This window comes from Meleagris gallopavo, chromosome 13 (genome assembly GCF_905368555.1).
Source record: "Meleagris gallopavo chromosome 13, MGAL_WU_HG_1.1, whole genome shotgun sequence".
Taxonomy (NCBI): domain Eukaryota; kingdom Metazoa; phylum Chordata; class Aves; order Galliformes; family Phasianidae; genus Meleagris; species Meleagris gallopavo.
In genome coordinates this window covers 16918548-17040443 of record NC_139416.1, presented here as the reverse complement: position 1 = coordinate 17040443, position 121896 = coordinate 16918548, and the positions used below count along the sequence as shown (strand labels likewise).

General features: G+C 47.9%; 4 protein-coding genes and 1 long non-coding RNA gene across 33 annotated transcripts; 4 read left to right on the top strand and 1 right to left on the bottom strand.

The window, feature by feature from the left end:
* Positions 1-564: 564 nt before the first annotated feature.
* Positions 565-7779, bottom strand: EMC8 (ER membrane protein complex subunit 8). Its single transcript, XM_010718213.4, has 5 exons — positions 7456-7779; positions 3638-3714; positions 2232-2301; positions 1659-1753; positions 565-1541 (listed from the first exon to the last, which is right to left on the bottom strand). Exons 1-5 carry the CDS (start codon positions 7663-7665, stop codon positions 1382-1384), a joined length of 612 nt encoding a protein of 203 aa, XP_010716515.3. The 5' UTR covers positions 7666-7779; the 3' UTR covers positions 565-1381.
* Positions 7780-7925: 146 nt separating this feature from the next.
* On the top strand, positions 7926-12043 carry COX4I1 (cytochrome c oxidase subunit 4I1). Of its 2 annotated transcripts, none has more exon segments than NM_001303180.1 (5): positions 7926-7962; positions 8675-8754; positions 9658-9825; positions 10913-11044; positions 11777-12040. In NM_001303180.1, coding segments are annotated over 4 exon segments (516 nt in total). In that variant the 5' UTR covers positions 7926-7962; position 8675; the 3' UTR covers positions 11914-12040.
* A 1324-nt stretch (positions 12044-13367) lies between these two features.
* On the top strand, positions 13368-24386 carry LOC104913075 (dual specificity protein phosphatase 22-A-like). 26 transcript variants are annotated; one of them, XR_014886096.1, is made up of 9 exons: positions 13379-13898; positions 14097-14212; positions 14302-14377; positions 15236-15277; positions 15381-15414; positions 15638-15720; positions 17886-17935; positions 20436-20510; positions 21079-21216. XR_014886096.1 is itself a non-coding variant. In XM_085234835.1 (8 exons), exons 2-8 carry the CDS (start codon positions 13859-13861, stop codon positions 23030-23032), a joined length of 720 nt encoding a protein of 239 aa, XP_085090961.1. In that variant the 5' UTR covers positions 13368-13500; positions 13706-13858; the 3' UTR covers positions 23033-24386. The 26 variants fall into 26 exon arrangements, 15 of the variants coding, with proteins under 15 accessions (XP_085090961.1, XP_085090967.1, XP_085090968.1 ...); XR_014886095.1 differs by having other exon boundaries at positions 21082-21215; XR_014886094.1 differs by adding an exon at positions 18499-19923 and having other exon boundaries at positions 20436-21087.
* A 167-nt stretch (positions 24387-24553) lies between these two features.
* Positions 24554-32180, top strand: IRF8 (interferon regulatory factor 8). 2 transcript variants are annotated; one of them, XM_085234828.1, is made up of 9 exons: positions 24554-24690; positions 26134-26308; positions 27403-27586; positions 28433-28524; positions 28973-29084; positions 29432-29479; positions 29600-29986; positions 30301-30416; positions 31204-32180. In XM_085234828.1, the coding sequence occupies exons 2-9, from the start codon at positions 26135-26137 to the stop codon at positions 31369-31371; spliced, it is 1281 nt and encodes a 426-aa protein (XP_085090954.1). In that variant the 5' UTR covers positions 24554-24690; position 26134; the 3' UTR covers positions 31372-32180. The 2 variants fall into 2 exon arrangements, with proteins under 2 accessions (XP_085090954.1, XP_085090955.1); XM_085234829.1 differs by lacking the exon at positions 24554-24690 and adding an exon at positions 24728-24847.
* Positions 32181-47514: 15334 nt separating this feature from the next.
* Positions 47515-52058, top strand: LOC104913076 (uncharacterized). Of its 2 annotated transcripts, XR_014886100.1 has the most exons (6): positions 48299-48538; positions 48795-48910; positions 49715-49778; positions 50117-50209; positions 51187-51302; positions 51438-52058. It is a non-coding gene; the product is annotated as an uncharacterized LOC104913076 (long non-coding RNA). The 2 variants fall into 2 exon arrangements; XR_014886101.1 differs by lacking the exons at positions 48299-48538; positions 50117-50209 and adding an exon at positions 47515-47697.
* Positions 52059-121896: the final 69838 nt, after the last annotated feature.

Here is a 121896-nt window from a genome sequence, read left to right as displayed (position 1 = left end):
GAAGACAACAGCCCCCTTCCTGCAATGCGACCTGCAGGGCTTTACTTCAGACCTACACTGCAGGATCGTTGCTGCTTCCAGGATTTGTTGTTTCAGTGTTTTAAGTACAGTTGTGGCTGTGTAGCATAAGGCACCAAAACATGTTCATCCTGCTGCTTCTGAGCTAGATCTGCATTCTCTTCCTCTCCTGCCAGCATATCAGACTTGTGATTTGGAAAGACTGCTGACTATGTGCCAATGCTTCTTGTAAAGCCCGTCACAACTTACTACTGTATAGCAGGCAGGCAAACAAAGCCACTGAGTTCAAATCTCCATCCTAAAATAGGAGGAAACAGTGCTACAAAGCTTCCTCATCGCCTGCTGAACTGACCCTTAGAAACAAGCAAGGGTTAGAAAGACAGCTAGAAGTCTGAACAAAAGTGTAATCTGGATTGCTTGATACAGACATACTCTGACCTTTACCTTCCACTCAGAGATACGTTTCAGGCTTACTTAAATGAATACCAGCTGAAAATCAGAACTGCATAAAAGACAGACAGAAAAAAAAAAAAAACAAAACCTGCATAGAAGTAATATTGTATTTTACTCTCTCCTTTCGTAGTCTTAAAATGGTTTTAGAACTTTCATTCAATATTGTCATTTCAGGCTTCAAATCAAAACAAAGAAAAAAAATCACACGAGGTGAGCATCCGATTTTACTTTGTGTTTTAACTTTTCCAGGCAGTAACTATGGTTGTATGTCCAGGGTCAGCAGAAATGACTGTAGCATTTGGGAATACAGCTTCAATGCATTTTCTGTAGCTGTGTCATGCAAAACCACTGCAGATCAGGTGACACCTGAGCATGGCACATCATCCTCAGCAGTATGCATTTTGCTGCAGTGAAAAAAGGCCATTTCCAGCCAGGCCAAAAAACCCCTGAAACAGTCAACTTTTGATTTTGTTTATATATTTGACCTCAAAATACCTCATCTGAGGACAAAACTGTTTTTTTTTTTTTTTTATTTTTTTGAAACCTATTTTCATAAATCTTTAAAAATTATTCTCTCTAGAGTACAAAAGCTTAGTCAAAACTTTGTGATATGAACAAGGGAAATAAGCAGGAGTAGTTCTGGTTTTGAAGGAATAGCAACATTCACTGCAACCGGGAAGGCATCCACGGGGACAGCTGGAACTGACGGTGTGCAGCTCTTCCAATGAATCTCATGACAAGGATTCAACAGCTTATAGGCACATCACCCTTGGCAATGTGATGTGTCACTCTTAATCCTCCAGCTTTCCACACCAGGTACTGAACATTATTCTATTTACATTCAAAAATATCATCTTTGTCTCTTCAGTACGTAGTGGGAACGCCCGTAAGTGAGTCAGTAGGAACCCCTCTAACACAGGTGGAGGACAGCTTTGTTGATCTCTGGGTTTGTCCAGTCGTTCCGGATATCATCCAGGTGGTTATCAAAATCCACAAGTGTTTCATAGGACTTGCTGTCCAAGAGAGATGCAGCAATTCTCTGAGCTTCACTCCAATCTTCACAAAAATCACTGGGAAGCGAGATAACCACTAATTAATAACAATCACAAAGGAAATCTTCATCACCTCTTCCACTAAGGGCCATTCCTCCCCACTACTCAAACGAATGAGCTCTGATGTTTACTCACACATGTGGGTCTTTGCACCTCCACTTGTTCTCGTGAAGCTCGTACACGTGGATGGCAGGTTCCAAGCACTCCATTGTGAACTTGGTGTTATCAACCTGGTGTGCAATAGAAAAACACCACCTTAGCCTTCTCCAAATCCCAAGTAAAGAGATGAAATTAAAAAAAGAAATTACTAACAGGACACCTTATGCAATTCATCCACTGTTCTGCCTTCACATGAGACAACTTTTCCATGTTTAAGCCACCAACACTTTCATATATGATCTTAAAGGTCCTTTCCAACTCAACCATTCTATGATTCTATATGAGACAAGAACTGAGTCACAGAAAGGAGTCCATCGTGGTAAATGCATTGCCTTTGTTCAAACCTCCCACAGAGAAGGTCCCCACTTCCTCTGAGACAACAGAGAGCTAACCACAGGCAGTTCCTATGAACCACACTGGCTACAAGTCACTGCATCTGGGGAAAGAGCAAATTGGCTACCTCATTATTAAAGATCCAGAGAATGGCATTTAGCCTGTGTCACAGTCATAGGATTAATGATGCAGAAAGAGGAAAAATGAAGTATTTACCATTATGAGTGCTGTATCGTTAAAGCCCTCTGCAATTCGGGAAGCCACCTTCTCAGCAACCTGGGTTGGACTGCAGCAGAAGGTAAAAATAATTGTGTTATTTGAACTGTGACTCTTCAGCTTAAAACAACAGCAAATACACTTAAAGGGTTGTGAAAATTACAGAGCTTGCTTACAAACAAGAACGAGGCATCACGTTGGTGTTACACTTGATTGAAAACAGAAAGCCAGGAAAGCCCAACCTTCTCTCTTCAGCACACGGTTTATGCTTAGGCAATGCATTTTTGAGTAGCAAAACACTCACTGCAGATTGAATGCAGAACCAAGGTGTCGTGGTCTTCTACCTCCTTCTGCCAGGCCAAGAACCCAGACAGGCATTTTACAAAGAAACTCCATCTGAGTGCTCCCCATTCTGTGTCTGAGCTCACTCACTGCCCAGCTGCTCTACAGAGCCAGATTTCTTCTAAAGGGCAACCTTCACTCTGTTTCAAAGCTTGCAATCTCTACATGGTGCCAAAGATGAAGTCTTGGCGTTGGAAGAAACAAACCTATGACAGTCTTTCAAACCACAACTGGAACAGACAAGCTGCATCTTCTTTAAAATACCTTCAGCAGATCTGTTTCCCTTGTAAGGAAAAGGCAACGCCTGCACCCCTGATAGGGACCCAAGTAATCACAAGTACTACTTACAAATGTACTTGAGACTGAAAGATAAACACTAGCAAAGTAACTGGAACACAGCATGATACTTGAAACAAGTATGGTATAACCTCAATAGTCTTGATACTGGGTTTGTCTGACGTATGTAAGGAAAAATATGTGATATACATAAACATCAGTGACCACTTCACTGTTAATTTCATAATCTGAGTTAGCTAACAGGGGGGAGGGGAAAAAAAAAGACCATTCCTGGGGAAAACAAAAAGAAAAAAGGATCACAGCTTGACTGACATCATCCTATATTTCAAGAATGACCCTTTGCCATGTCAGAATTTCCTTCAATAGAACTCAGTGACAATTAAGCAGTTTTACTAGTAAGAGTTAGGTCACTTCTAAAAGACTTTCCAACAGCTATTTAGAGTCACTTGAGCTTGTAAGATATTTACAGCACAAGCAAACACGCCTGCAAATTTTGGCTATATCCCTGACAACTGTAATTAAACTGGCTGGCAGCCATTCAAATACTGGCCTTTTATAGCATCCACTACAGAAGAGTGATTCTGGAAAGCCTGAGGTTTCTGCACCTGAACAAAGGCCATACCCACCAGCACCACGAAGACAATGTGAAAGCAGATGACAGTTGTCAAAGTTAATCAACACGCACGATTTATGAGGATGATTTTTGCTGGCAGGGTACAAAGTACAACAGAAAAGAGCAAACAGAAGGAAATATTGCACCAACACACCTGGCATCTTTCACGCGTTCATTTGCCTGGTAATATCCAGCTATCACGTAGCTATTCTCTTTGCACCAGGAGTCAATCTGAAAAAGTAATTGGAACAATTAAGCTTGGGGGGAGGGGAGGAGGGGGAAGATGAGAAGGAAATCCCGTGTCTGGCTGTGAATAAAAGAAGTGAAGCATTACAGTCTTTGCCATTGCTTCAATATACATATCTGTGTGCACGCATGCACACCTACAAGTTCACCTACCAGGGCTTTTCCTTATAACTGAGGATACTGAGCCAGGATAACACAGAAACATCTGAAACAGAGAAAGCAGCTGGAATTTTCCTTTGCTGTCCTTAGAAAGCGTGCATCAAAAATAAAACCTCAACAGCTGTATTAAAATGGATTCCAAAATCGTATCTGATGCTGACCCGTGGCATCCTCTAAGTCAAATCAATCTCATTTCTAGCAATAATTACAGTATCAGACTGCATAAACAAAAAAGCCACGTGAATAATCCCTCCTCTACAAGGGATGACATGGATTTACACAGTAAAATAAAGGCTGTGCTGCAGCTGAGGGTTAACTGCTGTTTCAATTATGAACCCATTCTGAGGGTTTAAAATGATGGTTTTAATTGGTAGCGGGGTGAAAGCTTGGCATTAAAGCCAGAAGCCCAGACATGAAAATGTAATAAATAACAACAGTAATAATAATAATTTGTTGTTTTAAAAACTCAAGACCTTAGCCCTGCATTAGCTTTTGCTGCCTTTGAAAAAAGGCTTTGTGAGTTCTCAGTTCCCTCGGTGGTAATTAAAACCTGCTTCTGAAATAAAACCCCCAAACACCCTCTTGGATTTCCAGATGTTTCCACCTGCAATTTCCAACCAATCTCAACCACAGGCGTTTAATACAAGCTACTTTCACTGATTCTTTGTAGCTAGACTGCTCTAAAGCAGCACTTGCAATTGCAGAAGCTACAAGTCTGTGGGCAGGCATACCCCGAGTTCTGCTGTGCTCAGATTAGATCTGGAGCCTGCTCCTTCCATCACTTGCTATAGGATAACTGGGGTCAGATATGAGCAGATCAAACTTATGGATCTGGTTCTACATCAGCACTGCACAGACCTGACCAAGCAACTGACCTGGAAGAGAACCAGGTCCCACCAAAACCTGCCACAGCTTCTCAGTCCTGTTGGAACAGAGGCACTTAGTTACAAACACTGACTTTCAGCTATGCTAACCTCACTGATTTATTCAGCAATCATGTGTTACGTTGCACAGGACAGGCAAGAGAGCTCTCCTTCTCAGCATTACAGTGATAAAAGCTCACTTCTACAGCTTCTCTGCCAGTATTTATTGATACTTTTGCCCTTGTTTAACTAAAGAAGGGGAGGAAAAGGCCATGGGCTCTTTTCCAATGATGTGTTTCAAGGCTTCCAAGCACCGTAGGAGTCATCAAATACGACTGCAAACTCCAACACGTTTTATTAAGTCCTAATTGATGTGGGAAATATCAAGGGGTTCCCCATCTTTGCCTTTTTGTATCAAAAACAAAGAGCAAACACTTAAGGCCATGCTATTTCTTAGCACAACGATTTCACATGCTGGTTACTGCAGATGTAGCAATATATTTCAGACGTTGCACGAAACAGGATTTATTTTCTAATAATCTGATCCTACAGCAAGATCTGCACCAGAACACTTCATTGAAGGCCTAAAGCTTTGTATAGGAACTGTTGAGTCAGGGCCTGAAGCACCGATTGAGCACCTGGGGAAAGAACCCAGTCAGCCCTGGGAGCACAGGTGAAGGCGATTCATGCCTGGGACCAGAAGGGGTGGATCCTGGCTGCACCTCTCTTAGACCTCATTTAAGGGCTGACTGCCCTGGGGAAGGATCTCTTTCTGGAGATCCCTGCTTGGTGAAGCTCTCCTCTGTTCTCCTTTGTGAACCTGGAATCTTCTGATACAGGTGAGCAATCTTCTTCTCTTCCTTTATAGCACCTTTGCTGGTCCTTCTGTCATCGCACCTCTGGTGTAACGCCTTTCCCATTGCACTGATCTGTCCAATTGCTGCAAGCCTGTAGAAGTTCACTGCCCCAAATCCTGTAGAAAGAATTGATTTCAAGACAAACCCTCTACAGCTTTCAAACATACCATGTATCTTATTCAGTCCTTCATCAGAAACTAGCAATTGTTTGTTCCTACAGGACAAACAAATTATTCTGGTTCAAAAAGGTAAAGGTGATCCCTAGATCAGAGCATTTATAAGCAGAATTACTGCATTTTCCCAGAAATGACAGAGAAAATATTAAGTGGAGGCAGCAGAAAATGACTATACCACCAGCACACTGTCTTCAGTTACTCTGGTGTTGTTACACTGGTGCAGGTCTATTTGAGACTGCCAGGCTTGGTATGCTCCACAGCCATATGGCAAACCAGCATGGCCAGGACTCAGACCATGCCTGCATTCCAGTGTCTCAAGACTGTATTTAGTCAAATCCAAAAACATCTTAACACTAACGCTTCCTTGACATAACTGCATTTAGAAAAAGCAGTAGTTTATTTACAAATAAGTACTTTTTGATGAAGCAATCTATTAAATTGAGGGAAATGCTCAGGTCAGGAAGTCTATGTGAATCAAAACCTACTTATGCGTACTGGTATCTGTGAGGTGTGAGTTTTCTACAGCTAATAACATGTCTGAAAATGGGTAAGAAAACCTGCAGCTTAAACCATGCACAGACCTCAGCTGTGTGGTGATGATGCCTATAGCAAAACAGTGTTGTTTTCCCTGCTTCCAGTTCACAGGGCACCAGTCCACTGCAAATCCCATTCAGATGAAATCCAAGCACATTTAATTCCCTTTGGCTCCTGCTATTGACAAAGGAACTGTCCTAAAGTGCCAAGTGGAAAGAAGCAACGATCCAGGACAGCTCCTGGTCTTCACGACTCGTAGGCTGAGGCTGAAAACTGCAGCGTAGGAAGTGCTGATATTGATGATGTGGTGGAAGAGCTGTGCCAGGGGAGGTTCAAGTTAGATATCATGGGCAATTTCTTCTCAGTAAGAGCAGTGAGGCACTGGCACAGGGGAATGGTGGGGTCATTGTCCCTGGAGGTGTTCTAGAACAGTGGAGGTGTGGCACTGAGGGACACAGTGGGCACTGTGGGATGGCTTAGGGTGGACTTGATGATCTTGGCTGTCTTTTAAACTTAATGATTCTATGAGGGATCGTCCCACAGCAGCAGGCAAGCTGCGGGATACTACTGCAAGACTGTGGCTGCACATGGGTAAACTTGCCATCACTTTGCCCAGGGGAGATAAGAGATGAAGAGTGAGCTTGTGACACACAGGATGAGATTTTTACCAGGTGTGCAGCATGAAGAGACTTCATTTTGTTTTCCCGTTTAGACTAACTGCTGCCATAAAGAAGGAAGCTGATAAAAAATGAATTAAAACACGTACATGTGCATAAGTATCATGTTCTGACTTTGATGTGAAGTAGGTGACACCCAGATAGGTGATGCTGCTTCAAGGTAAGGAAGGAAAAGCCCTTTCTGCTTCACAATACAGCCCTCTGGGCTGGGATTTCTCCCAGCATGACACCACAATAAAAGCAGCAGATTCCCCACACAGACACAGCTAGCCAACACCGTGCACAGAGAAGCCTTGTAGATGTAAGAGCACAGCGGGCAGCTCTCAGGGCTCTTTCCACTCCACACGCTCGCTTCTCTCCCACATTTAGCTACGAGCAGCATAGGCCTGGCTGCACTCCACCCCCACCGTTCTCCCTCCCAGGCTGAAATCTCTTCCCGGCCCCCCAGCCAAGGCCGTACCAACGTGAGGGCCACCTCCAGCATCGGCGCCAGCGCCAGCGTGCCGTGGAACAGCGGGATGCAGTCGACGAACAGCGAAGGCGGCCCGGCCTGCTCTCGGCCCCGGCTCCCCGGCGGTCTCTCGGCCACCAGCAGCCCGTTCACGGCGCAGTGCGGGTACTTGGCGCCGTGCAGCACCATCTTGCAGTAAGCCTGCGTTGTCAGCTTCATCCCGACGGTCCCGCCAAGCGCAACCGCTCCTCGCAGCCCGCCGCCGTCCCTCAGACCGCCGCCTGTCGTAAAGCGCCCCCGCCGCCGTCCCTTAGACCGCCGCCTGCCGTAAAGCGCGCCCGCCGCGCTGTCGTAAAACCCGAGAGACGGTCCTCCCGCATCCCATCCTCCACCGCGGCGGAGGGAAAGTACACCCCCAGCGCCGCTCTCGTTCTCCTGTGCCGAGTTCCGGCGTGCGCTGCGCTTCCGGCCGGCGGCTCCTTCCGGTGGAAGCCCGGCGTAGAGGACGGTCGGCAGGTCGTCGGGCTGGGAGGCCGCGGGGAGCCGGGGGAGGGCCTAGAGGATACCGGGAGGGCCTAGGGGGACGGCGGGGACGCTCAGGGTACGTGGGGCACCGTTCGTCGCCGCTTCTGCGTCGGCCCCGTCCCGGCGACCAGGCGCTGAGGGCCGCACGCCGCTTCTCGAAGGGGTCTCATCGATGTTGCCCGGTGACGTCATATCGGCGATATGACGTCATGTTACGCGGTTTCCCCGCCGCACTGGGGGGGTTGAGCAACATCTCAAGGGCAGAGGTGCACTTCTGGCTAGGCGGTGCTGCGGGGGTGTGTTGGGTTTTATGCTGATACCCGTGAGAAATCCGCACCCTGGAGCAGGGAACGTTCTTAGAAACCGTTATTGAGCGTCTGCTGCCCGGTGCTGCAGCTCCACTGCTCTGTGAGATGCTTCCAGGCCTGGCCTGAGGCTCCCTGCCACCAGCACTGGGCTGCTGAGGGCCATCTTGCATGGCTGAACTGAGCACGATGCTGGAGGCTGCTGGAAAATGGGATGCGTTGCACATCTCTCCTGGTGTGAGGCTACTGTAAAGCTTGGAGCAGCTTGCTCTGTCCTTCAGAATAGAGGCAGGAAGCCCCCAAAGGGAATAACACTGAGGGATATTATTTCATTTTAATGCATTTATTGTCTTCAGCTGATAGTGATTTATTTACCTCTTGTTGTTCTGTCCTGGCAGGATGTTGGCTTCAAGAGCATTCAGCCTCATTGGGAGAAGAGCCCTTTCCACCTCCATCTGTGTGAGGGCACATGGGCATGGTAGGTGGCACTGCTTCAGTTTTAGTAGAGTCACAAAAGTGGTGTTTGAGAGGAAGGATACAAAATGCAACTATTAGGATCCTTGAAGCTGAGGAAGAGAGCTTTTTCCCAGCTACAGGCTGGTTCCCAATAGCAAGGGAAGCAAGAGGTTAATTATGTTGTTAGATATATTAGTGATGTATCCCCTTACAGCTACAAGAGACAAATAACACAAAACTTGTCCAAGAGACTTGTATGAAGCACAGAGCACCTCAGTAATTTTGAGTCTCTGATGTTATTTGCTAGACAGCTCTTTGGCATTACAAGTTCTTGCAGAAATTGCTATTTTGAATGCTCTTCCTGTGACATTTCTTGCGTGCCTGCTGCAGCTCATGCATGGGTAAAGAAGGATGCAGGGTAGCAGGGTTGGCAGGGTTGGCAACCTGGCAGCAGAGGCAGTGTTTGGGCAGCATCTTTGCCAGCAGATGGCATTGCAGAGGTGGCAGAGAGGTTAACTGATAGAGAGCAGAGGGCCAGGTGGAGATGGATGAGTGTAGAGGACTTCTGTGTATTGAGAAGGGAATCAATATGACAGCTAGAAACAGAGCTGGCTTGGAGATTAACAGTTTAAAGCCATTTTGCAGATTACCTTGTGGCTAGATCCATCGTATCATAGCTACTTGATTTTTTTTTTTTTTTTCTTCTAAAAATTGGACTCATTTTAAGTAGTTTCTCTCTTTTGTCTTTCTAAATGATGAAGGCTTTGGTCAGAAGTCTTTTTTTTTTTTTTCCCCCCCCCAAGTTTTCTTAACAGCTGTCATGTTTTAACTGCACTGTTGGCCTTTTGTTTGTATTGTAACCAGTAAGAGATGTTTGTGCAGGAGTCAGAAGTTTGATTTTTGTCTTTTCTGTGCCCAAACACAGCTGGTGTTGTCAAAGCAGAGGATTTCAGCCATCCAGCATACGTTGATCGCCGTGATGTTCCCCTGCCAGAAGCGGCCTTTGTAAAGGAGCTCTCTGCTCAGCAGAAGGCTCTGAAAGAAAAGGAAAAGGCATCTTGGACCGCTTTGTCTGTTGATGAGAAAGTTGAATGTAAGCCTCCGAATAACCTTACAGCTAGCAATAACGGGACCTGATCTGTTGCATGTTCATTACTGATGACTTACTAGAAAGACATTCAAAGAAAGTGGCTCTGAGCTGCTGCTAAGCCCTGCTTTACTGAGTGGCTCTGTGGGCAGAGACTTGAGCCATGAGGGAACTCTGTTAATTATGATGGAGCACAAGTGGAGATCAGTGGTTTGTGTGGCTTGTGTTCTTACTGCTATTACAGAAAGCTAGATATGCCTGTTGGTCTCTGTTATGTGCCTGAGGTCTGCAGTGCATTTGACAGAAGGTATTCAGTTAACTGTGGGTCAGGCTTAGCAAAGAGCCTGTCTTCTTTGAGAAAAGCCAGTTGTTACAACCATAATTCCAAATTAGAATCGACAGTATTTAATTAGTCAAGCTGAGTAAATTGGGCCCTATATGTTTTGCTATTATTGACCTTGGCATCCCCCAAATTTCAGCTGCTTAAAGTGCCAAGCAGGTGTTTCGACTTGCAGATAAAACTGTCATCTTTCTAGCAGATGTCATATTGTGCGAGTGAGAACCTGTTTTATGGGATCTGTGAAGAGCACAGTGTCCACCAGTGTCAAAGCAGGAAGATGTAAAGCCCTCTCAAATATTCATAGGCACTTTCCAAATCAAATGCTGCTTGAGCTTAATGAGATGTAGGTCTTGTTGGCAAAGCTGGGAGAAGCCTTTTAAATATAAGCATTCCCATTCAAACCCTTTGTGTTAAAGAGCTTTATGGTAAATAGTAATAGTGGGAATTGGAGGGAGGGAAGGGAAGCTCCATTGCTTCTCTTCGTTCTATTATGCAATCTTTGCACAACTTTACATATAAAATGGAGAGTAACGTTGTCTTTGCTCATGAGGGGAAGGTGAAATGCAACTCATTTCACTCACAATGCATTGGTCTTGGCATGGAGGAGGCTAGGTAATTTGGAAGGTATTTTAACATCTCTTCCATGTCATACAACTTTAAGCTTTGGTTTGCCTCTAGCAAGTGATGCCTGCGAGCTGCAGGAAGATTAAAAAGAAATTTTGTGATGCTTAATGGCTTTTTTTTTTCCTCCAGTGTACCGTATCAAATTCAATGAGAGCTATGCAGAAATGAACAAAGGAACAAATGAGTGGAAGACCGTCCTTGGTGGAGTGCTTTTCTTTCTTGGCGTATCTGGCCTCATCCTCATTTGGCAGAAAATGTATAGTAAGTAACACTGTATGTTTTTTTCCCCCCCTAATTTGAGAGATCAGTTGAGATCCGATTGTGAAATCAGGAAGTCCTCCCTAAATTGCTCCGTTTCAAAACGCTGTGTGGAGCAGCCATCCTGGTGACCACGTGGCAGTTGCTGTTTTTAGCTTCTGAAAACTCCGTTCTGGAGTTGCGACTGAATGGATGTAAGCAGGTATGTAGCATGAATTTTCAGGAAGTTGATTTGTGGAGAGGTAAAGTTACTGGAGAGAGTTTTGGAGGAAAGGGTGGGGAAAGAATAGCAGTGTGCTGATGATCCCAGAGCTTTCCCTCTCTGTGAAACCCGCTGTTACAAAAGCTTGCTGCCTCCTTGGTCATAAACATTTGGGTTTCTGCCGTGCTTGGCTTCCTTCCCAACTAAAGATCCTACCTCAAGGGAGCCCTCCAGCTGCCATGAGGCAAAGCATGCAGCTGAATGAGCTGCTCTCTATCTTGAGGTTTCATCTACTTGTGATGAAAGTTAGGAGAGGGCTGTTGTCTGTGCTGATGAGCAAAACTGCTTGAGAATCAACCCTGAGCTGAATGCTTCAAAAAATTTGACTTGGGGATCTTAGGTTTGAACTGGTGATGGTGCACATCAGCTGTTTGCTTCAGAGGGAGAAGCTTTCTGTTAGCAAAACTTGTACCTGTGTTCCTGAGTTGTTAATTTAGTGTTGTGATGTGATTCTGTTCTGCTTTTAATTGCAGTGTACGGCCCTATTCCGCACACCTTCTCTGATGAGTGGCTGTCAATGCAGACAAAGAGAATGTTGGACATGCGAATTAATCCCGTGGAGGGCATCTCTTCCCAGTGGGATTACGAGAAGAACGAGTGGAAGAAATGAAGCAGCTCAGTGGAACCTGCTCTGCTTGAATATGAAATGATTCCATCACCTGTGTGTGACCTCGTTGCTTATGTACTGGAACAATCTCTTCACCTAAATAGATGAAAATAAACATCTGGTTAACTTGAAAGTTTCTTTTTATTGGTCTTCAGATGCGTTTGTTGTGATGGTAGTTTGTAATGCATGTTGACGGGCAGGGTTTTCTCCATGTATCCTTGTAATGATTGTTATATAGACAGCATTAATCAGTTAAGGGGAGTGAAATGCTTCTGTTTCTTGTTGGCGGGGGATAAATAAGATGAAATGCAGTTTGGAAAGTGTGTTGTTTTTTTTTTTATTTTTAATTCATTGCCTTGAAATCGAAGGGGTGAAATTTCACCTAGCTCTGCAGTGGGTATTGTTGAACGTTCAGGACAGTCATCCTACTGTTCTGGCACAGGAATAGCTCCTTAGGAGCTGCAATACCTTTTTTTTTTCTAACTCCTCTTTAAGGCTGCAGTTCTGGGACACAGCCAGGAGTCGCAGTGGTCTGAACTACATGTAAGGTAAGCAGATCCCAGCTCCTGGGGAGGCTCAGTGTCCTGTAACTCAGCGCCAGAAATAGCACGTCAGCTCTCCAAAAGGCAGCAGTGCTGAATCAAAGCATGTAGGGTATGTGGTGGAGATGAACGCTGCTTCCCTTGTCCTTGTGAAGGGGACTGGGCTCTGCATTCTTCTCCTCAATTGCTTTTCTCAACAGCGTGGGCAGGCTGCAGACCTCACTTAAGTGTTTTGTGCAGACTCAAGTGAGGAAGAGAGAGAAGTACCTCTCCGTTGCAGTTCAGGGTTTAGATGCAAATCCAGGTGTTTCTTGCCTTGCCTCTCTTGTGGCTGGGTGCTGTTCAGAGAGGGTGGCTGTGGTTGAGGGGAGAGAAAGAAAAGCAACGCTTTGTGGGAGCAGCCCAGATCTAAATGCAGTGTTCTGAACAAGCTCTGCTTCATAGCTCAGACATGGCTTCAGTTTTCCAGAGCCTGAGCTATGAAGGCTGGGCGCCTCTGTATTTGCTTTGCTCTGTCTGTAGCTGCCAAATTTTGTTTTCCCTTGGGCTATCTGCTAATGCACATCCTAGGCTTCCTCCAGGCAAATCCCAGTCTTTGCTTTTAAAGCAGCCCTCCAAAGATCCGAACTACTAAAACAAGCTTTGCCTTCAATTAATTTTTTTCCTGCCTACAAGACTGTCGTGTTTTTCCGTCCATTTAGCTGCTGGAAAGCCCAGGGAGTCCCTGCTGGTGCTCGTGGGGAGCTGGCCAGCCTTTCCCTTGCAATAAGGCAGCTTCTGGGAAGGCTTTAAGGTGAGGTGATTCAGCAGGCATGAAGCAACAAGCTCCCCTTCCTGTTTGCCTCCAGAGTGCAGCAAAGGGTGTTACAAAGGATGTCGGGGTGCCTGCAGCAGAGCTGGCTTCATCACAGTGGTAAATCTGACAGCAAAACAGTGATGTCTGCAACCAACCCAGCAACAGCACAACAACAAACACAGCTTCAAGTGCCTTGAAGTGTCATCCTGAGGCTGCACTGCTGTTTTCCGTGTCAGCATTGGTTCAGTGCCTGTAGGAAACATCTCAAATGGAGTGTGGGAAATGATCTGGTGTGCTGGGAGATGTCTGCTGGCTCAGGCTGGGCTCTCTGGCACTCGAGGCAACCTTGACTTCACCTCACCATGGGTTGCAGATACGTGGTGACTGCAGGGATTTCACTATGCGAGCAGTTTGCTTTGTTGGTTTTGTTTATTCTCCTCTTCTTTCTTCGTCTCAGGCTAACAGCATCGACCTGGGAGGGGGCTGGCAAGCAAGAAAGACAGATCTGCTTTGGAAACGGAGGTTTGGAAGCGTGTGCTGGAATGACAGAGCTGCTCCACAGCTCATCTTGTCTCCTTACTGCAAGGAGGGGGAGGTGGACTCATTCCCGATGCTGCACATTACCTGTGCCACTCTGTTGTTTTTTTGGGGTAAGTGCCTTGTTTTGAATTCTGCTGTCGTTCCCGTAACTGGGAGAAACTGGTATGAATGAGAGAGATCCTGCTGAGCCCGGGGCTTGCAGCAGACAGCAGCATCCTAGCATGAAACCTGGCCCCAAAGCAGTGCAGAAAGGCAGTGGGGTGTCCCCACTCTCCATGCCGCCTTGGTGAGGTGGTGTCTTGATTTAGGAGAGCAATGCCCACTGAGCCAGAGTCCGGAGTGGAAACCTGAGCCTCAGATCCTCGTTTCATCCTCCTCAGCCCTGCAGCAGCTGCTCTCCCCTTTGCCTGATGACACAGAGCCGGTGAGCGGGCTGAGTTTGAGGCTCTGAGTGCCCCATGGGGAAAGCAGCTCTTACTGTTTTCTGTGGGCTTTTTGAGTGTTTTCTTGCAGATAACCCCGGATACTGAGAGCCCGTCTACATCCTCACCCTGGGGAGAGAAAAGCCATGGGGAGTGGAATGAGCAAGGTACTGAGGGCAGGGCTGAGTGCCTAGGGGTGTTCAACAGGTGGCAGCTGGCTTTTGGGTCTTGTCCTTTGGGTGGTACAGCCGTGGTGGCACAAACTTCTGGACTGATTGGGGGTCCCAGGAGCTGTGCACAGAAACTCCCCCCGTTTGTCCCCCCCCCCCCCCATAGGGATGTGTCTGTGCAATGTAAACAGGCAGTGGGGCTGTGCTGGGGTTGGTGCTCAGGGCTGGCAGAGGGATCGATGTCTGTTTGTATCCTTAAATAACCAGTGGTGTATGCATTATCCAGGTTAAAATTAGATACCAGGATAGCAGCAGAGCAGCACTTGGGATAAATTAGAGCCACTCTGAGCTCTTTTTATTGCTCCTCTGGGTAATATAAAGCAATGATTTCTCTCCATCTATCCATCTCAGAGCACAGCTCTAGATGCATGGGATTCTTTGGGCTCAGGATAGGCTCCCCATGAGCATAACATCCTCCTCCATGATATCCATCCACCCAGGGTGAGGAATGCCCCCGTGTGGTGCTGCTCACTGGGTTATGCACAGAGCCCAGCAAACTCCTTATAGATAAGCTGTGCATTCTCCCAACTGGCAGAAGCAACCTTTGGAACCATTTGCAAGACTGGTTGCTATAGAACAGCCGAACACAGCAGGAGGCTGCTCCAGGTTGGGCTCTGGTTGGTGGTTGCACACTTGCACCCAACTGCACAGCAGCCAGGCCCCCAATCCATCCATGTGCTGAGTTTTCCTGAGCTCTGTGCTCCTGGAAGGTTTTGTTTGGCATCCAGTGCTGGCAGAGTGTTTTGGGTGGTGACAACCTCTGCTGTTTGTTAATGAAGATGCTTTGTTCATTAGCTGCTGGTGTTTTCTCCGTGGGGCCCCATCCTGTGAACACAGGTGATGCTCCTGAGTGATGCAGAAGCATCTGTGGGTTGGGGGTTTGGGATGCAGAGGGGATGAGGCGTCAAACAGAACAGCTCTGCTTTTTGCCACCTTGCAGGTGGTCACAGGGCTCTACCTGGGGAACATCCGCGGTGAGTCTGGGAACCCTGCCTGGCAGAGGGGTCTTTTCATTTAGAGATGGCTGCAAAATGGGTTTGTCCATCCCAGGAGAGGTCAAACCGATGAGGTTGGCCATCCTTGTACCACCGGGTTTGGGTGTATTTGCCCCTCACATCCCAATGGGGTGGGAGGCGGTGGGATGGAATTGGGGGTGGGATATCTGTAAGTGTTTGCTGGAGCTGGTCCTGCTTGCAGACTCAGAGGACAGGGACAGCCTGCGGAGGCATGGCGTCACACACATCCTTTCCGTGCACAACGGGGCCAAGCCGGTGCTGGAGGTGAGTGAGGGACACCGGGAGATGCTGCGTTGGCACCAAGCGTTGGCGGTGGGGTAGCTGGGCGGGGGGGGAGGGGGTGGGCACAGAGCCTCCCGGGAGGGTTTGTAGCTGATGGAGGTTGTTGCTGAGGGTGTCCGACCCATGGTGCTGCCCCTGGTAGGGGCCACGAGAGGGCAGCGGAGCCCCACGCACGACTCTGCCGGATCTGCATCCACACCCGGTGCTCGGGATGGGGCTCTGGCAGGGCAGCCCCTGAGGACCCTCCATCCAGGGCCAAATCACCTGAGGTCACTGTCCATCCCTTCAGTGTTGGTCCCTTTTTCTGGAGTTGGGTTTGGGAATGAGCACTGAGGAATGCTTTAAAATCCTGGAATCCTGAAAATAAGAGGTGGAGGAGGTGTTATAGGAGGCAGTTCCATCCTATTCCACGTCCCCAGAGTCCCCAGAGTGGCATAATGCTCTGTCACTACTGGGAGTGACACCTGATGGGGCTTCTCTCCATCTCATGTATGCCTGCTGCTGTCCCATGGGAAGGGAAGGTGAAAGGAGTTGAGGGAAGGAAACTGAGGCAGAAAGGAGCTGCTGGGTGTGTGTGTGTGTGTGTGTGTGCTGGGTGCACGCAGGGTGAACAGCCCACGGGTCTGTGCATGGGAGATGCTCTTCCCTGCCAAGACATTGAGCAATGAAACTGAGGAGAAAGGAGGAGGGTGCAGAAAATGGGGTCAAAGAACTGGTTTGTTCAAGGAAGGTGCAGCAGCTGGGGCCGTGGGGAATGGCCATATAAGCAGCAGCCTGCCTAGGCAGCTTGCAGCCCACAGCAGTGCACAGAGCCAGTGGAAAGGGGAACAGGAAAAGCATGGTGGGTTGAGCAATGTGTCAATCACAGCCCCTGGCCGGGGACCGCAAACCCCAGCAGCGTTCCCATGCCTGCAGCCCAGCTTCCCTCCCTGAGCTGGGATGGTGGCACACGGCCCTGTGGGGAAGGGGAAGCCACCCGGGGTCCAGCTGAATGTACTGAGTACTACCGTTGGCATGCTGGCTTTCCCAGCTTGGTGGGTTTCCTCACTCATCCAGGTGCTGGGGAAACTGCAATGCATCACAGCTCATCCCAGTTGGAAATCATCCCACGAGATCTTGCTTATCCTTGTGTCCCAGCTCTGTTGTCCCATTGCAACTTGCTTGCCAGAGTGCCGTGGTTTGCTGGGGTGTAGGAATGCACCGAGCAGCAGGTTGGGGAGGATCAGGCTGGGGCTGCCGTATCGCAGTACCCTTAAGGTGGATAAAGACCCCTATAATCTCCAAGCCCATCCCATCATGCCTGCTAACCATGTCCCTGTGTGCCAGGTCTCGAATGCTTCCAGGTATGGTGACTCCACCACCTCCAGAGAAGTACATCATATGGTCCCCATCCCACTGGGGGCCGTGGGATGGGGCCAGGGAAAGGCAGTGGGATGAAGGGGAGATGCTTGGGAAACCCCATATACTTCTCCTAGCAATGTGAGTCTTTCCAATGTGGGAATGTCCCCATGATGGCCATGCCCATCCAGCTCTATTCCTTCCCTTTGACATTCACTTGGAATAATTGGCTTTTTCCAGCATTTTCATGAAAGGAAGCGAGAGCTGCTTCGGGCAGCGGTGTTATAGGGAGATGAATGGGGATGGGGCAACTCCTGGTGTGCTGTGCTTGGCTGTGTGAGCTCTGTCTGGTGAGATTTCCACCCGATTTGCTAAGAAAAAAAAAAAAATCAGATGAAAAGGGTCTAATTTTAGCTCGGAACAGGGAGGATCGAGGAAGCGATGCTCTAAAGAAAGTGTAATCTGACCTACGCCAACATGCGGCAGGATGATTTCTTGTGTATTAAAAGAACCAGGAGGAAATAAGTCATTGATGAGAGTGACTTCACGGCTGTGCATCCGCACACATTGTTCTGATGGGGCACGGCTGTCACCGTGGATGGGGATGGGGATAGGAAGGCTGTGGTGCCCCTGGATCCTATTGAAATGGTGGGAAATGGTCGGAGCAATCCTGGCTCTGTCCAAGATGCTTTGGAAAATCCCATTTTGAAGAGGAGCTTTGCCCTTACAGGCACCTAATAAAAAGGTTACGTAGAAGGAAAAGGAAAAATGAGAGAGATCTTACTACCACAACTTTCTCTTTATTTCAGGACATGACTTATCTCTGTATCTCGGCCTCTGATTCTTCCAGTCAAAACCTGTAAGTCATCTGCACCCTCTTTGCCTCCCAAGGTAGCATTTGATCTCGTATCGACCGACAGCCACCACATTTCTCAGAATGAATATTCACTTTGCACTGCCAAAACTTCGTGTCATTGAGTTTGATGAAAGCTGTAGCTCGTTTTAAGGCAGTTAATAGTGTTTGCATGGCCTAACATCTGTTTCTCTCTGTGTTTGCGGTCAGTAAATTCAATTTTCCATCAAATTTTGGAAGTATTCTACCAGGCAGAGCTCTAAACTGGAGCAAGGTTCACTGGTGCAGCCAGACACTGATTTTGTATTGGCCTTTCAGACTTCTTCCCTGGAAGGAGAAATTGGATATTTATCAAAATGAGCATTTTTTCCCCCATACAGAACATAAATACTGGGCGCATAAGGAGGCTCTAGATGAGGCTGGGGAGAGGTGACGGTGGGGCTGATGGCTGCAGTGCCGATTGTAGCAAGTGGTTTGCATCACCCTTTGCTTAGGGCAATAGGCACCCAAGAACCATTCATTATAACCAGAAAAAATGGGTGACTTCTAGGAATTTTTCTTGCCTAAAGGCAAAAGCTTCACATGCAATGGCTGTACCAAGCTCCATTGGTGGAGGTTCCAGTTTTCAGCATCCCTGGGAGAAGCTGTGCTCCGTGGGCATGATTCTGCTTGCTCATGCTCCTGCTGAGCGGAAAGAGAAGCTTTACAAGAAAGCCCTGCCTCAGCAAGAAGGAGGGTTTTTTTGGTTTATTTTTTTTTTTTCCCTCTCGTTTCTTTGCATTTGTGGTACGTCTACTGAAAGGGGAAAATAAAGAAGGACAAAGCTGGCTGCCGGAAGGAAGACTTATTCAAGGAACTATTTTCTGCTTGCCACTTTAAGTCATGGATTTCACAATCCTGGTGAACTTGGTGTCCTATGGAGGAGATGTTTGTGACTCAGGGCCTCGCTGGCTCTCAGTGTTACCACTCCTATGGGATGCAACTGGGAGGTGTTCCCTCTAGTTGGCTGAGAAGGACCACAAGTGAGGATGGACGGACGGCTCAGTGAGGGCCAATGGGAGGACACACAGCCACATTTTCATGTCCAAGGTTCAGTGTTGTTGGCTCCAGCGAAGGGGTGTAGAAGAGGTGTGGGACTGGGAGAGCTTGGAGCCTTGTAGGCTGTGTAGGCAGTATAGAAAAGTCTCTATTTCCCAAGAGGCGATGCTCTGCTGGCAATGGACTGACATCTCCATCCAGGGCCAAGAGACAAAATGTTCTTAGCATGACTACAGCTTCAAAGAATCCTCTGCACCTCCTTTTTGTCTTGGCTTTTGGGCAGCGGAATTCCTAAAACTCCTCACAGAATGGCTATTTCCAAATACGCCTTTGACAGGGGCACCTGGGCTCCATGCTTCCATAGAAGGGTGGAGAGCATCCCTGCCGGGCAGACAGAAGGGAGGGGAATCTTGGGATGGCGTTTGCGCCCAGGTTGGTCTCCTAGCCCTGGTGGGGTCTCAGGAGGATGCTGAGGGGAATATCTCTGTGGCAGCATGTGTCTGAGCTTCTGAGAAAGCAAGAAGGCTGTGTGGGGCTGGCCCAGCCTGGTCACGCGGAGCAGAGGAAGTTTGGGACCCAGCGGTGGGATGGGGGCTGTGTGGGGCCACCTCCTCTCCTCCTCCCCCTGAGGAATGCAGGGCTGTGCGCCAGGCTTCGGGTCAGTGAGTCCACGGTCAGTCTAGGCACAGCCCCAAGTTACCCAGGAGCAGGTTTTCTGCTTCAAAACTCCCCCGTGGTGAGCAAGGCTGGGCAGCAATCGTTGTGAATGTTTGCTGAAGAGCCAAACAAACAGCTCTCTGTGAGCTCTGGGAGATGCTTGCTGTTCAACAGCAATAAAAAGGAGAGATGGATGGCATTGGAGCACGTGTAACCCTCTTATGGACCTTGGGCTCATCGGTGTATGCGGAGTTATTTTAGCCTTTTTTCCACCTCTGTGTCTTGATGCTTTCAGAAAGGTGAGTGCTGCAGCAAAGCACCATGCTGCATCGCAGCTGAGCAGCTAAAAAGCCTCATATATCTCTGTCTGTTCTGCTGCAAAACTCACTGGTTTGGTTTAATGCACTCCCTCTGCACTGGCAGTTGCTGGTTTCTAGCAGGAGGCTTTCAGGGATGTGTAAAGCAAAATGCCCTGGGAACGACCTGTCCTGCATCTTTCTCCCCGTGGAGGAGACAGGGTGGTATTGTTTAGAAACTGATGGTTCAGGATGAGCTCTGACGTAGGGATGAGCTGGGCAAGGGGATTTTGCCCTCCCATTGGGCTGGTGGCATCGGTCTGCTTCATCTCATCACCTTGGGATGCAGGAAATTCTCCAGAATGCTCTCCTGCTTTTCCTTCCTGGCTGATGCAGGCCAGTCCCTTCCTCTGGCAGGAGACCCATCTCTGTGCTGGCCTCAGGGAAATCCTGGGGATGATTCCAGGAGGCGGCAGCTCCTCCTGCTCTCACCTCATTGCCTCTCTCCCAACCAGGATGCAGCACTTTAAGGAGAGCATCAAGTTCATCCACGAGTGCCGGCTCCATGGGGGAGGCTGCCTTGTCCATTGGTAAGAGCCTCTGTCTGCAGCCTGTAGGCTTCCTCAGTGTGATGCTAAAAGGTGGGGAAAAGTCATCCCCTCCTTGGGGAGGTGGGGGCACCCAGGTGCTTGGAGAAGGTGTGGGGATGGGATCTCAACAAATGTGGTTGGGCACCGGGGATGGGATCCCAATAAGTGTCCTCAATATTGAGAATCGGTTGTGGTGGAGGAGATGAGGAGTGGCATCAGGTCAACAAGATCATCCATGCCCCATAAACATGAGCTCTAAATAGACGGGACAAGCTAGAGGAGGGGACATAACCGTGTGACCTTCATGGGGACACTGATGGGACAGGGGCCACTATGGCTGGAAAGCCCCGGTGCTGCATCCCATCCCACGGTTGTCCCCTGCTGTGGGGTTCCGATGGTAACAATGCCCCATCCTGCCAACTCACACCGTGCCAGCCTGGCCGGGGTGTCCCGCAGCACCACCATCCTGGTGGCATACCTGATGACGGTGACAGAGCTGGGCTGGGAGCGCTGCCTGGCCGCCACCAAGGCTGTACGCTCCTATGCCAGCCCCAACTTCGGCTTCCAGCAGCAGCTGCAGGAGTACGAGCAGACCTTGCTGAAGGAGGTGGGTCCTGCGTGCATCCATGCCAGTGACCGGCCTGCAGTGCCAACGGAGGGAAGCTCTGCAGCTGAGGGCCCCTTTGGATGCATCTGTGGTGTTTGCAAATAAGCATGCCTGTTTTGCATGCAGCAATTTTGCAAACAGTGTGAGCCAGCTGTTTGCCCTTTGAGCATGCTATTTATTACCTGGGGCTTTTACTTTTTGCATGCATGCATGCAAAAACTTAAAAAGTGCCTAGACATTATGTGAGCGCACTTAGAATAAAGACTGCTTTATATCCCAGTGCTCTTGTTTTCTCGAGTGTTCAGCTTGCACCCTGCGGACGGGATGCACAAATGGCATTGAGCTGGCACCAGGGAGTGCATATGGGTAATGTGTGCACAACAGCCCTAAGCTTGGTCCCTGCAGCATCCCTGGAGGGAAAACCCCAATATATGGCATGTTGTCACCGTGCAAGTAGCAGCTCCATGGGATTTCTCTGCATGTGACAGTGGCCAAAGTGTCATCCCTTGCCCCCTTCCCTGGCACAGATGCTGTCACCGGAGGGGTGTGGCCCTGCCAGGCTGTCACTGCTCCAAAGTTGGCTCCCAGTGCCTGTTTTCTAGCAAGGAAACCAGCACAGCTCCCACCCCTGCAGTGGGGCTTCCTGTGTGCGGGCGGCTGCTGGGTGAGTCCCATGTCTGGGGGAGCGGATATGGGAAATGCAGACATTCCCACTGGAAATCCCCTCTGCTCAGCTGACTTTCCCTAGCTGCAGGAGGGGGCTGCCACCAGCACCGCTCTCGGGCTTTCCCCTGGCCTTCACCTGATCCCAGGAGGCTGGAGCCCTGTGCCCATCATGGGGCATCGAGAGTGGGGCACAGGGATCTGCCGTGCCCATAAACCAGGGATGTTATATCAGCTCCCTTCCTCCTTCTGAAGCCACGTCCATCCCAGTGCTGCCTGCATCCTGGGGTTCAGCCGCTTGCTCCTTGGCGCCCTGCAGGTTTTGCACCCTCTAACTTCTTGCAAGCGTTTTGCTTTGCTGGGTGCTCTGAGCGCTGCTCCTTGCTTGCTGGCTTCCCATTTCTGGATGTCAGCAGTGCACAGCAGTACTGCTGCTCCCTCCCCACGCAGCGTAGCTGTGCCCCAGCAGTGTCAGGAATGACTTCCACAGGGCTGGTTCCAACTCTCTGCTGGGTGCCAGCTGGCCCTGAGACAGGAGCAGAGTGGGTGAGCACAGCACTCTGCAAACAGGAGCTGACCTGCCTGGGGTCAGCGAGTGCAGCCCTTCCCTGCATTGGAGAAAGCGTGGGGACGCTTTGCTTATGGTTACATGGCTGTAAGGAACAATAGCAGCTTCTTGGCAGGGGAAAGTAAATAAGTTGAATTAAGTAAAGTCAATAGAGCTGTTGGGGCTGCTGCCAGCTCGGTGGTTCCTGGGAGCATCCAGCAAGGCTGCTCTCTGTCTTGGTGATGCAGCTAACGTTTGGTCTGTGTGCAATGCTGCATCTCTTATTGCGTGGCATGCAAGCTCTTGCAAATTGGGACTGCTGCTGCAGGTACCTATGCTGTGCTTGGCATGCCTGGGGTTGGCTCAGGGTTTTGCACTGTGCCCACCTATTGACCGTGGCAACCTCTGTGGCTTTGCTTTGGCAGTACCGTGCCTGGATCCGTCATGATTACGGCAGGAACCCCTTCCAGGACCAGGAGGAGCTGCAGCGCTTGTTGGCCCAACAGGAGCAAAGTGGGAGCAGGGAAGGCTCCTGCATCGCTCCCCCAGCACCCACCCACCCACTGCCCAGCAGCAGGAGCCCGTGGATGGACAGATAGGCAGCAGCTGCTCCCAGAGGGACACTATCTTTGTGCTTTGCAAAACGTGACAGCTGCCTTGCCCAGCGCCCATGGGGTGCAGCTGCAGTGGGATGCAGTGGGGTAAAAGCTGGGGCAGGACCCCACAGCTGCAGTTATGCAAGGGCTGCTTTGCTGCTGCTTCTCCCCGTCGTATGGGAAAAATCAATTGTTACTGAGAAACAGAGGGGCAGAGCCTCGCTCTGCATTAAAGCCCTTCTCAGGGTCACCACAAGAGGATCCAATCCTTTATTCAAGCATTTCTAGGAAGTCCCTTAGTGGAAATTTCTGGGTATTGGAGCCTGTGAGTGGGACAAAGCTGGTGTTGAGCTGCCAAGGAAGGGAGGGTTGATCAAAACCATGGGGATAGAGGGATGGGCTGTATTAATCTATATAGAAGTGATGCTGCAGTACCTGGGAAAGCACCCTGGGCAATTAGTGGGGAAAAGGCCAATAAGTGCTGATGATCAAGGGAGCTGGAGGGAAGTTGAGCAAACCTTGTAGATATTGCACTGAATGCCTCGGTTATCATTTTAGGAAGCAGAAAAATGGAACTCGTGCACAGGAAAAAGAGAAGAAAGTTGGTTTCTGGTGTCAATAGGAAGTCATCGCAGATCTGTGATAAGCAGAGATTAGATGTGCAGTAGGTGTGATAACCTCATGCTGCCACTTCAGCACCCATCTCACGGCCTGCCCTGCCTTGTGGGCATCCCGGGACTGCAGTGTTTCCCCTAACTCACCCCGGCTTGTAGGAACCACAGGGGATGCCCCAAGCGATTACAGCATCGCAACAGCATCTGCTGCCCAAAGAGCACCTCCTACACTCACATAGGTGCCACACAGCTGTATTCCCACATGACTGTACGTTCTGTCCTTGGTGGAAAGCAGCACAACCTCTCCAGCCCTGCTCCGTGTTTTGCCAACTCCCACATCACCAATGTGGGGGGTCAGCAGTGCAACCCTCCCCCCCTCCCCCGTTTGTTTCCTGCTAAAAGTGACCCTCCTCATCACATCAGGGTGTGTTTGGCTCTCCCCACATCTCACGCTGGGCTCTCCCAGCAGCTATTTGTTACGCATCAGAGTGAAGGCTTTGCACCTTGCTCGTTATTTTTATTACACCACCCGCACAGCTCCATGCATTCCCCATTTCTCAGCATCACCCGCATGGGAACGCTTATGCGTATTACTTCCAAGAAACGGGCATGTAAGCGGGATAATCCCAGAAAAACCCTCCGAAGCCAAGGCTGCAGCTGAGCTTCGGGCTGTACAGAGATGCACACCCTTGGCTGGTGTCCACCTGCAGCCCACCACGTTGCCACGGGATTCCTGGGTGACCACTTCGTGCCACCCGCGGGCAAGGAAAACAAGCGAAGCACCCTGGGTTTGACCGAGCACCACCAGGAGCAGCCTGGGGATGAAGAAATAGCGGAAATGGGATGAAATGGGCCGCAGGAGGACGGACGGACGTTGGACACATGGACATCTCCCGCCCCCGCGCCACGACGCTGATTTCCCGGAAAGGCGCGAGCTGCGGAGAAAGCCGCGCGAGCTGAGCGAGCGCGCGCGCCCCCCACTGGCGCGATCCCTCATTGGGCAGCCGGAGAGGGGGGCGGGAAGAGGAGGAGGGGGAGGGCTGCCATTGGCTGAACGGCGCTGGGGGCGGGGCGGCGTGGGGCGCGCCCTGCGGGGCGCTATAAGGGTGCGGGCGCGGGCGCGCGTTGGGGTGCGGAGCGGGGTGTGCGGAAGGTAATTGGTGGGGTGTGTGCGGGGACTGGGGGGGGGGAGGGAGCGCGGGCGCGGGCGCGAGGGTGGTAGGGTGTTTGGCTGGAGGATTTTAGGGTTGCTGTGGTTTTAGGGTCGTTGGATGCTGGAGTGGGGCATGCAGAGTGCTGGTGGTGCAGGGGTAAGGTTTTAAGGTGCTCGTCTGTAGGGTTATAGGGTGCTGGGAGTGAGCACCCAACGGGGTGGTTGGGGTGGGGGTTTTAGGATTGTGGGGGCAGGGTGGTGGGGGAGGGGGTGGGGGAGGTGGGGTTGGGGGTGCTGGAATGGAGGCTTCAGAGTGCTGGGGAGTAGGACTTCAAAGTGCTGAGATTGTAGGGTGCTGGCCAAGCAGGGTCGTGGGAGTGGATGGAGATGAGCCGTGGGCTCTGGGGCTGAAGTTTTTGGGTGCTGTGTGTGCATAGTAGGGCAGGCAGGGTTGTGAGAGATAGGGGTTTTAGGGTGGCTGGGAAGGGTGATTTTAGGGAGCTGGGTGTGCAGGAAATAGGGCTGCACGGTGCTGGGAGCGCGTCGGGAAGGATCTTTGGGTGCTGGGATGTGAAGTTTTAAGGTAATGCAAACAAGTTTATGAGAAGATGGGCTGAGTTGGCTTTCTCATGGCTGCTCCACTAAGCCATTCTGCTAAAAACGAGCTGAGACCAGAAATGAGGTGACCTCACCCCCCTCAGCAGGGCCCTGGTCCTGTCCTGGAGAGGATGTGGTTGCGTGGCCCTGTTCCCCGCGGTGACCCTGCTGCTACCTGCACTGCTCCTTGCTGCGAGAGGCTTCACCCTCTTTTATTTTTTCCCCCCACTGCTACAGCATTGGGAGATGTTTGCCTCTACAGCGTCACTTCTTTAGGTGACAGCCTAATTCTATGGGTCTGGATCCCAAAAAGAGGAGTTTGCAAGTCAGCCTGTTGCTGCGACAGAGCTTTCCTCAGCAGCAGGAGGATAAAGGTGCCTTCCAACAGGGCTCCATGCAGTCTGCAGATAGGCTAACGAGTGCTTTCGTCATATTCAGTAAATGGGGTGTGGGCACCAGTCCAGTGCCTGCCCACATGGTTGGGGCGGAGCGATGCGGGACAGCTGTAGAATCGCTGCTATGGCTTTTCCCGTGTAAAAAAGGGAGGTTTGGTGCACGGAGGGGCACGTGGCAGCTGCTGGTGTTTGCAGGCAGTGCACTACCAACGCTGCACGTGATAAAGTGGAGCAGAGAGCGATTGCTTGCATCCGAATCGCTTTATTTTTCTACTTGGAGACATCGTTGCAATCTGCTGGTTCTCCAATCGGGTGCCCTGAAACTGAAATGCAGCTATTAGAATGCATTAAGATATCTCCGTAGACCCAGCTGCTGTTAGTGAGGGGCAAAAGGGTGCGGGGATAGATAGACAGACAGACAGACAGACTGACAGCTTCCACTTCTGCCTAGGATGTGTGACCGCAACGGTGGGAGGCGGCTGCGGCAGTGGCTGATTGAGCAGATTGACAGTGAGCTGTACCCAGGGCTCATCTGGGAGAATGAGGAGAAAACCATGTTCCGCATCCCGTGGAAGCATGCAGGGAAACAGGATTACAACCAGGAGGTGGACGCTTCGATTTTCAAGGTAGGGTGAGATGGTTTGTCCCTGTTACCAATGGTTTCTGGGCTATAAGGTGAGGTGGTCCGTCCCTGTTGTCAGTGGTTTCTGGGTTGTTTGGATCTCAGCTGGTGGGAGATGTCCTTGCTGTCAGCAGGATCTGCAGCTTGCAGCGCCTTGCTTCCTGTAGGATCCCCGTCGGGATCATTTAGGGGTGGTTTTTCCATTTTTTCCTTTTTGCTGAGCGTTGGTGCCAGGTTTAGGTTTGTTCCTGGCATGTTCGTAAGGAGTCGGAGCAGCCGCTGCCCCTTCTTCACCTCCTCTTTATCTAGTGAGGATGTATCAAGCTGTAGCCCAATATGTACTATGATTTGGCCTGATGTGCTCTGTGACCAGCCCTAAGCTTCCTATTGGGCTCTTTCTGATAAGAGTGTATTTACCAAAAAAAGAAAGGGAAGGAAGGAAGCGTCAGCTTTTCTCAGAGAGGAGGGACTTTACATTTTCGGTATAATGGGAAAATTCTGTCCTGAACCAAAAAGTCAGGCTCTTCCCCAGGAATTCCCTTCCCTCTGCCCTATTCCCATACTTTGCTCTATCCATGGTGACTGATGGCTTTCAGGGCACCGACCAGAGCAATGGGTTGTAGAGGTGGCTTTATATACATACTCATATCTGTTATCTGTATTAAAATACACTCTACCACCTCCCCATGAAAGCATTTTGATATTAAACAGAGTCCAGCTGTCACTTACTGGTCTAAAGCTGGGAAGATGAGGTTTATTTTAGTATGGGTTTGGATGTTTCTGGATCAGGACAAGTATCATTGCTTGGATGTGCACCCTTGCATCAGTCTGTGCTAAAGTGAAGTTGCACACTGCTGTTTTGGCTCTGGTTTGAGCTGTGCTGTGAAGGGCGTAAAACCAACTCCAGCTCCCTTAGCTTGGTGTGATGTGGCTGGTGCGGAGCTGGGTGTGTGACAGTGCCCAAACTTTTGGGGACTTCTGTGAGGTGTCCCATTTCTGAGCAACAGTGTGCCCAAGACGTGCTGCTCATCTGCTCTTTGGTCCAAAGGGATTTGCAGAGCTTGCGTGGAAGATGATTTCATTGTTGTTTCGCTTTAGGCTTGGGCTGTTTTCAAAGGCAAATTCAAAGAAGGTGACAAAGCAGAGCCAGCCACCTGGAAGACACGGCTGCGCTGTGCCTTGAACAAGAGCCCTGACTTTGAGGAGGTGACAGACAGGTCCCAGCTGGACATCTCTGAGCCCTACAAGGTGTACAGGATCGTGCCAGAGGAGGAGCAGAAATGTGAGTGCCCCATTGAAGGGCATGGGTGCTGGGTGCTGCTGACCTACACCCAGCAGTGTGGGGCTGGCCCCATGGCTTGGGGACACGTCCTGCATCACTGCAGTGCTGGGAGGTGGGGAAGAAGCTGCTGGGTTAGGAGCAGTAGTGTTTTTATTTTTCCTCCATGCTTCACTGCTGCTTGGGAAATAAAGATGCACAAACCTGAATCCTTCCCCTGCTTTGGGGTTGCTTGACCTCTCCCAGCCCTTTGTCCTCCTGACAGCCACGCTGGCAGGGAGTTGCAGTAAATCCTTTCCCTCTTGCTATCACTTATTGGAGGAACAGCAGCTCAGCAGGGAGCAGTCACTGCTGTATTGGGTACGGCACAGGTTGCAATCTGCATCTTTCTGCTGTGTGTGTTTTTCCTTTTCTCTTTCCTTGCTAGCTCTGTCATAAAGAAAAGGAGGAGAGGGGGGAGAAAACAAGAAAAATCATGCAGATCTGTCTGTAGCATCTTGTCTCCTTCTGTGTGTTCACATGGGGCCCTGTATGCAAATGGCACTGCAGGTTCCCACCGGCAGCACGGCTCATGGAAAAAAGAGAAGCAGCACCAGTCTCTGGGGTGCTCAGAAAAACCCCTCTCCTCTGCTCTAGCCCCAAGCTGAATTTAGTTTGCCCTACTGCTCATCACCGTGTATACCAGTGCCATTTATTGCAGGCTGGTTTCTGGCCCCAAAATGCAGCTGCTGGGGGGAAGAGGAACGCAGGATTGCTGCGGTTCTCAGTTTCATAACTTTCGTGGGGTTTCTGAAATCTGGTGGCGAGGCCATGGCTGCCCTGCTGCATCATCCTTGCTGCTCTCTGTAGGCAAAATCGGCGTTGGGAGCGGGAGCAGCAGCCTGGCTGACGTTGGAGACATGGACTGCAGCCCTTCTGCCATCGATGACCTGATGAAAGAGGTGAGCCCTCTTTATGGACACAGACCTGACTAGGCAAAGACTGGTTGCCTGGTCGTGTTTAAAGCTACATCTGCATCGTGAAGAGAGCTGTGCTTTTGCAGCTGCACTGACTGTAGTCATTCATCTGAGCAAGCCTGAGGTCTCGGTGTGGTTACTCATGGCTGGAGCATGCTTCGTTTGCATTTGTGTTTGGTGGAGGCTGCAGGTTTCTTGTGCCTCTGTTCCCCTTCTTGGTTGCACTGTGTGGGGCCTGTTCTGCTCCATGCCTCTTGAGAGGTTATTTGGGTGCACAGCCTGGGGAATCCCAAACTTGCTCTTTCTAACCAAAAAGCATTCACCAGCTTTTTGGCATCCCTTTTGCCTTCTTGCTTTGCCTCTTAAGCCCCTCTTCAGGCCCTAGCCAGCTTTCTGCCCCTGGCTGATCTAATGGTATCCCTTCCTGCTCCAGCCTCCTTGTGTGGATGAGTACCTGGGGATCATCAAGAGAAGCCCCTCACCCCCACAGGAGACCTGCAGAAACCCCCCAATACCAGACTGGTGGATGCAGCAGCCCAGCCCCTGTAAGTAGTGTGTGGGGTGTTCTGTGGGACCCAGCTGTTCGTCCAAGGGCAGTGCCTGTGATGATGGATGGTGTAGGCTCCCTCTGGGCAGCGCTTGTGTTCTACCTTCCTTAGTGCTTAAAGTCAGCATTTTGGTGGATATAGGGCACCCCACAGTGCTCTGTGTTCATTGCACTGTTCTTATAATCACCCTGGGAGTGTTTGCTGGTGTCTCTCATTCAGGAGATGGGATGCCTGATGTGCTTGCTGAGTGGGAAAAGCTTGGGGATAGTGGGAGGGTGGGATTAGGCTTTGGGAAAGAGAAAATGTGCTGGAGCTGGGCACATCTCTACTCTCTCTGCCCACAGCTTTGCCCCTGGTGAATGGGTACACTGGCTACGAGCAGCATCATTCGGGTAAGGCAGCTCCCATTCTCCTATGTGATTCTGGGCTGTGGCCATCACACTCCTCTGGAGCTTGTGTACGTGTGCTGTGTGGCAGACAATGACTCTATCTCACCTGTCCTTTTCTTCCAGGCTACTCCCAGATGGTGATCACCTTCTTCTACAGCGGGAGGCTGGTGGGGCACATCACCACCTCATATCCTGAGGGCTGCAGGCTGTCGCTCAGCCAACCCTCTAACCACGGTGAGAAGCTCTACGCCCCTGATAGCCTGGAGCACGTGAGGTTCCCCTCAGCCGAAGCCATCCAGAATGACCGCCAGAAGCAGATCACCAAGAAGCTCTTTGGGCACCTGGAGAGGGGTGTCCTGCTGCACAGCAACAAGCAGGGCATCTTCATCAAGAGGCTGTGCCAGGGAAGGGTCTTCTGGAGTGGGAACACAGTGGTGTACAAGGACAGGCCAAGCAAACTGGACCGTGATGAAGTGGTGAAGATATTTGACACCAACTTATTCTTTAGAGGTTGGTATGAGCATTGTAGGAGGGGTTGATGTTGTTCTTGGCTTTGCTCCGCTTCCTCTTGGAGCGCTTTGAGGTTGTAACTGTGCATCACTGCTGTTTACCTAAGTGATGTGGATGAGTAACTCCAGATATCAGATCTGGGAAGGAGTGATGCAGTGCACTGTCACGTAGCACAGGCTTCATGGCTGGAGGCTTTGTGCAGCAGGTTCTCTCTTGGCAGAGCCACCAGCCTGCTTCGTGTCAGGGTGCTTGATTCCCCCATGCTGTTCATCACAACTTGCAGACAGCCTTCAGCTGTGCTTCTCTCCTTGCAGAGCTGCAGCAATACTACAACAACCAGGGTCGCTTCCCGGACAGCAGGGTCATGTTGTGCTTTGGAGAGGAGTTCCCAGACACGGTGCCTCTGCGGTGTAAGCTCATCCTCGTTCAGGTATGGCAGCTGCTGTGATCTACCCTGCTCCTGGTCCCTGACACTGGGTTATCTCTCTTCTCTGAACTGTATTGCTCATTTGTTCCTAAAAGTAGGACTCTGGCTCCAGTCTCTGGTTGGCGTGAGCCTCCTGAGATGCTGCTGCTTGTCTCAGACCCCTTGGCCTGGTCAGACCACATACACATGCAAAACTCCCCCATGCTGTGCAGCTCATAGATTTCCTACTGGTTTAGAAAAGCTGTTTTCTGCACGATTCCTGTGCCTCTGCTTTGCTCTGCTGCTTGGTCAGTACTTCCTTCTGTTCCTGCCCTTTGGTACTGGGAGCTGTGCCCTCTGCTGTGGAAAGTGAGAGGGTAAGTCCCTGGAATGATTGCATTAACTGGTGGCCTCTGGCTGGGTCTTCAGCCCTACAGCCTTTCCTTGGGGCAAGGCAGGGGGCATTTCAAGAGTCCACAGCAGGCACAGCACCCTATGGGTGGCAGAGAAGATATGAGACTGTGGTGTGGGGTGGGCATTACAGCAAGCAAGACCCACTGGACCTCTGAGCTTCTGGAATGAGGGGGTTTCCAAGCTCAGAACCCAGTCCTGCTCATCCTTGCCCAACTTTCTGACTGGATCATGGAATCATAGAATGGCAGCCTGTTCTCTCCTCCCTATGACAGCCCCTGTGGCCATGCCTTACGGTGCATCGTGGTGTTGGACCTGCAGGCTTTGGTAGGCCTGGCCATGGCTGCTCTTCTCCCAGTGCCCTCAAACTCCTTTCTTTTTTATGTTTTTTTTTGTCTAGGTGGAACAGCTGTGTGTCAGGCAGGTGATGGAGGAGGCTGGCAAGACCTGCAGCAGCCCCATGCTGCCTGATGAGGTGCAACAAGAGCAGGTGTACAGGATCTTCCAGGACATCTGTGGGCCACACCAACGGCCGCTGTTCAGAGAGAATCAACAGATTGCTGTGTGAGCCTCCATGGGCACAATGTGGGGTCTGGGTGACTCCAGGCCAGTTGGGATTCATTAGTGCCTAAAAAATTTCCCTTTGTTTGGCGAGTTGGTTCTTGATCTTTGCTGTTTTCAGTCCAAAAATCTGTGTAAACACAGTGGTCCAAAGCAACAGCCCCACTTGGTTTGGGAACCACCATTGGAAGGAGGTGGTGACTCCTGGAAAGGCCTTACAGTGCTCAAGTAAATCCTTAACAGAAGTAATCTTTGCCCCCCAAAGGGTTTGCAGTCCTGCTGAAGTCTGTGGTATGCTTCCCGTGGAAAAACCTCCTCAAATCCCTCTTTATTTTTGCAATGAAGTTTATATTTTTGTTCGTCATATTGGGAGTATTTTGAAATTCGGAGAGCGATGCAGAAATTATGTATGTAAACGTTGGCTGTGAGAACGTAGGGATCTTAATTTTTCTGACCCCAAAACCAGAGTTTGTACAAACAGATATCTTCTATTTTAAAGATAGCAGTGTAGTGTTAATAGGTTGGCTTCACCGTCCCAAAATGCATGTGTTGGTCTCTCCCAGGCGTGAGCAGGCAGCAGCTTCCATGTGTCAATCCTCATTAACATGCTTTGTGTTTGCCCAGTGCTGAGGAGCTCCTTGGGCATGGCTTTGTGCCTTGCAGCAGCCACAAAGCACCGTGGACCAAAGGACCTTGCAGATGTGCATACAGTGAGGCTGCCTATTTATTTTATGCCTAAGTTTTTGTTAAATGGTTTTGTAATTTCTTTTTTTTTTTTTTTTGTACCTTCCTGCAATTAAAGTGCTATATTTTGTATTTGTCTTGCAAAGTGTTTTTGTTGGTGCTGTCAGTCGGGTTCCTAATCTTGGTGGAGGGGTCTCTAGTTTGTTCCTGCCCAAGTCTTCCCTTGTGTGGGGTCTGTGGAGGTCCTGCTCTGTAACTGGCTTCATCTCAGGGGACAATATGCAATAATGCAATGAAGGAGGGGGGAAAATGCAATATCTGTAGGGCCTTTTTACAAAAAACCACGAGGATAGGTCCCTGCCTGTCTTTCATGGTACTGTCCCGGGTGCCCTTACCTTGCTGACCTGGGCCATAATAATGCTCCAAGATGGGAAAGGTTGATTTGATGGTTCTTGTTGCCCCTTGTCTTCTCATCCACATCCATCTCGGGGGGGTTTCATCTGCTGGGGGATTGTGGGAGGGGTTTGGGAAGAAGTGAGGGCCAAAAGGGGACATCTGCCTATATTAGTTTATGAAGTCAACGCTGCAGGAATGGTGGCTGAGCATTCATACCCTCATCTGCCTTCCTTTCTAGCCTGGTTTTGGGGTATTGTATGAGGCTCTGGAAGGCTGTGAAGACCTTGTTGGATCTGTCCTTGCCCGTGTGAAGGACAAACATCAACAAACTGCTGAGTGCTTTGGACCAGCTCTGCCAAAGGCTTTGGCTGGGGAAGGAACAGTCTTTGTGGTGTGACCCCAATACCCAAGGTACTGGGTGGGGTTCACAGGCACTTGTGCAGAGGATGCATTGAGATCCAGGCAGCTGAAGGGAAATGCTGAGGAGATGGATGCAAAGATGTCCTCCTCCTTGCTTGGGTGTCAAAGCAGATCATGAGACTCAGAAAAAACAAAACAAAACAAAAAGCCAAAAAACTCACCAGGGGTTTGAAGTGCACCCTGCTGCATTCCTCCAGGCTAAACACGCAGCCTCTCTGTTCCGCTGTCCTGCAGAGCTGCTTATCTCACATGCTGCTGACTTCAGAGTGCCAAGAAGGTGCTTAGAGATAGCAAACCCAGATGGAAAGTGGTTATATGTTAGGATTAGAGGATGGCCCTATTTTCTTGGTTGTTCTGGGGTGAGACCCCTTTGGCAATCTGTCCTGTTGGGCTACATGGGATGGATATTTATGCTATGAGCATCTTTCTAAATCCTGCCTTGCGATCCAGCTCTATCAGTGGGATACCTGTGGTCTTGTCTGCCCTTATGTGCATCCCTTGCAGGCATTACAGCCTGAGGCTTTGGAGCTTATGAGCAGAAATGACGGCAGACCAAGAGTCCTGTACATATGTCAGTAGCACAAGTGCAGTGAATTCCACAGCTCCTGCTACAAATACAACTCTGGCTGATGAGGTACTCGATCATGGAGGTGGATGGTGAGGTACTGTACCACCAGCATGCAGCCCTCAAGCCTTTCTGCTGTCTTTAGGGTCACTGTGGTGATTAATCCTATTTCATCCCTTGCAGAACTGAAGGGTCAACACATTTGTGTGCGTCGTGCTGCAACCCATATCAAACTAACAAAACCATGAGCAAGATGGCCAACGTTTCCCCTTTTCTTCCAAGCCTTTTAGATCAATCATTCCACCCCACATCGTCCATCTCTCCCCTGGGGGGCAATTCTCCTTTTGGGCCTCCTGGCTCATGAAGAAGCATCTTTTCTGCAGGCAAGGTGCTGAAGGAGGAGGGAGCGAGGTGACCCTGCGGTCTGTGCGGCTGCGATGGAACAACACGTGCCCACTTGTGAAACATATGACAGGCTGCAGGCTTGAACACCAAAACACCACTTGCGGTTTCCCCAGATGTCCCAGAGCCAGTCCTTCCTCAGAAACCACCATATTGGGCTTGCCTGGAGCCACCTGCTATGTATTCAGGGCTCTTTCATTTTCCACCCCAAGACCGCGGAAGAGCAAGGGGAACAGAGGTACCTTTGTTTGGAGCACTCTGTGCTTTATTTTTAGTGTTGCCATGCTGCCTCAGAGCCAAGAGTGCGGTTTAGGACTGCTGCTGCATCTTGCTCCATGAAGCCAGCAGCACAGCTCCCTGTCCAAACAGCATCCAGACCAAGAGGAGACAGCTGGTGGGTCGCCAAGGTCTGGGAAGGAGACCATGAGATGGGGTTGGGTGGCAGAGAGGAGCTGTAAGAGCAACGATGTAGGGCCCGTGGTTGGATGCAGGGTTTGTCCTCTTTCAGATGAAGGCTTTGGCAGGACTTGCAGTTGGGATCACGTTTAATGCCTTGCGTAAGGTGAACACCCCTGGCTCTGCCCATCTCCGAAACGTAACACGAGAGAAGCATCTGAGGCTGATGCTCACTCACAGACAGAGGACCAGAAGCCCCAGCAGACAGAGGAAGGTTTCGAGGTACCCGTGCCACACTGCACGTTGTTTTGGCCCAGACTTTCTGTGGCCTCTGTATGAGCTCTGAGAAGTTTCTGCAGATCTCATGCTGACCCAAAGGTGCACCCTGGCTACCCATCCCTGCACCTCACCTGACCTCATCAGTTGCTCACTGCAGCTGCATTGAATCTCAGTGGTTTGGAGCTCAAAGACTTTCATTGGTTTCTGTTCACTTGGGTTCTTCTCTATGGCCTTACTGAAGTGAAACCTCAGTGCCTTGTGTTGGCTCTTCTTCATCAACAGCTCACCCATCAGCTGCCCATGTCTCCCCCAGCTGATGGTTCCTGGAATGTTATTTGGGTTCAAAACCAACCTGTCTCTTGAGATATGTCAGGCTGGAAGTCTCTTGTACCACTAGGAATAATTTTTCTTGGGAGAAAAATATATCCTGCAGTGTTATCAGCCTTGGTCCTTAATGTTGTGTAATGTTCCCATAGATTCCCATGACATAGCCTTCAACAAATGCAGACAGACCCACTGCACGTGGCTTCAGAAGCAGAATTCTGTGTCTGTAAGTACAACCAGTGCCTATTCATCTCTACGGCATGCTTGAAATACTGTGTAAGAAGTCAGAATTATTGGAATACTATGGTGACAAGACTCCTGTGTGAAAAACAGACTTCTAACTGGCTGGTTAGAAGGATGTTGAGGTCTGGATCCAGCTAACTTCTGAGATTTTGTCTGTCTCATTCTGTAGAAACAGGAAGAGCTCTACAGCCATCCCTATCCCTCTGCAGGCCAAGTACAGACAACCACAGCTCAATGGAAGGTCCAAACTCACAGTCAAACTGCTCAGGAGTACAATGCAAACCAGCTACAGCTGCTTCCTCCAACCCATTGCTGCTTGGCCTGGGCCCCACCGGCCCCTATAGGCGTTAGAAAAACAGTCACTTTTTATTTCTAGACACCAGGATTTCCAACTGGCTTGATTGCTCAATGTCCCATTTCAGCACAGCAGCCTGTCCACGACGAGCATCTCCAGGCTCTTCCTGTGAGCATGTTGTAATATGGGAAGCACCTTGCTTTGCATGGTCACCAGCTGAAGGACATCTCCCTGCCCCAAAGAGCTGGCCGGTCCTAACGCCAAGGAAACCTCCGTCATGCCTCGTGAGGGAAGCTTGGTGGGATAACTCACCTGCAGTCATCCTTGGCAGAGCTCAAAGATTTGGATTTCTAGTCTACCCTGCTGGTGGATCTTGGTTCATGCATCAAATCACAGCTTTCGTAAAATCAACCCTGTGCAGGTAACGGGAGGGGAGGGATGCTCTGAAAGCATTTTGCCAGCCTTGGATTGGCTAAGAATTGGGCAGAAGAGGCAGTGGGGAGGGCTGAGAGTGAGGACTGCGTTCACAAGAGCTGAGACCTTTGGGCAGGCAATGTGCTGGGCTCCCCAAGCAAAATGTGGCTGCAAAAACTAGGGCTGACATGGAGGAAAGGAGATTCCAGACTCCAGCAAGAACGACAGCCACTTATTTCTCCAAATCCATTTCTCTGATCATTTTTGCCATAACACCAAATGTAAGACCATAAAAACAAGCTCCACCTAAGCCACAGCTGTGAAAGTGCAGAGAAATACCATGATACATATTTTGTTTTGTCAGACCCTTGGGTTTATTCTGACACCAAGGCTGTGAAACCAAGGCCCGGGTTGAAATACCCTCCCTCCCCACTGAGTTTGCATGTGTCTAGATGTTGTGTCCTACTCTATTTTTTGCTGGGTGCAATTTGCTTCCAACGGTGCAAACACCCTGATGCAACAGCATGGCCAGGAGTGTCAAATATAGGCAGGCAGGCAGTCACAAGCCAACCCACTCAAATAGCAGAGAACCTGGGCTTGTATGAAAGAAGAACGAAGAAGAATTTTGACTCAGCTCCAAAACTGAGCCAACTCAAGAAAAGGGAAAAAAAAATAAAGGATATCCCAGGTCGCTGCACAAAGAAATCTTTCTGATGTGGTAATTAAAAGAACAATAAATCTTAAGTTGGATAAAAGCTCATTTTCCCTATTTCTCCCACAGTGCGTGACAGTAGGTGGATGTTTAAGTGTTTGCCCTGCTTCTTGCTGGAGTGGCAGTTGTAAACTTCCTTTCTTGATCTTTTACAGGCCTGGCACCACAAACTGCAATGTGATTTTGAATTTTGAAACAAGCTGTGAATCTCAATAGTATTAATTACCAATTAGTTATGGTTCTTCATTCAACTTCTGATGAGCTGCAAAGGGAACCTTGCCTTGACATATAGATGTCTCCTGGATCTTAATCTTTTTTTCCATTGCTGTGAACTGAGGGAGAAGTACATGGGTGTGGGTGCACAGCAATTTCCATCACCCAGCTGGAGGGTGATGTCAGCGTTGTCCTGCTAACAGCAGTCTCCCATCAAGCCTCAGCTATGACTGGGAATTGCATCTAGATCTCAGCTTAATGCCATCTCCAGCTCAGGAATTGGAGCTGTAATTTGGTAATGATCTGTTTGCTCACCATGGCCATAAAAAAAACCTCTCATTTCCTGCACATCAGTGCTCCGTGCACACAAGCAAGTTCGCCATGGCCATGCCACTGGTGCCCTTCTCTTCTCATCCCCAGCAGTTCAATTCCCTGCCCAATCTCATGTCTTGGGACCAAAATCGTGCGCTTGGCTCTAAATCCACTCCGCGATTCGAAACTGCCCAAGGTCCCCAGTGAGGTTCCTACCAAAATCAGCGTTTCCCTATTTTTGCAGAGTGATGCTGGATGGTGGAGGGGAGCCCCTCGCACTGCACAGCAGCCCCCACTGGGAAGAAGCATGTAGGTGGAAGCAACACGGGGCTTTGAAACAAGTGATTCCCTCGCCTGGATCTTTCTGTTCTGTATTTCTTTTGAGCAGTAACCACTTCTCCCTGAGATAAATCTGGCTCATGGACACGTCTGCAGAGTGCTGGAGGTGGTGTGTCTGCAGGTTGGTTTTCCCAGTGAGAATGGCTGTAAGACAGGGAAAGGTGCAAGCTAGGAGATGGTATCAACTCTTAGCCCTGGTTTCTTTTGGGAGGAGAGTCTCAGCACCTCCTTTATAAAGATCCTGAACATTTAGTGTTTGCTGGTTTGGTTTGTTGCTCCTACCCAAATTCCCGCTGCGGGGTTTTCTCAGCTCCTCAGTTCTCATCGCAAATGGTGGATGAATGGATGACTGCCTGTCCAGCCATGGGGTTCCCCGGGACCTGGAGCAGATCTGCTCCACAAGGGGTTGGGTAGCTGGTGATGATGGGCTGTGGTCTTCACCATCAAGCAGGAAATGGAGAAAGTGGAGGAAAGCAGGCAACGAGAAGGCAGCCACGGAGGAGATAATGGATGCAAGTCAACAGATAAGGGTAAATATTTCCAGACCAAGGCCAGCTGGATGTTCCATAAGCAACCTCAGCCAATACTGGGTGTCTGTGAGCTCTGCCAACCTGCTGCCCTGAACCCAACGTGACTTATGGGCAGCCCAGAATTCAGGTTGTACCTTCAAGGTATTGGGCGGTGGCCCCCAGCACAGCTCTTCTGCGTGGGTTTGATCAGTGCCCTCAACCCCGTGAGCTCCCCATGGTGATGTTTAGGAGGGCAGGGGCGAGGGCAGAGAGGGAACTCTCTCCACAGGGCTGAATATGGCACTAGTCATGCACGGAAAAGCAGGAATCTCCTGGGTTTCTTCTGATGTGCCCGAGAGTGACTTCAATGGGAAGTGCTCCTTTGGTTCCTCTTTCCCGACTGTGACAAGTGACAGTGCTGTCTTCTCTCTGATGGACGTATGGGGAAAGGAGATGAGTATCAGGCCAAGCAGGAGGAAAGCGAGCTGTGCCTCTTGGCTACTGCTCTGCCCTTGGGGTGAATGTAGGAAACTCTCAGTTTCCACTGGAAACTCTGGGGTAATTATAACCTGGCTGTAGGTTGTGAGAAACAACTGGGCTTTACAAGTCACCGTGCTGGGCAGCGAGATTCACGGTGCGTGACTTCCCTGGGTGAAAAGCAGGGCAGTTCCTGTTCCATACCAACCCCCAGATTTCAGCATGGGGTTTGGATGCATCAGAGAAAGGGCCCTCACCATCAGAAAGAGGCAGTTTTCGCTTTGTTCAGAAATCTTTTTGCAGCAAAGGATGGCAGAATATCTCGATTTGGAAGGGATAGTTGAACCCAACACCTGGCTCTGCACTAAAATTCAGGTTTTGTTCAGGATGTATTCACAACAGACCCAATTATCCCCCAAATGGTTACCTTTCCAGCCCTTGTTTCATCATCTGAAGCTGCAGGTGCAGTAATTTCAGCTGGTTCCGAAATAGCCCTCCGGAAGACACGCGCTTCGGCTCCGAAAATCCACAAAGCTACAAAAATCCCCCCTGACACCGAGCTGCTCTCGGTTTTGTATTCTGGCAATGTGGAGTTTCACTGCAAAGAGCTGCCCCAAATGCTTCGGTGACCGCTACAGCCCCTCTTCTTTCTGCAGCTCTTTGTTGTGCACTGTTGGTGGTTTGGGCTCAAATTGTCCATATTTAGTCAAATCGGAGCAACGGCTTCACTTAGAGAGACACCAGTGAGATAAACACGTGTTGTCGCTTGCATGGCACTGGGCAATCACTGTGAAACGACCTTTTCTCCAAGTCTTCTTCCACCCAATTTCCAATGGGTGTGCCAAGCAGGAGGTGATCTTGGAGCTCATCGTTGGCTGGTGTAGGGAAGGGGACACGTGCTGACTCGACGACCAACCCAATGAGGCATCCCTCTACCATTTCCAACTGGGAATTTTGCATCCAGCCAATTTGCATCCCCTCATCCATCAACACCCACCGCCCTGATGGCAAACCAAGCCTCGGGGTTGAGCTGGATTTCAACCTGTGCCAGGAATGAGCACACTGCACGGCTCTTATCAGGATCTCAGCTATTTGGAGCTGTGTTTGACTGCCCGAGATGCAGCTCTGAGATGGGGGAAAGCAAACACCACGACACAGCCGGCTGGCTCTGCAATGCCGTGTGTGAGATCTCACTTCAAATCCCTCCTGAATACTGCAGGGGCTGCTGTGAGCCACGCTGGGGGTGCCCCTGCTTCAATCAGAATTTCCTTCCATGCTTTCCCTTCTGGCATTACTGTAAGTGCCTCGCAGAAGCAGTGACAGGGTGAAACTCAGTGTGCTGAATTTGGTCCCCAGTTTCTTTTACGTCACTCAGAGAGGGCTGAGTGGATTCTCAGGTGTCTAGCATCAGGGTTGGGCACGTGACTCCCCCTCACCTTTGGAGGGGTCACTCTTTTTGCTATTGCTTGTAGCGATCTAGCATTTTTGATTTTCAGCAGCTCCCAGTGTAGCCACGAGTTCATGAGACAGGTGCAGATATGTGAGGAAGCACCTGCAAGCCCTCAGCGCAGGAAGTCAAGAGCATCCTCTGGCCCCATGTGCATCAGCCCTGCACGTGTTGTCCCTACAGGCTCTCTGCATGGGGTCTGCGTGGATCCCCACTCTGTGGGGTTCTGTGGCACCGCTGGCAGCAGTTCACCCTGGGGTACCCTCAGAGATGATAACAGTGGAGTGCCCCAGCAGGAGCTATGAGAAGCAATATCCATGGGGATAAGCAATAAAGAGCGAGAAAACTGGGTCAGAGATGAATCCAGACCTCAGGGCTTTGCAATACAGCTGGAAATCTCACAAGGCCAGGCCGTATCTCATGAGATTTCTGACACTTCCCACTTCTGGCTGAGCCTGAAATACCACAAGAACAACGCTGCGTCATCACTCTCAGCGCTGCCCGTGCTTCCCACACTCCCGCATGGATCATCCCAGCATCCTTCCAACACTGCTCTGGGTATCACCAGCAGTCCCATGCAGCAGCACTGCCCACCACCCATTCTCATCCTTTAAGACCCAAGCGCCAAGCAGGAAGATATTTTTGGCCAAGAAATCAAATGACTCATCCGTGGATCTGAAGAACTATTTTGGGAGGGGAGGAAGGCTCAGCCCTATGCCAGCAACTCGCCGGGCACTGCGAGCATCCATCCCCATGGGCGGCTGCAGGGGGGATGTTGCACTGCCCCAAGCCCCCCGGTGACAGCCCCTAATAGCCAGGGTGGTTGTGCAATCACTGCACACATTTCAGCTCCGTCCTTACCCTTTCCGCCCCCTGGCTGGGTTTGTTATGCAGAGGAAGCTTGTTAGGAGCCTTGACAAACAGACAGGAAACCGAGTCTTTTGCTGCATGTACACATTGTCTGCCCGGGGCTAATTTGGAACAGAAAAAAAACAAAACAAAACAAAACAAACTCATTTATTTCTTTTATTTATAAATCTTGAGCCTTTTGCTTTGAAGGCAGACACACACTCTTGTTTTACTAGGAAGTGTACAAGGCAAGGGGAAGAGCGTCTGTCTGAAAATTGGTGCTGCTGTGGGGTTGGGCCAGGCTTGGACATCCCGTGGGACATTATGGGATGCCATCTATTAGTACCAGCACAGTCCAACAAGGTGGTACCGCAATGGTTGGATGGCTCTAGGTGAAGAGTTTGGCTTGGATGCCCCATGGGATATTATGGGATGCCAAAGAATCATACAATCATAGAAACACTTGTGTTGGAAGGGACATTTGAAGGCCACCTAGTCCAACTCCCTGCAATGAACAGGGACATCTGCTGCTAGATTAGGGATTAGGTTGCTCAGAGCCTGGTCCAGCTGTTAGAACGTTATGGGAAGCCATCTATTAGGGCAGCCCAACAACGAGGTACTGCAATGGTGCAGACACCAAGGCTCAGAACAGTTTGGGAGTGGAGATCCCAACAAGATCCTCATAAGGTCACGGTGGTGTGAAGGTGATGCTGGGCATCTGTCTGATGCTGTGTGGCCAATGGACGGCTGTGGGATGGGAAAGTGCCATCTCCAGACCACGGCCACTGTAGCAAGTCAGTGTTTGGGGACATCACCACTCGGCTACAAAGTCACCGAGGTCCCACTGGTGTCAGTTCCCTGGGGGCTCTGTGAGATGTGAAGGAAAGCGAGAGACCCCTTTGGAAATGTTTTTTGAATTATATTTTCCATGTACTGGTGGGTATTTCCAGAGCAAGGTAGTGTGATACGGGCGGACAGATATTAGTCACCGCAACAGACTTTTAAAAAGTGAAAACGCGAAGTCGAAAGCTACCAAACCTGCGGCAACTTCCCAAATCCCACCCGAAAAGGAGCAAAACTCACCTAAAAGGGAGCAAAAAAAAAACACAGTAAAAGCTCCAGTGTTGCTATTTTTTTGTTGTTGTCACTCTTGTTTTTGGAGAAACGTCGTGCTCTGTTCTGAGAAAGGGGAAGCATTGGGGCCATTGGCTCCATGGGGCCGTGCGTCCCTTGGCCCCTTCCGCATGACCCCCCAGGAAAGCAAAGAGGGGTGAGTCCTGGGGTGATGCAGAGGGCAATGCTGAGGTCTTTGTAATGGAACCTGGGAGGTGCTGCAGGATGGGACGCAGGGGTGATGCCCTCAGGGCTTACATGGATGGATTTGGGTTTGAGGCTCCTCCATTGCTGCCCTACATGCTCATGTCTTGCTGATGCACTTGGCCTCAGCTGCACCCAAGGGCACCCACCGGCCGCACCGGCTCCTTTCTTTATTTAACCCTCCCCGAGTGCAGGATCGAGGAGCCACTTCCACATTTCCCCCCACAATGGCCACGGCCAAAAAGCCCTGGAGCCGTTTTGCTCCTGCTGCCCGGCCACCTCGCTGCAGATGCTCAAACCACAGCGCCTTCACCCAGATGGACACGGCTAAAAATACCGTGCGGCTACCGAGGGTCCTGCAGCTGGGACTGAGGGGTGGGCTAAAAATAGGGCGAGTTTCAGAAGATCACCCAATGTGGGATGAAACTTGGTCTGCGTGAGCTGAGTGTGGCTAAGGGCTGAGTGCTGCTCATGGAGGAGGAATAGAGGAGCATGATGGAGCTCGTGCGTGGGCTCATTGGGGCATCTTCCCTACATCCCTGCGCCGATGGTTTTTGCTGTGTGGGACTCATGCATGTATCACAGGTTGGATATTAAGAAATATTTCTTCTCCAACAGAGCGGTCAGGTGTTGGAACAGCCCAGGGAGGTGGTGGAGTCACTGTGCCTGTTGGTGTTTGAGAACCATGGAGATGTGATACTGAGGGACACGGTCAGTGGTCATGGTGGGATGGGTTGGGGTTGGGCTCATGGGTGGGATCATAAAGGTCTCCAACCTTTACGTGATTCTGTGATTCCGTGATTCAGTGGTGCTTTACCACTACCTCCTTGCTCCTCCAGTGTTTGCTATGTGACTCTCACACATTGATTTCACAGGTTCACAGCGTGGCTTGGGTTGGAAGGGACCTGAAAGATCATCTGCCACATCTCAAAGATCATCTAGGGTTTGCTATGTGGGGCTCACACATGGGTTTATTAGGCCATTATCACTACCTCCCTACATCACTGGTGTTATTTCTGGGGATCTCATGCATGTATTTAGTGGGGAATCCTCAAGATATTCTACAATTCTATGATTTTATGAATCCTTTCTACCTCTGCGCACCACTGATGTTTGCTATGGTCAGCACAAGGGGCTGCCTTATTGAGGACCAGAGTTGTAAAATCTGTGCCATACTCAAATTTCTCTTGGGGGGATGAAACTCCCTGTAGTTCCGTGCAGCTGACAACTGGGCATGCCAACCATCCTGCCCAGAGGATGCTCCAGTTGGCAGTCACATGTAAGTTCAGCCGTTTGGTGGTGCCATGCTTGAAGGTCATGGTTGGCTCCCCTCCGAGCCTGGGTCAAGCCCACGGGTCGCAGTGCCCTTCCTTGCACAAGCCCTGCTGCTTCTCCTTCCTCACACTGGGTGAAATCAGAGCTGTTATTTCACAGCGCAGCTTGTGATTTATGGCTGTAATCTCAACCACAAGTTGAGCTGGCAGTAGTTAGGGGAGCCACGAGGAATAAGCAAAGGACTTGCTGTTTGTTTCTGCATCCTCTATGCTCTTGAGGTTTTTATTTCTTCAAGGCGAGAGCAAGGAAATATGGCTTTCTGCTGAGTAAAGAGGGGGCAATTAAAAGGGAAAAGTGCCGGGGATTTGTGCTGAAGCAGCTCGTGCTGGGTGAATTTCTGAACTCTGAGACTTGAGGTCACCATGGGAAACAGAGCAATGCATGGGACGCAGTGCGGGCAGCTCCAGGAGAGATTTAGGGATGGCTGTGTCCCTTCCTCTCTGCTGCTCCATCATTTACTTTTATGGCTCTCAGCTGTGAATCTGCTGCAGTCCTTCTGGGAAGTGCAGCTTCGCGTTGATCTTAATGGGTCCTTAAATCAAAGGCACCACTGAAGGAGTGCACTGGCCAAATGGTTCTGTGCTTCTCCTTCCAGAAGGGGATGGGCTGTGGGTACACGGCACATCTGAAACTCAGAAATGCAGAGAAACTCCGCGCAGGGCTGAAAATCCCAAACATCAGCAGCCAGCAAAGTAACAGCGCTGTCATATTCATGATGATTGCTACCATTCTTGCTTATTTTGATCTTTATTTAAGATTTGCAGTTCTGATTTCCCCAGTTTTTTCTTTGCCTAGAGGCTTCTTTTCAAGAAGTCAACATCAAATATCATTGATACAGGAGCCTTGAGATGCCATAACCCCAAATTTTCCAACATGGGAGCAGGTAGAACTCCATTTACCCCGTGACCCCCAGTGTGCTCAGAAGAAACCCACCATGTTCTGTCTGCTTTTTCTCATTTTACAGAAGAAAAGGCTATTTTCCAGGCTTGCTATAGCCCACAGAGGAGGCAGACAACATTAAGCCAGCTGAGGAAATAACCAAGCACTAACTCCCCTGCAAGGTATTCATTACATACAATCTCTGCAGTAACCCCACAGTTATTTTCCAAGACAAAAAGGCAAGGAAAAAAAAAAAAAAGAAAGAAAGAAAGAAGGAAAAGTTCTTTCTTGGCCTTTCTCATTTGCTAATCTGCTTTGACATTTATTAGCAATTATTTACATCCTTCCCCGTTGGCTGTTTGTGGTGTAATTTTTCAACAAAATAGGCATTACTCAATAAGAACCTCTGCAAAAAGGCAATTATGAAATGCGACGGAGCGCGTTGCAGGGACTGAAAGAGGGGTTGGGGGCCCCTTGTGACACCAGAAGTCCGTTCTGGGATTGATGGAGCTGAACAGGAGCAGGTTCGGTCCCTTCCAAAAAGGCACAGGGACTGTCCCTATTGTTTGCATCCATTGCATGGCACAGAAGGAGGCGGCGTATTTAGCAAAATGGCTTCTGGCACCTCCTGGTTGATAAGTTCCCTTGTCCCCATTGGGTTTGGTGATGAGGAAGATTGGAAGAAAACAGGATTCTTGTTCCTTAATGAAAACGCTCTGTGCAGGAGGTCTCCCATGAGTTCCCAGAAAGCCACAAGGTAGTGCAGAAACGAAAAAGCTTCCAGCCGAGTGCAGCAGGAGGGTTTCCCCATTTCACCCTTCTGCAGAGCAGAGCTGCTTGGCTCTGCAAAATCCCCCTGAGAGCCACTTTCCTGAGAAAGGGTTTATATGGCTCCTTGCACGCAACCAGCTGCATCCATAGGGGAAACAAAGCTGTGTATCGTGATAAAGGGGATTGCTAGGAAATAAAGGCGCGTTTTGCAGCCCTGCATCACTGATGGGCGTGGTGTTGGGGACAGAGCTGGGGGCAACGCTTGGGGTGATGCTGGGGGCAACGTTGGCCCCTCTCATCCTACCCCGTTGGGGAAAAACATGCAAAACCCATCCCAGAAGGGTTGGGGGAAGGCAGGAAGCAGTGCGGGGTGAGAGCATGAGCTGCTCGAGGGCGGGGGACAGCCCGCGCCGTTCTGCTCCGCTGCAGCTCTCACCCAAAATTATCAGCCCTGCTGCTGTAGTTTTGCTGGGGAGGGTGACTTGATTTTCATTTTCCGAATCATTTCCTGGCCAGGACCCACACGAAGGCTGGGTTACTCAGCACCAAGAGCTGCAGAGCTGGGCTGGTTCTGCTGAGTGCTTTCACGCACCGTTGGCTCTATCAGATCCATAGAAGCTGGAGATGGAGCGTTGCACAGATTGCTCAGAAGTTTGAATTTGACACTGTGCAAACCACTGTGGCCCGTGTGCATGCTGTGGGACTGACGCTGCTGCACTGGCATGGCATCCATTATGCAACAAGAACCCCTCCAGGCGATGATGTGCTTGCTAAATCATCCATGCTCTTTTAGGCAGTATGCATCAGCCTCTGCTGGCACCAAATGCCCCCTGAGATGAGATGAAGCTCAGCCACAGGGCTGCAACTTTATGCAGCTAAAATACAAGAAGCTTATTCAGTGCATGGATTTCTTTATGGCCAACGAGTTTTAGCAGTTGCCACTGAAGAAAAAATGATATTTTTCTGCTTGTGCAAAATATTACCACATCTCTTGCAAAAGGAAAATGCAACTTTCAAGCACGACAAGGCCATCCCTGAAATTAGGAGGGACAAATCCTGCTGGAAGAGGTGCATGAGGATCACTGTGAAGAGTACCTCGCTAGAATTAACAGCTGGAGAGCAGCAATGGAAATATTCATGTGTATGATCCTCAGCCAGTAAAAGGCTCTGCAGCATTAATTAGAGCTGTTGACTGAAAGCAGAGGCTGGCTGAGCTCTGCTCTGATCACAGGGCTGAGTCACGGAGAACCACGTGCTGCAAGGTTGAGGGAAAGAGGCTGGGCTGCAGGTGGGATTTTCCATGGTGCTGGGTGATGGAGCATTGCACAAATAGCATTTAGTGTGGACCTCTCTGCTCACTCCTTGTGTGGGCACTGGTTGCAGCCGACGGAGCTCAATGAGGCAGTGGTTTGCTCTCTCGTAGGCATCCCAGGAACGTGAAGATGGATAGAGAAGCCACTGCAGTACCAAAAGGTGGAAGATGATGGGTTGATGGTTGGACTAGATGATCTCAGTGGCCTTTTCCAACTTCAACCACTCCATGACTCTGTGAAAACAGAGAGGATGGAGACCTATCTCCATTATCCCATTGGAGGCAGAGCCCTGCACATCTGGGCTCGACACGAGGAGCCTGGCCTTGGGGTGCTCTGCACTTCAGAGAAAGTCTGAGGGCTGTGCAAACCACTTCCTCAAACTCATTGCTGCTCTGCCTCCATTGGAAGCAACGAAGACTGCTGCAAAAAATAGATGTGTGCACTGGGTGGTACTGGGGGAAAACATGGGGGAGAGCGGAGAGGGTGCCTGCCCTGCCCTGGGGGATGGCACTGTGGGTCCCTGCCCATGGCTCTGTCCTTCTTTATCCCCCAGACACAGCCTGAGGTTGTCTTAACCGAGGGCGCCTTTCCCCGTTCCTGAGCTCTCTTATGGAGCCACATCCTCCCAATGCATTTGGGATAATGAGATGGTTCCTTGGAGCAAAGGTGACCCCATGCACAAACGACCCAAAGGGCAGGCAGGTTGGGCTCAGATGGACAAACACCTTTGGGTCAGGCAGAAAAAAGCTGCGGCAACTCTACCATGCCATCCACCTATGCTCGCTTGGGGAAGGAGATGGCTGCACATGTTGGGGCTGCAAATGTGCGTGCCATTGCCCAGGGGAACAGAGAGCTCTCTGCACGTCACAAGTCAAAGGAGCTCCCTAAGGGGATAGACTGAGAGGAAGATGGACTGAGAGGTGGAAAGCTGTAGGTGCATAGGAGCTGCCGTCCCCGCTGTCCCCACGGCCCAGGCCTAGCAGCAGTGCAGTGAGGCACCAGGTCATGCCAAGCCACATGATCTGCGGGGTCGGAGCAGCGACAACAACAGGAACAATCTGTGGGAGAGGAACTTAGGATGAGCCCAACTTCTCTAAAAGTATAAAAAGACCCCGGGGGCCGCAAAGGCACCAACTGCACACCCTCCTCTGCCGCCGCTGCCACCACGCAGCCCCTGACGGTTGGAGCTGGCGTTGTCCTGGCGTTGTGCAATACAGTGGCTGTGCTCTTGGCATCAGCTCGCTGCTCGCTTTCTCTGCCAGAAAAGGAAACACAACCGCACCGATGTGCCTTTGCAAGAGAGCAAACGGCTCTGCTCTGCATGGGCTGCGTGCGGGGGGATGCTGGCACCGAAAGGGAGAGCGAGCAAACAGCACCTCAAATCCCGTTCGAAAGCAGCAGAGGAGGAAACTGCGAGGAAATTGCAAGGAAATCTGCTTCCTGTAAGAGAGACTCACACAGCTGAAAGCGGGAGTGGAGCCACTTAATTCAATCTGCTGACAACCCAAGCAGATTGTCAGCACCTTGCTGGCTGGCCAATTGCTCGCAGCAGGTCGCTCCTGCAGTGCATGCTCTTCTGCTGTAAAGAAATCCCTCCCCAGCCCCAGGTAGTGCAGCGGGAAAGCGACAGCCTGAAAGGACCACAGCACTGTGCTTTGGAAATGGAGAAGTGCTGTTGCCCTGCTGCTTGGCATGCAGATTGTTCACTCCATTGGCAGCAGGGATGTGGTGCTCGGAGCTCACCCTCAGCTTGGGGCATCCTTCCCCAGGCACAGAGCTGTACCCTTGGCCACTGAGCCTCCAGGTCAGCAGCTCCAACGGGGACCATGCAGCAGCCTGCAATTTAAGGATTTTAGCTTGACTTCACTCTGGAGAGTAAAATGTTTTGCTGACTGGAGAGAATGGAATAGCAAGGGAAAAAAAACTGATGGTAAAATCTGAGCACCCCTGCTCAAACCCCTGGGGGGGGGAGGGAGGAGGATCACAGGAAGGAACCAGGAGCAGAGATTCCGGGAATTCTGATTTAAAACCAATAGCAATGGGGAAGAAGCAGGCAGAGATGCTGCTTCTGACCTGAAAGTACTGCTTGAAGGTGGACATCTGCTATGCAGTGCTGAAGAGGAAGGTCCTCAGCGTTCAGGCTGCTCTCCTTCACATGTCACCTCCTGATGCTGGGAGATGTCTCAGGGCTGAAAAGGAAAGTGAAAGCCCTCTGTCATGCCCGTTTCCCCTTAGCAATTCTTGTTCACCTGGAGAGCTTGCACAGAGTGATGGACTGGGAAGGTAACGTCATCTCCAGGCAGTGCAGGGATGGGGATACCCGTCTGTGCCCCCCCCGTGCTGCTGCATGACCCTCCTGCTCCCCATGTGTGGGTCTGGCCCCATCCCAGCTGCTGGAGGTCTCCTGGGGACATGGGATTTGCCCACAAGCACGAGAAGACATTCATACAGCTACTGGGAGGGGGGTTGTGAAAAGCCAGCACATTTTTTTTTTCCTCTAACAAATGACCTTTGTCGTTCCTTTTATTTTCATTTTCAGGCTCTGTCCTTCCAGAGGTCAGGCAGTTTAAGAATCTTGGCAGGATGAAAAAAGCAGGATTCATCCTCCTAATTGCTTTATCTCTCTGACCACCACGTCATCCTGCTTCGGCCAAGGTCAGTAATTTTCCTAAATCATCATATCCCAGAATGCCACAAGCCAGAGCCTGGAGGACACATGGAGCTCATGCTGAAAGGCACAGCCTTTGCACAAACGCCCATCGCCTCCTCGGCTTTGTCTCTCCACTTGAGAGTCTGTGCGGTTCTTGTTTTGCAGAAAAAGGAAGAATGATTCTGATGTAACAACAGGACTCTGGGAGCTGGAGATTTATGGGGGGAAAATAAGCAAATAGCAAGCAGCTCTTGATAAAGTGGTGAGAAAGCACAAGCAGCGAGCTGTCATTGCTCTGCCTCTTGAGTATGGCTGATTGCATGGGGTCACACACATCTGGGGCAAGGAGCAGCCCTAAGCACCCATCAGCTAGATGTGCTGCTCTTAATTAACCCTGATTAATTACCAGGTGGGAACAAGTCCTCCCCTGTGCACTGAGAGCAGCACAACCAACCTGCAGTTAAACACTGACGAGTTGCCTCCGCAGTGGATTTTCAGGAATCTGTTGAGCTAAGGTCATCTTTTTGGATGTGCTATAGGGCTGGTTTAAATACCCACTGGGAAAGGTTCTTTTTCTGCCTTTTGTTGCCATTAATGGCTCAGCACGACATATTCCTGTTGTGTACGTGGGCTGGTAGCTCTATCTGGAGGGCCATGTGGCACTGAGTGTGCCATGTGAAGTGCTGCCCTGGGGGATTGCCTTCCCATTGATTCCTCTCCTTTAATTGCTCCTCGAGCTCGCAGCATGAACCACGGGAACAGCTCTTAATCCATCTTCTTAATACCTCTGCTTTATTCCTTCCCATTAGTGATTGGATCATCAGCCCTTTGAAAGTAGAGGTGGCACAAGTGCTTTGCTTTCATCTCTCTCAGGTAAGCATGGAAGTCTGGGTCAAGAATATTGTACGTCCTCCATGCTTCCCCACAACACCTCTGTCTCAGCAGAGCATTTTTCTGTTCATTTGTGGAGTTTCAGCCTGGGAGATTTTCCCCATGGTACTAATTTTTTTTCTTCTTGCAACCAAAGTGCTTTTGAGAATTCATTTCTGAAACTTCCCTGCTGCTAATTTTACACCAGGGGGCCATCAGAAAGAACGCGAGAGAAATGAAATCTGTTATTTTGGTGGCTGCATCACCCTACAAGGGGTGATGGGCAAAGGGAAACCCAGGGGCCGCTCCTTTGCTCACCAATACTGAATCTCCTATCTCAGTTCCAATAGGTTTGTGTGATGAAGACCCAACCAGGGCCCAACGTGACATTATTCAATCCCCTTTCAGCAGCGGCACCTCTATTTTCTCACTTGGTAAGGGCTCTGCCTTCTAACCAAACACTTTAATGTGATCGTGTCACATTGGCATCTTAAACACGATCAGTATGAGGAAATACATAGGTGTGCTGGGAATAAACACGTTCCTGGGGAGCTTATTCATTTTACAGGGCTGCCTTAGGCTAAGATTTGGGACTGGGTGAGGTGGGAGCCCAGCTTTACCCTCTGGCAGATTGCTTCAAGCGACCCTTTTTCCCTCTTCCAGTAATTTGCTCCACATTCTGTCCAAGTCTGGAATTTAAATACAATGGGGACACATCTGTGAATTTTTCTGCTATTCGTGAAGGTGCATGATAAGTACTGATGGGTGGATTGGGATGTACGCACTGGTTGGGGATAGGTGCAGGGTTTGGGGATCTGATGGGACTGCAATGATCAGGGACCAAAGCTTCCTTGAGCTCATCTCGCTTGAAAAGGACAGATAATTGCAGATCCTGCCTCAGGTCAGAACAAAAGCCAGAAAGGATGCTCAGGGTCAGAGTAGGAAAGTGGTTTCCTTCATGGCTCATTAGTTATCTGTCTCATCTACCTCTTTTTGAGGGCAGGGTAGGGCAGTTCTCTCACTGCCACGCAAAGATTGGCATGGACTGTGTTGTTGTACCTGGAAAAAACAGATCCAGACATCTGGAAAGGTTTGGGTTGGCATCTAGTGGTGCTCTATGTCACAGAGTCAGAATTGTTCGAGTTGGAAGGGACCTATAAAGGTCATCTAGTCCAACTCCTCTGCATTGAACATGGACATCTACATCTTGATCTGGGTGCTCAGATCCCAGTATCAGCCCACAGTGTGAATTTGCAGGTGATCATGCCCCTCAGAGCTGGGATCAACTTGTGTCAACAGATACAATGGGGAGTGTGAGCCACGTTCAACCTTGGAATTGTTCCCAGGACCATTCCCATCAGCAGCTGTGGTGCTTTCTCGAACCCCAATTAACTGGTTATCATCACCATAGGTACTCAAGATGCCCAACAGTTCCTCCACTGTCACACGCTGTATCTCAAGGCCTTCTGGGACTCCGTTTTTGAGCCAAGAGGTTTTGACACCACAAGAGGCGTCACCTCCTGCCTGGTGAGCTTTTTCCCCTTTCCTGGCCCTGTGGTGTGCCAACAGAGCAGGTCATGGGACAGCCTGCCCCACAACGCACCCACCGCATCTCCGTGCGGTCCATGTTTGACTCTGATTTTTTTATTTTTTTTTTTGGAGAGGCCAGATTTTGACCATAAAAGGGAAGAATGGAATGTTGGGCGACAGCCCCGATTGGCTGAGCACCTTCTCGTGATGGTTTCGGGGGAAATAACCAGGTCGGAGTCATTTTCCTCTCCCCCCGTCCCGAGTCAAGAATGAAAACAGTGCGACCAAACCGTGTGGTTCACCATTGAAACCAAGGCAGGACTTTTTGTGTCTGTGCCTCCTACTGTTCTTGGTTCCACCTGCATGAAACCAAGCCCTCACTTCTGTGTGTGAGCGGCAGCTCTGTTTCCCATCCAACATCTCTGTGGCCGCCACTGGTTGATGCTATCTTGGAGGTGAATGGGAGTGATTTGGTGGCCACGTTGGCCAGGAACCACAACTGCCTTCTGCCAAACTGACAGCCTTCTGCTGGGAGAACCCAAGAACCTCCTTCTTGTGGTTGTGTATCCTATATCCACAATCAAAACCTGGTAGAACAAAGTGCCTTTGTGCTTGGACATCCCTCCCACCCAGCTGCGTTGTGGCTGCCCTCATCAGATCACTTCTGTGCTAAAATAGGACTTCACTCTCGTGAGTCATTTGCCTAAAATGTGCCACCAGCACTGACTTACAACCTTTAATAAAAATGATAAAGGAGCTGAGAGGGTTTCCTGGAAATGTTGTCAGCCTTGAGTTGGGAGCAGATATTGGCAGCGAGCAAAGTTCTTTTAAGCTACAAAGGCATTTTCCTGTTTAATGATTACCCTGAAATCTCGAGGCTGAATCAGAGTGTTTGTGAACAGCTTCACCCTTCTGGGAAAGCCGCACCCAGAGAAATTCTCCTCTCATCACCTTCGCCCAGTGAGAACAGGCTGGTGGTGTGGGTAACACTGGCCCTGAAGCCAGAAGCTGCCCCCAGTTGTCACCAACTTCTTCCTGTTTGCCCTCCATTTGGGGCAGCTCTGGTGTCAGTCCTGGCGGGCTCTGAGCAAGCCCTGGTTAAGAAGAAATTCTTCTATTAGCTGCATTCTCAAGGCATGATGTTTTTCCTACAAAAACTCTTCTTGGCTTCCTGCTTGCAGGAATCCCTTTTGCAAGGGAAACATTGCCAGTGCTGGTTGTTCCAGAGCTCGTCGAAGCTTCTTTGGTACTCGGTGCAAATCTTCTTCCCTACTGCTCCTCCGTGTCAGCATTCTCCCTCTTTCTGGGGCAGCACTTTGCAGATAAGCTCCAGAGACCTTTTAACATCACCCACCTTTCCATTGGGCCACTTGCTCTGCTCCCACCTCATGGGTACCATTTCTCTCCCACGGCAGCAGTGCCTTGCATCACTTCACCACCTGTTGCAATTCCTCTTGTTGGTGCTACCACAGTTATTTCTTCAGCAGCGACCACAGCGACGAGCACTGAGACCTATCGCAGCATCTCTGCTTGTCCCCACAAAACCAGAGGGGAACCAAAGCATCTTAGTCATTGGTATTGGAGCAGTGTACTCCATCACCTCCCTCCTGCTCCTGGGCAGCGGTTTGGGAGAGGAGGAAAAGGTGGCTGTGCTCGTTTTGGGGCAGAGATCTTATTCCTGGTGTCGTTCTCCACTATTGTGGGTTATCTGCAATGCTTGGGTTTTGGATAGCCAAAGCCTGGAGGGAGCCTTTTTTGCAAGATAAGGATGATGGTGGCACTGGGAGGGCTGTTATCTGTGTGGTTCAGGGTAACGCTGGTGATGAAGCAGCTCTGAAAGCTGCAGCAGGAGCACAGGTAAGGCCAACATAACCAAAAGTTTATGCAGTGGTTTGCTGCTAGTTTTGCTACACAGACTTGAGTCATCGGGTCCTTGGGTCTGAGCTGTGCTGCTCTACAGTGTGCACGGCATTAGCAGCTGGAAGCACAGCCTACATCCTCTGGGCATTGTGGGTGTAGGCTTGTCCTCATAATATCCCATGGGTAGAGCTGTAGTGATGCCCCCACTGTGAACAGAGAAGAGAGGGGCTGCATTTGGAGCTCCCATTGCTCCTGCCTGGGGATCCCCAGGATGCTGTGAGCCCTGATCCTGCGCAGGGTGGAAATGGGAAATACTGAGTGGGGGAAAAGCAGGAGATCTGTGGGTAACACAGACCTCACACAAAGCATGGCACCTCATCTCAAAGGGCTGTTTTTCCCTGCTAGGGTGGGGACATTGCCCCAGGCACAGCGATAGAGCCCAGCAAGCAGCAGGGAGAAGCGCAACCAGCAAACAAGCATTGGGAAAAAAATAATGTAATAATAATTAAAACCGAAGAGCTGTAAGTAGATGACAGCTCAGCTGGGCCCTGTTCCTTATTTGCATAGCTAGGCTCTATCTGTATGAGGTGCCTGGCTACCAGATGTTAGCACATTTGCATGTAGGGCGAAGGGAGGGGATGTGGCAGTCCCAGGGGTGTCACCGTTGGATGGAGATTGCCACCCAGTGGCTGTGCTCAGTGCCACCTTCAGCCCTGTGAGCACCCAAAAATACAGCATCACTGCTGCAGGCATGAATCTGCTGCTTTGCCTTCCATCCACAATCTGGGTGCAGGGCTCAGAGCTACAGCTGTATTTTTGTATTGACATCACTATTAAAGAATTGCTCCTACTGCCTGCAGCACGACTATTTTTACCCCTACAGCAAGTTCCTCACCCTTATTTCCACTAATTGAGTCTCACCTTCATATAAACACCTCCCCATCAGCTGATGGTGGCTCCTTTCAACTCAGCTGCTGTTAATGAAGCTTATTAGGAGCAGGGTGCTTTTGTTGCAGCATTGGCTGCTGCCTTAATGGTTGTGTGCTTTGTAGGTGATGTGTCCTAGGGGTCGTGTTTGGTAAAGGGATGGACTGCTTGGTTGTTCCATTTTCCTGTTGCTGGAGCTATTAGGGCAGCGTTGTCCTATGGGTATTACTTGTGAAGCATCTCTTGAAAATGCTCTGAGTCTGCCAGCAGGCTTTCTGTAAAGCTTCCTCGTGAGCAGGAATGACTTGCTTCTAAAGCTGAGGGAAGATGACAAGATGATCTCTTCAGGTGGAGTATTATTTCTTGCATGATATTTGGGAAAGCCCCAGTGCTCCATGTGGGTTTGTTTCTCAGTGCTCGGTGCTCCGCTCTCACCCTCAGGCCAAACCCTCATGCCAGTCCTGGTGTGGCTCTGAGCAACCCTTGGTGATGCAGAAATCTCTCTGTTAGCTGTGTTCCCGAGGCATAGGGAGCATCCTACAAAACCTCAGCCTCCTGCTTGCAGGATCACCCAGTGCTATTGCAGGGGGAACATTGCTGGTTGTTCCAACCTGGCTCTGGGGTTGCTTTTGCTTTGTGCAAATTGCTCTGTGCTCTGTAGCATAGAATCATAGAATGGCCTGGGTTGAAAAGGACCACAGTTATCATCTAGTTTCAACCCCCCCTGCTATGTGCAGGGTTGCCAAGCAGCAGACCAGGCTGCCCAGAGCCAGGATATGCCCCAATTCCTCCTTGCAGGACAGCATTCGTGGGAACTGCTCAGCCATGGCTGAACTTTCTCTTGCTGCAAAACTTCTTTCCTTTGTGTCAGCATTTAGTTTACATTTTGCTCATCTGGGAGGGGAAAAAAAAAAAATAGAGAGAAAAAAAAAAAAAAACAAGTCTCCAAACCATTTCCTCTTTCTGTGAGAGGTAGTGCTGAACCAGAAGATAAACACAGCTCATTGCATTCAGTGAGACTCTGCTCCAGCTCCTCTGGGCTGCGTTTTGGGGGGTAGAATTGGGATTTTTGCTCTGTGATAATTTGGGGCTGCTCTAAGTGCTGTGAGCTGGGGCAGCAGTTTGGAAGGTGGGAAGCTGGGATAAGGTGTGTGGAGCGCACAGAAAGGTAGATCCCAGTACTGCATCCATCCCTAGGGGTGGGTGAGGTGTGGGGGCAGCAGGCCAAGCTCTGCTGGCATGGCTGGGTGAACTGGGACCAAATTGCATTGCTGCATGCAGCCAAGGATCAACCTCAGCAAACGTTCTTACCTCATTCTGTGCCAAAGCAAAGGTGCAGAGATGGGGGTGTTCTGCAAAGGGCTCTGTGGCAGCAATGACTACAACTTACCAGAAATGGCAAGCTGACAGAAGCCAATTTCCCGTTTTCTGATGGGTTTTGCTGCAAAACCCCTCTAGGTCCTCGCCTGTGCATTTTGGGGTGGGAAGACAAGGGGCTGCATGCAGCTAGGGAGCAAACCTGCTTGGGGCCACCTGCTTGAGACTCTTCTGGAGCAAACCACCTGCTTTGAGATCCCAAACTGAGCTGAACCCTCATTTGCAGAGAAAAATCACTTCACAGCTGGGAGGCCTGAAGCCTGAATCCCCTTTGAATTTCCCGAGCTGTTTGTATGAAGCTGTGCTGGTAACAGATGGATGTTTAGACACAGTGATTCAGGTGAATATGGCATTAAATTGCCTGGGGAGCCAGAAAGCCTGCTTCTGTAGAAGCTTCTTGACAGGATTAAATCCTATTTCCCCACTTGCTGCTGGTGGTTAGCAATGTGGGATCCTTAGGATGCTCAGCACACAGGAGGGGATGGGCTTTGGCAGCTCCAAGTTCACAGCAGGGGGAAGGATTGCTGTGTTGTGATTTCTGCCCACAGCTCTGCTTTGGGAGCAGGTAAATGGAGGTCAGGGCTGTGACCTCACTCAAGGCTGTGCACATTCAGCCCTTTCTGCACCGAGTGGGTGTGCAATGAGCCCCTCCAGACTGCAGCTGAGCCGGGGTTACTGAGCACAGCTGAGCAAAAATGTCACCCCAAGAGCTCCAGAGAAAGCAGAAATTCAGCTTTTTTCCCCCTAAATTAGCCCAGTGAAGGCACTGCGGGGTTTCAAAATGTAATCTCTTCTCAAACTTCCTTAAAAATTTGACTGCATCCTTCGTTAAGCTTTCTTTCCCTAAGGCTGAGGGGGGAGGGCAACCACCTCCCAGCGCTGATCTTTGCAAGTAACCGCTTTTGTTTCAGATGATTTCAGAAAGCTTCTGAACAAAACAAAAAACACCCCACAGACTTTAGGTACAAGGTCTAAGAAATTGCTTTTGGAACAGATCAGCATGTCTTTTTGTGCCGCATCCCTCATATCCATCCTATTTATAATCATCAAATGGCTCCTTAAGTTGTGTCACCTGAGAAGGATTTTTCTAAGTACTTCAATATGGAAACGATACAGATTTAAAGGGTGCCTGGCTTTGTCATTCAGGGCAGCAGAGCTGTTACATTCTGTGCTGATCTCATTGTTGGCACATGCTGGGATGGAGGGGGATCTGGGGAGGCAAAAGCAACCGAGCCCAGGAATCCAAACAGAGCTGCAGCAAGCCTAGCGCTGGGGAGGCTCAGACTGGGGCTGGTACGAGGGAAATGCCTTTGTATGGAGAAGATGGAGCCCTTCCGAGCTGCTCTGAGAGATCCTCATCTGGCTTCTGTTGGAGGCTGCCTCCCCCTAGCGAGTGCGAGCAGAGCCCGCAGGCAGCTGCTGTGCCTTCAGCCCTGTGCCGCAAGAGCTGCAGGTTCTGTGCATGCTATGGATGCAGAGATGTGCTGTGCATCTCGGTGCTGTGCATCTCGGTGCTGTGCATCTCGGTGCTGTGCATCTCGGTGCTGTGCATCTCGGTGCTGTGCATCTCGGTGCTGTGCATGGTGTGGGTGTAATGCTGTGCACGCACATCAGATGTTGAGCTGCATGCATCTCAGGTGCTGTGCATGATGTGGGTGTAATGCTGTGCACGCACATCAGATGTTGAGCTGCATGCATCTCAGGTGCTGTGCATGGTGTGGGTACAATGCTGTGCTTGCATCTTGGTGCTGTGCAGGGACATCAGGTGTTGTGCTGCACGCATCTCAGGTGCTGTGTTTGCACCTTGAGCGTTCTGCTTGCATTTTGGGTGTTGAGCACTCCCTGGATATCTCCTCTTCCTTGTGTGCTGTGCACATCACAGCTGTTAGTTTAATCAGAGCATCTGAGCTGAGGGTGCAGCAACTGTTTGCTGTGCTGTTACATAGGGAACAGTGGCAATGCCCAGGACAGCAGTGCAGACTGTTCTTGTCCTTGCAAGAGGTCTGCAAGTACGCAGGTAAGTGAGCAGCATGAGTTCATGGAGAGTTAGTGCTCTGCATCAAGTGGCTGCTGTGTTTTCCAGCCCATCCTATGTCCCCCAGGCAGGATTTGCTGTGCAGTTGGATATTTGTTTGCTGTTAAGGGCATGCTGTCATCCAACAAGCTGTATGATTTCACTGCATCCTCGAGGGCTCGCCTGCAGCTCTAGCTCCTCCAGGCTGCATTAACAATCAGTGCAGGCAGAACAAAGCTGCACCACCACCCAAGGGTTCTCCGTGCACATCTGAAGGGAAATTTATTTCCCCAGCAGCAAGGATTGCAGTTCATGCTTTTTGCTGGCCGGGGGCAACAAAGGCTGCTGGAGGTTTCATAAGAAAATGCCCTTTTCTGTGCCGGGAGGGGTGGGTTTGTGCCTATCTGAGAAGCATGGCAACTGCCTTGGGCCCCTCAGGAACAAGGGAATAGGAGAGGATGCATAGGCAAGAGAGCTGATGAATGGCATCAGACTGCAGTGGCTGTTCTGATCTCACACAGGGAACGGGCAGGGTGCACTGCACCAAAGGCCAAAATAAATGAGCTGAACGTGTTGTAAAAATGAAGCTTGCAGATGCCAAACAGCAGTGTTGCAGAGTATGCTTGGCTAATTCGGCTGGTTGCTGTGAAAATCAATATTGTGGGGCAATAAAAGCCACAAGGCAGCTTTGCTTGTGTCAGAATTGTAGAGTAAGAGGTGCCCTCCACACTCCTTACAATGTGGATCTGTTTCTGTTGTGCTTCTGCCCTGTTTGCCCAGTGTCAAGCAGAACTCCATCCAGCCTGCATCCAGCATAGCAGCAATAAACCCACTGCACCCATGTCCTTCCCACCACACATCCCAGGGCTGCTTTCCTTCCCACCTCTCCTGGGCTAATGGGATCAGCCACCAGCCAAGGCTTTCACTTCAAAGCCTGCTTGCCCCCCTGCCCTTGTTTTGCTTTGCTCTACTGCTGAATTTCCTCCCTCCTTGAAGATACGTATCTCCCCTTGCCCTTATACAGCACCTATTACCCTGCTACCTACGTGTCACACTCCTGTGACCCCCACTAAATCTCCCAGGGATGGAGAGGTCTGCAGGGCCGATAGTGACAGTCCCACAGGTGCCATATAACAGTGAGGGGGCTGTTTCCACCAAAGGGTCCCTGACACACAGCAGAGCCCATACATCAGCTGGGGGCTTTGATTCAGATAGTGATCTGTGGGGGGATCACCCTGATTAACAGCCAGGGCTGGAGTTTATGGCTCTGGTTTCCCCCTGATGATTGCATTTTGGCATCTGAGGGAACAGCAGCAGCAGCACAGGGTGATGGTGTGCTGCAGGAGATCCTCTCCCGGGAGGAAATGCGGGGTGCAGGGGGTTTTGTCCATCTTCTTCCCACCAGTAAAATAGCAATAATTTTATTCAAAATTGTTAGGGAAACACATTTGATCTAAAATTAAAGATAGGGTAAGTAGAAGAAAATGGTAAATAAGAACTGCTTGGGTACACAATATTCCTGTTTTTCTCCCTCCCATGCATTCCAGTATCTGTTCCTGTGCTTTTGTCCATCGGGCAGAAGTAATACAGGGGATAGGGAGAAGAATTTGGATGTTTTATGGGGATATGCAGCACAAAGGTGCAAGCATCTACTGCGTTATGCTGTGTGGAGGTGTGGTGTGGGTATAACTGCATCTACTGAAGGATTCACTGGAAGGAGCGTCCCTTTGCAGTGCTTTCCAGTGCAGCAAAAGGGTCTGTTCTGCATTTAAGCCAGACCCCTTCCCATGCATTTAGTGCTCGGTTGCACTTTGGTTTGCTTGCTTTCTTCCCATTGAGAACCTCTGAACATCACTGCAAGCGTCACCCAACCTTCAGGGCTCAGAGCTGCACCTGCATTGCCTGGGGAGCATCTCCAGGTATGGGAATGAGCATCTGCAGATCCCACCTCAGAGCTGCTTTGCTCATCCCCGCGAGCATCACCAGACCCTCCTCCTCCGAGTGGTAGCTAACCGTGTTCCCAAACACTATCTGCTGTTATTGCATTAATTACAGTAATCTAATGGGAAACATAAACAGGAAGGCTGAGAGGGAGATAAGGGGCGCGAGGCAGGGTGAGAAGCTCCCTCTGGTGCAAGGAATGGGGTTCAGAGGAAAGTTCACTTCCCAGCTCGCGGCTGGCGGCCGCTCAAACGCGTTAATGAGGGCGGGCCGATAGCCATAGGGACAGCGTCCTCCTTCCCTTCCCCTCTTGGTGACAGTCGCATTCCTCAGCCTGAAATTCAGCTGCAGAGGGATAACGCCTTCGGTGCGTGAAGGAGCTGCTGTGCTGTCCAAGAGCTGTATTGTAGCTATTACTATTATATTATTACTATTATTTACCCATGTTTAAATCCCATCCAAGCTGAGCTGCTTTGCTCTGAAGCCCTCTGATCTTCTTCCGATTCCACCTCTTGAGTCAGGTAGGTGTGTGAGGAGGAAAGGAAGAGAGTGAAATTTCTGCTTATACCACCTGCTTTGGCATCAAAGCGACAAGTGGGGATCATTCGGGTTGCTAAAGCCATTTATTTTCATTCAGTTCAGTTTCCACAACACTCAACACCTTCCATCACACTCCCTACTCTATCCTGATGCTGGATGGCCATTGAATGTAGCATTCAAATCTGGCTTGTCTAGTCTAATCTACTCTACTCTCTTCTGTCCACTCTGGTCGTCTACTCCACTCTGGTCGTCTACTCCACTCTGGTCTTCTACTCTACTCTTCTTATGATTCTACTCTACTCCTTTCTCCCACTCCTCTCTTCCGCTCTACTTTCTTCATGATTCTATTATTTTATTACTCTACTCTACGGATGCCACAAACCCAAGACAAAGTACCACCATCCTGTGCCCTCATTGGGTGAAAATCACCTCTCCCTGCAAATCTTGCCTTGGTTTTTGCAACCCTGGACATGCAGGAGCTGCATGCACGGGTGGTGTTGGACGGAAGCTTTCTGTGCATGGACCAGCCCCATCTGCTTGGGTGCCTTCATCCACTGGTAATTTTTTGGAGGTTGCGCACCAGGCTAGTTATGGAAAGGCCCCTCTTTCTATAGAGGAAAAACCTGTTCTGAATGGCCAGGCAGAAGGGAGACTTGCTCCAGCATAGATCTTTCCTTCATAAAAGAATTTTGGAAAGGGAAAAAGAAGGGACAGAGTGGGCTTTGTGAACCACTGTGGTTTAGAGGCATGGGGCTGTGGTCGACAGCCCAGACCTGCACCAAAATGTAGCTTTGCTCTTAAAAAGAAGCACATCTGCGCATGCACAAACACACATATAGATGTGTGTACACCTACATAACCTGGTCCTGTGTGGATAGGTATGGCTGGTTGTTTTTTTTTACCTCTCCAGAAGTGCCCTGGTAACTGCAGCATCAGTGCACATGACTGAAAGCAGAGCCTGGGAGGTAGATGCAGAGGTTGGAAATTGTTGGAAAGAGAGTGTGTGTGCTCTGTGGGCAGTGAGCCCTGCTTGGAGGGGAAAGGCCCCTTCCTTGGAGATCTGCAATGCCCTGACATCCCTCAGAGGCTGGGAGCTGTGCCTGGAGCTGTGTCCTCAGTTAGTTTCTGAGTGTTCTGTTGGGGGTGGATTATAGTTCAGTGACTTTGAGGGGGAAAATTATTTTGCTCCAACCAAGATAAATTATGATTTTTATTTCCAGCCTGTTCTGCAAGCAGGTTTTGTTTCTCTTTCACAGCAAGCCTTTGTGTTTCCATTTGGAAGGGGAGGAAAAAGTCACTCTGATGCTCTGGCAAACAATTTCACCCTTCCTGCCCTGCTTGAGCCTGACTGCATTGCAGAAAATCTGCTCATCTCTTGTCAAAGTCTAAATCAAATGGATTTTAGGGATTTTGAAGCTGTTGCAAGTGAGAGCGCAGCCCTCTCCCCTCCTTTTGTGCAAGCCCACAGTGTCTCTCCTGCCAAGCCTGTTGCTTTGACTTCATCAGCTTTTATATCGGTGCAATTGAGAGCATAGCGTGTCTCTGAACCCCTTTGAACTCCCTTGTCGAGAGCACAAGGGAAGCATGTAAAGCCAGCTATTAAAAGGCCTCTCTCCTAATGCTGCTCCATTTAAAAATACATCTGGAACAATAAAAGCATCGCTGGTGCCAGCGCTGGGCTGAGGTCCGGCCGGCGCTCGGCTCACAGCTGCCCTGTTTGCCTTGCTTTCAAGTCCTCTTCTTTATAACGAGAGAAAAGCGACGCGTCTGCTGGTCTGCTCTGAAATGCCCGCTTCCCAGAAGGTGGATTTGTGAATGGTTCTTGGTCATTATGCACCTTGGGGCTGTAATTTTTTTTTTTTTTTTTTTTTTTTTCCACGCCGGTTCAGGGAGGAAGTTTGCAGGATGTTATCAGCATCCTGTTTCTGTGACCTGCTGAGCAATAGCATGTAAATATGTCTCCCCTCCACCACACCCCAGTGTCAACCTTTTGGCTCCTGTCTGCTGGCTGTGTTCTGCAAGATTAATGTGTTTTTCAACCACGGTGGTAGGAGGGATGGATTTTGCCCTGTGTTTTGCGTGTGCAGAGGAACCGTGCCGTGTTTTCACCAGTGTTCATGCTGTTGGCCGTTATCCATCTGATTCTGTTGCTGGAGTGAGCCTGGCGGCACAATTTTCCATTGGAAATGGCTTTGCTGCAATTGAATCCTTTGCAGGAAATGCCATCGTATCATTGAAAAATGTTGAGAGAAGAATATGAAAGAGACCCGCTCAAGCCTTCTCATTGCATACTGGCGTTCATGTAATTCTATAATCACACGGTACCTCTAATATTAGCATGATATTTCAGTCACCCTGGAACAAAACATTCCGATAGTTCAGAATATATATATTTAGGCATTCTTGTTCCAGGGGGAAGAAGAGATGAAAGAGAAATGCCAACTGCTCAGACTGCCTCAGGGTGAAAACCAAACTCAGGAACGTTTCTTGGAAGATGATTTTTGCTCTTTCCCCATCCCAAGCTCCAAAACCATTCCTCTCATTGCTGATCTGGGAGCAGGGTTGGCCTTATAGGGCTGGTTTTCCTGCAGGGGCACCCTGAGGATGTGCAGCACTTGGGTAGATGTCTACAAAATTATGAACAGCCTGGAAAGGGTGGGAGTCAAGCACGCCATCTCTTTCAGTGCAAAAACAACCAGGAAGAGGTGGCTGGTTCCAATTGTGTGAGGTTAGCTGGGGTGCCCTTGGTTCACCTTTGGGAACATGTGTCCAGGGACACTGCTGTAATTACAATATTGGTCATTGGTGCATGGAAACCTCATTTGTCCCAGCAAGCCACTGGGCTAAGGACAGCTGAAGGCTAGGGCTACATTAAGTATATGACTGTCCTGATGATAGCTTTGTAGAAGACAATGTTGGGCTTTATGTCCTAATCCTGATCTAATGGATGGCAATCCCAACTAGGGTTGGAATTAGGTGATCTATAAGGTCCCTTCCAACCCATGTGAGTCTATGAATCAATGATCCGATCCAGCTTCTGACTTGATTTTGGTCTTCTATGTGCTGTGCTGGACTCTCCCACCTCATGCTTCCAGATGGCGGAGTTTCAAGCAATTGAGTGGATGTCACCATTGGAACGTTGGCTGCTTGGTAGTACCTCATCTCATTGTGCTCCTGGGGCTGTGTCCGTGTGTCCTGCTGCTGCTCTGCCTGGACTTCCCAGTGAGATCCCCGTGTCCTCGGCCCACTCCCAGCCTCCCAGCTCAACTCCTCTCCCCCAGCTGCTGTCTGCTCATTGAGAAATTACTCCCCAAGGCTGCTTGGGAATACAAACGAGCATGCAACAGAAACAATAAATTACACTGACTGTCGCGGGTTCTGCCAGGAGATGCAATAGCTGAGCCTGTTTCAAATGGTATTAATTCAACACACTGACAGAGAAGCTGCTGGAGTTATTGTTATCACGGTGGCTTGATGGGACTGTCACCTCCGTGCCAGCTGTCAGAGTAACACGGTGCATTTAAGGATACTTCCTGGGGAGGGATTTGTTCATCCCTCCTTTCCCAGAGATTTGTAATCCTGCGGATATAAAACTGGTGGTGATGGGAGGGAGTCGTGTGGAGCAGCCCTGAAAATCCAGCTCATGACATCCTTGTGGGACCAAACACAACCTGCAAGGAGTCATGGCCTTTGGCATGGCACCACAGCGCCTTGCTGCTTTGACATTGGGACTTCTTATGCTTGTCCATGCCCAGCGTGAGCTGATGGAGGTCCTCAGGTGCTGCAGGCATTTACAAGAGCTGAAGGCTTAAGGATGAAGAGAAGGACTGCAGTCACTCTTAGACCTTGGAGAAGCCAACGCTGATGTTTCTCGCCCTGAATCTTCACGTGCCAGCTGGATGCCCCAAGGATATGGCATTGTTTTTGCAGGGCCCTACAAGGCACGATGATGTTCACCAGAGGGACAAAAAGGAATGGCTGCTGGTACAAGGCCCCCTATTAGGGCACTACAGGGAAAGGATACTTCCAGACCTATTTCTGCTGTGTGGCCTCGTTATCATCAGCTGGATGACTAAGCATCCGTGTTGTCCCATCCTTGTCCCCAGGGCTCTGTCTGAACCCAGTGCCACCTCCTCACAGGGTCATGGCCGTGCTGCCAGTAACGTCAGCTGTCCTTTGCATCCCGCACCTGGGGGCTGGTAAATCTGTAGGCAAACATTATTCCTTCCTGAAAAGTCTGCCTTTGTGGGGAGAATATAAAAGCTGCAGGGTTTTATTATCTTTCTCCTTATTGTCTTTTTTATTGCTTTCTGGAGTCACCCAGGAGAGCAATCTCCATCCCACACCACGGCCCCGCCAGACTTCCTCTGCTGCCGCTGTGACCTAAAAAATGCAAGTCAATGCCTTCCCCTGCTTGGAGCATTAATGTGAAGGGCCCTCTTTACAGCAGAAATTTTTCTTGGTGTTGTCTCAAGATTTTTGTGGGTACCGTCCCATCTACTTGCAGGCTTGCATCCCAGAAGATGTTCTCCTGCAATGGGAAGGCTCCCATCCCAAAGATGCCCATGTGTGGGCTGAAAGGGTTGTCTGCATGAGGAGACAGAGCTGCCCTTTACCCATTCGTTAGCACTGATCTCCTGCTCCTTGGTGGCTCTGGTTCTTATGGAAGTCAGAGCTGGAGCGGAAGAGGTAGGGGCAGAGCAGATGGTTAGTTGCAACATGTTCATATCCTTTCAGGAGAAGGTGTAAGCAAGACTCTGCTGCTGAGGTCAGCATGAGGTTCCAAGGACTCCTCTCTGCCCTTATCTCACTGAAGTATGCAGTGCTTTCCTGGGAAGTCAGGAGGGGAACAAAGAATATGCATGGACAGACAGGCACGGGAAGAGGCAGGGGAAATGCCTTGCTTTGGTCTCCTGGTGGCAAATCCTGCTCCAGACTGCTGCTACAGAATCGTCAAGGCAAGGCTGGGTGCTACTGCAATGTCTGTGGTGTGGTGTTTTCCTTCTCTGCCTTTGCCAATGTCTCCATAGTCAGTGGGGTCTGAACTGAGTGGGAAAAGGGGCTTGGTCTTGCATTAGGGAACTTGTGACATGGGAGTGATATCCCCTGCATCCATAGTGTGATTTCTCTGTGATAACCCAGGCTTGGCTTGGATGTATTTTGGAGGTTTTCTGCTTGGAAAGTGAAGAAATACTCATGAACGTTGTAATGGAAGAAGTCACAGCAATTTTCTCCTTATATTCATGTTCCTGGCTCCCCATTTTTGCTCCCCCTTCCAAGAAAATGGGTGAATTTTCAGCCTAAAAAAACAAGAAGGGCAGCTTGTAAGCAAGGATAAGCCACCAAGTCCACTGACTTCTCAGCAGACCCCAACCCAACCAGCCTTAAATTCAATGCCTGGGCTCTGTGTGCATGGCAGATTTAGGAATTACGTTTGCCATGTCCGACCTTCCTCTCCCAACCATGAGCTTCCTTTCCTATGCATTCCCATGATATGATATAAAGTCACTAATAGCACACTCACACATCTGTTTCTGCGGGTGGAGTTGATCCAAAAACAAGCACTGTTTCATTTTACCAGAGCGTTTAGTTTGGCTTTTTTTTTTTTTTTTTTGAGAAACGCTCTATAGCCAAAAAGTAATCATCAGGCTGTTGTTCCTCAGCTTCAAAGCGTGGGGGCGTTGGGGTAACTTCTTCGAACTCTTGCAAAACTCTGCTAAAACCAAATCCCACTCTCACAGAGCACCCACTCAACCTGCTTCCCAGCACTCAGGCGCTTTGCAGCCATTTGGCCGTTGGGTTGGAGGCTCGTGTTGCAGTCACGTTTTGTGCTGTTGCGGCAAAGCCTTCCCTCCTTTGACGTCCGACGACATTCCCATCGTAGTTCCAAGGTCACCATTTGGGCTGACTCACCGAGGACCAAGTGGGGGATTTCCAGAAGGAAAAGCCGCCGTGTGAATATTTATTTTTTTCTGCATTTTTTTTTTCCCCCCCATCTGCGCACGCATGTGTGAGCGCTGAAAACTGATTCTGCACATCCTGGCTGAGAAATTCCAGGTTCCATTGCCTGGAAAGGGTGAAAGGAGGTCTAGCTTCATCCTGGAGCTGTGTGGTGTCTTCTTGTATTTGGGCAAAGGACAAGAGGAGCCTCAATTGCTGTGCAGTTTAACGGAGTTTCAAAAGACCGACACCATAGTTTTGCCCCACCACATGAGTGCTGAAGCTGAGATTTGGGGAAAACAGTGGGTGAAATATCTACTCCAGGCTCTGGGCAGGGACCTTGTTGTAGGCACAAAGGGATTCTCCGTTAAACCTGATTTATTTGGCTGTGCTTGTCTCCAGAAGCATCTGAGGTGGCATCCCATGAGCACACTATGCTGCTATGGCTGGTTATGACCATATCCCAACTTAGAATCACTGAATCGTTCAGGTTTTAAAAGACCACTGAGATGCCCAAGCCCAACCCCAACTTAACCAACCATGCCCACTAACCATGTCCTTCAGTGCCACACCTCCATGGTTCTTGAACACCTCTATGGAGGCTTTGCACATCTTTTCCCTAAAACCTGGAGAAGCTATTTGACATCAGAAAAAAAAACCAACAACTACAAATCCAAATTTTTCTCCCCAAACCTGAGCACTGCGATTTCCTGAAGCGCAGCATCACCCTGAGGGTACAAAAGACCTTCTCCATCATCCCAACCCTTGCCAAAGCAGAGACACCACTTGGAAGACATCCAAGGCTATGCAGGTGACCAATGCCCCTTCATTACTGGAGGGAGCTGACGGAGCATTAACAGGGGACAGGAAAAAAACATTCAGCATTTGTTGGTTGCGTGCAGCCGCAGGCAGGAACTGCTTCCTCTGTTTGCAGGCTTGTAGGGAAAGGAGAGCTCGACGGAGTTGCTAAATTAGAATGAACTGAAAAATATTGCTGTGAACAACAGAATGTTTGGCCTCTTTTTTTTTTTTTTTAAAGCAAAAACACAAAACCTTGGAGTGATTTACATGGGAAAGGGGAGCCGGAAACAATTTTAGAGGCTGTTTTCCAAAATTGATGAATAACAGAAGATACAATGGTTAAAGCAAATGGCCCAAATTTCCTGCTCTTTTAAGCAGCTGAATGGATACTAAAAACAAGGGTGCCCTGTTTTTCTCCTTATAGAGCTGGCAGAGGTTTTCCCTGGGTTATTTTGGGTCCCCAAGGCAGAGCTGGTGGCCCAGCAGAGCGGGTGCTGCTCCGCATCGCGGCGGCTGCTGGGGCAGACAGGATGAGTGGGACTTCCAGAGGTGGGGAATAGCGGCGTCATTTTGAATCATTTCTGGTGAATAATGCTGAAGTTATGAGTCATGAGGAGGGATCCGAAACTTCTTTTTGGATTTTTTTTTTAACATTTCTGTGGGTAGCGATTTGATTTCTCCTGTGCCTAAGCCTTGCTTTCCTGCAGACCAGGCTACGTTTCCCTTCTAAATCTCATCCTACTGGATAAAGATGCAAAGTTTTCTCCAACCAGACACAACTTGGAAGTGTTTTCTTCTCCTTGCAAAGATTTCTGTTGTTTCTGGAAAATATTCTTGTTGTGCTTTGTGAAAAAACAACAAACCTTGGATGTGATCCCTGCAAAGCCGTTGTCTTCATTGCCTTTAGCCAAGGTCCAGCAGTTGCAGCACTTGTCTGAGATACCACTAAGGATGGCCATGTGGGTAATCTCTTCTCAAGGTTAGAGCAACCTATGGAATCTCCAAACAACCTCTTTGCTATGACCTCTTGCAGCCTGTCTGCTCCACGTGCACTGAAGAATGAAGGACAGAAAAGATTTTAGATGATTAAATAGACAAAAATACAGCTTTGCAAGCAAGGGAAGCAGTTATGCTGGCTCAGGTCAGAAACATATCTTGAGTATAAAGAGAAATATAGAATCATTAAGGTTGGAAAGGATCACGTAGTTCAGCCTTCAACCTGTCACCAGCATGGAGAAAAGAAAGCAAAGGAAGGGATGGAAACTTCATTTCCATGCCATCTCACTGCAAAGTTCACTGTATAGATATGGGACCTTGTGTTTGGAGATAGAGTTTTTAGCTGGGGCATAAAGGCCTGAGTTTTGAGTGCATGTGTAGTGAAAATGCTAAGTCACAGTTTGAAGCAGTGGTGGAGCACCTGGTGGGAAGGCAGGGCCAGCCCAGGGGAGCTCAGGTGTGTGCAATGTGCCTGAGTGATGGAAAGCTGGAGCCAGGATCCACCCCTTCCCAGCCCTCATTTAAGGGTTGGCAGGGGGAGGTGAGGGCATCTTGCTGGAGGTTCTTGTGTACCAAGGTAAGCAGCTTCTTTCCTTTATTTCTATGCCTCTGGCTGTTATGTTTGAGTGACTCCTGCTTACTGCAGCTTGGGATCTTGCTGCTCTGCTGTCATTATTGCCTTTTCTATTGAATTGCAGCATTGTAAGTGCTATACAGTTAGGAAACACTCTTCTTGGTTGGAGAAGGCCCTATCTGGTTTGTGGGTGTCATTGGGAAATTGGTGACTAACCTAGGCTAGCCCTGTGGGTACGCCAACACTGGCTGATGTCAGATGTGGGAGAATAGAATAGTATGCTTCAGAGAGATCCTCCAGGATCGTTTGGTCCAGCCACCAAATTCCAACAGGTACATCATCACTGAGTGTAGCAGAAAGACAAAGCGGGAATCTGCTCTGCTTTCAAGGTTTCTTGTCATGGATTATTTCCACTCAGTGGATGTTTTCTGCTTCCAAATCAATTTATGAAGGGGAGTTTGAGGAGCCCCTTGCGCTTGACTGAGCTACTCACTCCCATCCTATTGAGTGTATGCACTCATGTCTGTGGGCTCCTGTGTCATGCTGACTTCTCCAGCTTACTTCAGGCTTTGAACACGCTGGAGACAATCAACTGCTTTCCCTGTTTGCTTCTACCATCCCTCCAACGTCCTTTTCTTCCAGAATTCTGGGAACTCCACCAGGCAGTTGCACACACTTAATCAAATAAAAGTAACCACAGATGGCAGGTTGAGTTGCTAATTGCTCTCAAACAGTTATCTTATGTTTCACTGCTGGGCCATATGCTCACTCCTCCCCAAACACCTCTTCTTCCTCAAGCTTCTGAATTGGACAGACCATATATTAAATGCATCATTCCAAAGCCACAATTACAAAATCCCTCTCTTGGGTTGTTTCCCATGTTAACTGAGGCCTGATAAATCACGTTGTGTATTTATGGACTCCCTAAGCAAATTGTCATTCAAAATGCCACTTCTGGCTTTCAAGCCCAAATGAATTACCGCGCTTGTGATACACACCTCTTCCTTAACAACACATTCAGATGTCAGGATGCTGAGAAGCACTTTCCTCTCAAAGGCTCATTCAGGCCTCAGAGGAAAAAGATTTCAAACTGCTTTGGTAGATTTTAACCAATTCTTTCCCAGTGGTTGAGACATTCTGCAGAGCCATCACCTCGGTAGGTCTGTAGCTGAGTGTGAGAAGAAGGAAGTTCTTTGTGCTAAAGGTTGCATATAGATGCTGAGCTTCTGTGAAGACCTATGGAAGTCACCTGAATTATAAAGTGAATGAGTTTGGAGGAACTCTTATCTCATCCTTACATTCCCCACCCCAAACACTCAGGGGGTGCCCAAAGGGCATTCATGTTGCCATCACCATTAGCGATGATGCTGAGATGAAGGGGAGGAGAAGTATGAACTGGGGATCAGTGTTTTGAGGGGAAGAAGATGAATCCAAAGGTGAAAATAAATGCTTTCCCCAGGAGATGCATCCTGGACAGGGGTGGAGAAGAGCAATGAGAGAGCATTTTACCAAGCTCACCAGTAGTGCAAGGTTTGCTCTGCTGGATAGAACCTGGTGAGTCAGATTTATTCGGATGTGCAATGGCATCACCATGAGATGTAGGCTGGGAACTTTGGAGGAAGTTCAGGTTGGATATTAGGAAAAATTTCTATTCAGAGTGGTCAGACATTGGCACAGGCCATCCAGGGATGTTAGTTGTGTCACCATCCCTGGAGGTGTTCAAAGAACGTGGAGCTTGGCACTGAGCAACATGGCTATTAGGCATGGTGGAGATGGGTTGGGATTGGAGTTGATGCTCTTAGATGCCTTTTCCAATCTTAATGATTCTGTGGTTATATAAATTTAGACCATGGCTGTAGGTTTCTGACTTATCTTAAGCCTGTAGGACAGGGACTGAAGCTTGACATGCGAAAATCTGTGTCAGATCTGGTTTATGATGAACGCTGATGTCTGGGAGGGAGTGAGAATCTTGATTTGTACAAGTCCCCAGGGAGGATGTCTGTGACATGGGACTGATGCTGCCCTTAGCAGCAGAACGCACTGTTCCGAAACACGCGGCACTAACGATTATATACGTCCACTTAATGTCATCTGCAGAGCCCAGTGTAGGCGTGGGGTTGCACAGACAGACCCCTTTGTTCTGAAGGCTGACAAGCATATGGAGACCAGCTCTGACCTCAAGCTCAGGATGCCCGAGGGTTTCATGAGCAGCCAAAGACAAAGGCTGGCAAGCGATGAAAGGGCTCCTGCTCTTATTTACTGCACCGGTGTCCACAGAACTGTCGGTGAGGATGGAGGCCGCTGTCATCAATGAGGTGGGGACGGCACTCTTGACATGGTGGGGTTTTCATCCAGCATTGGGTGGAATGCAGAGTTGGTGACATTGATGGAGCTCTGCAACTTTGAGTATTTATGGTTGTTGTTTTTTTGCGCAGAGCTGTGCACGATGCACAATATTTCAGTTGTGCAAAGTGAATTTGTACCAAAGGAGAGTGGTAATCTGATAAACAGGGTTGGTGTGAGAGCCTGCTGGGAAGGGGAAGGCAGCATGCTGAGGAAGCCCCATCGTAAGCATTTTTCCTGCCCTGGGATGACCAACGTACATCCTGAGAAAAGGGTGCTTGCATTGTGCGGCTGGCCGCTCTGCCCATCCTGCCAGGAACAATGGGGCGGCTCTTAAAAAAAAGAAAAGGCATTTGTAGGGTTGTGGGAGAGAAGAGCAGGGAGCATTGGGGAGGATGGGGTGAGCAAGATGGGAGATGATGCGGGAGAAGCAGTGATGTGCCTCAGTGTAGCCCATGTTCTGCATGTCCCAGCTTTGTCAAAGGTGATGAGTTGAATCCAACCTTCTGGGGTTGTTTAAAGCTTTCCCACCAGTTCTGGAGATGCTAGTGGGGCTGTCTGTGGGGTGCCAGGTGGCAACAACCAAGATATTGAGGGCAGAGGTTGTATCTTGGTCAAGCGTCTCTTCCTAGCTGAGTTCTCATTCTTGCCTATCCCTTATGTGCTTAGGTGCCTTTTCTTTCCATTTCTGCAGCTGGATTGAGATGTTTTGGGGCCGTTCCTCTGGGAGCAGCCAAATTTTCCATTGCTGGATGCTTTTTGGAAAGCATCTTTTTCTTCTTTTTGGGAGCCCAAGAGGGTCCGGATTGGGAAGCTAAAGGCAAAAGGCAGCATTTTGAGCTTTAGATTTTCAAATAGACTCAATTAGGTACAAATTAATGTCATGACCCCTTTGTCATGCCTCAGCTCAGCCTGGCTGGGTGAATGCTACTCATGTAGTTACGGGGTCAGGGATGCTAGAAGGGGAGAGCCCCAAGGAGCCCTTTGCCCAGGGTCTCAATTATTTGGGATTCTCTAAATCCCAGCAGAGTTGACAGGGAGAATTTGAAAGGATATTGCCAAATTTTGCTGTCGTCATCAATTAGTCTTTATAGCTGGGGTTGGCATTCCTGACTTCCTGCAGTTTGCAGGAGCCTGAGGACTTAATGTCTCCCTTGGCTGTTGTGGTGGGGCTCATTAGCCCTGGTTGGGGCTGGGAGCCTCTCTTTCCCTCATTGGGATTCAGAGTGCTGGAAGTAGCCCCAGAACTGCTGCCTGGAGATACTCCATGGACATGTGAGCATTTCAGGAAGGGTTAGGAGTGAGCATACCCCAAAGTGCATGCTAAGTTTCATAGGGAAAAATGGAGCCATAAGCATGGGGCAAGGAAAGTAACCTGTTTGAGAGCACCCATCAGCCCTAATGCTCCATCATTTACTTTATAACCTGTATTCAGCTCCTAATACCACTCCATATCTCTAAGGCAGACAAGCAGGTTGATCATGGGATTCTATTATAATTCTTTTGCCTTGCAACACTGTTGGTTTTCAGTGCACAATTTCCTGTTTTTGAAGGGCTGGGTTTTTAGGAAGAAGTCCCAGTTTCATCCGAGATAGTGGCAAAACTCCCACAAACTTCCAGCAGCCAAAGCTGCCTCCCCAGAGTGCTGTTTTTCTCCAAAGTGATGAGCAGCCACAACTCAGCTTGACACTAATGGGAGCTGGGAGTCCCTGGCAGCTTCAGAAGCCAATAAACCAGCACCTAGAGCAGAGGTGTTTCATCCTTCCAATATTTTAAATAATTGTGGTTCCAGCCTGATGGACGCAAGCCTGGGAAATGATGGAGTCTTGATTCTTTCTGCCTGGCTGGAAGGAAATTCTTATTTGGTGCAGGATAATGAATCAGCCGATGCTGTCTAAGTTCATCTTCAGCATTTCAGAGGCTGTTAGTTTCATGTTGATAAATCAGATGGCTGTTCTGCTTTGCAAAGCTGGTATCTTGCCTTTCACCCCCCCCCCCTCAGCAGTACAAATTGCTGCAAACTCAGCGTGTTCCCATAGGCCTCAGCTTGGAGAGCAGGTGATGCTCCAATGCTGTGGATTCAAGCTGCGAGTGGGTGTGAGTTACAACCTGTCACAGCAGCTCCGCTCCCAACCTGCACCAGCAAAAAGTGAGAGCTTCTGCGTGAGTTTTGCCTCTGCTGGGAGACAGGTCGTGGTTTGAGAGAGATTTTCCAGACTCTGTTAAACTGCTTTCCAAGTGCATGGCGTGTTTCCTCAAGGCAACCGTAATGGGCTGCACCGAATAGCCGATGGTTTGAGATCAGTTTGGTAAGGATGGGTTTAAGGCTGCTTCATTTCCAGGTAGCTGCACGTTGTTGCAGTCTGCTAACGATGTCACAAGAGCTACTTTTTCCTCTTCTGGATCACAATAACCCCTTTAATTCCAGAGCAAGCCTTCCCTTTTCAGCATCCTAAAGAGCACTCCGAGCACCGCCCCTCTGCAATTTCCCTTTCCCTCTTAACCTTGACCTGTAATATGCTGAAAGTTGTTACTGAGCACTACCTTGATCAGAAATGACATAACTAAAATGTGCTCAGCCAGATCCCACAAGAGCCCAGCCATGGTAAAGATTCCCAGAGCCAACAGTTTGAGTTATGGATCAGCGCTGTCCTGGAACAGAGTGCACGGAGCCGACCGCTATGAGGTAGCAGCTATTAAGTTTTGTTTGCTTTCCTTCAGAGTGGCTGTACTTTTTTTTTTTTTTAAAAAGAGTTTTCTTCTCTCAATCCAGCTTGTGCCCCAGGCACTGTTTGCACACAGCAGCTTCTCGTTGCAAAGAGAATATGGACGCAAGGAGCAGAGGATGCTCGCATTGCTGCAGTGCAAAAATTGAGTGCCTCAACTTGGCACTTGGCAGTGTTCTCAAAATTGCTTTTTTTTTTTTTTCCCCTTTTCCCTTGAAATTTTGCTTATTCCTAGGAGCTGCTTTCTTCAGCCTTTTCCAGTCTGGGTGCCATATTCACAGGCTCCATTAGAGGGAGATCCTTGACCCAGAAGGTTACAGTGATCCTCTGACTACTTGAGTCCTTCTCCCATCCAACCAAGAAACATCTGTGTATATCGAATCTTACAAGAGTTAACTTCTGGGAAGCCTGGACCCTGCAAACTGAAATCACTTCAGTGGGTTCTGCCTGAAACTTTTATTTATACCAAACTCCAGTACAGAAACTGAGGTCTAAACTGCTCCTTCTGCAGCCAGTGAGAGTAGCAGACAGAGAATCCAAGCCTGAGCTTGTGCTCAACCTGAACTCCTCCAGCATGCATGAGTTGGCAGGGAATGAGCTGCTCTCTGTTTCTGGTCTTCCAGCTCTGGAATTCTTTTCGATCTCAGAGATAAGAAAAAAAAAAAAAAAAAATCTCCTAAACAGATGCGTCATGCCTGCTTTATTTTCCATTAAAATCAGAGGAGATGTTTAACTCTGTCCTATCTGGGTGTGTGCATGAATGAGCTGTGCTTCTTGGAGGCAAAATCCACCCCTTTAGCAGAGATATGTGGAGACTTTGGAGGATCCACCCCCATAAACACCATCAGCTGTGGAAAAGCCATTCATTAGCAACCAGTAATAGTTCTTCTTTTCTTTTCTCAGAAGAACAGGCAGAGCTATCTAAATAAGCTGCTTCCTGAGTTGTTTCTCAAAGTTACTGTTGGAGCTGAAGGCCAACTCTCCTCCCCCACAAGCGCAGCAGAAACAGAATTCTTGAAGAGGAAAAGCTGATCTGCCATCCAGCAGACTGTGCTGCTTTCTTGGAGCTCTTCCCATCTCTGGAGCCCCCAGGTCAATGTGTTCCCTTCTTGCTTTTCAACCCTCATCTCCCACAAAAAGGGCCCATTTGGAACAGGCTGCCCGGGGAGGTGGTGGAGTCGTTGTCCCTGGTTGAGATTGGGCTTGGAGATCTAAGAGGTCTTTTCCAACCTGAATGATTCCGTGATTTCCTCTTGGGAGCATCGGTGCCCTAACACTCAGGGCTTATTTCTCCTCTGTGCTCTCTTTTTGGCCAAACCCAGCCCTGATGTCCCATCTAACCCCCTTCAGCTTCCTCTTGTTGACTTCCCATGACCTCCTGCACCAACTCAGCCTTCTTCCTCCTTCAGCATTCTCAGCAGCCCTACCACCCTCACCTCCTTCTCCCGCTGTCTTCAGCCATGAGAAGCTTCATCCCTTTGAGCTGTGCCCTCTGCTGTGTGTTACCGGCACTTACTGACACTGTAAAGCTCAGGAAGGCTTCCCTGCCCTCACCAGCACACTTCAGGAGGTGTTTGGGACAAAGTGTCAAAGCAGGAGGGACTACCCAAGGAGAGGGCAGCCATAAGGACTTGAGTACGTGCTTCTGCGCTGCCTTCCAGGCAAGACCTGAAGATAGGATATTAATTTTTAAGCACTGTTAATGACTGTGCTGGCCTCCAAATGGTTGAATTCCAATGAGAATGCGTAGTTCTGGCTTTTCCTAAATGCCACCTATGAGCTCAGCTGGCTGTCGCAGCCCCTCCTGCCTCCCTGTCCAGCTGCCGTCCCATCCCAGCAGCTCTGAGCTGTCAGGATGGCATTCCCAACCTCTGCTATTTCGTATTTCTAATACAGTTAAGTTTTAAAGACATACAGAAGAGAATCAGAGTGCTAATTGTGTTCTCACCGGGTAGGACATGATAGGAAATAGCTACATTTGGCAGCTAGCACATTTATTCAGCTTTTGCTACAGAGCATCAAACGGATCCAAGACACAAATCCAAGCAGGAGAGGAATAGAATGTATTAGGTAAACCTCTGGACCACCAAGCGAAGAGGATTTAGTGTGTATAATAAGCTGCCTGTGTATCATTTATCACAGCTCTGCAGTGATTGCCTGGGGGTGATGATGGACACCATAAGTTTTAAGAAATATAATGACGTGTCATGTAACAGACCGCAGGTGTCTGTGCAGGGAGCTGAGAGGAAATCAACCTGACAGCCCTGAAAACCCATCCCATGCAGGCATCTGCAGCAATCCAGCATGTACAGAGCATCCCCTGCTCCATCCCCACCCCCTTGGCAGGGCTCTGCTGAAAAGCCCCTTTTTCCTTCCCCCCACTCCCAATGATCCCACCTCCTCCACAGCTGCTGTTTTCCTTTGGAAATGGGAACAGCTTGGGTGCATCTCTCCGGATTATTTGCTGGCTCTGTGTTTGCCTGGCTGGATATGGTCTTTAGGGCATCTCCAAGGGATTGGACCCTTGTTGTCCCCTTGCACCTGGATGGGAAAGCCTTGCAAGAAGCCACGCATTTCCCTTAAAAATCTCCCTCAGCCCAAACTGGGGGGAACCATCCCCATGGAGATGAGCATTCCAGCAGATCCCCCTCTGTCCCATCTCTTGCTTACTGGAGAGCCCCTGACCTCTCCTGACAGGTTTCTCCATTGTCTGCCTGACCTCACCATTATAAAGCATTTCCTACTATTTAGCCCTGTGTTTTTCTTTCTTAATTTTAAGCCATTAGTGCTCGTTCTTCCCAAAATTTACTACTGAAAACGAGCCTGCCTCCTCCCTTCCTTTCAACTGACAGATGGCTGCAGAGTGACCCTCTAGGATTTATATCTCCAGTGGTGAGGCTGTGCTGCTGTCCTATCTTAATCCCCTCAAGGCCGTAGGAAAATAAAGCCGTTGTCTTTAAATCTGAATCTTTCACAACTCCTGTCTCCAAGCAGCACCTCGTTGGGGTTCAGCTCTATTTGCTTTCACAGCTTCATCGTAGAAACTCTAGGAAGCTTTGAGCTTTCAAAGATGCTCAATTTTTCAAGAGGGCATTTAGAAACTTGTTAGGGTGCCTCATTCATTCATCTTCTTCGTTTTTCTTATATTTATTACATTTCCTATGCCTCTGATACAAATGGCATTCACTTCCTAGCCTGACAGAGGGAGAAGGGAGAAAATTTCTCCTCCTTTAACAATGCCACTTGAATTTTAGAAAAAAAAAATCCAAAATTCATCATTCATCTGATGTGATCTTTAATAGGATTAATGCTCTTTTCTTCTGCTGATCTGGAATATTAAAATGATGTGAAATGAAACTTCCTAGAAAGAAAGCTTCCTAGACCTGAATTTCGATGCATCCTTTTTTTTTTTTTTTTTTTTGGATGATAGAACACCTTGGTGAATAACTCCTCTCAGCTGCACCTGATGGCTCCCATCCAAGGAAATTACTGCATGCACTCAACCTGGCTAGGATGCTTTTTTTTTTTTTTTTTTTTTTTTTGCCTTAGCATCTAAATCTACACTGCTGGTGCTCACACAGCAAAGCCCCATGCATTTTTCTGTGCTTCAGAAGGGGCACTGATGGCTCCCTCCTTTGGTCATAGCACGAGACTGGTGCAGCGTTGAAGATGCAGTAGTTGCTGCATGGAGCAACTTGGTTGCCCCCACAGGAAGCATGGTTTCCACCATCATTCCCAGCCAAAATGCAGCACCCTGGTCCTGCCGTGCCCCAAGGAATGCACAAAGACCCTGTTTGAATGGAAGGTGTTGGAGATGTTTGTGCATGATGGACCCAACTGAGTCAGCACTGTCTTGGATCCTTTTTGGATATTGGGGTGGGAAAAATCATCCCTTGTGCTCCTTCTGGCCTCAGTAATCTGCAGTAAGGGGAGCACTCCTCTGTTCTGACCACGGATGAGGAGCTAACAGTAGAAGATAGGCTTAAGCCTTGGAGAAAATGTGCGTGGATGGGTGTTCGGTGTCATTTTGGCATGAGTGGCTGCTTCCTCAGGCTCCATCCTTCCTGCAGAGCTTCTCCCTGGGTTTCTTCCAGGGTTGTTCCAACCTCCCACCCCCACGAAGTGTTTCCTCTCCTGTGTCACTTGTGAGGAGTGACCAGGGAGAAGGAGATGGGCTCTGAAAAGAGCCAAGGATGAACAGGCTACTTGGGAGGCTGAAAATCAGGGCGTTGGGTCTGGTCACAAAACACACAATATTTTCTCTTAAATGTAGATGCTAAGGATTTAATGGAAAGAAAGGCCAGGTTTTGACCTGACCATTGAGCAGAGTGACAGGGATGGCTCCTCCGTGTCCTCGATGAGGTTTTGTTAGTCTGAAGTTCAGTCCCGGCGTCGGGTGATGCATTTTCCAGGGAAGCTAATGGATGTGCTTGCACTGCGCCGGAGTGGTTGGCGGGGGTGGGAGTGGTGACTCTCTCTCGTGAGAGACAAATGACTTCCTCTTGACAAGCAGCTATGTTTTAACTCAGAAAATGATGGATGAGACCCAAGTAAAGACTTGCACAGGCAAACTAACGTGCAAACGTCGCATTGTCAGGGATCCAAAACCAAAACAAATTAAAAGCCCAAACCACAATGGAAAAAAAAAATGAAACCTCGCCATGATGATGGGCAGGAATCTAAAGTGGGCCATGGAGAAACGCTTCAGGTCCAGCAGAATGCATCACCCACCACCCAAGATGGATTCTTCTCCTGAAGAGCCCCACTCTCATTAAACCAAAGACTTCCTGTGGCACGGGGAATGCAGCCTTATCCTTCCGCCCCGCTGCGGTCCCTCCCAGGCCATTGTTTGGATTTTCCTTGGCATCCCTCAGCAGCACTTGGCCACCATGTTTTGCCAAATGTTTCCTTCACATTTTTCTTCTGTGCTTACCTTTAGAAAAGAAAAAAAAAAAAAAATCTTTCATTGTTATTTCTTCTTTTTCAAATGTATGTATAAATACTTGGCAAGTGCTGGGCATGGTGGCTGAACCCAAGTTCCTGTTGTTCCTTTGGGCACTCGTGTATCTTATCGTTACATCTGGGAACCCAGATTCAGACTCTAGACTCACTGCTCTGAGTATGGAAAAGATGGGTTCTGCTCCGAAGAGCTGCAACTAAAGCCCAGAGGTCTCCCACCTGGAGATGCAAAGATGGAAGGTGAGGGCAAAGCCCCATTGCCCAGTTGCACAGAGGGCTGGTGGGCCCTTTTCAAGGACTTAGCTAAAGTAAGAGTAATTTTGCACGTGTAGGAAAGAGAATAGTTTCAGCGTCCTTGCTTATTGTTAAGATTTTTATGGCTTTTAATGTTTCCTTTAACTTTTCATTACTTCTAACGTCTTTAAAACAAAGTCTGAGAAAAAGCCCTGCTTTACTTAGCATGTGGTCCTTCCACTGCATCAAGAATTTTCTTGAACTGAGACCATATGAGGAATCTGGGGAGAGCACTAAGGACCGTGCAGGACTCTGAGCATCCTGCAGAGGAATGAGGGCAATCAATGCCTGCAGCTCCCTCATCCCTTCCTCAGCCTTCCTCTCTGCAGCCCCAGATAAACCCTGGATGTTTATAGACCTCAACACAATGGTTCCCACCAGGGCCAGGCGATGCAGGGATACGTAAGCCGCCTGGCTGGCTCTTCTTTGATATTGGAAAGCTTCCATGCTTCAGATCCTGTTGTCAGCTGCGGATCTCCTTATCGTTTCACTACTGAGGATCCAGTGATTTGACCTATTTTTACTGAGGGTTTTATTTATTCCGGCGCTCAAGAGTAAATAAGTGCGTTGCCTTCTGTAACAGAGTTCAAGCTCGTTGTGTTATTTAATCCTGGAAAGCGTCCTGCCTGCCTGCTCCAAGTGCAGCGCTGCCTGCTTGCTTCCAGAATTAATTGCTGATCTTATTGATCGCAAGCAGGATGGATGAGACTGCAAGTTCTTTTCCTGCTTGGCTGTTAAGTGTCAGCTTTGCAAGGAAAAGGCAGATTGCAGTGTGGAAGTTGTAGACTTGATTTATGGATATTAAGAAATTTATAGCGATTTTGTTTTATCGCGTTCGTTCCTCTCTGCTCCTCCTTCGGCTTTTGGCTGAGGGATGGGGAGACAGCAGAAATCAAACCTCCCCATTGGGGTAAGAAATGGCTCTGTGAGAGCCTGCTGCCAGTGTTGGTCAAAGGCTGTGGTTGGGACTTTCATTTCCCAGAGTGAGGTCTGCATGATGAGCAAGGGAGCACGCAGCTTCTCGTGCATGGGAAGCCATCACCCAGGACACCTAACAATAAAGACCACGTTTATTTTAATCACCTGCCGACCCAACTTTTGGAAAGCTTGGCTCCTTTTGAAAGCTTGTCAGCAGCTTATCTCCCTCCTGCCAATCTGCGGAGTGTGGCTGGGCTGACAGCTCCATGCACAGCTGTCTCCTGTCTGCTGTTATCTGCAGCTGGGTACGGCCGAGCTGCCCAACACGCATCTCACCCACAGCTGCCCTCCCAGCGACCTGCAAGGACCCATGAAACCCACAGAGCATCCCCCTGCTGAGCCACCTGTGTGCTCAGCCAGGCTCCTCCCATCTGCATTTCTCTCTAAAAGCCCAGATTAGTCTAAAAGGCTAGAGATCCAGCCTGGCCCCTTATCTGCAGCAGCATCCAGCCCCCGAGCTGGGCAGGCTGTACAATGGGCAGTTGCTGCTGCTTGCCCACATCCATCACTGCTGAACTTCAGGGAATGAAGGAGATAAATCTGGTGGGGCAAGGGGTGGGAGGCACTCGAATTCTTCCCTCCTTCTCCATGTGTGTCCATCAGCTTGCTTCCAAGGCAGCCCCTTTCTATCCTGATGGATTTCTCCTTCTAACCTGATGGATGCCTGATGGATTCCTGGTCTTTCTGAACATCATTTTGAGTTTTTGTTTTTTTTTTCTTTCTGTTTCCCTTGCATAAAGCTCTGTGCAATGCGGCAGTTTGACAGCCAAGCTGGTTTTCAAATCAAAGTGTTCCATGGCAGAAGGTTTCCTTTAGAAATACTTCCAGGCAGACATTAATTCCTGTGCTATTGAGGGAAGCTGAGTGCACACCATGGGAGGGAGCCAGGGCTGTTCCTGGTGCTGCAGGCTCAGGTTGGTTATTGGGAAACATTTCTTCTCCAAAAGAGTGGTAATGCACACAGGCATGGGCTGCCCAGAAAGGAGAGAGGATCACTGTCCCTGGGGGTGTTCAAGGAACGTGGATGTGGCACCGAGGGACAGGTCTGTGGGCACAGTGGGGTGGGTTGGGGTTTGGCTTGGGGATCTTGGAGATCTCTTCCAACCTTAATGATTCCATTTTCTATGCTTCTATGATTCAGATAGCGATGCTTCTGGCTTGGAAAAGCCAATTTTACTTTGAGCTGGTAGGAAAGGAAGCAGATTTAAAATAGAAGCTGCTAGCTCAACACCAAGCTCAGCAAGCCCAGTCTGTGCCAGCATGAGACGCAGTCAAATAAGAGACATGTTCTGGTTCAGCGGCATAGGAATTCTTGGAGCCAATCCTGTGCTGGGACAGCCCCTAAACCTGCTGCAATGACCACATCTGGGATCTGTGGATCTGCTCCTCAGTGTCACTGCTGGCATAATGGTTGGGGGTGGTGACATCCCATGTCCCCAGCTTGCAGCACCCAGGGCCATGTTAGGTCCAGCACATCGCACGGGTGCTCTCCTCTAGCTGCTAATGTGACCTGCAGATTCTGCATCTTTATCAATAAACAACAGCAGGCAGTATTAAAGCCAGCTGAGCTGTGTCACAGGGGTTATCAAGGGACAGACAGTAGTTCCTTCAGCCAGAACAGCAAAGGTCTCCGGGTTAAAAGCCAAGGGTCAGCACCGCCACTGCCTCATGTGGCATGGATTAAATCAGAAATTATCTTGAGTGGCATTACTGCAAACTAGCCAGAGCATTAATCTGGATCCTCGGCTGCTCCAAGCATAAATCACTGCCTGGACGCTGGGCTGGGGGGCTGCTGTGCCCCTCCTGTATGCAGCACACAGCTCTGCTCCCAGTCACAGTAAATCCAAGCTGGGAAACTGAACTGAGATCCAGCACTTGGGAAAAGCATGATGCTGGTTGTTTTTTTTTCCACCAAATTGTGTTTTTCAGTGCGCTGTTGGTAACCAAGCTCAGCCCTGCAGCGCTTTGAAGGCCCAGAAAGCTCTCAGCAAGCTCACAGAAATCAAAGCCAGCCTCAATCTCTCCCGAATTCACAGCTCTTCACCTTCACTCAGGAGATTAATCATGGCAGAGACGCCCCTGCATTGTATTTAATCAACGTCTCAAAGTTTGATAACTTAATTTTAACAGTCATGCATGGCAGCACGTCGCTCTGAGCATTTTTGCTTCTCTAAACTTTCACTTGCTCACAGTTCCTGCTTTAATTCATGGCATTACGGGTGAGATGATTGCATTTTAGTTGTCTATTTCCTGGATAGACGACTGAAACGGACAGATCCGGTTTTAAAAAAGATTCATGGAATCATAGGGTTGCTAACGTTGGAAAAGACCACGAAGGTCATCAAGTCAACTCATCACCACAGTGCTCAATAAACTGCCTTCGAATTGACTGCATCAAGAACAATTTTGCTCTCTGTTTCCAAGAAGCGAGCTGATTTGGGCTTCGTTTGCAGCAGGGATGGAAGCCTGAGCCCTGTGGGATGCGGTATAACATTCCCAGGCTGTTTCCAAAGAGCTCCAGATGAGGGCAGCAGAAAGTAAAACTCTGCCAAAAAGTAAATCTCGGTTAGGTATCTCTGTATATCTATCCCTTGGAATGAGATGTACGAGCAATTCGCTGGAAAGCTCAGGTGCGTTTCTTAAAAATGAGATAAAAAGTAATTATTGCTTCCTTAAAAGGAAAAGAAGAGAAAAGATGAAAGGAAAGGAAAGGAAAGGAAAGGAAAGGAAAGGAAAGGAAAGGAAAGGAAAGGAAAGGAAAGGAAAGGAAAGGAAAGGAAAGGAAAGGAAAGGAAAGGAAAGGAAAGGAAAGGAAAGGAAAGGAAAGGAAAGGAAAGGAAAGGAAAGGAAAGGAAAGGAAAGGAAAGGAAAGGAAAAAGGAAAGGAAAGGAAAAAGGAAAGGAAAGGAAAAAGGAAAGGAAAGAAAGGAAAAAGGAAAGGAAAGGAAAGGAAAGGAAAGAAAGGATAAGAAAGGAAAAGAAAGGAGAAGAAAAGAAAAGATCCTGTATTTAAAGTAAAAGCAGAGAGATGTGATAAAAAGGACGCTCTGGGATGGATGTGCCGTGTGGGTGGAGGGTGCTGAAAGGGCACTTGAAGCTCCCTGGGAGCTATCAAATGCTGTGAGGGTGTAATGACCCCCAGGGGAAGCAGCTTTCCTCAGCTCACTGCCTTGCAGTACTTTCCCAACCCTGCTGTGGGTAGGATAAGACCATGCAAATACAGGGTTTTATCCCCCCCAGGAGGTCTGGGTGCCTGCTCTGGACATGTGCTTTGCCTACCACGTAGATACTGACAAGATTTGAGAGTCTTCCTATTTATTTTTTATTTTTTTTAAATGATTCTGTTGGTAATGAACACCAAATTTCTGATCCTGAATGCTGAAACAGCCCCCACCCAGTCCAGTGCATTCGGAGAGCAATGCGCGGGCTGTGGCTGTAGGACATTTGTGCCCCATGAGCCCATCCAGAGGCAGCACCTCCCCTGGGCCCAAGGTGTCTGGGCGCTGAGCTTGGCCCAAACCCAAAGCAGAAAGTTGGCTTTCCCCGCTGAAACCCTCTCTGTTTATTAGAGAGCCTTTGGATGTACTTGATATCTGTATAAATATCCCGTCCCTGCTCTTGGCCACAGCTGAGGAACTCCTTATGTTCCCAACTGCACGTCTGCCTTTGCAAAACCACCCATCCTCACATGCTGGGGGTCTGAAAGCTGCTGGGACAGGGATGGCTGATGGAATCATAGAGTCACACAATCACTCAGGATGGAAAAGAACCCAAAGACCACCATGTCCAACCCCAACCCACCCCCCCATGCCCATTAACCACATCCCTCAGTGCCACATTTACTCTATTCTTGTACGAAGGTGATTCCCCCACCTCCCTGGGCAGTCAGTGCCAATGCATCATCACTCTTTTAGAGAAGAAATTTTTGCCTAATATCCAATCTGAAATCTGGCACAGCCACTGGCAGTGCTGGAGGAGATCTGATTGAATTTTAGAGGTCTCCTAGCACGTAGTCACAATCACAGCTTCTGTGATTGAGTCGTTTCTCCCCAAATAAGTAAATTAACTCTAATGCCCTTATTTGCTGTCAACCTTATGAAACATAATAAGAGCCAGATGTCTCTTCCTTAACATGATGTACTGTAGAAGTTCAATAGATTATTTTTTCCAGACTTCATGAAAGTGATCTTGCATTCTTCTTATTTCCTCTGGTGAATTCAATGCAGCACCTGTTGAAATGTTCAAGTGTATTAATAAGGAAAAACCTGGTGCCACCTGGGTGCAAATCTCAGCTGAGAGAAAGCCAACCTCCTCCTCACCATGCAGAGACAGCTAGGGAGGGGGTTGATTTTCAAAGTAGGGTGCAGAATCATACTGGATGGAGCTCTGAGCATGTGATGGAACTGTGGCTGCCCCTGTTCACTGCAGGGGAGTGTGACCAGACGGCCTTTAGAGGTCCCTTCCAGCTCAAACAGTTCCATGATTCTGTCCTCAGGAGGAATCACTCAGGATAGTCACTGTGTCCCCAGGGGTGGAGCAATGGGACTCTGGGCATGGGATGCAGGCAGCCCCACGGTGCAGTCGGTAGGAGCTCGAGCATTTGCTGTTTGTTTGTTCTCTGGGAAATGAAAGGAGCCTCTTCTTCAGCTCTGTCCTTCTGAGTTACAGGTCTTGTCCGTTGTGGCATTTTGATGTCCAGTCAAGCCAAATATTGTTTTTAAGGAAATAGTTTTTTTCCCCAGCTGGGGTGATAACACAGTCATGATGTTTGGATGAGGTTTCTAGTGAAGCAGTTTGGGTGTTCATGTCATTTACTGAGAGTCAGGCCAGTTCCTCATCCAAAATCATAATAAACAGGCAACGCATACCGCATAGCTGTTCTCCTGAGCTCAAGCAACATCCATTCAGGCACTCTTCTTCAATAACTCATCCATGCATGGCATGTACTGTGGGGTCAGTTGCTTTGCCCGCATCTCCTGGATAATGCTCCAATTCATACGTGCATGGGCATAGCGTGAACTGCAAGGAAATGGGCAGAACAAGGCCACTGATGTTCGTGGTTTTGATCTGACAGTGCTTCCTATGGTTATATACCATAGGTGTTGCCAGAAGGTGGGGAGATGTCCCTGTTCCGTGCCACTAACATGGCATTTTAGGGGTGTTTGGATATGGAGAAGAGCCCAGATTCAGCAGCTGTTTCGAGATCAGCTTGTGCTAAAAGACAAAGCCAATCTCACATCTGCATCAACGTGAATCCTCTCCCTCCTCCTATTGCTCCAAGAGCAGAAACCAGGCTGCTGGTAGGGTTTCAGGCTCCCGATTTGTACAAATCATGTAAAGTCGATGAGTGTGTCAGATGACATTACGGTAAGCCTGATTTTTCAGCGTGCTGCTATTTCCCTGCAGCCCTAACTCCAGCAAGTCAACCTCCTAAAGTAGAAAAGAGAAAAAAAAAAGGAACAAAACAGGACATGACAAGTAGAGCTATCTCAGTGCTATTGCAGAGGCAGTAGGGGTGTAACCCAGTGAAGAAAGACACAGTCCTCCAGCCAGCTGTGCACAACAGCACGAGATGTCAAACCAATTTGTACCGAAACTCCACGCGGGTCCGACGCTTTGTCCTCCTCTCCAGGAGCATTAGTGGGAATGGGTTGTTTTAAGCTATGACCCCTTCGCTCGGCACATGCTACTGTCTTACTTGAACCATGCGGAGGTCCATCCATGCCCGTGGCTTTTAAACACAACATTTATTATCCTTAGCCCCCAGATTACGGGGATCCTCCGATGGCCGCGGACAGCCCAGAGCAGGGCTGCACACACACGACATCTGGTTTTCATGTTCAATCTCATCCCTTTTACTTCGCCGTGAGGGAAGGCTCAAGTGACAACAGAACAATGCTCGCCCTGCAGACTGACTAATTAGGCTGCATCTGGAGCTAATTAAATGTGGAGTCGCCTGCAAGGAGAGTGCTCTCCTTATCATACCAGCAGCAGGGGCGAGACAGAAGAAAAATCACTGATGATATGGCTCATTTTCTTGCAAGCAATTTAAACGAGGCAACGGAGCGGACGGGCAATTTCCCCTTAGAAGAAATGGGAGCAGGATTGATCCCAGGATGACGGAGCGGCTTTTTGGGGAGCTGGAGATGTTTCAAGCAATTAGATGAGGTCATGTTTGAACCGTTGCTTCAGTGCATAATGTATGGACACAAAGATACCTCCTCGGCGTTAATATCATTTAATATTCCACTTTCTGATACTCGGTGGCACATGCAATTAAAGTGAGCTGACCTTTACCAGATGAAATATGTTCTGATTTCTTTCTTTCTTTCTTTCTTTCTTTTAACTATGAAAAGGAGTTTTTATTACTAAATACTCTAATCTTAGCTCTGTCCATCCAGAGTGGGAAGAAATATGGTTTCCATTGCTCTATCAGTCACTAATTAGTATGAGGCTGAACATTTTTTAATAGCTGGACAGTTTTATTTTGTGACCTTGGGAAGCAAGCTAATTCTGAAGGATGCAGAGAAGCACATGGGTGTAAACACAAAGCATGAGGCTTTAGTTTTTATGCCCGTATTGTTCATCATAACACTTGAAATGTTAATAAAGGGAACAAAACCCTCCAACTTCTGGAGATAAATTTGTCATGGTTTGATTCAAGAGCAGTAAATTATTTTCAGATCCATTTTAGCTCTTCTTTTCTGGCCTGTAATCATTTGGCTGTCAGGATGGACAATGGTTTCGATGCAGAGTTTTATCCCATTGAGCTTTCTGAACAGATGTTTTATCTGAGGGGAATCCATCACCAAGGTACCGTGCACAGCCCCACTTTCCCCAGTCTTGCTGCTGTTACCAAACCCGGACAATTTTGGTCACTTATGGTGAAATGAGCATAGGATTTGCTGCCAGAGCTCACACAGGATCTAGAAGCCAAGAAAATCTCTTTCATTGTACCTCCAAATCTTGCTCTCCATGCTGAACACTTCAGCTATCGAGCAAAAAGCACAGCAACTACCACCCAAATGGGTGATTTGGGGGTTTTCCTTTATATATTACAAGCCTCTCTTTAATCTTTCAGTTTTTTTCCTACCACTACAGCGTCATAAACCCAACCAGGAGCCAAGGGAGCAGGAGGTCACAGGCAAGCACAGGAGGCAGGAAATTGCCTTGGAAGCAAAGGAAACATCTTCGGTTCATAAGAGCTGTTCCTAGCAGCATTTATCAGATAGTCTGAGCTGTTGGCGTCTATGAGGGGTGGACAAAGGGGAGAAGAGAGATCTTTTGCATCTGCACCTCTAGGCAGCTGAGCATCCAGATGCTCCTAAAGGAGAGCAGATGCTCTGCGGAGCCCCATCACACAGGAATAGAACCAGGGGTCTCCTCTCCTGCAGGATTCCAGCAGCCTGATGGAAAGGAAAATATTCCTGTGAATATTTGTTTCTCAGAAGTTGTCTGATTTTGCATGAATTTTAAGATTTTGGGTCCTTGGCTTTTGTCTTGAAGCAGGGATGTGACGTGTAGGAGTGAAATGATAGAACCCTTCAGGTTGGAAAAGACTTTTCAAATCAACAAGTTCAAATTCCAACGCATCCCACCATGCCCATTAACCATGTCCATCAGTGAGAAACTTGCCCTTTGCTTGAACACCTCCAGGGACAGTGACTCCCTCAAGTCCCTGGGCAGCTTCATCCAACACCCCACCACTCCTTCTGTGGAGAAACTTTTCCTAATGTCCAATGTGATGGTGACCTGGTTTGTGGCTGCTGTGGTTTAACCATCATCTCGTGCAGATTGCTGGCAGCCAAGTGGGGAACTCAGGAGGGAGGCCAGTCCCACTGAGTTTCTTTTCAATATCCGTGCCATTCACCTTGAAAATTGAAGGATTCTGGCACAATTTGTCATATTGAACACACGAGGAGTTTTGCAAACTCAAGGATCTGATGGCTCAACTTTTAGGCAGAGTGTGTGTGTGTGTGGGAAAGGTCATCTTGGGCTTGTCTCTAAATAAACCCAGGAAACCCAAATCAGTCCCTTATTGTCACACGCCGGCTGGTGAGCTGGCATACTGGGGTGGATGGCTTTTTTTTTTTTTTCTTTCTCATTTTAACATACAAATGTTCCCCATTGAAGCATGAACTCAAATATTAGCTTTCCACCTAGCAAGACCAGACAGGAGCAGGGAAAAGCTGTGTCTGTTCCTTATTCTTGATGCAGGGAAACTGTTTAAATCTGCTTTTTTTTTTTTTTTTTTTTTTTTTTTTTCACAGGAGTGTTTACTTTATTTGGGGGGATTCAAGGGGCTAATGAATGCGGGCTTTAGTGAAACCCCCCTCATTGTAATTTTCACAAACTCCACCAAAACATCCCTTTCTCTGTCTCCCTGTTCAGAAAGAGCCTTTTTCTGCCTGCCCTCCCTCCCCTGTGTTCCTGCATGTTGTGATTTCACTGAGGCTTCCAATGGTCTTCAACAGTTCATTTATGCCGGGAGCCTTCTATAAACTGTACAGCCACGGTCTCCTCGCCCGGCCACCCACTGAATCAGCCTGTCTAAACAGCATCTGTCTACGTCCCAGACACATTGGGATGGAGCGAAGCCAGCTCTCCTTGCTGCCCCCCTGCCATGTGGGGTGGGAGCGGGGGCAGCCCTGCATCCCCACGCGATGGGAAACTCAACGGTGGGCTCCATCCCTCAATGCCGGCCTTAGTCCTTCCAAATCTCCCCATCGCCAGCAGATGCACTGTGAGTGGCTGGAGCCTATTTAAAGTTAATCCCAAATGCATTACCTAGTGAGCTTGGCTTGGCTTTTTGACTTAAGGTATTGGAGGTTATTACCTCTGGTATGCAGGGGCTGCTCTGAAGAATCTCCCCATTTGGCGACAGGGCAGGGGTGGATGGGGTTTTCCTTGCACAGGCAATTTGGGCACATTTTTGAAAGACGAAGTCAGAAGGTGTGCATTCCTGGCACAGGAAGCCACCGGCTTTCGTGAGCCACCTGATGAACTCATGAGGTGCATTCCCATCCGTGTGAAGGCAGTGGATGTGGCAAAACTGCACTGCAAAGGGATTGTTTAGGGTTCAGTCCTGAAAAGGCGTCCTGTAGACATACGAAGCTGTCGTTATAGGCAGATGGTATTTTGGGGACAAAAGGCCACATTTCTCATCTGTCACATACAGGAATCACATGATGTAATGCAATTGAGTCATTGGTGAAGCTGGCATTGGCAGGGCAGGCACAACATTTCTTGAATATCACCCAGAAGAGATTTGATTCTTTTTAACGTTTAGTTTTCAAGAAAAAATAGGAACTTTTGGGCTGATCCCTGCAGCAGATTTGCCTTTTGCCATCCATCAAATGCCAGCTCCCTCTGAAATAACTGCTTGGCCTAAGAAAGATAACTAATTTAAAAAAAAAAAATGAAATGGGAGGGCTGTTGCAAGCAGTGGCTTTGCAAGGGAGACACAAGGAGTTTTAAAGACCCATCCTGCCTTCCCCATATCCACCCCATCCATAACCTGCTGTGCTTTAAAGGTAACCCCAATTCCTTCTGCCCACATGTGATAATCTCCCTGCTGCGGTCCTTATGTGTTGGATTATTATATGCATGCAGGCTTCCCTGCATATAGCAGAGATGATTTATTGCAAATCTCAGATGCCTGAAGAGATGCCTGTTTTACTCTCAGACCTATCTCTAGGTCCAACATTGAATGGAATTGGTTATGAAGTGATGCGTGGCTCGAAGAAGAAAAGCACACGATGTGCTCCCCCGCGGTCAAGACACTTCATTGTTCTTGTGCCTCCTTCAAGCCCAATTCAGATTAGATTCACTATCATTCATGATTATGTAAAAGAAGTGATAAAACGTGGCTTTTAAAAAAATCATGTTTGTACAAGAATTTGCTGACATATTGCGGAGTGATAACACGGTAGTGAAAATAGCCAGAGCCTGCCTGGCCTGGCGTCTGGAATCAGTAAAAGGAGGCAGTCAGGCATACTGCAAGAGAACTTCTGTTCCTTTTCCAGCACAAAATCGGCACCTTTTATTATTTTTAGTAAGCCGACCTATGCGATTTTCATTGAAAACTTTCCATGTTTCCTGGATCCTGGCTCCAGGCCGAGCTGCGTTGTGATCGTTTCACGCCACGGGTGAAGGGGGGAAGTTTCTGAGCGCATAAAAAGGATGAAATCTCAACATTCTGACAGCAGTGGGCTCACCAATCCAAACCCAGCACTAACGACTGCTGTGGGAGGAACGCAATTGGTGTGTGGAGAGGCAGAGCAGAGATAATGGGAGATAAGCAAGTGCCCACAACCCAGTTGAATATGGGCACCTGGGGAGAAAAGTTCTGGGAAAGCTCCAGAACCTTTGGTGGCTTCGAGGAGGCTGAGGCATCCCCATGTCCCAGACCGTGTTTCCCCATCAAGGAAAACTCCCTGGAGCCACTGCTGAATTGTGCTTTGTTGGGCACGGTGGTGATGGGCTGACGGTTGGACTTAATGATCTTGGTGGTCTTCTCCAACTTGAATGATTCTACTGTGAGGATTCTCAGGGTGTGAGATATCTCCAGCAGTAATCCCTTCTCCTGGAGGGCTGAGACAGTATTTTGCTATTAGAGAGGGATTTCCCTTTGCTTAATTCCACCCCATTACCCTTCATTGAATCCCTTTGTACCGCTCTCTGCAATTACTTCCCCTCTGCAGGGTGCTGCCTATGTGTGTATCAGATGGCCAGCTCTGTGTTTGCTTAGTAATGTCTTATTGGGATGCACAAAGACATAGATATTTGGCAGTGACATAGACACAGAGATATTTGACAATAAGAAGAAAAGGGAGGGAATGGCTGTGAACGGGTGTTGCATGCGTACATCCTCCATAAAATTCTATTTCTGTAGTTTTATGGTTGATGAGGCAGCGTGTGTCTAAAACTGGATTCTTTTGTATAAGGTGAAAATGCCACGAAATACCAGGATCCTCTCACATCTGGAGGAATGTCCATGCTGTAGTGGGGCTCTGTAAATATTTATACCTGATGACTTAGCAGCTGGCTATTAAGTGCCCTGCTTGTTGCTGCAGTGCTGTGAGCAAATGGAGATCTGGCATTTAGAGGCTGCAGCACGGATTGTTCTCTTGGTCTGAACTTTTGGTCAGAGAATTTACTTGGTGCTAGTGATATCACTGGCGAAGCATCCCTCATTCTTCATCCCATCCGTGCTGACCGAAGGATGCTTGAGGGCCAGAAGGAAAGTGGAGATGGAAAAAAAAGAAGAGCAATTGCAGCTCCAAACAAATGATGTAGATGGTGGTGGCTGCCCTGAATGACTGCTTTGACCCCTACGATGTTCCTCCTGTTGTGCTGAGTCACCAAGTGGTGACTCACTTGTGCCATAGATCTTCTCCCTGTGTTCTTTCCCATTGGGTCCAGGTGGTGGTTGGGCTGACGGACTGCCAAAGCCCACTGTAATAGAAATGAAGGCTCGGTTGGCTCGAGCTGGGCTGGGGAAGGACACGTTCAGATGGGTAAAGGGATCCTTTCTCAGCACATCTGGGAGTAGAGATGGGTTAAGCATCACTGTTCTCCATCCCCATTGCGAATCCTTAAGTAGAAGTTGTATAAAAATGCCTTTTTTTTATCATCCCTGCAGCTGGGGAGATCTTTTTACTCCCTTATTTCATGTAACTTAATAGTTCAGCTGTACCTTTGGCTGAATGAAGATTATTTGCAGTGAGAAGGGGACAGAAACCATCCAAAAGCCAAACAAACCGCAAAGTGCTTCATTCCAACCTTCAGAAGAAAGTAGCTGCCCTCCAACCTCTCCCTTTGAAAAGATGTCTCATCGTCAAACTCATTTTGAACTAATGAAAAATAAATATGTCCCTCTGTGCCTGCCAGAAGAACCCCATTTCTCATTCTACTGGAAATGAAGCAAATAAAAACACATCATTCCTCCAAAGCCAAAGCGTTGGCATTGGCACCACACAGCAAATAGAGTTTGGCAGATGTGGCCGGGAGGATGGAGGTGCTTCTCAAGGTGCAAAGCCGTGCCTGTAGAAAAGCTGCCTGGCTAGTCTTTATTTTCCTTATTTGACCACTTAGAAATGTTTCAGGTACCATTTTAGGTTGTTCCCCTCCGCTTGTTTTAGCAGGATGCCCCTTCAAATTATTTGGATCAGCCATACAAGATTTATGCTCCCACCATTGTACCTGCTTTATGTGAGTCCCCATGCGATGGCCCCGTCATAAAACGCTTTGCAGCCCTAAACAGAGCATCCTGGATGGGATGCCCAGGTGGGCTGGGGCTCTGGTAAAGGCTTCCCAAGCTGGGATATCCCCAGGTTTATCTTTTGGACCTTGCAGATTGGAGAGGAAGCAAATTTATGTAAAACATCACGGCTTGGGTTTTAAACAAGGAGGATGTGCTGCGTTTTGTGCAAGTAGAATATTTCCAGTTATAAGGCAGGATGATCTATGCCCCTTACAAATAATAAATAAAGGTTGAGTGTTGGGAATAGGATTCGTAAGGCTAAAACTAATAAAGAAATTGTCTTTATTGGGGAAAATGAAGCAGTCTCGTCCCTGGGATGAAATCCCAAACTAAATTTACTGTTTACTAAAACGCTGCAGAGTGATTTAAATGTTTTTATAAAACCATTTTTATCATCTATGCAGAGGATGTGGGTCAGTGGGGCTGTTCCAGATTTCCTAGAAAACCTAAACGCAGTCCCAATAGTCACAGCTTAGCAAAGCCACACTGATTTCCGACAAGGCAGAGGGAATTCACATCCCCATAAAACACAGCCAACAGTCAGACCAGGAACTGGTGGACTAGCCTGGTATTGCTAGGTTAGAATTCATGTCCCCAGATGTGCCCCATGTCTGCCTCAAGGGAAGCAGATGGAAATCTATGTATTTGGAAGAAGTGCAGCAATGAGGGATGCTGATGCTCCAGAGGAATTAGTATCTTCTATTTCAAGAGTGACATTTTCCTTGAAAAGGAGGAAATCTCAACACCTGCCATAGGTCTACACTGCTCTCTGAAGACATCAACATTGTATTTCTGGTTTTTGATCTTCCCGCTGCTCTTTCTGTAGAGGAGACCAGGAGTAGATGTGCAAAAATAAATGCAGCTTCCTCCTAGAGCTGAATTTTGCCCTTGTTGCCCACTGCAAATTAGCACAACGTGTACAAGTGAGAAAGGAACATGGCAATCTTCCTTCTGCTGATGTTACATTGCACAGCCCCATTGCTAAAAGCATAGTTTAAGCTATTAGCCACCAAGAGAAACCTGATGCCTGTTTTGGAAAGTGTGTTTGCTCTCTAGGATGCCTGGAAAGGCTTATGCACTGCCAGCCTGGTGACCGTGAATGCTCACAGCCCAGCCTTGAAATAGCCAATTTTGGAGGGAGAAATGGGATCAGGTATGGTCAGGGAGAAACAGCCCCAGTGCCGCAGGGATGCCTTGCAGTCCTGCCCTCTGAATACCTCCTCTGTCAGCCAAGAAACTGATCGTGGATACATCAAAACTGATGCAGCCTGCCAGCTCTGTGCAGAATAAAGCCAGGCTTTCAGTGGGAGGACAGGTGGACACAGAGCAGGTTTACCCTTGGCAGGGCCACAAGCTTGCAGTCATGTGGCAAAACACAGTGACATTTGCTGTCGTAGCATGAAGAGACAACTTAAAATCCCCTGGCTGATGCATTTTTTCCCCCTCCCATGGTGCACACATTCTCCTCTTGCCCTTCTAATGCAGTTCCATTTTTTTCCCCCCGTCTTCTCTTTGAGTTGTCTCCCTATAGAACTTCATGTTCCCCGAGTCCTCTTTAGAATCACAGAATCTTTAAGGTTGGAAAAGGCCATTAAGATCATTTCATCCAACCACCAACCCGTTCCCACCATGGCCACTAAGCCATGCCCCTCAGCCATATCCTTGCATTAAGATGTGCTGGCAGGGCTGCCGACTACTGCCATTTTCTTCTCAAATCCACAATGTGTGATATTAGTGCTCCATATGTAGGAAAGCCCAGGGACTTGGGTCTGGCTGAGAAGGTCCTGTCCTTCGCTGACAAAAAGAGCCCAAGAAAGTGGAGGTGGATCCAGGACATGGATCATGTTCTCAGATCTTGCTTTATACTCCTAAAGGCTCTTTTGTCTTTTTATCATTTCCATCATTTAACATAAAAGATCATGCCCCAGTGCTTGAATTTCATGCCCTATGGATACTTCATTAATCCCTAGGCGATTCCTTGCACCATGCTTATAAAACATGGGTGGTTCTTGGGAATTTCAGTGTCCTATGTAGTTCTTATGCATTTTATTGCTGTCCTGCAGGTTCCCATGCTTCCCACCCACCTGGACCAATCAGTGCCTCATGGAAATGGGTGATAAATTAGTTATGCCTAAGCAGGAAAAATATGGGAATTTGCAGAAACACGGCTCTCTTGCTCATTTTGCATTTAAGATTTCTCAAAACATGGCCAACAGAGAAAAAAGAGTTTAAAGACTCTGTGGGTTGACAAACCAATAGTGGAACCTTGTAGGAAGGACAGAGTAGAAATAAAAGAGGTTTACAACTACTTATGGGACCAGAAGGCCAACGATGCTCAGAAGATTGCTGCTTCGTCCTAAAAGGTCTGATGTCCTAAAAGGATCTGCCCAGGAAGTGCTCAATCCTAGGACACGAGTGTTTTAGGTAATTGTTATTTATTATCATATTTTGCAACTAGGAAAAAAAAAAAAAAAGTAAAAAAAAAAAGTCTAGAGCTTTATCACTTGCTGGAATTGTGCTATTTCCTCCCTTTAAACCTTTGAGCAATAGAGATAAAAAGTGAGTGTTACTTGTGATATTGGGAGAAAGAATGCAATATTCTATCTGTTACTGTCTGAAAGAGCCCCAATCATCTGGCCTTGCTTTGGCCTTCCCAGCTTTGGTCATGGAGACACAGACATGCATACATTGGCTCCAGAGATGGAGGCCAATCATTTTTAATGTGAAGCCCTATCACTTGGTGTCCTCCTTCTGCTTGGACAGGTTTCCATTAAGTTGCAAAAAGTGATCACCATTTGGCACAATGGTTCCTTCCGAATCGCCGCTAAACACGGAAACTCATCCGAAAAAAAGATGACATCAAGATGATGCAATTTCAGATTGGATTTGTTCTGCTAACTTAAAATGCTGAACGTTTCCCCTCTGCCCCTTGAGTGCCAAGACTGTTCTTCCTTTGGTGAAGCAGTTAAACAGGAGGGAGATCTGTCTTTCATGAGGCCAAAGATGCTGTATGGGAACTGCTGAATCACAGCCTGAACCTCTGATTGACCACCTGAGGCGAGCAATGAGTCAGCCCTGGGAACACAGGTGAAGGCAACTCACCTGTGCTATGGGAAGGGGTGGAGCCTGGCTCCATCTCTCCTAGATTCCATTTAAGAGCTGACTACTGGTGGGGAAGGGTCTCTTTTGGAGATTGCTCCTCTTGGAGTCTTCTCAGCGAGCCCAGGACAAGGGTAAGCTTTCCATCCATTCTTCTTTGGTGTGATAACCTGTTTAGCCTAACTTTCCTGTGTATCTCTTAGTTATAACATCTGTACATTCATTGATTATACAGACGTGCAGCCAGCATCCTGCTAGGATGCGGAGATTAAGAGAATACGTGGAATTTCCAAATTTAGAGTGTAGGACTGGCTCCCTGTAAACAAAGACTGCTTTTTAAAACGAGATGTTAGCAAGATAATGCCAGGAAAAGAAAAACCAAGTTTGCATTTTGCGACTAAACGCTGTTATTTTGCAGCCAACCTTCAAACGGGCTGTTGGTGCAAGTGAACAAACGCTTCCTGTCTGTCCGTCCTCATGGGTGGTCGCGTTTTAAAATGAAATATACAGGCTGACAAATGCCTTTACAAAGGCCAGATTATAAACTGTAAACCTACTGTCAGCTGGGTAGGAAAAAAAAAATCCAAATGCCTCTTATACCATTTAAAGATTTAGTTTGGCTTCAACACTAAAGCACTTCATCTTGAAGGAGAAAGGAGCTTAGAGTTTATAAATTGTTGTTTGGGCTCTAGTAAGCTCTGGATAAGGGAATCTATCTGCTAGGAAACAAATGACCTTCCCAAAATTTAGGGGGCTCTGGGTATTGTTACAAAGACAAAATGCCTTGGAAAAATGTCCCCAGAATACAAAGGGATTTGAGGCTGCTCTGTTACTCTTAACACACAGTTCATACAGCTGCAAAGGGCAAATCTTACAGTTCCCATCTTTAAAAATGGCTGGAAAAAAAATTAAACATATCAGGGTAATAAAATACAAGCTGTTTAGATTGATCTCCCTCTGTCTAACTTGACTACAGACTTTCTCTTGCACGCAGTTGTTGAATCCAGGCTCAGCATCCACATTATCTTGGCCAAAAAAAGCCTCAGAATAGTCTAAGTTCTCCCCAGTAATGATCATCAAAGGGGAATTTTGTAGCAAACAGAGTGGTTTATGATAATATGGTTACTGCCTTTAGCATTTGAAATGCCAAGGGAGGCACAAACTCCAGAAACAGTAGAAACTAAAGGGTATTGCACACCCTTGCGTCCATTACGTGGAAATCTTGCAGCTCCATTGCACATTCCTGCAGAGCTCTTATCCTTTGCTCTGCAAATGCCATTCATAGTCTCTTCATCAAGCTGAGTTTGCAAGAATGCTGTTGCTGTAAGATAGAGCTTGGTGAACAAACAGAGGTCTGTGCTGAAACGGGACTGCCGTTTTAATCTTTTTAGTTTTTTCATATTTTGCTTTTATTTTGAGGGTTTTAAGATGGACCTGGACCAATATGCTTGTTGAGTTGGGTGGGAAATGGGCAGGATGAGCACCACTCCCATTGGTTATATACAGAAAGGTTCCCTTTCCATTCCATCCATCTCATGCAGATCTCCAAGGCACCACTTCTCACTCCTTTCCCATTTTTATTATTGGTATCCACATTGGCTAGCACAGCAGTTTGGCACTCTTGAGAAATCACTGCATCCATCTTTTGAGATGCCCTCCCTAATCGTGGACGCCATCCCTTCATTGTGACTTTCTGGTTTTAAGAGGTTTTTTTCTTTATCCTTAATTGATTGGAGATGAATATTTATTTGAGATGATGTTCCCTTTCCAAAGCTCCCATCAGGTTCAAAAGGATGCGAGACAGAAACATGCTCAATTTTCTATGTACGCCACATACTTGAGGCTAAAGTACGTCAGCACTGAATTCCAGGAGACCTTTGGAAACTATGACTATTTTGGTGCCCATCAGATTGTTTTAATGCCTGAATGTGATTCATTCTGCAACTTCTGCTGTCAGCCATCCCTTCTATCCTACCCGGAGACCAGATGACAGTTGTACAGCTGTAAAAAAAAAAAAAAAAAAAAAAAAAAAAAAAGCTTTTTTTTTTTTGTTTTTTTTTCCCTGAAGGAACAAAAAAGAGAATACTGGAAAATCTTCACAGCGGATCTCCCTCCGCCCACAGAGTGGTGGGAATAAACATCACAACTTCAGATCTTGGTGAATGCAGATAAATAGAGGCTTAGCTGATAAGTTAACGGCATACCAAAACCAGATTGCTTGAAGTCTGAAATAATAAGAAGCCGATGAGCAGAATGCTGGAATCCTGACAAAACACTGCTTTCTGCTTTGAGAGGAGGAAGCCTGGCCTGTTGCTCAGGATGGAAGTGGAGGAAGATAGCATGGGGAGCCCAGAGTGAGCTCCATGCAGCTCTCATGTTGGGCTTCCTGGAGCAAAATGCCTTGTCCTTGCAAGCCACGTTGCTTTCAGAGTCGCCCTTCCATCGCCTCTTCCATCTCCATTCTCTTTTTTCAGATATCAATAGTGAATCAAGCTCTCCTGGGTCCATCTCTTTTGTCTTGCCCTTGAAGCATCCTTATCCACCAAAGTAAGTCTAAAAAAACAGCTATTCTCCTGGCACAACTCCATTGTGGACCCACTGGCTCTGCTCTCTTGATTCCCCTACCGACCGATGGAGCAATCTCTGCTCCATCATGGATGTGTTCTGGCAATTAAGTGTTGAGGTCAGAGCTGTTCTTGGAGAAATTAAGGCTCAGAAAAACTAAGGAGTCCACCAAGTTCGTGTGGGTTGAATCCAACTGTTCCATGTCTCAGACAGGTGAAAATGAAGGGGGGGGGTGGAGGGGAGTAGAAAATGTGGGGATATTCTCCCAGAACACTTCCAAGAAAATCCTTTGCAAATTATTTTTTCCACAGTACTCTTGTAGACTGGTGAATTTATGCAAGTCCTCTCTGGGTGTGCTCTTCATCTGTACGTTTCTAAATCAATGTGTGGCTGTGATTGAGATATTTAAAAAAAAAAAAACCTAACAATCTTCCGTTGAAAACCAATTTTATTCATGTATAGCCCATGGAAAGATGAGTGGTGCAGCATTTGTTCAGGAAGATGTTGGATGCTGAGAGCAGGTTGCTCTGGGGACTGCCTCATTTGTCCCTCTTTGCAGAGAGAGAAGGCTTGATACTGCTTGGCAATTCACAGGATCGGGCTGCCGAGTAAATGGGAAATTCATTTAGAGATATCTAGTAAATACACAGAATAAGCTGCCAGCTCTCTTCTTAGAGCCAACACTTCACTAATTTTAATCACCAGCTGGATATTTTTATGGGGAGTGAAGAGACAGAGGGGTATTATGACAGAACAAGGGAGGTGGGATTAGACTAATCTAACCCAGGCCAAGTGGGCTCTTCCTGCTCAGCCATGTGCAGTGTCATGAGTGTGTGATTTAGACTACTGCACACTCACCAGCACTGATAAGGAGGACAATTATGGGGTGCATAATCGTCTCCTCAACCTGTGGAGCTGGGGAGCACTCCAGCTCTGAGTTAGAACCATCCCCACGATGGGGATGTGGGTGTCCTGATGACTGCACCCCAGGGCTCTTGTGATGTTGCTCCACACGGATCCTGGTGTGCACCCTGCTCTTGGATGGAGCTCACCCTTGCCTTGTCCCATGCAAAAACTCAGCAAGGCATTTGATGAGCTCCCTCATCCTGCTGTGGAAATGTGGTGGGTGGCAACTACGTTACCGCCTTTGGAGAAGGCTTCTCTGTGTTATGTCTCTGTTGAGTCCCTCAAGAGCAGTTTCTCTGGTTAACTGTCGTGTTCCCCTGTAACTTCTGGTTCTCTCCATGTCCTTCCTCACCTTCCGCTTATTCATACCCAGCTCAGACTCGTGCCAGACTATCGCTGCCTAAATGTGTCCAACAAATCAAGGCAAAAGCACAGTGCCACCTTTCCCAGCCTTGGTTTTACTGGATACTCCTGGTAGAAGTATCCAGAGCCAAATTTTTTCTTCTCCCCCCCCCCTTTTTTTTTTTTTTTTTTGGAATAACCCTCTGATTGGCACATAGCAGCTTTTGTTGTTGTTTATTTGTGTAGCTTTTCATCTTAATGAGGATGTACGGAAACAATTACCACATGGTTCATTCACAAGATCAACTCAGGCTTTTCCTGTCTGCGCGGTGACTGGACGTAGCCACTGAACATTGCAGAAGTTATGCTTTTTACTCATTATTATTTTGCTTTATTGTACAATAGGGGTGGTTTTCCCCAATAAATGTTTGGGTTTTGCACCAGGTGGCTGGAAATGCCCCACAGCTTCTCCTCTTTGGCGGCTGAAATTCCAGATTCTTTTAGAAGATGTACTTTTACAGGAGGGCAGAGAGGGGTCAAGATGCACTGACTAATTCAAGATTTCCTCCACTTGTTTCCATAACAAATAATCATTTTTCTTTATTTAGCTGTGCTCACTGGTAGGTTTTGATTTGCATCAAAGCTTTGTTCTGCTCTTGCTTGGGCTGCCTCCAGAGACCAGAGAACATCACAAGCTGCTTCTAGCACATCCTCCAAAGACATGGGCCAAAGTCAGAGCTGTGCATTGGCTCCCAACTGGAAACCCTTGTGAGATCGAGACTGGAGAGCTGCGTGGGGAGATGTCTGTGGATACTGAGTGGACATTCCCAGTGGAAATCAGTCCTAAAACTAAATATGCTGCAAACTTCCTGGTTATTTAGAAGGTGTTTGGAATTTTGCCCCTTTGGGTTACATCCTTCCATTCGTGTGCATCTCGCCCGAGGCTGATTCAATATTACCACTATTCTCTGAGGAATTTCGTTCCTAGTAACTCAGGAAATGAGCCTTCAAACTCACCTCCAAAAGCTGTGGCTTGCTTTTCCGCGTGAAGCCCTGGCACCGCCGCGCTGGGGAAGCAATGGGGAATTTGGCAGGCGTTGGCTTTCCGAGCGGCCGTTTGCCCTTTTCCCATCCCTGTGAAGAGCTGCCCCAGCGGAACAACGTGATAAGAGGCTGAAAAATGGTGTTGTGCATGGGAGAGCTCCATGGATTTGACAGCTAACTTCCCTGCTGATACTGGTTTGTGCTGGGTGTGCTCCAGCTGGGGACACAGAGGGGCTCGAGTGGGACTTTCCAGGGGACTGAGGTCATGGGCATGAGCCTCAATAGCAAGGACAGTGTCTCTTGGTCTGGTGAAGGAGGTGTCCTGATCAATCCTGTTGTCCCATTTTGAGTTGCCCAGCTGTGCATGTGGACATTTTTCCAATAGCCACTGAATGGCAACTGGGCTGGTACCCAAAGCCTGTTGCTCAGACTGGGGGACACCTGAGTGTGCGCTGGAGATGAGAAATCCCATTTCCAGCTCAGACATCTCTGCTCTGTTTTCATCCTAAAAAAAAAATAAAATACATGGCTAAGGAACTATTCCTGGCCCCATCCTTGGTGCTGTTCACGGGCTTGCAGTGGTTAGCAATGCATGCTGCACTTCTATTTATCTGATGTGCAGAGACATCTGTTTATCATATGTTGCACTTCTGATAAGCAACTTTTTTCTTTATCCCAAGGCCCGATTAAAGATTCCAATTAATGTAACTTGCAGGAAGGTCCTGTAACACAGCTTTTAAATCAATGTCATGTAAACTTCGCTGGGTTAATCCTGCACATCTGAATTTAGCTAAAAACCAACACCGCAAGGTCAGGCTGTACAAATTGATGGATTTTTATTCCTTTAACCTTAGAAGTGTTGCAGAGAGGGCAATAGCAGAAAGGCTTGCTCCTTCCAATAACTTCTTTTTCCTGCACGAAAAAGAGCCATCAGATATTTTCCTTCTTTCTGCTATGTGCATATGCATCTAATATGTGTGCATATATACATGTGTATTTTTTAAATAAGAATTTAAATCAGCCAAACACTATGAAAAAGTTGTTGCTGCTTTTCAAATGTCTGTTATTTTCCCGTTTTTCTTTCATTAATTTAATTCTGGTATAGTAAACTGGCAATATAATGGAGAATATCTATCCTCCTTTCTGAATTACTTTTGGCAATGAGCTGAATAGCTGCAATGACAAACCTCTTTAAAGACATTCACCAGCATCTCAAAGCTGATGAAGAAGTTAATGGTGGCATAACAGAGCAGCATGAATTTGCAAAAAAAAAAAAAAAAAAAAAAAAAAAAAAAAAAAGATGATGCACAATTCCTGGACTTTTCTCATCTCTTAGGGAGAGATTTTTGCAGTGTCTCCGGGACTCAGAAGTAACAATCTCTTATCAGAGCTCTTCAGTGCCTTTGCACTATCATCAACACATATAAACAAAGCTAATACTTCGTGTGGATAACTTTCTGCAGGATAATGCAGCCCATGTAACAGCCTAAGGCAGAGCACCATCCTTATCAGCTCTAAGCTAAGGAGGGTATTTAATTTAGGGAATTCAGCACTTCCTGCATTCTTGTTTGACAATATTTCGTATTTCCTATATGCTGTTTCTTTGCTTTGTTCAGGCATTTAAAATATTAATATTTTAAATTGAAAAGAGCTTATTGCTACTATTATAGCAAAGACCTGCTGGAGACACTTTGCTTTTCAGCTTGGAGTTATGCAGCCTTATTTTCTCTCCTTCGATCTCAGAATTTCTCTGTAAGAACAACAGAACTTTCTACTTTTTTTTTTTTTTCTTTAATAACTTAAATCTTTCTTCTACTGGTTGATATTAAAGCTTGAAGCCAGCAGAGGTGTTTTGGAACAGCCCTATTCCTACTGCACTGTTCAGGTGGGCATGGACATGAGGTAGGATGCGCCAAGTGGACCATCTGAGCTCCCCACTCACCCTGCTCATGCTGGAACTTCCTTCTGCCTTTCTTTTCGCCTAAACTTGGCTCCTTTCCATTTTTATTATTTTTTTTCTTTCGTTCTCTCTAGAGCTTTTGGGATTTCATCAGTAACAAAAGCGTGGTGCCAGGATTTTAGCTGGAGCTCCTTCTGCTGGCAGGATGACCGCTTTGCACAGAGAAATCCCCCTGCAAGGCCAGACAAAAATTCTTTCTTTTTTCTTTTTTCTTTTCTTTTCTTTTCTTTTTTTTTTTTTTTCTCTCTCTTTACATGTACTTCTTGCCAACAAAGGGGCGACCTTAATAAAAACATATACACCAAGAACAGAGCTGGGCATGTGCCTGTCCCCTGTCCACTGCTCATTACTGCAGTGAGCTGTGCTGAGATCCACGGCTCATTTTAAACTTGGCTGAATCTTACCAGGAACTTTTATCAGCTGCAATGATGTTGGTATCGAGCCCGAATGTGGAGCGATGGAAGTGATGGAGTCCAGAGCTGTGACAAGTCCTGCTCTGAGTTTTCTGCCTGTTCTTTCAGAATCAATGTTGTCTCTCTGCCTATGCTCTGTTGGATGACCATTCCTTCTCTTGCTAGATAATTTTGCCAGTGATTTCAGCGTGGGCCAGACTTGGAGAAACACAAAGTCCTGGCAGCCTAATTCTTTATATATTTGCCTAGTTACTCTTATGGATGTGAACATCCCTGATCGTTTTAAGCACCAGTAATATGTAAGAGAAGACTGACCCACATCAGACACAATCCAGCTGCAAGCTATGATACAAACTCATGATTAGCTTGTTACAATTCTGTGTTGTGGTCCAAACCCAGCCCCTTAGCTGAGGAAGCAGAACAATCCCTGGGTCCCAAATCACCGAGCCTTTGATCTTGGCAATTTAATTTGGAATGAGACACTTTGGGATGCTGATGTGTTACTGAATCCGTAAACCAATACATAATGCACGACAACTTTAACCTCCCAGCAAATGTGAATGTGCACTGCACTCTTCTGAATCTGAACTTGTGTAGGATGCCAGTTGATACTTGTGGGTAGCATTTATGCAGAGAAGTAGTATCCTGTCAACAGCTGCTTTTGCTTTAAAAATCTAGAAGCATTCTTAGAAAGCATTTTGTGGCTTGCAGACTTATGTAGGATTTTTTTCTATATATTCGTTTTTCCTCTCCTCTCTACAACAGTACTGCTAATAATGTGTTTTCTTATCCCGATGCACATCAAATCCAAAATCAAAGATTGATAAGAAAAATGAATTAGAAACTTTAAAAAACCCAATCCATCAAATCACTAGATATTTTAGAATGAAACTAAAGAGTGAAAGTAAGATAAAGCTAAAACATAGAGTGATCTCCAAAGGTGCAAGGCATTTGGAAGCCGCAGCTCCAGTGAGGTTCTCTCCTTGATTTCTAGGAATGAATACAAGAACGCTGCAAGAAGACAAGGGAAGATGCTGGTCCATGGGTCTGCCTAGTGTAATTCTGATGCCAATGGGAACATTATTAGAAATTAGACATTTGTGCTTGGACAATTTCCCTTTACAGGTTCGGACAGGCTGTGAATGGGGGCTGGTTTTAGAAGATGGGATGCTAGCAAAGCAGCACACCCATGGTAGCCACCTCTTTTGGCTTGCTGAATTGATGCCATGTGCCTCTGCATGAGTATCCAATGCCCTCTGTCCATCCCATGCATCAGGAATTCCCATTCCTTGTCTTCCCGTGCATCTTCACTAACGGATCAAGATGCAAACCCGCCAGCTCCGTGGGGGCTGAGCCTCACCAGCCATTTTTCTCATGCAGCACCAAGCAGCCATTTGATGGAAATGGCTCAGTGCCATCCCCGACCTAGGCTGCTTTTGAACCGGGCGACCTCTAAGTGAAAGGCTTGGTATCACATTGCCAGTTCCCCAAACCATCTGTCCTCCTTCAGTGAGCTTCCTTCAAAAGTCCCGGCACACTTCATAAACATCACAGCCCTTCTCACCCCTCCAGCTGCCCCTTCCTCTAGGAGAACCAGCAGTTCGAAGGAAATACCACTCATTTCTCCTTTTCATTTTTCCTTCCCCAGTGTGTTAAATTTGACATCTGCGATTTGGCAAAGGCAAATAGTTGTGTTTTTTTTGTTTTTTGTTTTTTTTTTTTTTTCCCCCCTCTATGCGTGTTTTAAACCTGTTGGTGAGGATGGAGAAGGCAGGGATCCACGCTGGTGCGGGTGGAGGCGATGCTCTGCCCGGTAGCAAAGCCTCCTCTAACAGCCACGTCTTTGAACGCGAAACAATAAAGCAAACTTCCATTTCCTTAACACAACATCGTCATGTCACAACCCCCGGAGCTCCACCTTCCCTTTCAAGAAGTTAGAAAGTGGGACTTTAGACAAAGAAAAATAGTCTCAGGTGGGTTCGCCATGGATCATTTTGACTATATTTTAAACACTGAAATGTCAATGCTTAGTCATAGACAAGACATGATTCTTATCTAGCTACATGTGGCTTCCAGTATAAAAAAAATTTGAACCCGTGCCATTTCCTGTTGGAGAGAGCTTAAACACAGGGGTGACAAGGGCACATCTATTTTGGATCCCTATTTTAAAAGCCTCCAGATATCATAGAAATCAACTGGCACAAACAGAGGACTTTGAATTTCTTTCATGGCGGTGGCAAATTACGTATATCAATGAAACACATACTTAGTGAAGCGGAAGTGAGCACCAGCAATACTTCAATCATCTTTGGCATATGTGTACATTATTCCGTTTGATCTCATAGGATGCTGGATTTAGATGATATAATCCATTCGGGTTATCTTCCTCGAAGTTGGAGGGACGTAAGGAGATATCCACTTTCACAAGATAAAATTAGCACCTCTTTATTTTTCGGATAAACATTCTTCTTTTCTTTTTTTTTTTCTTTTCTTCTTTTTTTTTTTTTTCCAGGAAAGCACTGATTAGAGTTACAAAGCATACCAATGGGTATGAGTTTATTCATATTCAACCCAAATCCTATTTATAATATAAAGGAAATAACACTGGTGTTACACAGGGCAACTTGGACAGCCTGGATCCAAGAGTAGTGAACCACGCTCTTCAAAAGAGCCGAAAGCTGTTATTTTCCAAAACCATGGTGGGAAAGTAGAAATTTCACTTAAAACGAGACGATCGCACCAGAAAATGGCCTACCCACACTGATGGGAAAGTGGAAATTTCACTTAATTTGAGACAATTGCACCAAAAAAAGGTCTGTCCACACCGATTCTCCTCTTCTAGTGCATCTTTTGACAAGGAGCTATGAGATTTAGGTATAAAGTCCGGACTCAAATTTTGCACAAAGAGATTCAATGTATTTTCTTGTACAGCTCTTCATCTCAGTTTAGCTTCCACCTACCACAGGTAGCTACAAGTTCTACCCAGATCAGCCAACCAAGCTCTCAAATACGAACCAACTCAACCCTTTAAAACAGCCCAGTTAGAAGTTATTTTTGTTAAGTCAAAGCATAGATGGCTCGGACATGGGAAATATGTTTCTGGGTAGATCTGTGTGAATAACGGATTGTTTGGTTCACTTGCTGCTCCAAACAATTGGGAGAGAAAAATGGCTTCCGGTGAATTAAGTCTTTTGTACGATGTGGAAGCCTTAATGGACCTTTGAACTTTTTTAAAATAAAGAAATACATTGCGTTATCTGCAATGCTTCATTTCATGTCAGAAAGAAAGGTGGTGACCTTCGAAAGTCCTTTGATGGTGGTAACAGTCCGGTGAAATCAACGCGATTTTCCCAAAATGTTTCTGCTGGTTTGGATCTCTGCATTTCAATCCGGGACGGGGAAAAACACAGTCGTAGGAGTTTTGCTTTTGTGTTTGTGGGTTTCGCTGGGGGTAAAACGCTCGTGGATCAGACCCCCATGGCCGTTGGCTCCCTTAAGTATGATGCACCAAGAATTTTGTATCGGCGTATGCAGATATTTTCGTCTTGGAATCCACCCTCGCATTTGCATTGCAGTTATGAAATAAAACCACAAGTGATACGATCTGTTGAAATATTCTGTGAGGCCTTGGTTATCAGGATGTGATTTTGTACCACTTTGCAACGTGAAGCTTTCCAGTTTAATGCACGATGACAGAACAAGATCCGTTTACAGGGATAAAGCAAGCTCGTTTTCAAGACCAAGTTTAGCAACTTCTCAAATGTCTGTTGTTGTCTGTCCTGTTAATTGGCTGCATGGCTGCAGTTTGTGTGGGCTGGCCATTATAACGTCAATAAATCCACTGACTGGAAATGAAATTTGATGCATAACGGGGCCAAATGTTGTGTTCCTGGGAGCCTGTCCACGTGCGTTGGTCATAGGAGTTCAGTGGATAAAGTTGAGTAGCCTCATCCAACTTAAAAGCAGTTATTTCTAGAGAAGAAAGCTAAGCTCTGGGCTTTTACATGGGTCTTCCACAAAGAGTGACCATTTAAATGTTTTTTCATGGAGGAAAGGCAGCAGAAAGGGATTTTTCCTCCTCCTCACCACAGTGTCCCCAAGTTCAGCCTTTCCCCATGGGATTTGGACAAGAAGTTGATTTCCCTGGGCTGTTGGAAGTTTGGCATAAGATTTTCGTGTCGAGAGCCCAAATTTTGCATTTTCCTGCCTTTCCCTCCCTAAATAAAAATAAAAATAAAAATCCCCCCAAACAGAATCAGCTAATGGGAGAAAGCCCAAGGAACAAGAAAAACTGGGAGGTAGCAGCATGCTGTGTGCGATAGCAGACAGATCTCCACACCAGTGGGGATTATTAATGGCCAGAGCACGCCATGTGGTTCTTTTTCCACTCAAGCTGACAGCAACTGTTTGTCTTCTGTTGTCCAAATTGTTCAATTCTTCCCGTCTGAAAATTGTGATTTCTGAAGGAGTGCACCGCGAATGAGTCCGACACCCTGCAAGCTGCCTGCTCGAGTGGCTGCAATAGTAGATTATATTAAACTAATCATAAACTGAATGCGTTACGTATGGAAAAAAACCCTCTAAACTTTAATTTGCTGCTTGATCGAGACAAAATTGTGGGAAATGCATAGACCCAGTTCCTATAGAAATAGAAATGAGGGGAATGAGAGAAACTTATTGTCTGTAAGTGTGTGTTTCTGTAGGTTTGCAATCACACCCGTTGTATCCCCCGAGAGCTCGGGTTTCACGGGGCAGGAGCCGGACCATCAAGCTGAGAGCAACCACGGCCACAATTAGCTGCAGAAGCTGAATTTGGGGGATTTCTCATTAACCTGTCATGTCAAATGCCATATGATAAGACGGTGAAAATTGGGGGGAGGAGTGGCAGTGGAGGGGTAAAAGTTCATTTTGCAAAGCAAACAAACAGCGAGTCACTTGATTTTACTAATTATCCTAGCCTGTGGCTCTCTCAGCCATTATTCCCCCCCCACTCCCCCATCAGTGTATGAACTGACAAGATAAGATAGGGGCTGGTATTTTCTAAACTATCCTGCCTGACGGCATATACAGATAATATGAGGATTCATTTGCAAGGGCGCACAGAAGATGGATTGATTTTCTTAATGCCGGAGCAATTGCTCATTACTGAAATAAGTCCTGGCATTTGTGGGGAATGGTGTGAGGGCACGGCAGGATGCCTGCCCGCAAACGGTGCCCTGGATTCTGTTTTTTGGGTGAAAAAGGGCGATTCTGGTGCTGCGGTGCTACACACTGTGGGTTTGATTCGCAGTGCAGCGGTGCCGATGGGTGGGTAAGTGCTGGATTGCACAGTCTGTAGAGCAGATTTTTTATATATACATTATATATATATACTGTATACACATTTTATATATACATCTAATGATACATTCCACTGTGAACTAATAGACCTGCAATTTCTCAGAAATGTTGTGGGTATGTGCTTAGCTGACCAAAAATCTCCCAATCTGCCAGAATGCACAGGCAAAATCACATCCAGTCTGTGCTGCCTCTTGCTTGGGTTGAGGTTCTGCTTCAGCACGAACCTCTCCAACCCTACAACAGAAGCCCACGAGGAATCAGTGTCCTGCACGCTCCCCAGCCCAACACATGGGGAGAAAAGAAGGGAATTTAATGATTATGCACTTGCCAAAGTTCTTGCATGGAATCATTGCCTTAGCTTGAATTATGCACTACCTTAAGAGTTAACTGTCTTTTTGTTCTTAGTTTTATTTTCACGCTGCGATAGCTAAACGGGTGCTTGAGGCTGTGCTGCCCTTATGTTGTGCCTTTTTCATGCTCTTTCTGCAGAGCAACACAGGAGAACCACACCATCATCACCGCTAAGGACAGAAATATCACAACGTTGACTCCCAGTATCAAATATTAACCCGAAGCCAGTGCAAGGCGTTGTGTCAGAAGACGCTTGATCCACAAAGCTGGCTTCGTGCAACATGTTGCAGCTGGCGGGTTGTATTTATAGCTTTAAAAAAAAAAAAAAAAAAAAAGCACAGCAAAACACTGGAAAGAGTAGAAAGCATTTTAAACAGCAAATTTGTCAATGTTTTTCCTCGCTGCCGAGTCGGACGGTGGGTCGGCGCTGGTTTAGATTAGCTCTGTCCCGTGCAGTCGGACGGTAGCAACGTGAACCTGCAGCGCACGGATCCGTGGATAGCAGGGAGAGGAGGAGGAATGCGGGGAATGTTTTCCCTCGCAGCGCTGCGGCGGTGCGGCGGTGACAGCGCTAACACTTCCCAGAGCCGAGGACCCCGAAGCCGAAATGGCATTGCCCACCCTGAAAGCGAGAAGGTAAAGTTTATTTTTCTATATATATGTATTTTTTTTCCTCCCTTTTCTCTCTCGCTCTCCCGTACCCAGAGCGGATCGAGACCACCAAGAGTGGCCTATTTTTTTTTCTTCCATGGTGATGTACAATTCGCGTTTGCTATTAAAAAAAAATCCTGCCTGAGGTCATCCACCTAAGTTCTCTCTTTTTTTTTTTTTTTTTTTTTTTTGACAGGAAACGGGTCTCAGATGTTTATATGTTAAAAAGTAAGGCTGCTAATCTGCTTGCCCCTTTGCCCGGCATCGACAACTGTTACATCTTTTCTCCTGGCTTTGGGGCCAAGTTATGTGTTCGCTTAATTTCTTTTAAATCGGCGGAATAACCACTGTCCTGCAATCACTGGATTTGCTTGCCAACACCAAGCAAAGTCACCTCGGCAATGTAAGCCAAAGTTTACCAGAGAATTGTGAGATTTTATACTTATGGAGATGGACTCCAGCAGTGAAGCTGGGAGAAAAGGGCTTAAGGGGCTGCAGCTCAGCGCTTGGTGTTTGTGTCCATCAAACACAAAGAATGCTGAACTGGGAACCTTTCAAGCACTGATGTTTGTGATCTCGGAGCAAAAAAGAGGAGATTAATCTGCACTGGTAGATTTCCACGCTGTTGCCCAACGCATGATTTCAGCACACATAAGGCAGAGATTCATTCCCTTCCATTAATCAATATTTTTGATGATCCTTGTGGTCCCTTCTAACTCAAGCCATTCTATGATTCTGTGATTTTTATTTCCTCCTTTTCAGCTTCCTGCAGCATAGAGGCTGATAATACACCATTAAAATGGGATAAAGCTGGAGGTCTTTGGACAGCAGCTGAGCTGCGGGGTGACACGCACTCTGCACTGCCCACCACTTCTTGCCTCGTTTTTCCCAACAGCTTCTCCACATGGTTGACATTTCTGACCCGGTGTGAAGCACAGCCCCCAGCCCACACCTGGTTAGTGGTGTGATGAGAATCAGATTAAATCAGCAAAGAGCTTCAGTAACAAAAGCAGTGGGAGCAGCAGGTAAGGCTTCGGAGTTGCCTTTCTTTGCAAGTAGAGGTCCCTTGGATCCTCATGCAGATTTATCTGGGAAAGATACAGGACGATTGGGCTGTTTGTGTAACAAAATCTGTATTTTTTAAATAACATTGCTGAAATGTGGTCATGAAATATGAATGATGTTTTGCCACGATGTAGGAAAAAGGCAAATAGCAAAACTGCAGTGTTTACTGACCACACTGAAAGAGAAATGCTCAGTGCTCACGGACAGCACTGGGGCATTCTCGCAGTGCAAACAGTATTTTTCCTTCTGAATAATAAAAACAATAACTTCTGAAGTTACTTTGCGCCACTAATTAATGACAGTTTCTCCTTCTGAGCCTTCTGGCAACCACGCCTGAAATTAAATGGCACTGATAACGCGGCATTTAAATTCTATATTAAACATACAGATAATGAAACAAAAAAGCAGGAGGGTGACTTTACACGGACCATTTCAGCAATGACAGAACTTGGCGTATAGAGTTCGTTTGTTGGGTTACGTGCAAAGCTTTGCACTGCAAAACACGGCTGTGTGCATCGACCCCTTTCAATCTCTCCCTGTGTCACAGATTTTCTGTGTGCTGTGGTTGTAACTCCAAAAAACATAAGGATGCAGAACTCCAGCAGCCATTTTTCACCATTTTATGGTGAAGATGGGCTTCTCTATGGAGTGATTGAAATCGGCACAGCAGAGCCCCAGCCCGACACACAGCTCCTTGCCCTGAGCAAATAACTGCATCTCATCCCAAATACATACTTTAGGGGTTTTACTCCTTCAGTCAATCAACCCTCTGTTTTTCTAAAAGCCAAAAATCTGTATCTTGCCAGCAAGTGAAAGAAAATGAAAGCCCTCCTTCTTGGCACATCCTCCGTAACAAATGTGGAAGCTCGCCGACGGCCACAAATATATTGTAAAAAATGTGTAAACCAAAGGCGGTGATATTTTCCAAAAGAACACCTGGAAGGTGTAAATCAAAAATATTGTAAACACGTCAGCGGGGAACATACGACAGGCACACTGGTGTGCTGCACACCCGGCCCATCGCGCATTGCAAATCCAAATCGATAAATCAGTGGATGAACCTTGGGCTAATAAACAGTTTTTTTTATGAAAAGGGGATATTCTCTGCCCCTGCTCTTTGGAGCAAGAGATAAATTGGTTAAATTTAGGAAAATGCAGCAGGCCATTTTCTGTAATGGGACTCTTTACAAAATCGCTGCTCAGAGGAACTTTCCAACAAAATTCAACTTTGTGTTAATTAGCAACAAAACTAATAGCTCAATTAGCAACCTAGCTGTTTTCTTAAGAAACATTTCTCGGCCGTTCCTTTCCCACCTCCAGCTTTTAATTCTTAATCAGATGCAAAGGTTCCACGTTATATCTGACCTCTACCAAAGCGAAAGGGGCTGAAATTGGGCAAAAGCACTGCAAAGCCACAGAGCACAGGCAGCTCTGCGCTGCTGCAAGCAGAGCCAGGCTCTCCCTCGCGGTTATCTCGGTTGGGTGATAGGAGCCCTATTAAACCACTATCTGCTGGAAAGCGTCATAGAGGCATGAGGTTGGTAAACATTATAAAAACAACCCCTCATAAAAATTTTATGGCTTTACATTTCTGTACGTTTTACAGCCAGCGTGGGGGAAAGAAGCTGCAATGCTTTCTCCTCCACCTTGCTTGCCGGCAGGAGCTTTTTCCTTGCTTTCAGCTCATCAAAATAAATAGAAAGGCTGAAGCACGTTCATTTCTCAGGCGTTTGGTGGGGTTGTTTCACAGGGAGAAGAAGTCGCAAGGAAACATAAAGGAACCTCACAGCGCTAATCCGTGTGCTATAAACAACCGTCGTCCTCTTTGGACGCCACGATCATTTTCTGTGTCACGAATCACAGTGTTTTATTCCGTAGCCATGCGGTATCTCCTTTAAAACACAGAGAGAAAAACCCACCTGAACCCATGTTCCGTGCCCATCCTCACCACTAATCATTAAGCCACATCAATTGATGATGATTTTCAGATTGCTCCCCAAAAGCAGTATAGACGCTTGCTTTCCGAGTGGGTATTTATAGACTCTGGATGGGTCGAGTTGTGAACAAGAAAAAAAAGGTAATTGTGCTTGCGAGTGAGTATTTAAATATTTACATTTTAAATATATTTGCTGCCAGCTGCTGTTAGTGAGAAGAAAAGTAATTTGGGAAATCGCAACCCTTCCTATTTCCCACATTTTTTACCGTAATAAATGCACATCTCAATTTAGCATGCCCTGAAGCTCGGGGAGCCCTCATCATCACTCACTAGTGTTGTGGGACTGCACAAGGAGTGGGATGTGGGGCTCTGGGCATTGAGCCTGGGCAGCCCGAGTGGCTCTTTGCATGCAAAGCTCTCGCTGACCAGCGGCTGTGCTGCTTTCTCTGCTGCTTTCTCATGTTATGACTTCAAGCTTGCATGTAGGAAGGCAGGTGGCCTGAGTCATACTTCCCAAACCCCTCCAGCTCATGGGTCTGCCAACGTGGCAGTGTTGGGTGATGACGTCCAGGTTCACGGGAATGCTCCAGTGATGCTATACCCTATACCTCAGCCTACACCTCGGTTTAAGTCACATTGGAAAGTCCAGGAGGCATTAAAGCATCAGACAAATGAGTAAGAGGACATCATGAAGCAATAAGGCAGATGTGTCCTGGGTCTGGGCATCGTCCCCCATTCCCTCCTTCAAGCAGGTGCTATGTGTGGCCAGCCCCAGCATGGGTCATCCTAACCTTGTGAAACTGACAGTTTCCTTTTTTTTTATTATTAGAGTTATATATTTTTTTCTCTGCCATCTTTCCATCTATGCAGAATGGGTTTTACCTGTGGAAGTTTTTGCCTCTCTCTGGGACAAGGGAAGAGGCTCACTAGAGTCAAATAAAGTTGTGAATCAAAAGGGGATTTGGGGCCGTTCCTGCTACTGAGGACTTCTAGAGAGGATCTGCTCCTTCACAAGGAGTCTCTTCCAAAAATAAATCTCACGGTGTCCAACTTGCAGAGATCCAACACCTCCCTTTTGTCCTTTGCTCTCAGTTCAGCTCAGTTCAAGTACTGGGCTCCCTCCTGCCCTCGGGATGTTTCCTGTATTGATGCAACCGAAATGCGCACAGAGCAAACACTCCCAGTGACGCAGCTTGTGGTCACGGTGCTTCATCACCTTCCTTGTGTGACAGGGAGGGGGAAGGAACAAAAAACAGTGTGATGACATCAAATTCTTGGCAGAGATGTCCTTCAGCTACTGTGTACCTGGGCGGTGGTTTCAGTGTTTAAAGTGTCTGCGTTATCTAACAGTGCTGGTGGGTTCTCCAGTGATTGTGCCATTGGCTCAGGACAGGCAATGGAAGAGCAGAGGCTGCAGCTACCAGCTTTGCTTGGTTTGGTGGCTTCCAAATTACCTTTGCCACCGTTTTTAAAGGTTTTGGGTAAAAGTTAGCCTTGTCCAAATCAGTGCCAGGTCACTGCCTTGAGATCTCACTCTTCTGTCTTTACCTTTTTTTTGCCATTACTCGATGTACAAGAAGCTTTGCTTGGAGGAGCTTACCAAAGAGCAAGAAAAACAGCCCAACTGTGGAAATACTACTGTTTACTTTAAAGCACATTTTGTTTCCATTTTGCTATAAATATAGAAGAAGTGAAAATCTACTGTTGTGTAGGCCCTGTCACTTCAACAGCAGTTGAGCAGAATTTCTCACATAGTGCCCAGAAAATTCTTCAGGAAATGCCCAATCCAATTCTGTGAGGCATCACATCCTTCTGCAAATCACTGGGAGCTTGAAAACACTCATCCCTGGACAAAAAATAGCATAACGTAACATAACATAACATAACATAACATAACATAACATAACATAACATAACACAACACAACACAACACAACACAACACAACACAACACAATGAAATTTCAAATCTTAGGGAACAGGCTGGGATGGTATATCCTGTATCCTGCAAAACTGGGAGAAACACCGCCAAAAGTTGGAAAGATGTCCCAGAGTTGTTTTCTCTGCGGCTCATGTAATAGCAGTGCAGGTTTGCATGCAGTGCATTTAGGTATTTATTCTGGTGCAAGAGTTTGGCTGAAAGTATTTTGTTTAAGATTTCAGCGAGTCAGGAACAAGAAGATGAGTGGGAAATGCACAATTAGGAAAGCAAAAATGGCAAATGGATGTAAGCTCGTTGCACACAGCTTGCTGGAATATTTTCACAATACCTGAAATTCTTCTTTCATCTGAATTCGAATGTTCGGATACACAGAATGGGGAGAGGCAATGGGTGGCTCTGAGTCTCTGTTGCACCCTCCAGCACAACAATGCAGTCCCCATCCTTGACACCACCAGCTGTCTCTTGGATCCCACCTGGATTCTAAAAAGTGCTATTCCCAGGACATTTCCTTACCTTACATTGCAAAGAAGTGGTGTTTCGCACATTTATGCTGACCCGATGCCCAAATCCTGGGATTTGAGAGTAGATGTGCTCAATTCTATTGCTATCCCACTGCTGTTGCTTACGGGGAAGGTGTCTTTTTATTCAACATTGAGCTTTGTTAATTAAAAGGGGAGTTGGAAATGAGCTCTCTGTTGTATCTCAGATATCAGATATCAGGAGGAGGAAAAACACCAAAGCTGGGCAGGGAAGAGATGGAACAGCACCTTCACATGACAGATGGAGAGATTTAGTCCCACCTTGAGGTTTGGGAGAGTTCAATTTCCATCCATATGATGGAAGAATAGGATGAATTTAGCCATAACTGGAGAAGGAGAGGAATCAAAAGAGCTAGAAAGAAACAACCCCAAAAGAGCCAGAGAACCTTTATATTAGGGTGAAGCTGGAGAAAAGGGGGTGTATTGTTCATTAATTATGCCCATGATTAACTGAAGACATACAGAATTTCTGCCTTTCACATCTTTAGGAAGTCTAAAGAGAATGTGAGAATGGGCTCATATTGGAGAAAACCCTCCTTGGCTGCATAGCTGCCCACAGAATGCAAACTGAGGCCAGGAGGAATTCCTTGGTGTTGACCATCTGAGGCTGGAAATGAACTGTCGACATGTAAGTATGCACTAATACAGCCCGCAGAGAAAGCTCCGTCGTGCTGAGAAACTGAGGAGAGCAGGAAAACATCTCGGAGGGCACTTCTTGGTGTGCCAACACAAGCTGTCACGTCTGCAAAGCATCTCCCTTGGATATGGAGAAAACAAAATAACCCTTCCTGAGGTTTCTTCTCCATCAGCCTCATACTAAACTGTGGGTGGGATCAGTGGGTGCCTGCATCCAGGTGCCTCGTTCCTTTCTGCAAGACATGCCAGTGTGATGCTGATGGGGAATGGGAAACTGGGGAGAAGGAGTGGCTGCCCTCTGAAATCTCCCCCAAAATGCCACCCTGGGGCTGGCTGCCTCTCAAGTGATTTCTTTCAACTTTCTGTGCTTCCAAAGAAGAGTTTCTCCATGACTAATGTTTATCAGTGCTTTCCTGGTGCTGCAGTGAAGGAGCTGGCATTAGGAGGAGAAAAGCAACTTGCTTTCCTCTGCAAGGGGCCATTGAGCAGTGAGATAATGCTCTTCCCAAAAGTGCGTGCTCACTGCTGCTGGGTCGCAGCCAGGAGCAGCCTTCCCCATTCCCTCTGGAGGTGGCAACAATGCACATGTGTGTCATTTCCTGACCTCTGTGGAAATCTCAGGGCTGATATTCAAGAAAAGAAAAAAAGAAAGATGGAAAATCAAGGGCCTCCCCTAGGAAGACTCCACCTTCCAGACTGCTCCATTTCCACGTCAAGTGTCTTTTCGTGTCTTGTGTTCCATGGCCAAGGCTGGGTCTTGCTCTGAGGTGAGTCAGCCCCAACTGTCCCCAGGGGAGGGGACAGCAGACCACCCCCAGGCAGTGGGCTCACATCCTGCCCATGGATTTCCAGGAACTTTTCCTAATGCTTTAAGCTATAAAAAATCACTAAAAGATCAAAATACATCCAGGCAGGGCTGTCTATCCTGGAGACACCACGTAGACAAGCCCACTGTTTGAAGCCATCCTGTATCCATTGTCACACTGGGGCTTTTTGCTCCCGGACCTTCTTCAGTTGGAAGCAAATCTGCTTCACCATCAGGCTGCATCTCTTTGTACCTATCACTATTATAGCTCTCTACAGTTCCCTGAAAGGATGTTGTAGAGAGGTGGGTGTTGACCTCTTCTCCCAGGTAACAGCAACAAGATGAGAGGTAACAGCCTTAAATTGCACCAGTGAAGGCTCAGGTTGGATATTAAGAAAAATGTCTTCTCAGAAAGAGTGCTGATGCACTGGCACAGGCTGCCCAGGAGATGGGAGAGTCACCATCCCCGGAGGTGTTCCAGAACTGTAAAGATGTGGCACTGAGAGACATGGTTAGTGGGCATGGTGGGATGAGCTAGGGCTGGATTTGGGGATCATAGACCTTTTCCAACCATCATAAGTCTATGCTATGACTCTATTGTAAGGGTCCAGAGGAAAGGCCAAGATATGTGGTTGTTTTGGGGCACTGTGCTTTTGGAAGCTTTCCATTCTTTAGGACCCTGAAGGCTTGAATCTATTCCACTCACTCTATCTTGTATTGCTGTATTTTGGGAAAGCATAGAACGAATGAGTGGCAGGATCGGATAAACAAGCTTAAGGTAAACATTATCTGCATGTATATCCTGATTTATAATGTACGTGCATCAGTTAAAAATTTACTTGAATTTACCACAGTGTTTTAAGTAATGTTATTAAGAATGTAAGTTCTTAGGAAAACTCAGTCTGTTTTTAGCCCAGACATGCAATTAGGGGAATTAGTAACACGATACGTCATCTTCAAGAACACACAGATACAGTGGTCAGAAACCTCATGCAACCCTCTGGAAGGAAATTTTGCTCGCAGCGTATGTGAGCGCTCTCTTGCAAACCTCCTGATTCTCACCAGGAAATAACATGACCTCCCCAAGGCAGCACATGGCCTGTTTGAAGGGCACTGAGGATGAAAGAGGGGAGATTTAGGTTAGATGCTACCCAGAGAAGATGTGGATGCCCCATCCCAAGGCAATATTGGATGGGGCCATTGGCAGCCTGATCTGGTGGGTGGCAACCTGGTCCATGGCAGGGGTTTGGAACTGAATGATCTTTAAAAGTCCTTCCAATCTAAGCCGTCCTACGATTCTATGACTCTGTGAGTATGAAATCCAATATTTGGATGGGATTGGATGAACATGAGTATGCCACCTCTGGAGAGGATCACCACAATGACTTCACATCCTGCACAGGCTTCCTGCACCAGAGGCATAAATGAAACAGCACAAAGCCCCCAAACTCTACCAAAAACCTTTGCATTTACTCCTCTGTTCAGAGCCAAATGGTGAGGGCAAAGAGAACTGCCATCACCATACATGGGCTCGCACCACATCCCAAAGCTGCGGCTGTGCAGCCCCTCCGCTTATTCCCACGGCACCATGACCGGAGCCCTTTCTGCTGCTGGGACAGTGGAAAATTCCAGAAAAAAAAAAAAAAAAAGCAAAATCTCTCCCTCCCTGCTTCTTTCTGAGGGTTCCAGAAACTCCAGCTGAATTTCACAAATTCAGGTGGCTTTTGGCCAGTTTGCGTAAGCCAGAGTCCAAATTTTTGGTTGCTGAACGAAGCTTTGACACAAGTCATTGAGGTTTCTTTATCGCTAGCAACAATCTTTGCTTTTGTTTTTGTTTTGCTTTCAGCCTCTAGCACTGCTGCAAAACAACCTGATCCTGCTACAGGGACGCGTGTGAGGAAAGCAAAAATATTGCTCAGTAAATAGCTGCAAATGATAGAGGATCCTGAAAAAACACTGGAAAATATGAAAAAGCCAATGAAGCAAGGGGGAAAAAAATGGGGTTTTCTTTCCTCCTCTAAGAAAGAATGCATTATCTGGAAATCCCACTTTGTAGTTTGGCATTTGTTTTGGTGTTGGTTTATTTCAGCAACCAACTCTGAATAAAGAACAACCGCAGAAACTGTACTCCAAAGCTACAGCGGTGGGTGGCAAATTTCTCCCTTACCACAAATATCCTTCCATACTTGTCAGTCCAGATTGAAAACATTTTTTGATGTTGTTTGTGTATCTCATCTTCCATCACTCTCAACAAGGGTCAGGAACAATGGGTTTGATGGGTTGTGGACCTAAAAAGGAAATTTTTTCTTCTTCTCCCTTCAATTCCATAGCAGCTCATTGCATAGCTCAAATGTTAGGGCTTGTCCTGTCTATGGGAGCTGTTATGGTCCCTCTCTTTAAGCCAAGGGATGGATGTGTGAGCACTGATGGTCACTTTCTGAGGGATTCTTGCAAGATTTCATTATCTGAAGCAAACTTCTCACCTGCTGGGCTTGCCTAGCTAAGTAAAGTGCAAAATCATCACATTCTTTCAACTTCAAGTTCTTGCCTGGAGAGATCTCTGCCTTGGGTAGGGCAGAGGCACCTCCCTATCAGAAGGAGGATCCCAATCCCCAAAAAATCTGTGTTTGTGTTTCCAGACACGCACAGCCCCATTGATTTAGAGCACGCGTACGTTTGTGCAGCTGCGATCTTGCACTGTAAGCTTCTGCCAGATAACTGTACAGTGAGGAGCCCTGATTTGCTCTGGGCTCTTTGCAGTGCATAAAAACACCATCTCCAAGAAGCACAGTCCTGTTGGGTCTGATGTCAGCATGCAGGAGTGTTCACTCATAATGAAATGTCCTGCAGATGGTGGGGTTTTGGAGAGCGCAGCACCCAGCTTTACAGCAGCACCGTGCACCCATTTACCCAAATATCTTCAAAACGTGCTGGTTTAACTTCACAGCTGTTGTATTTCCACATCCTCAGCAAAACCCTGAACCTACCCAGCCCTCAGGTGGTCCCACTGCATTTGAAATCCTAGAATCATTAAGGCTGTAAAAGATCTCTAGGATCACCAATTCCGACTCAACCCATCCCAGCATTCTCACTGACCACGTTCCTCAGTGCCATATCCCCATGGCTCTGAAACACCTCCAGGGACAGTGACTCCACCACCTCCCTGTCCCAACGTGTCACCACTCTTCCAGCGAATATATTTTTCCTAACATCTAGCCTAGTTCTTGGGACACACCCAATAAGCAAGGAGTCATCCAGCGGATAAAGTCCTCTTCCTTATTTCTCCTGATTTGGGATCAGCAAGACCTGCAGTGCTCAGAACACAATGATTTGTCCCCAAAGCGGTGATAAGGAATTCAGCAGCTGCTATGTGCCAGCAGGCTCTATCCTGGGCTCTTCTGCTCCACTTCAATATTAATGCTGGATTTTGGGGGCTGGAAACAACAGACACCCACTCAGACAGCCCCAGGCATCCCCTACAGGCACAATCCATGCTCTGCTCTGATGGAGGTGTGGAAGAGCCCCGTTAAGTCTCCTGCCAGTGCAGCCTTTCTGTTGTTGTTTTCCATGAGAACACGATATGTTTATCTAGCTTTGATTTTTTTTTTTTGTTTTTTGTTTTGTTTTGTTTTGCTTTGTAGCTGAATGAACTGATTATTACTTTCATCTGGTTCCCTCTGAAGGGTCAAATGAAGCCCAAATAATAAAATTGAACGCGAGTGTGCACGTATATATTTATAATTAATAGGTTACATACTGAAAGATGTGGGTCCTAAAAGAACGTGTAAAGAGAAAATGCTCTAAAACTTGATCTTTATTTTGGTTCAACCTCAACAATTTCCTGCAAAGCACAAGTGGTGATATAATACGGGGCAGATCAAACCAAACTTTAAAACCAAACCTCTACTCTGCTTCTCATGCCAAATATCATTCCTTAAGATGTTCTTTTCTCCATCTGGCGATTTTGGCTTCCCTGTGTTCCCTGCAAGACTTTGGACCTTTTGCTAAAATGTTTGTGATATGACTCAGAATAACAAACAAGACACGCAGAACCTTCATTCAGTCGAGCACAATACTGGCAATAAATGGAGCTGGCTCAACAGGAGGGTTCTGTAGACACCCCATGAAACTCGAAGGAGAGAAATAAATCAGCAACTGATGCATTTTTCTTCCCCAAACCCCCCCCCCTTTTTTTTTAAGAGAAATCAGAACTGTTTTTCAGTAAAGTTAAAACTTTTCCAGCTTTTCACCAAAGCAAACAGAAAGCAGGTGCGTGCTGAAAGGATTTTGGCCAGGGACGTGCGGAGAAGTGCACGTGGGTTTTCCTGTGAGCACTCACAGCTAATGGGCTTGATTTTGCTCTCAGTAATGTTGATGGAAGCTTTGCCATTTCCCTTCAAAGAAAGCGGGCGAGACACCTACAGAGCCACCGTGTATAGAAGAACAAGAAGCGCAAGGCAAGTTTTTCTGGTAGTCTGTGTATTTTAAAGGTTGTCACAATCCCATCCAAACCCTTTGCTCTGCAAAACAGCACTCTGCTCACTGAAGCTTCATTCAAAAATAAAGCCTTTCTTTGCATTAAAATACATAAGTCCAGAGAGTAGGAAGCAAACGTGGTCTTACTTCCCAGTAGTTCTCAGCCACTTGCTTGCATTCTGCTTTTTGATGCAGTACATTGCGTTGGCATCTTGGTGAAAGGTGTTCACACCCACCACCCTGAAAGATCTGCCATTGATTTGCAGATTCCAATCTGGACTTTCTTCTGTTTCTCTCTAAAAGCCCATTTCCCACTGTTTTTTATTTAAGAGCAGAGTGGCACTGACATTGTCACCACTAAGGATGCAGTCTGGAAAGCAGAGAGAACAAGGCAGCTCCCGATGATGGATGGCATGGCCAAGGGCAGAGCCACTGTTCCGTGCCAGCCTTCTGCAGAGCACCTACGATCTCAGGGCTATCTGAGCCAACACGTCCTAATGCACAGAAATCCCGAGTGCTTAAAGCCTCCCCTATCCATGACCATAAAAGTCCAGCAACTCTGTGCGCACGGATGCCTCACGCATGTGCCTCGAGGAGCAGATTGCCAGTTTGGCACTTGGCAGCCTATGCCTGCCACAGGCAGCAAAGCCCATTTGTCACCCAGGAGCGTGTTGAAACCATGTTTACATAAATCCTAATGCCTCCGCCTTCTCAGCAAATGAGTCTTTGTACCATGGATCTGGGACAGCAGGACTGCTGCCATTGGGTGGGTGATACTGGGGGAGGCATGAAGATGCAGAAATCCCTCTCCCCAAACTGATGACTCTCTGCCCTTTCCTGTCCCAGCAAAGAATACTGATTGAAATGAGCTGAAAAGCTCAGAAAGCAGAAAAACAGCCCTGCTTTCCACCCTACCGGTATGGGATTTATTAAAGAAAGCCCTGGGATGTGAAGAAGGAAGAGCGGCTGCTTCACGGTGCTTTTGAAGACTTTATTAACCTGAAGGCTTGGAAAATAGCACTGCTCTATACACGAGCTCAGCTGTGTAATGTGTTGCAGAAAAGCTGCCCTGCCCAGGTGGATGGGGGCTGCATTCTGCAGTGCTGAGTTACCCCTATTTCACTTCTCATGGGTTGCTCAGCAGCAGGGCTGACACCTTCAACCTTCAGGCAAGGAACTAATAAATTGAGCAATAAGTTGAGCCAGTTTTGTCACCACTGACATCCAGACTGGGTTGGGAGCATCCCTGCATAACCCAATCCCCTCCATCCAGACCTCTTTCCCATCTCCCTTCCTTTGTAACTTGTTCTAGCAGAAATGCTAAGTCACAGCTTAGAGCAGTGATGGACACCTGGTAGGAAGGCAGGGCCAGCCCAGGGGAACTCAGGTGTATGCAATGAACCTGAGTGACCAGAAGGGCTGGAGCCAGGATCCACCCCTTCCCAGACCTCATTTAAGGGTTGGCAGTGGAGGTAAAGGTGTCACTCTGATGATCCTTGTGTATCTGAGGTCTTCTGAAGGTAAGCAGCTTTTTTCCTTTATTTCTGTGCTGAAAGCTGTTGCGTTTGAGCAAATTCTCACTTGCTGCAGTTGAGGATGTTGCTATTCTGCTGTTGTTGCTGCTCATTGCATTGCACTTGTACTGTTTGATGTAATTAGGTTATTGATAATCCTAGAGTCTGATGATGTCTCCGTAAGGGCTGATATATCAGGTCTGCAAGAGTTTACACGGATAACTACATAGCCTTTTTTGCTCATCAACTTTTGCTATAAGCATGGGCAGTTGTTAAGCACAGTGAGACCTCTCCAAACTTCCAAGCCACATCTTTTCATCTCTTGGGTAGGTTCAGTGGTACCAAACCTTTGCAGAAGGGAATGCTGTTCCTCTAGATGCTTTCCTCTTCATGCAATTACTTATTGTACTGAATGTATGTGTGAGGGGGGGTGGGGGTGATGAGAGCAGCTTCAAAGAGATGAAGGGGGAAATG

Coding starts and splice junctions, on each gene's coding strand:
- LOC104913075 (XM_085234830.1), top strand. CDS start 13,649: ATGCGAGCAGTTTGCTTTGTTGGTTTTGTTTATTCTCCTCTTCTTTCT. Junction 14,378..15,637: donor TGGGGAGTGGAATGAGCAAG/GTACTGAGGGCA, acceptor TCCTGCTTGCAG/ACTCAGAGGACAGGGACAGC. Junction 20,511..22,752: donor GGAGGCTGCCTTGTCCATTG/GTAAGAGCCTCT, acceptor TTGCTTTGGCAG/TACCGTGCCTGGATCCGTCA.
- EMC8 (XM_010718213.4), bottom strand. CDS start 7,665: ATGAAGCTGACAACGCAGGCTTACTGCAAGATGGTGCTGCACGGCGCC. Junction 2,302..3,637: donor GAACGCGTGAAAGATGCCAG/GTGTGTTGGTGC, acceptor CTTCTGCTGCAG/TCCAACCCAGGTTGCTGAGA. Junction 1,754..2,231: donor ACGATACAGCACTCATAATG/GTAAATACTTCA, acceptor ATTGCACACCAG/GTTGATAACACCAAGTTCAC.
- IRF8 (XM_085234828.1), top strand. CDS start 26,135: ATGTGTGACCGCAACGGTGGGAGGCGGCTGCGGCAGTGGCTGATTGAG. Junction 26,309..27,402: donor TGGACGCTTCGATTTTCAAG/GTAGGGTGAGAT, acceptor GTTTCGCTTTAG/GCTTGGGCTGTTTTCAAAGG. Junction 29,085..29,431: donor GATGCAGCAGCCCAGCCCCT/GTAAGTAGTGTG, acceptor CTCTGCCCACAG/CTTTGCCCCTGGTGAATGGG.
- COX4I1 (XM_010718218.4), top strand. CDS start 8,676: ATGTTGGCTTCAAGAGCATTCAGCCTCATTGGGAGAAGAGCCCTTTCC. Junction 8,755..9,657: donor TGTGAGGGCACATGGGCATG/GTAGGTGGCACT, acceptor GCCCAAACACAG/CTGGTGTTGTCAAAGCAGAG. Junction 11,045..11,776: donor CATTTGGCAGAAAATGTATA/GTAAGTAACACT, acceptor TTTTAATTGCAG/TGTACGGCCCTATTCCGCAC.